This window comes from Colossoma macropomum, unplaced genomic scaffold (genome assembly GCF_904425465.1).
Source record: "Colossoma macropomum unplaced genomic scaffold, Colossoma_macropomum, whole genome shotgun sequence".
Taxonomy (NCBI): Eukaryota; Metazoa; Chordata; class Actinopteri; order Characiformes; family Serrasalmidae; genus Colossoma; species Colossoma macropomum.
Window position 1 is genome coordinate 24290309 of NW_023494792.1, and position 123324 is coordinate 24413632.

General features: G+C 40.7%; 4 protein-coding genes across 7 annotated transcripts; 2 read left to right on the forward strand and 2 right to left on the reverse strand.

Annotated features, from left to right (window-relative positions):
- The first annotated feature begins 14997 nt into the window (after nt 1-14997).
- On the forward strand, nt 14998-24361 carry slc38a2 (solute carrier family 38 member 2). The gene is made up of 16 exons (XM_036576646.1): nt 14998-15280; nt 16535-16657; nt 16799-16880; nt 16970-17085; nt 18660-18733; nt 18838-18930; nt 19232-19307; nt 19830-19912; nt 20015-20073; nt 20355-20483; nt 20583-20662; nt 20800-20900; nt 21369-21493; nt 21764-21908; nt 22083-22180; nt 22427-24361. The coding sequence occupies exons 2-16, from the start codon at nt 16536-16538 to the stop codon at nt 22538-22540; spliced, it is 1497 nt and encodes a 498-aa protein (XP_036432539.1). The 5' UTR covers nt 14998-15280; nt 16535; the 3' UTR covers nt 22541-24361.
- An 8081-nt stretch (nt 24362-32442) lies between these two features.
- scaf11 (SR-related CTD-associated factor 11) lies at nt 32443-49517 on the forward strand. Of its 2 annotated transcripts, none has more exons than XM_036576649.1 (15): nt 32443-32631; nt 35185-35247; nt 36790-36935; nt 37193-37270; nt 37364-37443; nt 37579-37652; nt 37802-37839; nt 37961-38061; nt 41496-41618; nt 41824-41921; nt 42075-44258; nt 44692-45008; nt 45179-45349; nt 45673-45792; nt 48432-49517. In XM_036576649.1, exons 2-15 carry the CDS (start codon nt 35226-35228, stop codon nt 48540-48542), a joined length of 3663 nt encoding a protein of 1220 aa, XP_036432542.1. In that variant the 5' UTR covers nt 32443-32631; nt 35185-35225; the 3' UTR covers nt 48543-49517. The 2 variants fall into 2 exon arrangements, with proteins under 2 accessions (XP_036432542.1, XP_036432543.1); XM_036576650.1 differs by having other exon boundaries at nt 37805-37839.
- Nucleotides 49518-50827: 1310 nt separating this feature from the next.
- arid2 (AT rich interactive domain 2 (ARID, RFX-like)) lies at nt 50828-81749 on the reverse strand. Of its 2 annotated transcripts, none has more exons than XM_036576647.1 (21): nt 81658-81749; nt 81435-81528; nt 80539-80636; nt 72285-72418; nt 69013-69231; nt 68799-68866; nt 68158-68227; nt 67808-68058; nt 66037-66133; nt 65645-65854; nt 65212-65376; nt 64682-64757; nt 63748-63882; nt 63339-63544; nt 60706-63230; nt 56165-56328; nt 55001-55139; nt 54765-54847; nt 53809-53935; nt 53157-53248; nt 50828-52367 (listed from the first exon to the last, which is right to left on the reverse strand). In XM_036576647.1, the coding sequence occupies exons 1-21, from the start codon at nt 81747-81749 to the stop codon at nt 52256-52258; spliced, it is 5157 nt and encodes a 1718-aa protein (XP_036432540.1). In that variant the 3' UTR covers nt 50828-52255. The 2 variants fall into 2 exon arrangements, with proteins under 2 accessions (XP_036432540.1, XP_036432541.1); XM_036576648.1 differs by having other exon boundaries at nt 52256-52367; nt 56165-56325.
- A 7173-nt stretch (nt 81750-88922) lies between these two features.
- Nucleotides 88923-119800, reverse strand: gas2l3 (growth arrest-specific 2 like 3). 2 transcript variants are annotated; one of them, XM_036576651.1, is made up of 9 exons: nt 119645-119800; nt 112616-112671; nt 103584-103761; nt 100913-101031; nt 100670-100811; nt 96978-97041; nt 95615-95753; nt 94263-94370; nt 88923-91546 (listed from the first exon to the last, which is right to left on the reverse strand). In XM_036576651.1, the coding sequence occupies exons 2-9, from the start codon at nt 112637-112639 to the stop codon at nt 90323-90325; spliced, it is 1998 nt and encodes a 665-aa protein (XP_036432544.1). In that variant the 5' UTR covers nt 112640-112671; nt 119645-119800; the 3' UTR covers nt 88923-90322. The 2 variants fall into 2 exon arrangements, with proteins under 2 accessions (XP_036432544.1, XP_036432545.1); XM_036576652.1 differs by lacking the exon at nt 119645-119800 and adding an exon at nt 113408-113743.
- Nucleotides 119801-123324: the final 3524 nt, after the last annotated feature.

Here is a 123324-nt window from a genome sequence, read left to right on the forward strand (position 1 = left end):
AGCATTTTATTGAGCCATGTTGTTTATCAATTACCTGATCCAGTTGTGTGGATCCTGTTAGGTTTGCTTAACATAACTAGGTTAAGTAAACTCAATGTTTTATTGGAGTACAGGGTACGAGCATTTAGGCTACACGAAAAGGCTGGAACAGAGTACACAAATGCCCACTCATTTGTTTGTAGTTGTATCAGTGCTTGATCTGATGTGTGTATTGTGAGTGTGTGTGAGAGGTGGGGGGGTCGAGGGATTTTGAGACTGAGACTCGATCCAGTCTTTAAGTATCATTGTCAGATTCCAGCACTGGACTAAGCAATTACATAACTGTCCTATTGAACCCTGGACACTCACTCTGCAGGCCAGTGCCAGTGCCATGCCAGTGTCATGCCAACAGTGATCAGCAATCAGTTACACTTTGACACTTTGACACTCTTTCTTTCTTTTTTTTTCTCTTTCTACTTCTCTGGCTAGCAGGACAATATTGTTTGTTCATCGTGATGTTGGCCTTTGCAGTATTTATATCACAGAAAGCTGTGATATGTAGGTTAGCTGTGCAGACTCAACCACGATCTACCACACCTGCTCTAGCCTATTGACTTCTTCAGAAGTATTTTAATTGGCTGAATCAGATGTTAGTAAACGGGGCGGGGGGCACAGCCTGTCTGATGCAGGTTGGACCTGCAGGAAAATCTCCAGAAGGAGAGTTGGTGACCACTGATGTATGCTAAGACAAAACTCCTCCAAATTTCCAAAAAAATGAAATGAACCATGACTGAGATGATTTGGCATTCAAAGGTATCACCATTTTGTCATTTCAGAGCCATTTCACACCATCGAGCAACACCACTGAGTACAAAGTGTTGCTGAGTTGTCCAACTTTTATAAGTCACACATAGTCCAAAGGGTCAGAGACCTCAGTTGGCACCAACACTTGAGACATATCCATCAAACTGTTCACATTCAAGTGCAAAATTAGCATACCTCCCTGTAGTAATTGACAACTCCTCCTCATGCTGCGTGCTTCAAGACTAAATCATGCATCCAACAGGTGCCCTATAATGTCCTGCCTATTAAAACCTATTATTATGCAGTGGACAGCTCAACACATGAAGCCTGACACTGAGTTGTAATGATTGCTCAGAGAGCCAAAGCTTTCAACACAGAGGGAGTCACCCTAAATGGCATGTTATAAGGAAGACCTTTGCTGAGCACCGCCTCTCTCAAATTCTGAAGTAAAATGACCAACATAAAAAGCCATAATTAAAGGCTTGACACAAACAATGAAATAAGAAACAAAGGCAATAGGTCATACAATAATGCACTGATGAAATACACGCTGTACATACACAGTAGCTCCTGTTAGAATCAGTAACTTGATGTATTTCTTTACGATCGAACAAACGCACAAGAACAGGTTTAGGTGAATAAGCACTGCGACTCTTTCGCCATAACTGCTACATTAAATCAGTTGCTGCTTCAATGCTCTGGCTCTCTTTGTCTGAGAGGAACTGTACTCTTTGCTTTCATCTGGTAATGTTTTCATCTGATACTTCCATGAGGTTAAAGCTTCTGGACATGCAGTTAAGTGGATCCAGGTTTGTGTCAGATTGGTGCAGTGCAATCACCATAAGCACAAATCTCTGATCTGCACTTTCATGTCTTTAGCCAAAATTACTGGACAGAGACTGAGCTCCTCCTCCCATCCTGTTTAATAGGCTTACAGAGAAGGAACGCATCTCAAAGAGTAATGTGTTTGGTGAACTTTCCCTCCAGAATTAGCAAGAAAGACTATGGAAAAATATTCTTGTTGTTTATTAACTCGATCATACACCATAAAAGAGAAATCTAATCTTTCAGTGTTGAGGTCGTTATTCAATAATTTCTTCTCTCAGACTGTAATGGGATTACTTTACACATTTACAGTCAAAGCTGTTCAGCGTATTTGTATGTATTTGTATGTGAATTATGTAGGCCATAAGGACAGGCACAGATAATCAATATAGAGGAAATTTATGACTTAAATGTTTATGTGCAGTTAATATTACTGTCTTAGAGACATATAAGTAACACAAGTAATATAATTCAGTGCTACTTTACACCTAAAACTACACTTATAAAGTGCTTATGAACAGTTTACAATTTGTTTATAAACGCTTATTAATTAGTTGTTTTATCTGATGAATATGAATTTCTGATGAAGCTGACAGGTTTAATGATGACTGATGGAAAAGACAATGCAAAATAAGTAACCAGCCGAATCAGAGATTTAACAGTATAGATGAATGTGGCCTCAGTATGTGTTATGTGTTACTTTGTATTGCATTATCCCCAACAATGAATCTTTCAGTGAGGTAACATTGTAATGTTAATTTTGCACCACTGTTGTATATCTGAGATGGTAATTTTATAGAAGAAGGAGAGGAGAGTTCTTAAGTTTAAGCCCTTAAAATCCCAGGCTTATGCAAACTGACTGAGTTGGGCCATTTCTGTTGGCTTATTCATCATGAAATGTTCACAAAATGTAAAGAGCAGCTGTTTAAAAAAAATGTAAATTTGCAAAAATGTAGTTGCAAAATACAACAACAAACAATAAAGACTTTTTTCACAACTTGTTTTTACCAAAGGTAAATCCTAACCATAAGTTCCAATAACTCTGGAGGGCTTGCAGGTAGAGCTGAAAAGTTTCTTTTCTTTGCTTTTAGAGACAGAGAGGTTAGGGGCCTGTGATGTTTGGAGACTATGAGGATCGTCCTAATGTAAACCCAAACTCTGTTAAAAAAAAAAGAAAAAATAGAAAGAAAGTGCTGAGAGATACGCTCTCCGTCACACTGTGAATGTGACCTTGAAAAAATCATGACAGAGCATAAAAATTTTCCCTACGCTTTTAAAGAGCCCAAGAACAAATCAGCACAGTGTATTTAAACAGTTATTTTTCAGTAAACTAATTTCTGTTGCATGCGATATTTCTATATATGTTTTGGGCTGTATAGTTTCTTCCAGTCTTCTACGTACAGCCATATGCAGAAGTTTGAACAAGTGAAAATAAGATACACCTCTACAGAGAAATACACTTAAATATGACATTGTTCTGCTAATTCTAGCACAGTTTCTATTTATTTGCTAAGTTTAACATATTAGAAAAAAACTAAAACAAAATAGTGCTATAACTTTTTTCCAGTACAGGGTGATTCAGAAAGATTCATCCAATTTCAAAGTGCCATATTTTGTGAGGCGCCTATAAACTTTATGCTCATTTAAACCATTTACAATTTACTGCATTGTTCTGTAACTATTTACAAGTGAAATAAATAATTTTGAAATCGGATGAATCTTCTTGAATCATGCTGTATATTAAATTCAGCAAATAAACAGTAATTGTGCAGAAATGTGTTCTCTGTAGAGGACTCTGTAGATCAGACTTTTGCATATGACTGTGGGTGATAGGTGGGCAGCAACTTGTTATATTTCACTGCTGTGAGAACAAAACCTTGTCTCTCCAAACGAACTTTACAGGAGAAGGAAAAAAAACTACTTTAATTTTAATGTAAGTCAGTGGAACCAAACTTTTTTCCAAGTCATTCCAGGCGATTACCTTTGGCCCATTCATCATGAAATTGACACACAATGTAAAGGGCAACAGGTATCAATTTCAAACTGTCGAAAACTGAAAAACGAACAAAAATGGAGATTTTGTTCTAACATCTGGGATTTACTGACTTGCATGCAAATGTATTTATACCTTTCTGATAACATTCTAATGGCAATCATTTTGATTCTACTCAACTGTATTTGAGCAATCTCTTTTTTATTCAGTTACATTCTAGCCATTCACATTTCATTCCCAGTTTCCTTTTTTGAGTTTTATTTAATTTGTTCAGTTGATTCAGCGCCTCAACTGCATTGCTTTTCATCATATCTCTCACTTTTGAACTTCAGCAATTTATATAAGTCTAAAAGGATCAAAAAAGGGAAGAATAGCTCCTAGAAAACCTGACTTCCTATATTTAGAGTTGGTGGCTTTACTAAGAAGCTCCACAGAGGTTACACTAGAACTACACTAGTATTGTTTGTTTTGTTGTTTTGCATTACTTCCACTTTTGAGTCATTTGTTCATGTGTTTAGGCTAGTCTAGCCGCCTCTACTCTTCCAAGAGTATTGTCTAGATGATGCAGTTTGCTTTGATACACATCCTGCATGGATTTAAACCAACAACTAAAAGTAAAGTGCCTGAATGTTTCAGACACTGTAACTCTGAAGAGCATTCATGAATATTCAGCTCAACACTGTTACGCTAGTTTATTGGCTGTACTGGTTTTCTGCTCTTACCCATGTTTTGGTGAGCGTAAAGCACATGCATGTTTATATAAAGCAGAAATGATCTCGATGAACAAAATAACAGAATTCTCCTCATTCTGACGTAGCGCCATTCCATGAGACAGAGACCTGGAATTCTAAAGGAATGTGTTATTTTTCCTGTCTGAGCTCTCTGGGTTGGCAGCGTCTGTGCAAGAGCGACATCACTTCCTCTTGCCGTTGATGGTAAATGATGTTGCACAGGAAATAGCAGCTTTTTTCAAGTGACTTCCTCATCAGACTAAGATCAAGCCTGTATTAAAGCAGGCAGTGGAAGAATCAATATAAGCTCTACATCGTTTGCCAATCTGTACACCACGTGGGTTTGGACTGCACCATATCACATTTAGATAGTTAATACATTCATGCTGGCCTTTGCTACAGACCAGTAAAGGCCTCCATTCATTTAAACTAAAAAGTGTTCATCATTTCCACACAAATAAATTATATTGTTTGTATTGTATCATGTACATAGCTTTGTATTTCATATTACTTACTTAGCTATAACTATGTTGATGGAATATACTTTATTTCTGCCAAAGCCAAAGTCAATGTGCAAAGAATGTATATATGAATGATACATTGAATCAATATACAATTGAATCAGTATACATTGAATCAAGTATACATGATGAAAAATATAATAAATTTAACTTTTTTGTTCCACAATCAATATCATTGCCATCACCAGGCATCAAAGTCTACTTGGCTGGTAGTTGGACTAGGCCAGAGTACAGTATGTCTGGGGTCCTCCTGTTGAGGCTCCTGTCTGGGGGGCCTGATTACAGTGTATTTGTCTGCCTTTATCTCATCCACATTAATCCTGCTGCTCTTTACTGGCTCAGCCCGACGCTCCGCTCCCGCGAACCCCCTCAACTGTCCGCGATGAACCCCTCGCACACATACAAAGTCAGTGGGTTCATATTCTCTGCATCCAGGCCGTCCCTCTACGAAAATCTTTAATGGAAAGTTTTGGAGAAGATCTGAGGGTGTGGCCTCCTCTCCCTGGCCCTGATCTCCTCATGTGTTCGTGGCTCCTGGAATGTGGCACTAAAACCACTTTCCCACCAGTAAGCGGATTACAACCCTAAAGCTTCATATCAAAAGACGCTCGTGCCCATCTCTGTTCCCACCAGCTCATTTCAGCCCCTCAGATGGAAAATTTGTGAGATCCAAGGCGCCCTACACTGAACAAGGTGATACATTGAATTTACTTGGTTTAAAGGGTTTAAATATAAATAGAATATATTTCACATCAACACAATTTTGCCTACAGTTCATTTCCTTTTGTCAGTAACTGTGCTGATAAAATATATACATTAATCATATTTTATTATGTAGATATCATGGCAGAGTATATATGGGTAATTCAACGAATGGAATCCCATTTGTGTTCCACTGATATTACATTTACAAATATGTATATACAGTAGAAGTAAAGGACATTTTGAACATTGGTTAAGTTCTTTTACAGTTACCAGTGTGCATGTTTCAGATAAATACCTTAACACTTCAATAAATCCAATCTACAGCACTTACAACACAGTAAATTGGCTCTCCCATCTATAACTACACTTTACCTTGAAATACAATACATAAGGCTCCTTTTTCATGAGTCATCCATTCCATTATAAGTGAAGAAAATATACATTTTAGTTCCCTAGACCTTCACATCACTTCACTGTTGATTGAACACATTCACCCCCATGAAACATATAGAATATTGCACAAGCCACAAATTCAACAGACAGCTGGAGCACCTGAATTTCCACATTTAAAAAAAAAACATAATAGTGTTAATGTGAGGTATTTAATTCATTTGGAAATAATGTACACATTTGTATCAAGAAAATTCCATGTCAGGGAGAGCTAGTGGCAATATAGTTATGAATTAAAGGTATAAATTACGTGGGCTAAAATGTAACAAGGACTTTATATGTTGTTAAACAGATTCAGGCAGAACATGCTTTAGGTCATCCTCTCGTATCCTTGTAGCAATGTCATTTTTGAATTTTGGAAGACAGATATTTTTCCAGATTCACCCTGAATCATGTTTTTCGATCACTAAATTATACAGTCATATGCAAACGTTTAGGAGTATCTGTTTACTTGTTTTTAGTGACTGTAACAATTAACACTTTCAGCTTTCAGGAAATAGACTTCACATTTTCATTTGTAGCAGTGGGTTGTTTGTATAAAAACATCATTAATCTTGTTTAAATACATGTAGTATTATTTAGTAAAGACCGAAATGTGTTAGCTTGTGTCCTGCTCTTCCCTACACTGATGTTTTAAAAGCATGCTTTAATTTTGCACATCATTTACACCAGACTCTCCTCAAGCCCTGATTGACACACAGCACAAAGCTTATGCACAGTATAGAGTCTTCTGGACATGCTGTGTGTGTACATGTTCCACGCTCTCTGCACTGATAGAGATCACTGTGTGGCACAAGTGAGTGTCACACTTCCTGTCCTTGAACAGTGTTTTTCTTTCAGTCTGATGGCGATTCCCTTCAGAGCTTTCAAGCTCAGCAACCACAGCAGAGGTTCTCAAAGGCACCTACAGTGCTTACTGAGGGCTCACTTTCTGCTGCAACTCGTCACTGGAGTTGCAGTTCGCCTACTTAGTGTGACATCAAAAGCAAGAACTCTACCAAACACCAATAGAAAAGACCTTGATTTGCGTGCCTATCGAGGCTTTTGCTGCAGTTGCCAACCCTGAAAAAGTGATGCAGTGACTTTAATCAGTTACATCATTTCCAAGTGAATAAAATACATGGCTGTTCAAAAGATTGGAACCTCTTGTCATGTTGATTTTTGTGCAGTTGTGTACAATGATAACACCAAAAAACAGTCAGCAGAAAAAATCAGCTCAGTTTAAGATGATAAGATATCTGATTACATTTGCTGAGTTCACAAACTTCAGTCAGGATTTCTCCTAAATCACATTTCTCAGTTATGTCAACAGTACAGAACTTGTTTCTCCACTAGCTAAGAAACTTTTAATTACACAATCTCATCTGGCATTTTCTCCTCTTGAGCTCCCAGATCGTTGTTTTACTTTAAAAAGGGATGTAGTAATATGTGGTGCAATGGTATATATTGTCACTGTCCATAGAAAACTATCTAAAAAATATGCAAATTTGTCTGGTTTGTACTTTGCTACATCATTTGAGCGTGGCAGCTAACAGAACATGAACGGACTGACAGAAATGCTCCCAAATTGCTTGGAATAAAACCTCTTTACATTAACTTACACTGAAAGTAAAGAACATTTTTGCCTTGTCTTGTTAAGTTACTAATTTGGAGACTTGTTTTTTTTGGCCTGCGGTGATATATATTTGTTATTTATTTTGCAGTGTATGAAATATTTAAGGACGCAGAAATCCAAGCAATTCCTAGAGCTTGAAAGTGGTTCAACAGACTAAGTCATCACCCCAACAGGAGTTTGTGAGTTTGAAGCCTAATGATATCCTAGCCCTCCATAAGTGGGAGCCCAAGTGAAGAAAAACACCTGGAAGGATTGTCTGATGGAAAAAGTCCTGGCTAGTGGAGAACTTGAGTGAAAAACATCAATTATATATTGTTTGCCTAACTGAGATGCAGAAAGAAAATTCGACAGTTTTGACTAAACTTAGAAGTTTGAGTTGGGTGAACTCCACAGTCCTGAAGTTGAGTTAAAGTAGTGTAATCAGTTCCCTTATCATTCTAACTTGAGCTGACTTCTCATTTTAACAGTGAAACTTTACAGTGAGGATTTAAATATTATATGCTAGAATCAGTACTGAAATATATTTTAATATATTTTTCAAGTGTTTTGGGAGCAAGAAGTTAAATTGTAAATAATTAACAATAATATTGTAATTATCTGTTTACAGTCATTTCTTGTTAACATATCTGCTTAAGATTCAATCATCACTTTGAAATATGAGGCACTCTAGAAGTTCATGTTATTATAGCATCATTGTTGACCGCTTTCTCAGTCTCAGTACGATATCCGTTATTCATATATCTATTATCATTATCACACTGTAAAAAAAAAAAAGTATCTGGACATTTTTGACTTTTGGTAAACTTTATTCTTTAGTGTACTTCATAAAATCTTTAATGAAATCATGTGTTTCAGAGAACACACTTTTGACACAACATCAAACTGATGGCAGACTTTTGTGTGGAGGAGAATTCAACCAATATGCATCTGTATTGAGGGTACCTGAAACCTCAAACCTCGTAGTATGGGGCTCAAAACCTCCAACTTCAAAGTCTGAGGCTAAAAACCTCACATCTCAAATGTGGGGCTGTTTTTCTCACAGTGGTGTCTGTTAGCTTGAGTTCAGTGATGGGATCATGAACAAGAAGAAGTATACAAAGACATTTTGGACTCTTGGAAACTTGCAGAATTCTGCAAAAGAAGCAGCACAAAGAGAAGTGGATCTTCCAGCAGCATAACAACCTGAAACACTTCAGCGTACTTACACTGAATGGGAGCATGATTTGACAGGTGGTTTCTTAACACATTGAACTTCACACACAAGTATCTGCAAAAAATAGATGATTGAGGACAGTGATTCTAAACTTTTAAATGGTAGTTTATATTATATTAATAATATTTTGTCTTTCAATATATTGACCTTGATGGTAATTATTCATGTGGAAATGATGTACACACTTGAATCAAGTAAAGTCAGTGTATACTTTTATTTTAAAAGGTGTATGATGTTTGTTGATGACCTTAGTGAGTATGAGTTAACATGTCCTCTACAGAGAACACACTTCTGCACACTTTAATTCCCAGTTACTTTTAATTGCTGAATTTAACATACTGGAGGAAAGGAAAAGATTTGCCTGTGCAATAGTTACGGCACCTCTTATATTTGTTATTTTTTTATGTCAAACTCAGCAAACGAATAGAAATTCTGCATTATAATGTGCAGAAAAAATGGCATATTGAGATATGGTAATTTATTTTCACTCAGAGAATCAACAAAAACATCATTTGACAGGGTGAATTTTCAATCAGTAGCGCTGCCGCTAAATAAGAGCACCTATTTCTGGCCCACTGTAATGGTCTCGATCCTCACTTTGCGATCAATTGGTAATCAATTTGTTCATTTTAATTCACAACGCCACACTGATAAAGTTGACAGTGCTATTGACCAAAACTGATGCTTCACCCACAAAGACTGAACTTCCCATGTGAAGATGCAGAGTAAAGAGCATCTTTGCCTTAAGTAAAACCTTTTGTAAGACATCGGCCAGATCTACTGCCCATTATACTTTCCCATGACTTTAAGACCAAAGATACCTTTTTTCCTCGTATTTAACGCAGGTTAGTGGAAGATTGAGTTAAAGTACCCCAGTAAATACTCAGAAAGACGGCGGGTGCGTATTTAATTTACTGTTATTAGAGTGTAATAATGTACAGGATCTGGGGCTGTGCAAGCTTCCCATGGATCAGGTCAGAGCTGCAGTTTACAGGCCTCCAGGCCGCTGTTTGTTTAATACAGGGGGGATAGAAAAAGGGTTATATAATGTCAGGCGTGGGGCCAGGAGAAGATGAGATGCCCTGGGCCCAGCACGGTGGGAGACTGGGTGGAGATTCACACTCTCACAGACCTTTGAACTGGGAGAATTATTAAATACACACGATTTCTTCATTTTATTTTCTTTTTCAAGTTCAGTACAATCTAATCAGGTTTCACTCTGGTGCTTCTTTGAAATTCTAAACCACCAGCTGTTCTGCCTTGGTTAATGCCATATGCCCTTGCCATGGCAAAAGAGACAAGAACAAGGAACTATAAATGCGGCTTTAGTACCTAATAAGGCACAACTTTGGAGAATAATTTTGAGAAATATTGGAAATACATCCACAAGGGATAAAAACTGATGCTTCAGTGAGGTACAGTACCTCCCACCTCGTGTGAATGGACCAGGCAAATTCATCTTTGAACCAGCACCAATCATTATCATCATTGAAGCACCAATTATCAACCAATCTCAATATAAAGACAATACGTGAACATTCACAGAATTGAAGCACTTGAAGCTGTTAGTATGCGTTTTATCTAAGTCTGTTTATGAGCGCACAGTTCAGAGCGCTTAACAAACACATTGGGTAACACATGGTAACACCAAATACATTCCTACAGTGTGGATTTTACTTAGTGAATGAAAGAAAATCTTACTTAGATGCCATCTGTAAACCATATTTTATTCAATGTTATTGTATGAAAGCTTGTTTGATATTATGGCTTTATTGTTTATAAGGGTTTGTAATTACTTCAAACACTAAGTAAAGTTCATCAAACCACAAATACAGGTTCTAATACATTTTGGCACAACATAACTCCCCCAACCCTCTCAGAGATATGTCCTGCAGCAGATTTGTATTTTCTGAAGCCTCACATGATCCAAAATAATGTTGGTTATCAACATAACTGACTTTACAAAGATAATGTATTTTCTTCTTCTGGTGACCACCAAAAGGACATAAGCTAGAGTTTTAATCTTAGCTCTGGGAAAACACGGCAAACATGCCAAACCCAAACACACTGAAATCCCATCTGAGATATCAAAATTGTAGCGAAAAAGCCCAGTGCCTACTCCAGGCTTATAATTCAGTTTTTAATTTAGGACTTATTATTCAGTGTCTGCTATGCGTTTTCCCGTAGATACTCTGAAACTAATGTGAAAGTCATGTAGTAATGAGTGAGGAAAGAAATATGGAAACTGCCCACACTTCCTCAGAATTAAACTCATTAAAAAGTCTTGGTACTTAGCCGATACGTTGAATGTTGAGTGTTGAGCACCCTCATGTTTAAAACCTCTTATAACAAGTACATACCAACACTATTAGCCTTAAAGTACTCTTTCAAACGATCTGTAAACACTCATTCATGTACAGTAGCAGCTCATTCTGCATCAGCTGTGGTGTTTTTAAAGCCTGCCTTTCAGCCCTGAAGCAGCTGCATAACTCGCTTTCTACTCTTAGCTCCTCTTTATGAGTGCAACACTTTTTTTACAAGAAGACGTGGATGCAAATATATCTGTCTCTCACTATCTCACTTCTCGTCCTCTTTCAGAGATAAAGTATCATCACGCAGCTCTTCAGTCCAGCAGCGTCACCATAAATGCTTCAAATGACTTCCATGTGCTGCACTTTCTAAACATACGCGTGCAGTGAATGGTCAGACTTTTTTGCCCCTTAGAGTATCTGAAGTGTGTTTATACTAGTGTTTACACATTTCTGAAGTGTGCAAAAGACAAAAAATGGATCTACATTTATATCTGTTTGGTGTGGAAAACCTTCACCTTTATTCATGAGTATCCTTTTCACCGAGTGCCAGCAGGATTTGCTGCTCCTGATCTTACACAGCTGATAGAAGTGACCTCTCTAGTGTGCCCAACTGAGGTCACAAATAGGTATACAAACAGATCTTAGCCAACAGTGGCATTTTTGGTTCCTTACAACAGATACAGAACCGACACACCAGTAAACTGGTTTATTCACAATTTAAAGCATTTTGGGAACAATAAGAATGATGTAGTAAAAGAAAATAGGAAACGTTATTAAACAATAAACTGCAATTATATATTTACAATCATTTTCTGTCACAAAGTATTTCATCAGTGAGATTTGGTCTCCAATCATAGCATCATGTTAGAATCATATTAGATTGATATTATATTATATAGATATTATTTCGGTTTGGATTAGATATTATCATCATTATCATATTAGAATCATTTTATATACATCGGGGTCCAGAAGTCTGAGACTACTGGAGAAAATGCTTCTATTTGACATTCCTTTCTAATTAAAAAAAGTCTTTTATTACAAATTGATATTATCAGCATAACAATTTGGGTGGAAAAAGAAATCTGATTGTACAAATGCCTTATAAAGACACAAATTTGCTTCAGTTTTAGTTGAGACCTACAAATAGTGAAGAATTTCAAATCGCAGTGGGTAGCGCTGTCGCCTCACAACAAGAATGGCCTGGGTTCGATTCCCGGCCAGGCGACCAGGGTCATTTCTGTGTGGAGTTTGCCTGTTCTCCCCGTGTCTGCGTGGGTTTCCTCCGGGTACTCCGGTTTCCTCCCACAGTCCAAAGACATGCAGTCAGGCTGATTGGACATGCTAAATTGCCCCTAGGTGTGAGTGAGTGAGTGAGTGAGTGTGTGACTGTGTATGTCTGTCTGTCTGCCCTGCGATGGACTGGCGACCTGTCCAGGGTGTATCCTGCCTTCCGCCCAATGACAGCTGGGATAGGCTCCAGCACCCCACCGCGACCCAGAAGGATAAGCGGTTTAGATGATGATGATGATGTTTTAAAAATTTCAAGATTCTAAAACTTTCTGTTGTTCATTTCTAGGTTTAAATGAAAAAAATACCAGATTTTCAATATCGTATTAGAATTTTGGACCCCACTGTATGTATCTCAACAAATTTGGTTTAATATGTGAAAAAACAATGATTCAGAACTGTGGTGTATGTCCATGAAAAAGCTCAATTTAAATTTCATTACAACACCAGTTATCTACAATGTCAGTGTGAAGACTCACATAAACCCTCCCATATAGTGCATTATGTATATACTATGTCCCAAACACTACTATAAATCCAAATGCTTAGTTTTTTATTATTTTTGCAACAAAAATAATTATGTTGCATGTACACTTGACTGCAACGATGTTGCAGTCTATCTTTCCTCAGTTTGTTCTCCACAGGTCAAATAAACATGTGACGCATTTAAAAAGTGGATTTACAGTGTACAATCATATCTACCAGATTAGCACAACATTTGTCTCTAAAACATCAATAGCGCGTCTTCATGCATTTCCTCATCAGGCCCGCATTACAATCACAGCAGTCTAAATGTCTCCATGGAAGTCCTGGAGGTTTGTTCTTTTGCTTTTGCATACTGTAGAGACAGAAAAAATGTGTGTGTTGATCCAGGTCTACGTATGGAGTCAGTGTGCAGCCTGGGGCCCCTGGCCCAGTTCAATAGGTCAGACATTCCCTCCCTGGCTCCTCTATTGTCCCCTGAGCCATGCAGCCCTGCATGGCCTGTGAACTGAGGCAGGGCATGAAAGCCAGCAGTAGCCCTTAAGCCTTGGGTAATGCGGGCCAGAGCGGAGTCTCCCTCTGTCCGCCACCACTTCCAGCGGGTGGATTTGGGATTAGGCAGCGAGCGAGGATGGCCCTCTGTCTGGAGGTGCTCACGCGAATGATACGTTTAAAGGGAAGGAAAAACAGGTCAAACACAACCTCGCTGACTCGCCCCTCGCCCAGTCCACTTCCACCCTTAGCATGCTACATATGATGGGCCTCATAAATACACACACAAACACATTCAAACACAAGTCAGAATCAGTTCATGCACAGCCTTCCAGTGGAATTTCCCACCTGCTTTTCCCTGCTCCAACACACCTGATTCAGCTCCAGAGGGACTTGATGATGAGCTGATGAAAAGGGAGGGAAAACAGGTGCAGAAAACACATGAGACTGTGCAGTGCAGGCAGGCATACTGGCCTACAGTGTTTAAATACCTGTGCAAACGGCAAAGTAGACATTAGCACTGAGGGTTTGGCAGCAGTTAATGACTTGGAAAATATGTGGAAAGCTATGAGACACATTTACATATCTGACTCAGGAGAGTCTCAAGTCCCAAATATAGACTTTTTTTAGGTGGATGCTTTTAACTAAACTCATCTGGATGATTCTGATTTCAGGAATTTGTTGCAGAAAAGTCCATTCACGTCCTAGTGACATCCCATATCTGATAATAGGTTAACTTGTAAAGGATTAGCCTCAATGTCTAAGAATCACATGAGCTATATGTTCAGCATAAATCCACCTCAGTAATGTGGCAATGGCTTATTCAGACCATGTGAAACATCGTTGGTGCAACCACTGTGTCAATGAGAGAGAGTTCCTCTTTTTTTACGACCAAATTCTTTGCTCTCCACAGGATCTACCACAACAGTCTCACTTTCAGGCTGTGCCTGAAACACAACTACAAATACAAAACGTGATTTAAACTGCATTTTAAGCCGCATACACTCTTTAAAAATATGGTTCTTCAATGTTTCTTTAGTAAAGACATTGGTTCTATTTAGAACCATGAGTTCTATAGAAACATTTAATGCTTAAATGATTCTTTGCATGGTGAAGTGGTTATTCATATTGATGGAGAATGTGCTGTGTATGGGTCTATATAGAACCTTTTGAAATTGGTTCTAATATAGCAACAAAAAAAAAAGGATTCTTATATTGTTACAAGCTTGACATCATAATAATAGCAGAACCCTTTTTGGTGTTATATAGAACCATTTTCCTTATTCCTTATTGATTCCACACTCCTTATTGATCTATATAGACTTCATGGTTCTGAACAGAACCATTCCCTTTACTAAAGAACCTTTGAAGAACCATCTTTTTTAAGAGTTTATATTCACTCCTCTTAAAACAACATAAATCGAACCAGAAAGACATGAACATGATTTCGACCTCGTGTGTGAACACAGTTGAAATGTCGGCCACTGAGTGTTTGTATACAAACCGTCACGGGTGGGCGGGGCTTTTTGGGGGGCACGCCTCCCGCGTTCGGCAGCTGATGCAACCCATTTTGAGGAATATAAACCCCGGAGGCTGAGCCGGTTCCTCACTGTCTCTGAGTGCGGAACCCGAGAAACGGCTCTGTTCATCTGATTCGTTTTCTTATTTATACTGTAATATTTATGGTGTTGGTCTTCTTTATTTATACCTGTTAGAGCTGTATTGTGAGCCGTTCGTGAGAAGGATAAAGCCGAGTGTGTTTTTCATTCATTTTCTGGATCTTTCTTAATAAAGAGGAAGCGACTCAACACTTCACCGCCGAGACCGACGGAACAGAGGAAGGGATTTTTTAAAGCCATTTTCTGAGGTGAGGTTTGTTCCTGCCTTCTCTAATCTTCCTCTCGGTTATTTGACCTTATAAAACAGAAGATAAAATGAGAAAAATGCTTGTTCTTGTCTTTTTTGCGGATAAATGAGCTAAATGATGACATGCTAGTTGATTTGAAGGCGGGTGGTTCACTTTATGCCTCATTACTGAACTGTTAAAATAGAGAAAATTGAGAAATGATCAGCACCGGTGACAGAAAACGAGCTTACCGAGTAACGTTACCTTCCTCGGTGTCCTTCAGATAAGACCGACTGAACCGCAGCCCTCAGCTCAGCTCAGACCACCGGCTCGGAAATGAATAAATTAATTAATTAATTAATAATAAATAAATAAATAACTGAAACGGCGTTGCCGCAGTTTCCTGACAGAAAATGTACATTAGAGGTTAAAAGGGGTCTCAGAAAAGGTACAATAAAGAAGAGAGAGGGTAATTCCTCCTCGTCCGTCGTTTGAGCGGGTTGGTTCAACGGTCGTGGTTTTTTCCTCTGGGCGGGGAAAGACAGACGGATGCTGCTGCGCAAAAATGAGGGCTCGACACTCCTCGGCGCTCAGACACGTGCCTTTGTTTCCCGTAATGTCCACACTCTCCATCTACGGCCCTTTAATAAGACCATCAGTGCCTACATGGCCATCACTCACTCCCCCTCTCAGACTCACTGACCGAGAGACACCCTCACTAACTAGTCCTGAGGTGAACGAATGGAGGAGGTCTGATCTGATCTGAGTCTGTGTGCGGATGTATCTAGTTCGAATTTTTCCGTTCCATCTTAAATTTAAGATGGACTGGGATATTTCGAATAAAAAGCTGGAGGCCGACTTGAGCCTCTTATGTGTGTCTGACTCATCGAGTGTTAATGTGAGTGAGGTAGCTGGTCAGTTATTCTGAGCTGTGTGTGTGTTCGGTCAGTTATTCCGAGCTGTGTGTGTGTTCGGTCAGTTATTCCGAGCTGTGCGTGTGTTCGGTCAGTTATTCTGAGGTGCTAAGCTGCGCGTGTGTGTGTTTGGTCAGCTTGTCTCTGTTACCGGCTCGGAATTTTCCACTGCTCCGCGGTGACGTCGACATAGACCCCCCCAACAGGCGCGGCAAGTCACGTGACTCGGTTCTTGAAGCGGCGCACTGTATCGATCATTTCTCCCTGCGCCTGGAGGATAGAGATTCAGTGACGATGCATGATAAAAAGGGATTTTTTTCTAATTTGTTCATTTTTTGTCTTTTATGTTTTAACTCTACAGAATGAGCAGGACCCCTGGGAAACCAGAGATGAGCCATTTCAACATTTCTCATGACGAAGACAGCAGCAGTTCCAACAGCAATGAGTACCCGGTTTACCTGGAAAAGAAAGTCCCCCTCAGCAGGTACCTGCCTTTCTCACTGCTGCAGACAGGACAGTGCGAGGCTCTGCCACGCCGCTCTGCTCCTGCATGTCAGTCATTCAAATAAACATGTGTGCAGAGTAAATACAGAGTGAACTGATATTCTGTTTCTCCTCATCACAGTCAGTATCCGGACATGGATGCTGAGAGTCAGAACTTCCTCTCTAATTATCCGGGAAATAAGAAGAAGTATGAAACAGAATATGTGAGTGTCTCATCCAGTAAGACTGGCAGCATCTTAATTTCCTCGTGCTTCGGTGTCAGGTTTTAATCAGTTTTTTTCCTTTCCATCAGCACCCTGGCACCGCCTCCTTTGGGATGTCTGTTTTCAACCTGGGCAATGCCATCATGGGCAGTGGAATCCTTGGCCTGTCGTATGCCATGGCCAACACTGGCATCGCACTGTTTGTGTGAGTACCCTTTGTGATTGATGGAGAAGTGTGTGTTGGCTGATATTAGGCCGTGCTCTTTCAGAGCTGGAGTCTTATGTCTGGAATTAGTTAGAGGTTTACACTAGCACAGCTTGTTTTAATACCAGATTTGAGGCACCGATCCCAGCAATTCCTGAAGGCTATTAAGCCTTCCTGGTCAGATCAGCCTGTTGGTGGCATCACATTTATCTTTTTAGTTGGTCATTAAAGTCTCCCTTTTTCTTCCTGTCTGTGGTTTGTGCTGCCGTAATTGAAACCTCTCTTTGTGCTGCACTCATTACTGTATGATGTTAATTGGGGCTGTTAATGAACACTGTAGTTTGTCCCAGTTTCACAGCTGAGTTCAGCTGGAATGTGAGCAGCTTATCTTCATTAGTTGACTTAGCTCTAGAAGAGTGAAGGCTGTGTGGTGCACTCCTGGAGAACGGCCATACTTAATGTGTGTTTACAAACAGTCGTAGTTTTGTGTATAGGTGTGTGTGTGTGTGTAGAGAGGCAGGGAGAGTGTGTTCAGGGCTCACACACAGAGTCACTCGCAGGGAGGCCAAGCCTCTTAGCGACCACGCTAATACCCCTGTAGGCAGGCCAGGGTTTCTGCCGGTTATATAAAGGGCGTGGGTGTGCTTTGGGCCATTTGACGTGCGAGCACATCTTGATGGCATTAACTAAACAAGATCCGTTGTATGAGCCGGTCGTGGATAGTTGACTGACAGTTTTTGCAGGAGTATAATTAAGTAGAGAGGTTTTGAGAGAACATTATTTTTCCACTACCACGGATGTAAAATAGATCTATGTATAGGGATGCACGATGATATTGTTATTACATTGGTATCAGCAAATATTTGTTTTAAAAAAGTAATCAGAGCGATGTTTGATTTGACTCTTAATCAGGACCTATAGTTGATCATTATTGTGCCAAAAATGTCTGCATTTTAGTAGTTTTATACAGCCTGATTTACTGGTTAGAAAAATCTCTAGATATTTTTCCCAAAGTCCTTCTCTGTACATATTAGTGCATCTGTATCTGCATGAACTATTAATACTGTTAACCTAGTATTAAAGGTCATGTAGGGACTTGAGTCAGATAAGAGCTGGAGACCACGGAGCACAGATGAGACTGTGAAGCTTTTTTCGCATATAATCTCTGATCAAATCTCCTGAGAGACTGGGTGGGATCTATGTTTAAAAGGTGACAGCGGTGAGAGGGTAGATGATAATCCAGCTGTAATAGGGATATCGTGACTGGCTCAGACGGTTTTGCTGCTACAGAGTAGGATCCTGACGGTTTAGCTTTCACCTCTTCGCCTCTCGTCTGCTGCGAGTGTCGCATAACCACACTGCATCGCGCACACACACTCACAACAGCATGTGCCTACTCATCAAGCTTTACCGGAAATGGTGCAATCTCTGTATTTTCGCCCATTCAGAGAACACTGCTGCTGTCCTTTGCAGTACAGAATGGGTGCCCTTGCAAAGAATAACAGCAGCAATGCGAGTGATACAGCAGCGTGAGCTTAATAATTTATACTGTGATTCTCTGCTCTCTCTGGCAGCATTCTGCTGATAGCTGTGTCCATATTCTCCCTCTACTCTGTGCATCTGCTCCTCAAGACTGCCAATGAAGGAGGTTAGCAACAAATTCTCTATCCATTTATTATTATTATTAGTGTTTTTGTGTATAACCCATATGATTGTAATTGGTTTTAATGGTGTATCTCTGTCCTCTCTCAGGCTCTTTGATCTATGAGCAGTTGGGCTACAAGGCTTTTGGCTTACCAGGGAAGCTGGCAGCATCCTGCTCTATCACCATGCAGAACTTCGGAGGTAAGACACCACTGCATTTCCACTTTGTCTGCTATAAGTTATGTATGAGTTGTGACCCAAACAGCTTTTGTCCAGCAGAATACATTAAATATTAATCAGGCCTATTGTAGTGGATTATAAGTGATCTTTTAAGTGAATATATGGTTTATATTGATTTAATAGAATTGATTAAAAATAAAATACCACATACAGTTTTGGGAATAGTTTTGTATGGAATGTTTTGTCTGTTTTTAAAACAATTTCTACAAATAGGAGCACTCAAGGATTAGGGGTTACTAATATGTTCAAATTTCTACTTTAGCCATGTCCAGCTACCTCTTCATTGTGAAGTACGAGTTACCGATTGTCATCAAAGCATTCGTCGAAAACAGTGAAGGGTAAGATTAATTTTCATCCGTGTCTGTGTGTAAATTTGTCTGCAGGTCTTCCTTCATAGTGCATGCCTTTGCTGCATTGCTCTTTCAGTACAGTGAGGATTTTTACACTTTTGTAAGCAGTGGTTTCCCTGAGTGTTTTTGAGGTGAAGTGTTCCATTGTGCTGCAGGCAGGCTGGGAGGAGACGTATGTCAAGGGCCCAATCAAAGAGGTCTTTTTAGAAAGCCTTGTGCCGCACAGAGCTGTAGCCTGCAGTGACCTAATGCATGAAAGCTACCTCATGAAACATTCAGAACTCAAAGTTCCCAGTTAATTCAATTCTGCCTGCCATTCCTGAGTGCACTGTATCTCCTATTCCGACAAACAGATTTGGCTCATGGGTTTAGGGCGATTTGGATTTTTGAGGGGTTTTATTAATGAATCCCTGACATTGTGTTAAGTTCTGTATTTTAGTATCATACTGTTGCAGATGATTGATATTTAAATCCACCAAACACTCATGTCAAATTCACATTTTCTTGCAGGGAATGGTACACCAATGGAGACTACCTAGTCCTGATTCTGTCTCTCGTCGTTATTTTACCACTCTCGCTGCTAAAAAATCTGGGTGAGTGTCATTCCAGCATAATAGAAAAGTTTCAAGGGAAGTGCTCTGCTGGTTTATGCCTGAACTTAAAGAAACTAACATTGTATTTCAATTTTACCGCAGGCTACCTCGGTTACACAAGCGGATTTTCGTTATTGTGCATGGTTTTCTTCCTAATCGTGGTAAGTAAAGAGTTTTATTCTTAACTTTACATTTTACCATGTTCTCATTCATGAGATCCAGGTAGATCATTAAAACCTTGGAGACATGTATAGCGGGTACATAGGAAAACAAAAGAACTGTTGAAACCTCGGTGCTACTTTGAATAAAGACGGGCAATCAGACAGCTCATTTACATCCCTATGAGACAGCCCATAGTTGTAGATCCTACGTTGCAGCTGTTGTTCATTAAACAAGGTATCTTTTGTCTGATCATTTTGTCTAACTTGTTTTTGTTCTTCAGGTGATCTACAAGACGTTTCAGATCCCCTGCCCACTGCCCCTGGACATCATCAACATGACAGTGAACAGCACAGTGGAACACATTAACAGCACGGTCTGCACGCCCAAGTACTTTGTCTTCAATTCACAGGTACTGCAGTCTGACGTCTGTCTATAAGATTAATGTGCTAATGTCCGCTCTGCTTTGATTTTGATGTTTAACCGTGTCTTTTGTACCCTTTCTTTCCAGACGGTATATGCTGTTCCCATTCTCACCTTTGCTTTTGTGTGCCACCCAGCCATTCTGCCCATGTACGAGGAGCTCAAAGAGTAAGTTCAAGAGGAAAACAAATACATTAATATGCAGAGATTACTAAGCCAATGAGTAGACAGAGGAGTTTCACACAGAAAGATTTTAGAATGGTTGATACTTTAGCATTTCTAAGTCTCCTCCTCTCTCTCTACAGCCGCTCCCGTAAGAAGATGCAGAACGTTGCCAACGTGTCATTTTTCGCCATGTTTATCATGTATCTGCTGGCTGCTCTATTTGGCTACCTGACCTTTAATGGTAAGCACTTGGTGGCCCTTTAAATCACTTCACAAAATCCTCTCACTTTTGAATAAAACCACATTCAGAAACACTGCAGGGGCTGAGTGTTAGAAAGACTATGAATTAAGAATTTGTCAGATTCACCCATTTTTGCAGATGAAAGGGTAGCAAGTGAGAAGCTTCCTCCGCTGGGCTCTGCTCCAGCAGCCCTTATGTAAGGCTTGAGAAAGAAAAAGGCACTCCAGCTGTCCCCTGTGCTGTTTGTCATGGCAGGAACATAACATCACGTGTTTGCAGATGTTCTTGGCCTGCTTAGAAGAGTGGAAATATTGTGCAAGCAAGGACTTTATTTTTTCCGCCCCCTGCAGTAAAGAACCCAGTCAGAACTGGGTTGTGGGAAACAGTGACTTGAGATTTGTTGCAGACCAAGTCTCACTGAGTGCACATCATCTAATAGTAATGGTGAACTGTGTTTTTGCTTTATAGATGCCGTCGAGTCTGAGCTCCTGCACACATACTCCAAGGTGTACAGATTCGATGTAGTGCTGCTGATTGTGCGTCTGGCCGTGCTGACTGCTGTCACTCTTACTGTCCCCGTGGTTCTCTTCCCTGTAAGTATAACCACACACTATCACAATAGTATTAAGCCACTGTTAAGACATAATACATGGAGCTGTGTCTTGCTAGTTAGGTAGTGAAGCTTCAGCAGGAAGAAAGAGCATAATGTCTGTGTAATATTTGTGTACCAGTGAAAACTCAGGGTGACAGCTGACAACTCTAACTGACAGCTGTTAGCGCTATGCAAATGTGTGCCTGTTGCGTAAGAGCTGGTGTGACTAACAAAAATATGAAACTAAGAAATCTTTCCTCTGGTACTTCAGCTCCGTACCTCAGTGAACCACCTGTTATGGCCCTCGAAAGAGTTCAGCTGGATCCGCCACACTATAATCACTTTCGTTCTGCTGAGCTTCGTCAGTGTGCTCGTCATCTTTGTCCCCAGCATCAAGGATATCTTTGGATTCATCGGTAGGTTACATCTACAGCACAGCCACAGTGCAAATAAGGGAAAATTACAAACTTTTATCAGACAAAGCCATAACTGTTTTCAATTGTGAAATACATGTAATCTGTTTTTTGAAAGTAGTCAACAGTATACTAGAGCCAGCTGGTGAAGCTAATACAAATATGTTCCTTTTCAAGGTGCTTCTGCTGCTGCTATGTTGATCTTCATCCTGCCCTCTGCCTTCTACATCAAACTGGTGAAGAAGGAGCCCATGATGTCAGTCCAGAAGATAGGGGTAAGAAGAATATGATGACTCTCACAGTAATAACAGCGAAATTAGCAATTAATAACAATACGCTATGGCAAATTTCTTTGAATGAATTTGTCATAAGACTAAAAAACAGTAAGGCTCTACGCACAAAACCAAAAGTAAATGTTAATGTTACATGTAAATCTTCTAAAAGGGTGTGTACAGTTTGTTTTATGACATTATTAACTAGGATGTTTGATTAATCCCGTCTCCTTTTGTTGCTTGCTGCAGGCAGCCGTGTTCCTTGCCGGCGGTTTCATCGTCATGTTTGGTAGCATGACGCTAATCATCCTGGACTGGATCAACAACGCTGCTGGTTCAAAGGCCCAAGAGAATGGTCACTAAGGGGCACAGTCCCAGCGCAAGTGACAGGCAGGACGGACACGTCTCCAGCGTCTCTGATCCGCTGTCAAGCCCGTCACTTCTCTGATCACTAAAACTGTAAATGTACACAAAAGAAAGTGCTCTTCTTCCAGCTCAGAGCAAAGACCTACATACCATTCTGAGAGAATGTCCTGAACTTTGTACAGTATGCTGTTAGACCACAAAGATGGTGATTTTTTTTCTTATATTTTTGTTGCTGTGATCAGTTTTTCAGTTGTTTCCTGCTCTTCTGTCCTTTTTTTTAGTATTTCTTGTGCAGTTGAAACATATGGCAATTGTTTCACAGCATTTGCAAACATCTTGCAAGTGAGAGACTAGCTCAGCGCAAGATTGCTTCAGGTTTAGCTTTTCCAACTTAACCAAAACCCAAGCAGCTCCGAGCCACAACACACGAAGCAGTGGCAGACTTACTTTACCTGAGGCTGACGGCCTGGCTTTTTGACTTCTCTTTTTACCTTTGCCAAAAATATTTCCTACTGGTTTGTATATTGAAAAGCACTTAATATTCAGCACATATGTGAACGTTGTCAGCTCAGACATCACAACACTGCTTTGAGTATTTGTTACGATGCCATTTTGACTGTACTACTTTAGTCATCTTTACTTGTTAAAAAAAAAAAAAACTTGCTTAGATCTACTAATGAACAAAGTGCATATTCATAGTTGTTCACCTGAGGTTATGGTTAGTGAAACAGCGGAATGGATTTACTGTAACGCACACTGTAATCTTATTTAAGAACTAGGCAACATTTTTTACAGCAATAACCTCTTTGCTCAAAAGGCAAGACTGAAAGTTTGATTGCTGTTCTTCTCTCAGAAGGCACCAAAGTTTTTCTTTAGGGAAGAATGCAATTTTATTTTAGCCACATACAGTGGTTGTACAGTATTGATGAACCTTACCTTAAAATTGTGTATGCTTTTTAAAGGCAGAGCCTCACATTGCTGAAAAGACGGTACGTTACAACTTCTCAGGCGGAGTAGGGGGAGGAGTGGGAAAAGGTTTTCTGTGTTTGTACGACTTCGCTTGCCGTCTCAGTGTTAGCCATCGGCAGCTTAATGTTACTTTGCTCGTTCACCTGAGGAGAGAGAGAGGGAGATGGAAAAGGACAGAAAACACAAAAAGGACAAGAGAATTGAGATGACAGATGTCACGTCCACTGGTCAGTGTCATGAGCCCGTTGAGTGAAATAGCTGCCTGCATGCAGCCTTGACACACTAGTAAAACCTCACTGTGCTTCCAATCGCTAACCTCATATGTCATCTAAGACGTTATTGTCCAACACTTATTTATGGAAGAACATCAATGTAATTTAAACTATTTTACTATATTTATATATTGTAAATATCTGTATATACCAGCCAGCTGAAGTGTGTGTGTGTGTGTATATATATATATATATGCGTTCCTTTTTTTGTCAGTTTTGCTCAATATGTTTTAACTATGAAATCAACTGTTGAACTGAGTGGTCTCATACGTGTATTGCCAACTGGTTTTTGGGGTACGGATTTAGATCCTTGATGGGCTTCCCTCCATCACTGGCTGAAAATGAGGGACTGCATTCTGGAGTGGTTTCCTGAACAGAGCACGGTTCCCCCCTACTCTAGCAACTTGTGGGTTGGCTGTGGCACACATTTTCTTTACACTACTACTAGACTGCTGTAGTTACGAGAGGGCTAGGAGAGCGTCCCTCCAGGCCATTCCTACAAGTGCTACACTCTTGTTTCAATGAAACACTATGTATATCATGTAATTAATGTTCATTAAAGTATACTGATAACACAGCCTGAGTGTGCTTGGTCTCTTTGGTTTATGGGAGCTGGACAGACTGGGATAGTACACAGACCCTGACTTAGCAAACTGAGTAAATCTACAATCAGGACTTTTATGGACCGAAGAAAGAATGTTTTCCAGATCTGAAGTCTGAATGTTGAGTTTGCATGACCATGTACAGCCTATAGATTAAGATACACAAATGCAACTGATGATTAACATTAATACACACTGTTACGTATGACTGCACTCACTGGAACTTAATATGTACAGATGTGTCCACCCCCTAAAATAAACACTGCAGAGAACACACTTCTGTACATTTTAATGCACAATTACTGTTTGTTGAATTTTAGCATGTTGGAAAAATAAAACATAAAAAGTGGCCTCTGCAAAAGTTATGGCACATTTTATATTTTATATATACTTAATATCATTTTATATTTTTCCAGTATGTTGAAACAAACAAACATTTGTTGGCAAATAAATAGAAATTGTGCACTATTTTTTAAGAAAAATGTCATGTTTAAGATTGTAGAGCGTGTGTTAACTAATTTTCACTGCCAAAACTTTTAATTTGACCAGTCATAACTTTTGCATTTGACTGTAGGTGTGCTATGTAGATTTACAATTACTGACTGTAGCTCATCTGTTACTGCACAAGTTATTAGGCCCCATTCATCAGTAGAAACTGACCACCGTAGGACCACCACTGACCGGATATTATTTGAGCAGTGGTTCCCTTCTCAGCATAACACTGACTTCAGCATTTACATTTATGGCATTTGGTAGACACTCTTATCCAGAGCGACTTACAATTTGATCATTTTACACAGGTAGGCGAAGGTAGTCTTAGGAGTCTTGCCCAAGGACTCTTATCGGTATAGTGTAGAGTGTTTACCCAGGCAGGAGATTGAACCCCAGTCTACAGAGTAGAAGACAGATGTGTTACCCACTACACCATACCGACCACATTGCAGTGGCATGGTTATGTATGATGAGCTGGTATGAGTTTCTCAGACTCAGCAGTGTTGCTGGAGTTTTTAAACACTGTGCCCACTTTAGTGAAAACATCTATTTTGTTGGTCCACTTTGCAGATGTACAATTAGAGATTATTGCTCTTCTTTTTCCATGAGTAATCTGTATTAGTCATCCTCTAGTCCTTCATCAGTGGTCAGGCTGGATATTTTTGGTTGGTGGACTATTCTCAGCTCAGCAGTGACACTGAGATGTTTAAAATCTCAGCCTTGCTGCTCTCGTACTTGCTACACGAACATGCTGAGAATGATTCTCCACCCAAATAATGTCTGGTTAGCAGTGGTTCAGTAGTCTCTTTCCAATGGTGGGCGTGGTAGAGGGTTAATGAAATCATGCAGTACAACAAGGTGCCAGCTTGTTCTGGTTTGAGGGACTTGTGTGTACTATCTGATGTGAGTGGCAGTGGGTGCAGTCACCTTCTCTGCCGACCTGATTTAGCAGTCAGGTCCACAGAGGTGGTCAGTACTTATAAACCTAACAGTAGGCATTGGTATATAGTAGGTGTTTCTGATAAAATGGCCAGTAAGTGTAGATACAAGGCTATTGTACCTAATGACCTTGCAGTATAACATACAGTACTGTGCAAAAATCTTAAGAACCTAAGCAAATTGTTTGAAATCCTTTGTCTCAGTAGTGTGCTCTATGTGTCATTAAAATAAATTCTAATAAACATTAATGCAGTCAAAAGTAACAAGGATTTCTTGTTTAAGAAATTGTTGTGAACTAGATAGAAGAACAAAGTTTGGACAAAGTTCCCTGACTTCAACACCCTCAGCCATCGCATAGAGCAAATAGCTTTAAATCCAGACCTCAAATCCAGTTTCCAGTCCTGGATTTTGTAACTACTGGTAGTTGAATGAACCTTTGATGCAACTGATTAGCCACCTGGTGTCATTCCTACCAGTAATTATAAAATCTAGGAGCGGATTTGAAGACCTCTGATATAGAGGGCTCAAATCCACCACCAGCACACCAGATGTAATTTAATAAAGTGTTAATTTAGCCAAACTAGATACTGGATAACAACTTCAAATGCTAGGCGTGCTCAAGGAGAGGCTTGGAAATGGTCAAGTAAAGACATTAACATACATAAAATCACTACTTATTGTATTAATGTTGTTGGTATGTATTCAAATACTCATTTCTCTGGACAAATAAACACTTATTGCCCAATTAAGTAGACTTTTAAAGGGCCCATATCATGGAAAAGCATGTTTTCGAGATAAAAGATTCTGACGTAATATATAAACATTATTACATTTTCAAAATGTATCATTCATTCTCTGGTCTATACAGGCCATATATGGTAACTAAGCTTCAAAAACAGCCCATTTAGAATTTAACTTATTTAAATATCTGTGGTCACAAAACAACACATTTACACACATCCATCTATTCGGCCTACAGCAGTTTAGCTCCACCTATTCCTGTATAGGTTATAAGCAGTGTTTCAGCCCAGACTGCTTATTGAATGAGGTGCAATACCTCATTTACATATATGTCTTAAAGGCATGGTTCCAAAAACAAAGTGTTTAATTCTAAGGGGTAAAGAGAGATTGGAGAATGGTCACAGAAAACATGTACTATAACTGTTTTCAGTGCATAAAAAATGCTGTAATTGGAGTTGAGGGGAAAAAACAAACTACATATAAAAGTTGAGTGTTTTAAATACTTTTCACAGCTGCCTAAAACTTTTGCTCAGTACTGTACGATTCATAATATACTGCAACACAAAATGTAGCCTCCACTGCGTATCATTATGTGCAGGTTGTAGGAGTTCAGGACATCATTTATGGTTGAGTAAGAAGAATAGGGGAGCGTAGGTGTGGTGCGGCTGATCTGAAGCTGCTGATCTACCTGAGCAACATTCTTTAAAAACAAAGCCTCCTAAATATTTCTGGGCTTGGACATACAGTTCCAGGAAATCATTTATACATGGCATCAGTGCCCTTTTAGCACTTTCATTTTTAAGGATGTGTTTTTTTAAAGCTGTTCAGGTGCCAGCTTGTTCTGCTTTGAGGGACTTGTGTGTACTGTCTGATGTGTGTGGCAGTGAGTGGGTCTTTGCAGCCACTGTCTCTTGCAGTCTCCTTCTCTGTGGACCTGATTTTGCTGTCTGTCACTGGGGTACTGTGGTATGTACTGTGGCTATGCATAGTCCAACCAGACTATGAAAGGAGGCTGGTGTGATGTTTTATGACAGCTTTGGGGAATCATACTAGTATGGGCTGGAATGTTCCAGCAGCTGCTGAAAGACAAAATGCATCACAGGAATGTAAACATATCAACCATGGCAACAAAAGGGCGTGACGACATTGACATTACCAGAAGCCAATAATCATTTCCGCCCTCTCCGTACGGTTAGGTTCTGGCATGTTATTAACACACTAAGATGCGAGACATGACACCTCACTTCTACACTTCATGCCAGTCGGTCATTAAGAATAAGAGAACTGGATCTCCTAATTTTCGTATTTGTGATGGTACAGAGAACTGAGGAGAAAGCTCATAGCTGAAGGAATGTTCAGCTAAGTTTGGAGGAAATGGTGTAAATGAAATCTATTGGTGAATTCTGTCTTCGTGAGAGTTACTCGCCTGTGTGATTTGTTTCCTGTTTCTCTGGAAACAATCATTTACATACATTTAGAATGAGCAGTAATGCCAGGATCTTTATACTGAATGATGACTCAACCACAAGGATTCTGGCATACATGCCTCTGACATACAGCACTGTGCAAAAGACACCCAAACACATTGTTTACAACAACTGATCTTGGCAATAAGAGAGTTTTTGCTTCTAAAAGCACCACATATCATTAGAATAGATGCAAAAAAGGTAAAAAGTAACATGGAATTCTACTTTTCATAAAGTACCTGATATCTCATGAGCTAGTCTAAAGAACAGAGTTTGGGTCCAGGTTACTCCCAGATGCTCCCAGCCATCATAATGATTTGTTAAATTCCATCAGCAACACTGCTGATTTAATTTAATGAATTATCGATTAACCAAACCAGGTACTGAATGATAAATACAAACACATTAAGCAACACAAAATCACCACTTATTGTAATAATGTTATTCATATTTATTCTAATAGTGATTTTTCCTGAGCAAATAAATCAACAGCCCAGTTAAACAGCATTTTAATTCAAATTTTCTCAGACGCCTAAAAGTTTTGCACTGTATGTTTTCTGCAGTATGGGTGGACGACGGCTGCAGCTGTTACAATATAAACAATTCTTGGAACTAAGACATTAAAAAAGGATTTGAAACGGTAAAATCTCAAAACTCATTTTTTCACATATGAGGTGATATGATTTGTATGACATGAAGCTGAGTGTGATTTCTATTAAAGTCATCAAAATGAAACTTTCAAAAATTAGTGCATTTATACTATAGACTCTATATAAGATCTGTTCAACAAAAATGATTGTGCAGATCTTTCTTACTTTAACTGACATCATAATGTAAGTTAGTGTGAGCCAGCACTGTGATATGGCTATTGCTATTGTTATGGTTAATACTTTTTATGTTAATAAAATGTGGGTTGAAAATCACTGTGACTGTGACATTAGCAACAACAGCAATAAAACGAATAAGGGACTGCATGAAAGGAATACAGGCTCGAATAAAATACAAACATTACACACTTACAATTTATACAGTACAAATACCACCAAACTTCTTTTCACACTGGGAACTAAAATACAGTGAATACATGATAACAGGCACAGTTCTCTTCCTGGAACTGATACATCTTTGGCAATCAGATTGAGGGCACACACATTTACACACTCTTAGTGCCAAAGCTCTGTGAGCCAGTGAGACACGTGCTCTTCTTTAGCATGAACATCAGAGCCCCCTGCTGGCACCTGTTTTTAAGACAATCTGACAGGTGTAATGAGAACAATAACGAAGTTTATTCATCAAACGCTTCACATTTATCCCGAACACTGATTTGACCATATTATAAAGACAAAAAAGTAGAAGGGGGCAGAATACCACTTGGGAGCAAGATGTGTCCTATTTATTATCATTTCTGTTAACACACTATGAAAACAGCTTATTCATGTGATCTTAGAGTTCAACAGAGGTAAAACCAAACATTATAGCATCTAGGCCAGGTCACTGTAGCTGATCAGAATGATCAAATAAATAAATAAATAATCAAACTAAATAATAATCATTACAAAATAGTTGCATGTTATAAGAGTCTACATTATTAGATTAGTATTGGGTCAAAGTGCATCCTTTTTGCTCGGTTTGCTACAGCTATGAGACGAACAAACAAGTCTCCAAAAACAAATGACACATGACAAAAAGGACAACATCTAAGCAGTTGGCTGAAATTTAGTGTAACCCTCTAACTTCACATTTCTAAATGTAGTCTCACTATACTTTTTGTGGTGGTGGTCCTTTGAAGAACTGCACACTTCCAGATTTGTAAAAAGATCTGGTCACATGTTTTGCATTGGTGCACTGTCTTTATATCAGTCCTGTAAAAGTGGGTTTGTTTAAACATCAACTCTGTGTACAGACTAACATAATATCCAGTTGGTTTTTAATAAACAGCATTTTGAGTTCAGCAAAGTGAGAAATCAGGTGAAGTTATGCTGTCCATTAGGGTAAAACAGACACTTACATACACATTCAGGAAGAGGTCATTGTTGCTTCACCCACAATCAGCTTCTGTGTTTGGTATTTTTAACCAACTAGAAAAGCAGCACTGATGTGCCTCAGGGTGGCGCTGTAGTAAACTGGTTCACCCAGCTGGTCTTTCATACCTTAGCAACTGTAACTATGCCCTGAAACACTTTACCCATACCAATTCCATAGCATATTTGCAAATCTGAAAACTTGCCCAATTTTCCAAGAGACTGGAGGAAAGAGTGAACTGTTACTCATTTCTCAAACTGGAGACAGAAGAGGAGAAGTGTAAGATCTCAGTTAATGTGTGAAAGAGCACATTACCAAACAAGAAAAGAGCATTTCCAGACAAAGAATTGTTAAACCAATCAGCACTGCTATGGCAAGTGAGTTAGCAGCGCGCCAACACTGGAGAAGCCAACATGGGACCCGCTGAATACAAGGGGGTATTCCGCACACTGGGCAAAAAGTCTAAAATGTCTATATACTTAATGTAGTTGGGAAAAAATATTATGCTGATTATTCTTTTTTCCTTAATCAGGTGTGGAAAAGTACAGGAAATCTGTTTTAAGTGAAAGTATTGGTACTGTGTCAAAATTTTACTGGGCAGTATCATTTTACAATTCTATGAATCAGGTTGAATGTTTTAGTAAAATCAATATATTGAAATACACATGCGCTCAACCGAGTTCTCTGAAGGTCTAAAGGAAAATGTGTTTTCCCATGGACATGTAATCAAGCAAAGCATCAGCGTTCAGTTTCAATGATACTCAAGTAATGTACAAACTTTCCAAATAATTTCCCAGAAATATTTGAGTAGTAACAACGTAGAATTATATTCCCATCACCGTCTAAGAACAGACCTGATGAACAACAAAAACTCTTCATAAACATATACATGGGACACAGCTACATTACACAGTCTCTGCAGCCTTTCCATTGGTCGAGAGAAAGAGACTTTTTCGCTGATGTAATAATGAGCGCGCGCTGCAAAACGGCCGTCTGTGAAACGTAAAAGACGTTGCGACGGTTTTCTGAAGCAGCCGCTCATGTCTGGATCTCGTGTTTGTCCGTCTGCTGACGTTCCTCCGTTCGACCGTTTTTGAAGGTAATGTAGATGTGTATTTCGCTGCCCCAAATCCTCTGTGTCTTACAAAAAACATCAGAAAACACCAGCACTGACACGGTAAACAACACCGCCTTCTAAGGCACTGACTAATGAGACAGCGCAGGCCGCAAGGCGTCGAGACAGCAGCCTTTAGTTTAGGACTCAGCCGACGTGTAGAGCGGAGTCTTCTGGGTTTGCCAAACACTAGAGGGCGTTCCTGAGCGAGTCCAACATAAATGGGTGAATATGGAGCATTTGAGCAAAAAGTCAGCTCGTAAATCCTCAAACATTTTATATAGAAGATTGCATTTATTTCCTGAGCACAGAACAGCATAAAACACTGCTGTAACATAACAGCAGGCTGTTGTTATATTTTGACTGCTTTTGAGCTCCAGTTATAGGACTTTATAACAGCCCCTCATGTAGGCCCTGTGTTCCTGACATCAGTGAGCCAGGACCGCTTCAGCTGCTCCGCTCGCCAACCAAGCAAAACTCAGCAGCACTAATGCCAACCAATCAGTACTCTGTATCATTAATGCCAACCAATCAGGGCTCTGTATCATTAATGCTAACCAATCAGCACTTGGTATCGTTAACGTCAACCAATCAGCACTTGGTATTGTTAACACCAACCAATCAGCACTTGGTATCATTAATGCCAACCAATCAGTACTCTGTACCATTAATGCCAACCAATCAGTACTCTGTATCATTAATGCCAACCAATCAGCACTTGGTATCGTTAATGCCAACCAATCAGTACTCTGTATCATTAATGCCAACCAATCAGGGCTCTGTATCATTAATGCCAATCAATCAACACTCAGTAGCAGTAATGCTAACCAATAGGAACTTGTTATCATTACTGCCAACCAATCAGCACTCGGTATCATTAAAGCTAACAAATCAGCACTTGGTATCATTAACGCTATAATGCTACTGAGTGCTGACTGGTTAGCTTTACTGCTACTGAGTAAAACCCATTTGCTGTGGAAAAGAGAGCATTTTTCCTTTCCTTTTTCAGTGAAGTACCTCCTCCTACTTTGTAAGACTAAAGGACGGTCCTGGATAAGTGGAGTTTAACTGTTGTTTTCAGCCCTTTAGCTCCATTCACTCCCATTAATTGAGGACTCGCTCGCGGGCGCCCTCTGGCGGTTTGCAGTGATGTTTCTGATATAGCGGAAAGTCAGGTGAACACGGCACTCCCCTCAAACCGGCTCTGATCAAAACCGTTCTGACGTGATGACGCACGATTCTCCCATCACCCCCCGCAGACTCCTGCAGCGCCCCCCTGCGGCAGAGACACACACCTACAGCTAGCTGACCCACATGTGGCTAGGAAGGTTTTAAACCCGTAGCTACTGAGCGCCGCACGGCTCCATGCGTTCAAGCGGACCCTGGTGCAGTGTGGCGGACCGCATGCTGCTTTAACGGAGCGGGAGTGAGTTGGCTGTAACAGGCGGAGCCCGAGGCTGAAGGTACCGAGGTAAGAGCGAGCTGCGGCGGCTGCTGACGACGAGAGAGAGCGCCGCTAACCCGCTGCTAGCGAGCGGATAAAAAGTGTCCTCGGCTAGCGACTTTAAAAGTTAGCTCACTTTAAAATAGGGCTGTAAATGCCAGCCAACACCGCCGGCTCCAGAAACCACCCACTCTCGGCAGACGTGTCCGAGCTCATCGCACTTAAGTGTGGAGGTTTAGTAGCAGAGTTTAGCAGAGCCAGCCGAGTCTGCAGCCTGACCGCCGATACTCGCCCAGCTCAGCACACTGACGGGCGACGAGGCTTTAGCCGACTTAGCGTTAGCTTCCAGTCCGCTCTCGACGCAGACAGTCTCCTGTTTCTCGGTCCTTCGGTGTCGCTAAACTCGGCCAGGTGTACCTCGGGGGTAAGCAGCGTTAGTTAATCGTTGTGTTGGAGATGACCGGTGTGCAGCTGGCGCTGGCCGAGCGCTGTCCTGGCGGACTGTCCCAGCTTTAGCCTCAGGAGAGTGCCGAGTCTGTGGTGGTGAGGCTCGGGCCTAGCGGCGGAGGTAAAAGGTCATGTTGATATGTGGCAACCAGTGCAAAGTTTAAATACTCCCACAAAAGCAACACGAGCAGCGGTGTTTTTCATTTATTCATTTTGTTAACAAATGCCGCAGTTAAACCAAGTATTGGTTGTTCTTTTAATACAAGTGTCGGGCTGTTCCTGTAAACAGTAAACTTAGCTAAGCGACTACCACCAGCTTAGCAGCTAGCTTAGCTAGCTAACCTAGCTAAACAAACTGATGTGTGTTTTCAGACTGGAGTTTGTTTTCCTGCGTCTTTAACTAGAACTCAGCCAAGCCCAGAGTTTAGTGGAGTTCAGGAATGAATGTTCCACATTTGTTGAACTTCTCCAGAAATTCACCACACTGGGACCAGTAAGAGTGACCGTTAACGCTCTCAGTGCTGGCAGCGTCGCCAGGACTGTGTGGAGTTGAGACTCACTCATCTGTTCGTGTTTATTATGGATATCTGGATGAAAAGTTTTAGACTTTGTCTGTTGTAAAGGGAGAATGGCGGATAGGTGGGTCATGTGTTGTGTTCTGCAGTGAAGATCATGCCTTGTCCTGTTTCACTGATGTTCTGAACTGAACCCATGAGGGCAAAAAGCCCCTCTTAAGAAGAGCTTCAGTTTTCTGAATGAAACCATATCTGTGTGAGTTTGTCGTGCGCAGAAGAATGAAGCATAAACCAACACACAGTTATGAGATACAGTGCAGCACCTATTTGTTGTTTTTATAGCACAAAATAAAAAATAGTCTTTGTATTCCTTAAATTTATTACGCTGAGGTTCAACAATAAAGGTTTCATTTTATGTTAAAGCTCACTGATCAGTTTGTGTTAATGATTCCACTTTATGATAATAAGTTATGATGAATCACAGTTAAATAGAAACATCTAGTCTGGAAGAAATACCGTGTTACTTTAGCTTATTATTTAAGTTATTCTTATTATTATGTGGATTATAATAATAATGATGGAAATTACAGCACAAGTGATATTCATAATAAACAAAAGTAATTTATTTTCTTTCTGTAAGTATTTAACTAATTAATAAATGCAACAGATTGAAAAGTGCAAATAATGGATGCAGAATAATACAACAAATTTAGTGTCTAAAATCCAAGTAAACAGTATTCCTGGGGTAGTATGCTTCTTTTGGCAGACTTTCTCCCCAAAGGTCCAGCTATATATTTTTAGTTCAGGAGGGGAAAGCATCTATCTGAAAACCAAATGTGTTACTCCACAGCTCCCCATGGTTATATATTTTAGAGAACTTTTTTTTTGCACAGCATAATCTAAATCCATAGATTACTTTCATCCAGTGGGAAAAAAAAAGATTAACTGACCTTAATAAATCCCAGGACTGTGGGTGTCAGGATGAAATGTCAGAATTTATCAGACCATAGCCATTATTTTAACATTTAGATTAGCTTTAACTATATATTTGATAGTTACGCATTTGGAGAGTATTTTGCTTTGTTCAGGTGCTCATAAGACGGTGGTTAACTAGTAAGTACAGTTTCACTCCATGCTGTGTTTGTTGGAAGATACGACCACCACACAGAAAATGAAGGCATAGATAATCAAGGTTGAGAAAATATGCGTTCAGCTTTGTCTTCGCTATATTAAAAAGCACATGGATCACATAGAAGTGCATCAAGTATATTTTTTTCACATTTAACACTGGGTTTACTGTTTTGTTCTGACAGAAAAGATGAAAGATCACGTTACATGTAACATCTATTGTCCAGAGTCTGCGAGTTTCTCATCAGAAAATATGACTTTATTCTGTTTAAGGACAATTTACAAATCAGTGAATTGGTGTTTCTCAGTTTCCATCATCGCTCAGATACACTGTTACAAGCAGTCTCATTTCAAATTTATGGTCTTCAAATTAATTCTGACACTCTTCTGGAGATAACAACAACGATAAGGAAACTGAGACTTCATATTGTTTAATTTCTCTAAACCTGTTGTTCAGCTTTACTGATTAATGATTTAGTTGTCATTTCAGAGCAAACTGAGCCTGGGAGCAGCAGATACACTGAGCCAAAGATGCCTGTAGGGCCCAGAAAGGGTGAGTGTGATTATCCTCTGTAGTCTGAGAGAAAGGCAGTAACCAGTTTTTATATCTGCCCACATATCAGATATATTTATTCTGATAGATCATATTTAGGTGTGTTTTTTCTTAATTCTCTTCTTAATTAACTTGAAAAAGGTATCACCTAATTTGTAGGGATGCACATTGATATCGGGATTCAATCACTATTAGCAGAAAATTGGCTTAAAAATATTATCTTTGATTACTATTTCAAATCGATATTTCATGATAAATTTTTTGTACTCTGGAAGAGCTGAATGTTTAGGGGCCCCTGGGCTACTGCACTGAAATGTGTTTCATAATTTTTCTGTATGTGTAAACGTTATATTTCTCTGTAATCCTTCACCTTGATCTAGTCCTAATTTCTGCATTTTATATGTGTTTATGTATCAGCGTCATCTTAGATTTCCATTAAAAAGATGTGAGATCTTAGCATCGGTCCAGAGTTCCCCTGTCGGTGCATCTCTACTATTTTTGTTGTTTTATGTTTTCTGGATTGCTTTTGAAAAGTTGCATAGTTTAAGTATTTCAGAAGATATGCACTATTGAGAATCTGATTAACCAAGCTAGAGTTAAAATAATGTCTTTTCTACATTATGATATGTGGCCATGATGTCCAGTCATTTATTTTTTAAATAATTACAAGATCAGGGAGATCTTTTACAAATCAAGATTTTTAAATGAAGCTAGAGAATTTAGGCACAAAGTAAGGATTGCCAAATTAGAAAGCCCATCAACTCTTCTCTTTTTGGACAGTCTCATGTTTGAGCTTAAGTTATCTGGCTAACTGAAAAAAAATCAATGCACAGACACCATATTTTAACATGTTTTTTCCCTTCCTGACTCAGTAATGCTACTTCTTTCAGTTTAAGAAAGAAAAAAAAAAATCTTACTTAGTGCAGCCTTAAGTGTTTAATATTTAAGAGAAGCTTTGAAGGGAATTCCAAGATTTTTTCAACATTCGTATAATTAAACGGTTAATATGTAAACATTCAGAGAGGTTTGGTGTAAATTGCTCTGTTCTAGAGAAACTTTTACACGGAGTCAGAATTGTACACGGTGGTGGTGATAAGAACCAGACGTCCACCTCTAAGTTCCCACACAAAAAGTTACTACATGAATTGTTTATGAATAGCCTACCTGATGCCTGAGACATTGTTTCACGATAGTTTTGTGACGAAATTTCGGCCTAAAACGTCTTGTTAATTCCACTCATGGTGGAGGAATACATGCAGGGCGTCAGCAACATTGCATATAAAAATTCAGAAGACACGTGTAGGTTTGCAGTTGGTTTTGGATAATAAATAAAATGGCTGTATGCGTGTTGTAAACACGGTGACCCCTGGTTCCTATCACCACCACTGTGAAGAAATCTGAGTCTGTAACTTTCTCTACAATGAACCATTTTGCATCACATCAGCCCTGAATGACTTTGTTTACATCACAGCAGGAGAATTATGCAAAAAATGTTTCAAAATTGAGAGTTCCCCTTTAACCTGTTGTGCTCTGCATCGTTAGGTGCGCAGGGTGTAGAGGATGGGTCCGAAGATGAGGAAAACCAGCGCTGTCCTATCTGTCTGAACGTCCCCAGGCCTGCAGAACGTGCTGTGCCTGACAGCTGCAGCCACATCTACTGTTTCAACTGCATTGTGCGCTGGTCTCAGGTCTGCCTCGCTTATACTGGCATACAGAACAAATACAACTAGTCTCACATTTAATTTGTCTCAGTATGTCATGTTTGTTAGTACACCTTTGTACAATACTTGAGACTTGTAGTTCATGTAAAGACTTTATAAGTCCAATATTACTTGATTATTTTATGTCTAATGTTGCTGTCTCTGCATCTCTGCATTCATTTTCACATCACAAACCCAATTATCATGATTACTGTTTTGCCGTTACCATGTCTGACATGGCACAGATGGTGCAAGTCTGCCCAGTGGACCGGAGGCCTTTTAGTGCAGTCTGCAGACAGGACCCTGTGCTGGGATTCATCAAGGTCAGACATTCTCTACAGGTCTGTCTTTATCAGAGGGGATTATTCCTCTCCTGCTACTTGTCATGGCCTAATGGACCTATCCTCTGTCTACAGATTCCTGTGAAAATATCAAGCATATCAAACACTGATATATGCAGCCGTGAAAATGGTGAAACAGTGAGAGGATTTTCAAAGTAAGTTTTTTCTTTTTGTGTGCGTTTTTCCCCTTTCATATTAACTGGTTTTCTTATGTGCTACAGTGATACAGTTCCCTGAATAAATGTCAAGTGTGCTTGTGCATTTTAGCTGATTAATATTGTTGACTATAGGGAGGAGACCACAAAAATGGGAGAAAAGGAGGGGAAAAGAGCCTATGCTAAGCCTACGCTGAAACGTCAAATACGTATGTACTTCATTTAATTGCAAGAATTTCAAACTGATCACAGGTCTTGAAGAATGGTGACAATGTTTATTCAAAAACTACAAACAAAATGTTTTTTCAGTAAAGTTATGTTTACTAAAATGCAGTTAATTGTACATGTTGGCTACCAGCAGGTGATACTGATTCTTCGGCCCAGAAGAAGAAAAAGGTTTGTTCGAGCTCTTTCTGACACTATTTCCATTGTTTTATTTTGATTTATTTTATCAGTTTAAAGATATTTCCATCCATGAATGTATGTTGCAAAATAGTCCATTTAATTCTCTGTACAGATGAAAGGTGAGAGATGCCACTCACAGCTGCTTACTCAAAATGTTCAGCCTGGGCTCTTAGCCCAGCAGGGGGCGACACTCAACATGCTGACCCAAATCATGTAAGTATTCTACAACAGCGGGACAACATAACTACTAATTTTGAAGTAACTAAAACACAATGACAAAGACAGCTAGACAGGTAAGGCATTAGGTTGACTAACATTAACAACAAGATTTCCAGCTGTTTCAGCTATAAAAGAGGTGCAACAACTAGGGATGCATTGATATCGGTATGGGGCTGACGCTGTGCTCATTTACTCGTAAAAAATCACTGATACCAATATTCCGATACCTGCTGATACCTGTGAAGTAAGATGAGTGTACATCGCCGCTCTAATGAATAAACGACGCAGGCTGTCAGTGAAGGAGAGTCTGATCACACAGAGAAGTGTTACTGATCTTTGTAATATAGGCTGTAGAGAGACTGTATTGTCCTACCAAGTACTTCACCACCTGACTTTTAGCTTCAGTGCACAGTGTTAGCAGCGCTGTTCTGTTTCTCTATGTTCAGTAGTCGGTGCGCAGCGTGTTTCAAATAAAGCTGTATAAAACAGCTTTATTTGAAATTGTTCATGGACTGAGTGTTCTTTTACCTAGCATAGACCAAGCGTTTTCATACAGTGTGAGTATGTAAATTGCAGGCTTTGTCCATACATGATAGTCTGTTCAAATATATGGTGTGAATCACCAAAGAATAAGAGTTTTAAAATCACACAGTGTGTATCAGGATTTAGAGGACGTTTTAGTTACAGCTCAACCAGCCAAACAAAATGCTTCAGTCGTAAAACTCCACAAGTGAGCTCCTCGGATGCGTTAGCCTCAAACGTGATTCCTTTAACTTTACTTAAAGCCGTACAGAAACAATTTTCTGACAAGAAAAAAAGAGTGGGAACTCACCCACTCTTCTCCACTGCAGCGCTACTCAATCCAAGGTAACTAATGTAGCATAGTTAGCTTATGCATGTCATTTAAAATCAGCTAGACTTTCATGATTTAATTGTCAAGGTACATTACACTCATTTATACTAACAACGACTTAAGTATAAGTATGTTACTCAGTATGGTATCGGCGAGTACTGAAAAATGTGTACTCCTAGTCTGTTTGGGGGGGAAAAAAGGTGTCGATGCATCACTAGCAGCAACACATCTTTTACAGCTAAATAATGCTGGAGTTTTAAAGTAACGTGAGTGTCAAAGAGACCAACTAGTAAGTCCACTAATTGCTGGAGTGTTTATCACAAAAAAAACACATTTTTGAAATGATTTGACACTTTTTTTGTTTGTTTTATTGAATACTATGGGTGCGGGAAAAACTCAATTCTTAGATGCATCGCGATGCGGACCTGAACGATTCTGAATCGATTCATTCAACGTCAAAAATCGATTTTCTAAATATTTAATTTATAACGTAATGTTGACGGAACGCAAAAGGCTGAACTGGAAGTGGGGAAGTGCAGCGCCCGGACAGTCTGTGGCGGCACATAACAAAAACACTACTGGAGGAGCGAGAAATCCGACCGGCTCCCTCTGCATTAAAAGCCAGGTTAGGTCAGGAGTCACAACACAAATGATAAGAAGAGCCATTTTGCCTTTCAACGAAGTCAACCCACCTTGGGAGCCACAACATTTAATGCCCAGTGTGTCTCAGTGTGTGATAATGTCCTAGTATGGGCTAAAAATCTAAACGAGAGCACAGATTTCCTTCGCTCTGCTTTAAGCTTTAGCTATAGCCGCTTTCCTCCCGTCTCCACCAGAAAACTTTTCTTCAAAACTAGAAGAGTTTCTTGTAAAATGTCTCAGCTTTCGGCTGTTTTACGAGGCTGAAGTCGCTTCTCATTCGCCAGTTTCTCATTCTAATTTTCCCGTTCCACCTTAAATTCTGCCTTAGGCGCCGAATGTAACTGCTGCACCATTTAAGGTGGAACGGGAAAATACGAAAGAGAAGCGAGTTAATTTTCGCAACTTTTTAGAGAAAGACAGTCTCTCAGCAGGTTTAACCAACCGCGCTGCTTATAAATGCGAATAAGTCCTCCAAATGTTCGTCTTAATTTCTGTTTTTTCATTCGCTACTGGCGAGGCCAGACCTCCGGGCTATGTGACCTGCTGTCTGTTCTCAGTCGTTGAGAACCAGGGCTTTTGCGTTATGCTGCACACTTTGGAGCCGAGATTCAGCGTCCAGTCTCGAAAATACCCCCCCACTCTCTACAACGAGACCAAAAGGGTGGCTGTAACGTACTGTGTGGACACCCATTGCCACTGGATCTTATTTCAGGGCAACAGCGCATTTTATCGCAGATGAGTGGCAGCAGCGTCTCTGAGTGAGAGCCTTCTAGTTCACTTGCCACATCACTTCCATTTGATTTATTAATAAAAGATATTTTAGATATTTAAAGCAAAGTATTTGTAATGATCCATAATGCATTTACATTATGGATTATTACAAATACTTTGCTTTAAAACTACCAAGTCCTTAGACAGTGGGAAGATAGAAAACATGTATAGAGAAAAAAGATGCATCGATAATCGTTTTAAAATCGCATCGCAGCCCTCTGAATCGTAATCGAATCGTGAGGTGCCTAAAGATTCCCACCCCTATTGAATACATTTTTGTCAAATAGTCACAAGATTTATTACAGCATAGGCAAACTGCAATGACAAAGCGGACTGGTGGTAGAAACTAACTGGCAGTGTTTGACAGTGATTAAACACCACAAAAATATGGCTTGAAAATATCAAATCATCCCCTCTTTTGCCCACTCTCAATAAAATGGATTTCTTGAGCTTTATAATGCTGTAATATAGGTAGGATTGCAGTTCAGAAAGTGCTTTTATCTGAAATGTAACTTGGTTTAATGAGCACCAAACCTGGACATTGTTTTTTAGATTTTACCCCTCTTCAGCTTATAGCACAGGGTCTCCACCCTGTGGAGCAGTTGAATTGCGGTCGTTGGAGTGATAAAACACCATCATATACTTTTGAAATGAGTTGTTTTTGATCCAGATCATCGATCACAAATCTAACATCAGTACTTGACCTCACTGAACTCTTGTTGCTGAGTACATTCAAATCTAATATCTAGTGTGAAGCCTTTCAAGAAGAATAGAGGCCGTTACTGCAGTAAATGGGTTACAAACTCCCTGTTAATACCCTTGATTTCAGAAGAAATATTCCAAGAATAGGTGTCTACACACTTTTCAACAGGGAATTAAGTCTAGTCCTAGTCCTGGATACTTCAGGATTTTAAATGGAAATTTTCATTGAATAGACAATTTTCTCCATGCCTGGCTATACTCTAGTCCCTGTCCAGTAAGCGAGCTTGTAGTGTTTGTAAACTAGTAATGACCAATTTCTTCAATTGAAATGTGTTAACTTGTTCACAGAAGTTCAAGGTACTAATTTTTGAATTACAAGACCAGTGATGTTTTCAGTGGCTTTTGTTTAAACAGTCCTTTTAAAATGAATGCTCTAATCGTTGTTGATATCGCTCTGCAGCACAGAGTCTATAGTGTCCGAGGAGGAGCCAGTAGACGAGGAATGGAGACTGTGTCGGAGAAATATGATGGAGCATCATTGGCTGCATGTTCCTGTACTCACTTCATCTACACACCCGGCAAGGTGAAAAACCACTCACACCCCTCAGTTATATGTAATACCTTTTTTTGTTTGAGCATCAGACTTACATGATTATCAGTTATAGCCAACCAGAGTGTCTAATAACATTTTTCCAAAGTACGATTAGTATTAATCAGAGTCTTATTTAAGTAGCTTTGTAATTCATTATATTTATTAAGTTACTCACTGTCTTACTTTCTGGAATCAGCATTCTTTCCAGACACTGCCCTCGTGCTCATGCACTTCCTCAGCAGCCCCACGTCATACCATCTACCTCTCCATGTCCACTGAGATCTGGTATCTCAGGTAAGTTCTATGAAACGTGCCCTTATGTAATGGCAGTCTTTCTCCCTGACCAACATATCACAGCATAGTAGAGTAGAAGGTGACATTTAATTTTGAACACTGAATTGGTTGGTAACCTTTAAGGTAATTCATTACTTGTTTTGCATCTCCCAGTTCTTTATGGAAAGGTTTGTGCAGTCACATGTTCCAAAGGTGAGGGAAGAAAGGGTACGAGAGGATCTGGATCCAAAAACTCTACCAATCAAGAAAAGAACGTTGCATCTCAGCGCGCATCCAGAAAGAGAAAAGGTGTGAATGAGGAGCCTTTATCCACTCACTCTCAGCAGTCACAGTCAGACCCTGACTCCTCCTCTCCTACTGGCAGTGCATCAAGTGACATGCATGCTTCCACAAGCAGAGAAAAGCAGGCTGGAAAACAGAAACCTGGCAAAAGGAAAGGAGGCTCAAAAAAGAAGCCTGCTCGACAAGCAGTAGTTGAAAGTGAGGAAGAGGACAAAGAGAAAGAAGAGGAAGCTGGACAGGGAAGTCAAGTGGAAATGGCTGTTGTTGTGGAAGAGTCACATGAAATGGGGACTGATGAGGAGGCAAAAGCGAGTCCCTGTCAAGGAGATGTAGGAGTAGATATGGATGTAGGCTCAGATTCTGTTGATCATAGTGGAGATGAGTTGGAAAAGGACACTGAAGATCTGCTGAATCCCATAGAGAGTGAACCTGACTCACCTCTCTTCAAACAGAGTGATGAGGAAACAAAGACAGAGAATGACGACAGTCAGGACAATCAGATATCCTCTCAAGAGAAGCTGGATTGTTCTGAAGAGGAGGCACCTGAGATGGAACCAGCAGAACCTGAGAGAGAACCATCTGTTGAAAAGGAAGACCATCTCTCTTCTTTCTGTGCAGAGCAGATAAAGGTAGCGGAATCTAGTGACACCTCTGACAGTTTAACTGCCCAACCTCAGGATGATTTGACTACTGCAGCAGTGAGCTCATCAGACAATATAACTGATCAGAAACCAGAATCTGAAGCTCCAGAAGAGCCAGATGGATGTGACAGTGTAACAGATGAGGTTTGCAAACTTCCTCCATCTGGCAGCTGCTCATCTGAACATACAGTTGAAAACTGTTCTGTAAAAGATCAGGAACTTCAAGTGACTTCAGAGACAAAGCAAGAGAGTTCTTTGGACATAAGTGGTCATCAAGATAACACTGATTCCATTCCTATGGATTGTGACTCACCTGGCTCAGACAACACTTCCCTTCTTCCTGAGGGTTCTGAGAGTAATAGTGTTGCTCTTGCACCTCAGATCTCTACTGCTGATCAAAACTCCAGTCAGGACAGAGAACAGAAGGACCAGGCACACGAGCCCAAGTCTGAGCCTTCAAAAGACCAGCGAGGCTCAGACAGGAGAGATGGCCGGCAGCGCAAATCTCGTTTCCACTCGCCCACAACTACTTGGTCCCCTAAGAGGGAGTCTAGAGGGGAAGGGTCACGGAGATCCCGGTCAAGGGATCGTGATCGCAGTCGTAATGCAAGCTCACCGCCCAGGGGTCGAGGCCGTGAGCATGAAAACGACCGAGGTAGCTCCAGGCGGAATCGCAGCAGAGACCGGCGAAGCCGGAGGCGTTCTCGCAGTCGTTCTAGAAGTCGCTCGAGATCACGCTCCAGGTCAAGAAACAGGCCAAACCGCAGAAGTCTGTCTCCAGAACGCATTGATCAAGGGGCACAGTCACCACGGAAAAGAGATTCTTGGGGAGGTGAAGGCTGGCGGGGAGCGCGTACTTACCGCAATTCCAACTGGAGGAACAATCCAGAAAGACAGAATCAGTTTTCAGCAAGAGAGCCCAACTCGGGCAACGGCAACTTCCATGAGACCTCGCCAGACAGAGGTCAGTCCGAAAATCCTCACTGGGTGAAGGAAAGGTCGTGGGGGAATGCTGACAGCAGGGAGCGTGAGCAGCGTTTGGAGGAGAATTCTGACACTCCTGCAGACTCTTGGACTCGAGGAGGCTGGAACTCTGAACATGGGCGTGGCGGTGGACGTGGTCGGGGTGGGCAGCGTAACTCTTTCTCAGGGATGACAAATAATGCAGGGAGTGACTCCTACAGTCGCTTTAATGAGAACAGACCTGGAGGAAAAAGGAAGGAGCCTGAGAGCTCTGATACACCATTGGATCGGTCAGGATGGTCTTCTGCTTCCAGCTGGGCAGTGCGCCGAACACTGCCTGCTGATGTACAGAACTACTACTCACGAAGAGAACGAGGGCCTGGGACAGGTGGCAGCATCTGGAATAGACAAGAGGAGGACCAGCCAGCAGCTGGTTTCTCCAAACAAACAGGTGTGTATTTGAAAGAAATGTATTTATTTATTTATTTGTTGCGTTTATGTATAATGCTATTCAAAAGATTGAGTGTATTAGCTTACTTGATCACATGTGTTCTTATGAGAATGAAGTTGTCTGTAATCACTGACATATCATTAAGGTCGCATGGTCACAAATCAGGCATATAGCTGATCTAGAAGTACATATAAAAGTGGCTGAGATCTGATTTAAAAAGATAAGATGTGACTCCCCACAGCTCTGATCTGTGTCGCATTAGGCAAAAAAAAGGTTTTGGCCACTTAAATATTAGCAGCAAGGTTCAGTCAATACTTTTAATATTCGCAAAGTCTGTGGTACCCAATACTGGTCAGGATAGCTGCATTAGTTTTGCTGTCCATTATTATGTGTACGTAAAGTCATGTTCACATAATTGAAACTTTTATTTCAGATCCTCCACAGAGTGAGCCAAGTACCCATCTACCTAATGAAGCAGTGCCAGCCCCACCTGCTGTAATGCCCCACCAGGTCAATGCGCTGGGAGTCTTGCGCTACCCAATGGGGCCGCTGGGACCACGAGTCCCTACTGTCGGTCTTCAGCCCCCTCCGTTTGCCATGCCCCCACAGATACCTGTACACCTGCATCCGCCAGGACCTCCTCTACCGATACCCTCCATAGCTGTGCAGAGTCTGCCACCGCCCCCTCCACCACCTCCCCCTGTACAGCAGGGCAGCCTCACTGTTCTGCCTGCTGAAAGCCTCCCTCAGGTTGGTTATGCATCTATTGTTGTTCTTTATTTCCAGACTTTTTTTTGTTTCTGCCTCATTTTTGTTGTGGTGGTAAAGGCATAGCATAATGTTACATGGTCCTGCTGGACTGCAATAAAATGGCTGTTGGGCACTGTGCAGGATTTGAATGTGTGTGTGCTTTTCACCAGGTCATTACAAGTTTCGCTGTGCCAGCAAAAGTCCCCTTGAAAGTGACAGCAAACAAGGCAGCACCATTGCAGGCTCAGCCTACTAGCACACCAAGTGTAGCCCAGCCATCTTCCACTACTCAACCCCCGTCTCACAGCAAAGCCCATGCAGACAGCTCCAAGAAAGAAAAGGTAAGTGGTTTCTGTTTAGGTCATCATTAGGCATGTGCCAGTATGTAAGACTTAACTTGAGAACCTTGTATCACATAATCAGAGCATGACAGTGTAGTGGGAGCTTGTGAAAACAGAGCTGATCTGCTCATCTAAAAATCTACGGTAAAACTGCAACTTGTTTTGGAAAGTTGCATCAACTGCATGTCCACAATAACGCTGCTGTGCATGTTTAATATCATGGTATACTAAATTACCGGACACTGGCACATGTTTAGTCATAAACCAGAAACCTAGTTTTACTTTGAGATGTTCTGTCAAACTGACATTGAATTTTGACACAGAAATTACAGATTCAGGAAAGAGCCATCACTGAGGTGAAAGCAGCCATCAAGCCATACTATCAGAAGAAGGATATCACCAAGGAAGAATACAAAGAGATTGTACGCAAAGCTGTAGAAAAAGTAAGTGAGCATTTGTTTTACTGTCTCTCCGCAGGTTAAGTTTGATGTGCAGGTTGCAAGTCCTTGAGTAACTGAGTTAACCACACTAAATGGCCAAAAGAATGTGCACAGGCTGTTTATTTATTAGGTTCAGCTATTTCAGCCACAACTACTGCTATCAAGTGCATAATATCAAATGTACAGCAATACAGTCTCTTTAGCCAACCCTGGCAGCAGAATGGGTTGTACTGAAGAGCTCAGTGAATTCCAGCATGACGCTGTCAAAAAATGCCACCTTTTCAACAAGTCGATTGAACAAGCTCACAGAACGGAACCACAGAGTGCTGAAGCACACATCGTGTAAAAATTACATGTGGTTAAACTGCTTCTGTCTGCCCAAGAACTCTTCTCTGTAAGCTTCATAGATGAAGTAGCGTAAAGAATTCTGCTATTAGTCTCTGGACATGTGGAAGTGCATTCTCTGGAGAGATGAATTACACTTCACTGTCTGGCAGTCTGATGTCTTAATGCCATATTAATGGCCATTGTTTTGGAGTGAGCAGTTCAGCGAACTCATACAAATGTGATGTTTGGAAGACCACACGCTTTTGGCCATGTAGTGTATGTAGGCTAAGTGCACTGATGTATACACCTGCCACTCTTTGAGTTGTGGGTTGAGGGACCATACAGGTCCTGAAATATTTGGTGCTCATGGAGAAACATGGTGTGCAGAGGCAGAACATTTTGGTGCAGGGTTTAATATGCACGCTAGGAGCAGCTCTCTAATGTTATTGGACATGTACATTTTGCCAAAGAGGCTTCAGTGCACTTCATTAGAATATGCTGTTTATTTGTCCAGGTTATGATGTTAAAAAACATGTCTTGGGTAGCATTAGTTCTCCCAGTAAAATTGCTAGATTTCATAGATATTGCTGTTTGTAGACACGAGTGTCTCAAGGCTGCAGATAGATTTGAGTTGTCAGTTAATTAGGCACCCTCCTTAACCTTCACACAAGTTGTACCTTATAATCTGTCATATATCACATGACTCCACTGTGTGGTACAAATAAGGCAGACCAATGTTTCTAGCATCATTTACTGGTCCACTGAGCTTTGGAATGGGCAAAACGGGTAACTTTGAATGTGACATCATACTTGGCACTAAGCGTCTCTTTTTCAAACAGCTACCATCCTGAACCTTTCACGCACAACCATTTCAAGGTCTTACTAAGAATAGTGTGGAAAACAAAAAGCAGTTTGTGGATCAAAGGGCGTCGAAGGATTGCCCAGCAAACAGACCGGCCACAGAAATCGCATCCAAATTCAACACCGGTGTGCAAAATGTCATGTCAGAACGTATCACTTCTCAGACTTTGTCCTGAATGGGCTACAACAACTTATGTTGTCATACCAACAATCAAGACTATGTCAGGTGGTGATGCCAGTGAAATGTGCATGGGTTCTTGAGTACTCAGTTAATCGTTAGAGTTGCTAGTAATCAAATACTGAAATCACGTATTCAGGTATTTAGTATGTTCCAACATGGGAAGACAGAAAACATAAACACTAACAGGTCAGTCAAATGGCAATTGTATGTTGAACAGTACAGTAAAATGTGGTGAGTTTGCTCCTCAAACACGAGTGTGTTAAAGGGCGTGCGTTGCCAAGGACATGCATTGTTAAGGAAGTGGCTGAGAAGGCAGAGACTGCGCGGCCTGGTGCGACTAGTGCAAACTACTTTAGCTGACATTAGGCAGGTCCAGAAACAGTGAAAATATATTTAGCTGTCAATCTAATTTCAGCATACTGGCCACCTGTAAGCAAACAGTGAGTCCTCATCAGCAGTGTTGTACTGATTAGCTCTAGTTTTACAGCTTATTAGTTCAGGAGGAATCCTGTTACTCATCAACATGAAACCAGATTTTCCTTGGTTATTTTGGGCAACACCAGTGCTTTCACCTAAAAAGGTGAGCTTATATTTTCAGCCAAAGTCTGTTGGTTTTGTTTCTTTTTCCTTTCACCATGCAGTTAACGTTTTTTCTGTTCATTGTCCCTTACGGATACTTGAATGTCAAAATTAGTGAGAATGCATATCCCTACTACAAAGGAGCATCAAACCTGGACAGTTGAGGAGAGGACAGAAGTGTTGCCTGATTGGACACACTCGCATTGCTTATCCACTGATTGAGGCATGGGAATTTGGCACAAGTCCTTGGAGGCATCCTGTTTTAGACTGGTGTAGCCCAGAGGTGCCGGTTTTCATTGTTTGTTCAGCCTGCATAGTCCCTGGACCTCAACCCTCTTCTCACCAAGACTGCAGTCGTCCAATTAGCAGCAACATTCGGTACAACATACAACAGTGCAGCTAGCACATTGTAGAATTCAGGCCAAAGGAAAGCGGCTCCCTACTAATAAACTGGCAAATCTGTGTATATTGCCTTTAAGTGAAAAGAAAACAACCATTGCAGTTTTTCTTCTGGTGAACAGTGAAGAACTCTGCAGTTTTCTGTTGATGTGAGAAATGTGACCATAAAACCTTGACCTGCACGCCATGAGTATTTTACATAGTGGAAATGCAGTAGTGTGATTTATAACACAGTTAGAAAACCCTGAGAATTGTCTCTGTTGTAAGGTCTAATTTCAAGCTTTGCTTTTTTCAGGTCTGCCACAGCAAGAGTGGAGAGGTTAATGCCGATAAAGTGGCCAACCTTGTCAAAGCATACGTCGACAAATACAAGCACGTTCGCAAGAACAAAACGGACAAAAACTGAGGGAGACTGCTCTGACGCCCGCACAAGTGCAATTTCTCCAAAAATGGCCTCACAGGCTGATATGACTGGAGCTTCTTTTCATATTTGCAGACAATAATGAAGATTTTTCTATAGATTGCATATTTTGTTTAATTTGGATTTCATATAGTGCAACTGCCCTTTAATTGCTTTTTCTTTTGAGGTGGGGGGGTTGGGGGGGTGGCTGCTGTAAACATGAGCAAATGTGTACTTGAGGGGTAGGATGGGGGTTACTCTTTACTTTAAGATCTTTAGCTGTGTTTGATTACATTGCAGGCATTTTTTCAATCTGTGGAGTAGCTGTAAGTGGTTAATCACATGAACAGAGTGGTACTTCTGTATCTGTCTCTCGCACTCGCGCTCTCTCTCTCTTTGTCCCATGGACCTTAATGAAGTAACGGCATTAAAGTTCGTCTTCATTTTGCTTTTTTTTATGCTTCAGAATCTTGAAGTCCTGAATAAATGTGCATTGGCTCTGTTATTCCTGGTGGAGATTCAGTGAGCTGGCTGTGTGTGTATGTGGATCATGAACATTAGTTTAAGGGAGGATGTGGACAGCTTGTCAGTGAAATAGGAACCGAGCTGTTGGTGTAAATGCAGCTTAATTCCCCAAACTGCTGTACTGCACAACCATTGTATTTATTTACCTCCCACATCACTAAAATAAACAGGCTGTCAGTTACCCCTTCGTATTTGTTTTGATCAGATTTTTTCCCCGTAGTTATTTTAGGATCATAAGACAAAGTAATATTTTAAAGCTGTCAGTATGTTTAGATTCTGTGCAGGGTATGATGATAATGGTCATCTGTGTCTGCCAGAAATGTAAAAACTGTACATTTATGAATACTTGTTAGTGTTTATCATGTACTGTTTAATACTGTCCTAAAGGAAGTGTAGAGATTGAACTTTCCCTTCTTACTGTTATGTGCAAGAATAAAATATATTTTGAACATTGAATAGCTTGACAGAAAATTATAGTGAGCGTGTCATTAATATTCAAAAGGGTGAAAAGCAGTTGCATAATTCACTGTATACTTTTTAAAGACCTTCAACATTCAAAGATTTGTGATTGGGAGATTGACTAAAATTAGTTAAGAATGAATGATATAACTACTGTTCTGAGTTAAGTAATGACATTTATAGATATGTGTATTAATTGAGTTCACTGGTGATTAATTTTCTTCCCTTTGTCTTTGCGTTTACACCTGAAATGAAAAGTCAGTGTATTATGACTACAGCATAAAACTATTGAGGCTTTTCATAAAGCATGGCTTACTTTTTCCTCTTATTAAACAGTAATGACTTTTGGATTGTCTGGCTGGAAAATATCACTTTATGGAATACTAACAATTTCAGAAATGACTTATCCCAGTCTGTACATTAAGCATTGCATTCAGCAGGTTTGCTGTGAACAAGGATCACCTCAGGAAGCTGAAAGAGGCATTCTGTGCAGTTGTGTCACGTCACTGACGTGTTCCTTAGGCCCACCTCTAAGGACTGAACCGTCATGGCCTTCTTGATCCAGATTGAGACCCAATTTATTACTTTCTTATGTAGATCTGATCTTATAATGATCATATGTGAAAACTGACATGTAAGTAGAGATTTATAAAAAGTGAATTTGACCTGAAAATGTGTGATGAAACCAGAACTTGATGTATGATTGGCAGTCTGAGTGTGGTAGAGTGTGGTAGTCAATAGGGTCTGTGACTCATGAACATTGAGTTTTTATTAATCAGTTGCACAATTTCTCACCAATGCTGAGAACTCAGGAACAAATTTAGTATGAAATTCATGTCTGTTTTGTTAACAAGGCCCCAAGGTGTGTTGAAGCAGGAAGAGCTGAGACTGCAGTGCTGAGGGTCCTCAGAAACACTGATCTAGAATGATAGAATATTTGTCCAGTCCTACCAGTCAAGTGACTGATTTTCTGTCGTTGTCCAGCACTCATGTAGTACAGGTATTCCCTAGTACTAAATAGTTCCTTTTATTTTAACTGTCTACATCAAAAGAGGGACAAGATTACTTCAGTATCCTGAAACATGAATCCACATGTACTGAACTCCCCAACAATTAAGTCTAAACCGCCCAAATTACACGTTTAGTTTTTATTAGATTTCTCAACATGAAGAGGCCAAAAATGAGACCCAAACAAAAAATAAATAAGAAAAAAGGTGAGGGGCAATGGGGAAAGCACCTTTCGCCTTCGGAGATAAATGGCACACAAAAATGCGGAACAAACATCGCCAAAGAAAACCCTCATCTCAAACAATGGCAAAAATGTTCAGTCTTTTATTTAAAAACTATAAACAGTCACCCAAGTAAATTAAGCCAACCTAGAACAGACTGTTAGGTATAGGTATATATCGCACACCCTACTGACACTGCAGAAATGGTGAAGGGGGGAGCCCCCCGCTTGGATGCTAACACAACAGGCAGTTATAAATGTTACACGACACACTGTAGGGAGGACAGCCTGGGAAGCAGGGAGCCGGAATGTGGCATGGTATTAAGAATGAAAAAATAGTACGATAAAATTCCACACTATATTAAGATAGAAAAAAGGTAGGGAGGAAAATATCATATGCACAGAAAGCAAATAACACAGGAGAAAACCTGTATAAAACTCCATGTATTTAAACCAATTTACAAATACAAAAAGAATTCGGTACGGGCAGAGGGCTCGTACAGTGACGCTTATAGTGGATACATGTTGGAGGGGGGAAATACCTTCAATATTTGTGGTTTTTTTTTTTTGCTCTTCTACAAAATAACATGAGATATATTATTCCATACTCTTTCAGCCAGCAAAATGAGTTCTACAAGTAATAATAGTACAAAAATGGAAAAGAAAAAAAAAGGGAAAAAAAAAATCAAATCACAGTTCCACAAAAAACCTGTTCCCCATCCCCCTCCCTAAACTTTACAGCATCAGTACCTTTGTAGAATATTTACAAGTTTAAGTACATTCATCCACTGCTGAGTATAGAATCACATCTCATACAAGTAACCAGGGATCCAAAAAAAAGAATTCTGAAACTACCAAGATAATGCTTCTGATACTCCACAGAGTGAACTCTCCAGTGGCTGCAGCGGCATGAAAGATGATTTTTTTTTCTCTTTTTTACTTTATATTTATTCACAAATATTTACAAGATTTTTTTTTTCTCATTTAATCATATTGGTATTTATTTCAATAATAAATAAGTGAAAATATAATCGGCTCAAGTAAGAAAACCAAAGCTATCAAGTTCTAAAGAAAAAAACAAACAATCTAGCCACACCTCTGTTGCCCCTGCTCCACCCCCTCATCCACTGACCCCTCCCACACCTCCTCCCACCCAATCCGAAGCCCCTGCCCCTACCACCATCCTCCAGGACCAGAAAAATGTGCTCATTCGGTGGGGAGTGGAGAGGCGGCTTGTTTCGGGCTGGGGGCGGAGAGGTGGCTCGTTTCGAAAGAGTTGAGCGTGCGCTGGTTTCTGAGTGGCTGGTGGAAGACCCGTGGCAGTTTGTAAGTGAGTGTGGGGTGGTGGGGCGGTGCAGAAATCCCAACGCACAGAGAATGGAATGGAGGGAGTGGTGAGAAGAGGGGAGGAGAGGCATCGCCCACGGCCGCGATCGCCGGCACCGTGTGTGCCGACACAGGACGAAATTTCTTTTTTCCATTTCAATGTTTTTGGGTTCAGCTGGGCTCAAGCCTGCAGAGAGCGCGCGAGTTCGTAAAGGCATTTAGCGAGTGTGGTGGAAACCTCCATACTGCTGAGTGCCAGCACAGAGAGGTGGCTCTCATGCCGCTTCACCAACCTGCAGACACACAAGGGACATGTTTACCCAACCGCACATATTGGCAGCGAGACAGTCTAAGATATTTTATAACCAAAGCGTCCATTTAGAAGAAGCTCTCAAAGTAAATGAAAAGCAATCAGCTATGAGAGGCAGTCACTTTAGTTATTTTACCACAGTTAAATGGTGTTGACACAAAGGACAATAGCTAAAACCTACTCAGCTGTGATAAAACCACGGACACACGGCCTTAAGTGGCTTATTGCTTTTACAAAAGCAGCCAAAATACAATATCCAATGGAGCCATGTAATTCACCAAGTAATGCAGTTTAACAGGAGGCTATGGTCGCTACACAATGGTCAAAGATTACTGCAAGAACATTAGACTGATTTTAATAATTTGGTGTATTAATTCAGAATTCAGTTTGTGTGTCGTCACTGAGTGCATATCAGGTGTGCATTTTACAACAGCATCAAAAGTCTCTTTATCGTTTTATTAACCTGTGTTTACGATGCATAAGGTTTATATTTAATCTGACAGGGCAGTGCGGCCTTAAAACAGTTCAACGATAAAGTGCATTGTCAGTTTCAGAGTACATACTGAAGGTACATCTGTCAGTAGAACAGCCTCTTATCTACATCATTACCTTCATGTATACAAGCCAGATGAAACTTTGCTCAGCCGCAAAACTAACAGCTCTTCATAAAGTAGCAGGTCATGATTTCATATCTATGAGATTGTTTAACCTCAAAAGGTTTATTTATATTTACTAGTCAGAAAGATGGTAAACATTTCTGAGTCTCACTTACTTTCGTCCACAGTCTGAATACTTGGCGATGTTCTTTAACGTTAAGGCAGCAGTTAATCTAATATGTTTGGTCATTGGTCCCTCTTTATCATCCTACAAAAAGGAAGAGACAAAATGTGAGAATCTTTTTTTCTTTTATATGTATAATTACTCAACTACTGATTTTTCACACTGCAGTCCTGATACATCAGATAACTCAACAAAAACTGATGCATCACCACTGCAGTTACAGCAACACAAGGAAGTAAATCTAACAGAAACAAAACTGGTATCTACATTATTTTCAGGCATATATACAGTACTGTGCAGACGTCTTCGGCATTCAAGGATCAGCAAGAAGTGCCATTAAAGTACTAGATAATTTTGAAATAAATAAAAATAAACAAATAAAGTAACATTTCTTTGACTTTTAAAAACGTATTAATGTTTTAGTTAAAAGTGTCTTTTCTGACTTTTCACTGAACTCAAATTCCATCAGGACAGATTAGCTGAGGCAGAAGTTGGATGTTAACTGTAAAACACTGGACTCCCTGAAGGAGAGTATAGACTGATTTTTACAGTCCAAATAAATGACTTTACATACATTAATCAGATGCTTAACATGTTTACACAGTACTGTATATTAATGAGATACTGTGTGGTGAATTACTCACAGTGAAGTCCCTGAACACCAGGTTGCGCGACCCGCGGCGCAGAGCCATTAGAGCCGCACTGGGGTGATTGACTATAGCTTTCTGTGGCCTGGGAGGAGCTGGACTACCGCCTGCCAGTGGAGGAGACCTAAACGCAGCACACAAACACATCAGCACATCCGCTATATTTAAACATGCTGCCACACACATTAAATATATGCATGTATATGTGTACTAAACTTGGCTGTTAATCAGATGGTACTATGGTTTGCTAATTTCACGTGAAGCCCACGCACAGGCCAGATAGATCAAACACTGGAGGAACTCCAGAAAAGTAAAAGGATTTCTAAAAACAGACATAACTCTCTGTTGAACAGTTGATCTGAATTAGTAAATTAAAACATCACAAACAATATTACAATACAACAAGCACTGCTTTATAGGATGCAAACCTTAAAATCAATGAAATTATTAGTGCATCTGTATCATGGTTATATATAAACACTTAACAGAATTGTCCAGTATTCTCGTAAAAAGAAACTAACAAAAGTGAGTCAGAGTGGTCAGTAGGTCAGTTGAGGCTCTTTCATGGATTTAAGTTGAAGTTGAATACTGCAGCATTAGAACAGCGGTGCAGTCTTGACTTAGACTGTGAAGAACAGCAGGTCTTCCAGCAATATCTACAAAGGCTTATACATACAGGTGCCTGCTATAGCACGCCTGGTTCTAATCAGCTATCAAGTCTGTCATGAACCGAATCAGCTGTGTTCAGAGAAAATACAGTATCGAGAGAAATAGAGAAATGTCACCAGAAAACACATAAAAAGAGAAAAAAAAAAACTCAACAGGCATGTTTAAGCTTATGTTTGTTGCTTGTGTCCATTGCGTTTTAGGTGTCTCATAAAATCTGAAAGGACTGACTGTGACTGGTCAACAAAATGCAAAAAGAAAGGGCAAACAGGAATACGAGTACACACTTGGAAGTATTGGGATTGCTGCCTTGTGTTTGTTCCTCCAGTTTGAGTCCAGCTATAAGGGCTTCCCTCGAGCAGTGCTTGTCCTGCAGAATCAAAAATCAAACACTATGAAACAGTGGGCTTCAGAGGTTAAAGACAGACACACATTCAACATCTACATGTTGCTGAGACTATAATATACTATGTGCAAGAAGATTGAGTGACACCGTTCAGTTAAGCGTCATTAAGCATCTTGCCTGTAGATGTGTGATGAAGGAAAGTCTCTGCCGTGGAAAGGGTTCACAGCCTTCCCACAGACACTGTCCAGGGTACACCTCTTTGCTGCCGTGCTGCGTAGCCGCATGGTAGAACACCTGTGAAGGCGTCTCAAACCACCTGAAAAATCATGCAGAAGATGAGTGAAATCTCAAAGACAGCAGTCATTCAGTGAAATGTCATCATAGTAAGATGTAAGTCAGAGTCAAAACAGCAATATGTAGCTTGAGAGCTGACTAGTTTCACTAACACTGAACGTAAACAGTTCTGGACATTTACATTCATTGCCAACATTGTACTGCCTTCTGTAGAAAGGCAAAACTGTTCACAAAGGCCTGTACTAGAACAAATGCACTCTCTCTTGCATCAGGCCTTGAGCCACACAGTGAGCAGCTGCTGCTCCAAAGCCAAAAATGAACTGCTTTCAAAGAACTGGATTCTAAAGTAGGAATGCTTTTCTGCCTCGCTGCGCTTGTTTACACCTTTCATCAACATACGCTTTCAGTGGCCGAAACACAGATTTCACTTGACTGCATAAAAAGCAACACATTAACATACCCAGGACACACTGTGATCAGATTACAATCGGACCACTCAAACCAAATTCAGAGGTGGTCAGAAATGGTTGTTGACTATACTCAAGTGTAAACGGAATGTGTTTTCCCCAAAAATGAATGAATGAAAAATTATATAGCAGAATAAACACGTAAACAAAAGACTGAAGGTGTCAGGTTGGAGTTCCCTAAACCAAGAGTTTTCTTGCACTCTGGGCTGAGAGTGTCCGAGTGTCTTAACTCGTATCATAACGTGGGGAAAGTAAACACAAACGCTGTTTGTGCTGACATGCTTTTTAAGTAAGGAAAATACAGTCAGGTCATCTGGGGATGCATTTTAGTGAAAAATGAAAAAAGAAAAAAAAAAATTTCATGAATATATATAATTAGACAATATTTAAGTTTCCCAAATTTTTTCACTTCCCAATGAAACATATTTGCCCTAAATCACGTGGCCTAGTTTTTCATGCATGAATGAAAATGGCTGCTTAATTCAAGAACAATTTTGCAGTCTTAAATTATTATTACTGGGTAAAGCCCATGATTACCAGGTAACAGTGAGGTGAATTTGGTGTACTATAACTTCCTTACCGTTTACAGGCCTGCCATAGACATTTGAAGTTCTGCCCAGGTTTGCGAGTGTGTTCTGGTGGGAGCGCTGCAGCTTGAGGGCCCTCAGCTGAAGGAGCTGAACTCTGATTGGCTCCCTGTGCAGACAAACCCACTGGGGGTGGAGACTGCGTTGACACAGGCTGCTGCAGAGGGGGGGAGGGGGAAAAGAGCAGCTCACTAAGCAGTGTTGGAAAAAAGATTTTCTGCAGAAAGGTAAATTTGGCATTACTGGTTATTTATTAAATGAACACTGAGGAATATACAGTTCATTAAAATGGTTGAAGATGTATACTCTGCCTTTGAGCCAGTCTCAAAACTGAGTATGTGGCTCATCTACCCAAAATAACACTGTCAGTGTAGTGGTGCGAGTCATACTCTATTGCCTGTGGTCTACCGCTAACACAGTTTAATGCGATTGGCAAGAAGACCCATCACTTGCATGGCGACCATCACAGTCAATGTTATACTGCATGCATACAAACATGCAATCTCCTCAGTAACACTCGGCTGAATGCAGTCAAACATCTAGTATAAAGCCTTCCTATCAGGGTGGAACATGTAAAAGGAGCAGCAAAAAGGAGGCCTCATTCTCAAACTCGAGTTCAGTCGAAATGGATAAACAGGTGTCTAGATATTTTTGGACATATCATGTATCTGCTAACATTTAGACTGTCCTTTTTTGACAAATAAAACCATGTTTATAAAAATAATTGCACTAAAATGTATTAGAACAATGTTAACTGTATGTTATATTTTACTATGATGGCCAAAACATTTTCTTAGTACAGCAAGAGAATCTGTTTTTGAAAACTACACTGAACCACAGAAAACTACACTGCAGAGACATTTTTTGAGATCTTAAATGTATCTCATAGCAAGTCATCACACATTTAATATATGCCATTTCAAATACAAAATACACTTTAAACATTTTCCTACACCAACCAGAAACAAGAACAGCACAAACTAGGCTAACATTGGCTTGTTTTCGTACCAGAGGTGGCGCAGCACAGCTGGTAAAACAGAATTCACAGGTATTTTTAACACAGCAGTCATGAGTGAAAAACGGCTCAATAGGGCAAACAGAAAAAAAAAAAAGTAAACCACTGCTGTTGCTGTTTTCATCAAAACCACTCCGTTATGCACAAGTTTGCACAGTAAGCAGTAAAGGTGCAGTCTTGTTCCTGGTTTAACATTTCAGTTTTAAAATCAGTTAGCTGTGCTGCTAGCTGCCATGGAAAGGAAGAAAAACATGCATGGTATGGAGGTAATGTGCCCATCACCATGTCCAGCATGCTCAATTTAAAGCGTCAGCTAGAGGACAAAGCTGTGGAGCAGTGGAACTGTGTTCTCTGGAGTGATTGCGCTCTATCCAACACTTTGGGAAGAGTTGGAGTTTGTGATCCAGAGCTGATGATCTAACATCAGTACTTGACCTCACTAATGCTCTTGAATGCAGACCCTCATAGCAATGTTCCATCATCTAGTGTAAAGCCTTCCCAGCAGAGTAGAGGCTGTTACTGCAGCAAAGAGGGGCAAACTACCTATTAATACTCTTGAGTTCAGAGGAAATGCTGGATGAGCTTTTGTCTTCAAACTTTGACATATAGCGTATATATGAAGACCTGTCCAGTGTGTTTCCACCAATGACCGCTGGGATAGGCTCCAGCACCCCCCCTGACCCAGGAGGATAAATGGCTTAGATAATGTGTATATGTGAATGTGGGCAAATCAGCCAGTAATGATTAAGATACATCTGTCAAGTACTGTTCTTCAGAGATCTGGAAAATAAGCAGTTTTTCCTTTAGATTTTCCCAATTTTTATGCTGTTTTCTCCCCCGTGGAAAAAAGCTGCCAATTTCCATCAAATATGTACAGCTGTGAGAAGTTTGAACGCTTTGGAATAGGCTGGATTTCTGCATGAACAGCTCCTAAAATGTGATCTGGTTTACATCTAAGTCATAATAATGAAAAGACCTATTTAACAAACCATTTTACAATGTCATACTGCTTTACTGAACAAATGGTTTAAACAATCAAGGTCACTACTAGAAAAAAATATGTGCACCCTTATTTAATTACCTAGTGCAACCTACCAAACAAATTCTGTCTGTAGCTGCTGATGAGTGCTGTGAAGACATTAGGCAGTATTTTGGCCCACTGTGCTTTCCCAGGGGTGCACAAACCCTTTGTTGTGAGGGGCCAAATTGCCATGTGTGTGGTTGGCCAAGGGCCAAAAAGATAAAGCAACATTTTTTCTAACATTTTATATACTACAGTTTGATAATTATATTTTGTTACTAAAAAACTGAAAAATATTCAGAACTGGTGTGCAAAAATTTGCATGTCTTTTTTTTGCATGATTTGTAAACTCCAGTTGCCCTTTTCACCGTGTTAATTTCATGATGAATAGACCATCAAAAATGGTCCAAAACTACTTGTTACATTAATTTTTTTTACACAAGTTTAGAATGTTTTTGAGATACAAGGTTGTGTTATGACAGTGATGATACAGTATAAAAACGTTTGCTCTCATCGGTTGACACGGTAGGGTTAGGGTAGCTTTCTAATTCTGATGGGCAAAATCAAACATCCTCATAATCCAACTTTGGGCAGCCTCGCGCTATACAAAACTATTTCAGCTCAAATATACATTTGTCTTGTTTGAATGGCCTGCTTTAGATCACAACACAACATTTCAATGCTGTTTTAGCCGTCTCTGGATTTACTTCTGCGTTTGGCTCAATGTCAAGTTGCAGGGCACAACCTATTTTGAGTTTTAGAGGCATACTGACAGCACCATGTTTCACAGCTGAGATAAGGTTTAAGTGTTGACATGCAGACACTGTACATTTAACAAATAATTCAAGTGATTTTCATCTGCCAGATACGTTTGGTTGTTAAGACCGGCCACTATGGGAGCAGTGGTATCATCCATGGCACCCACTCATGACTGCCATTCAATACAGAGTACAGTGTTGCTCTAATGACAGACTCATGAACAAACATGCTTTTAGATCCTCAGTTGTTACTCTTCTTTGTTATACGTTTTACAATTCTATAGCATGCCCGTACAACGATCAGTGTAGGAAACCCACTCCTAAAGAAAGTAGGAAAGGTCCTGAAGTTCTTCCATTTGTAGACCTCATTCCTGACTGCAGAACAATGGAGGCATAAGCCTTTAGAAATACTTTTACAACCAGCATTTTTAAGCTTCAGAACCTTTTCATCCCTTTTGATCAGGTTGCATTGGACTTGATGTCTGGTTCTGAAGAGCACGTAACCGAATTTAGTGTAGTTTTTGAAACTTGTTTTATTCTTATTAAATAATACAGTCTATTATGAAAACTTGGATGGTCACATCACATTTTAGGAGACAGAATCTTCATTTTTTATCATGTACCCTTGCCATGTGACTTGCCTTTTTTTGTCGTTCTTTCTATTTAGCCATTGACTTTGTACAAGTATTCTAATCTATGGTAGGTTAAAATTTTAGACCTAAGCTATAACAGAAAAGACGGCATTTAAGTACGCAAACATAACTAATTAGCTACAAATATTCGTTTTTAAAATGCCACTTGAAAAGATGAGAACATAACGTTCCAGTCTGGCAAAGAATGCTGGGTATACGCAAATGAAACACTCCACTACATGTGACCGAAAAATGGATGAGCTTGTACAGAAGAAGGGTGTTACCGCGCCCATTTGGCAATATTTTGGTTTCCAATCAGACAAACATGGAGAACCGTTAGATGTTAACAGTGTTACATGCCGTCTATGCAGAAAACTGATAATCACCAAGTACTTCAGAAAGACAGTGGTGTATAATAAATGTTAACTGTGTATGAAACAATCCAGGTTGTTAAAGACTATAATCATAATATTAATAATTATTATTATTATTTCTAACATAACTGTTTTTTTCCACAATTAAGATTCACTGCTGTAATTCTCCTTTGCTGTTCCGCTGAGATGCAGCAGTTCACTTACATAGGCTGCAATAAAATGATCACGTGACTGAAAGGCCCACTCACTTGGGTTTTCTTCGTAAATAAATTTAACACGATAATATCATGTATCGCGATAATTCTGGAGACAATAATCGTTTGTCTAAATTTACATTATCGCCCTATTGTACAGTGCTTCCAACCAGTGGGGTAAGGGCTACCGTGTTCCTCCACCACGACATATGTAGTCACATCATCTTTTCAAAGTGCTGCTCAACTGAGTAGTAACTGGATTTCACTGCTCTGAACTGAAAAGGAAAGAGAAACTAAGCCATCTTTCAACGACAGTATGCCCAATCATGCTTTCTAGGACCCAGCCGCAGACTGCTGTGGCACTGCTGAGATCCAGACTTGGGTTCCCACAACACAACATTTTTAGCCTGTAGTTCTAATCGGGAGCCTGATAGCAGACAAGACATTTGAAAAGTTGAGATCATTCCATACTATAATAGAAATACGCCACTGTCTATCCTCAGCCAATTTATTATATTCTTAAAAGTGCAGAAATCTTACCGGAGGAGTGGTATTTTCAGGAAGTGTGGTGGGCACACTGGGCCTCTGCTGCGCTGCATTTTCTATTGCTACTTTTGCTACTGTGCTTGGGTCTGCACCTGCCGGGACTGCCACCATTGTAGAACTGTTGCCAGCATTGTTGGGGTCGCTGATGGTCACTATCCGCACACCCATCTTGCTGGGAATTCCCGAGGCTGCACCACCCCGATTACAGTCTTCTGCTGGCCTCTTCAGGGCTCTGCTCTCAGACATGCCATTGGTGGGCATCTCTGCTCCTGGCGCGTTCTGCGTGCTGGGCGTAGCTGCAGGGGGTGGTGAGGAGTGGTTGTGAGGTGGGTGCTGCTGCCTCAGGCCTGACATGTCTGAATTCTGGGCTGAGGGACCATTGGAAATCTCAGCACTGTGACTTGAGCTTTTAGGCCCGTTAGCCAGGCGTTCTGGTTGCTCTGCTTTGGCAGTGCCCTGCTGGGGTGGGAGAGAGTCAGTGAGGGGCAAAGCCCCATGCACTTTTTGGGGCAGCAACACCTCCCCGTTGCCCATATGTTTGGAAGCTTTATGATTTGGAATGTTTTTGCTTGGATGGGCACCAGTTGCGGCATCTCGTTCAAAGTCACAGACACCGTTCACCATGAGCTTTCTGGATTCGGAGGGCGGGCCTCCTGACGTCTGTTTTGCCGTGCCATCGCTGCCCTGTACAGTGGGGCCGTTGAGCGCCTGTGTGCCCTGCAGGGCCTCTGGCTGGCTGTTCCCTGAGTGGTATGGAGGTAGACTTGAGTCAAACTTCCTCCCATTGACCAGCTTGGCCCCAGGTTCATCAACCTCCACAGACTGCCCATTGCTGGCTTTGGTGGGACCTTCATTTACCATGGAGTTTTCCACCACCTCAATCTTACGTTCATGGATGTGGAGTCCCGTGGCGTCCTTTGCCTCCTCCTCCTTTTGGCAGATAATTTTGTCACCTTTGAAAGGTGGCACTGGTGTTGTGCAGGTAGCTACTGGGGGTGGCAGGGGTGGGGTCAGCTGCAGACCAAGCGTGGGGGGTGATGTGTTGATGGTCAGACCAGTCTGAGAGACGAAAGAAGATGGTGCCCCCTGGCTGCCAGCAGCAGCGTTGGGGAAGCTGGAGTTTGGCACTACTGTGAGGGTGACCTGGTTACTGGGTGTGGCCTGTAAGATCGTGGCCGGGTTGGAGGTGGAGAGGATTTGCCCAGGTAAGATAGAGATGGGCACGGAGCTTTGCACCAGCTGCACACTCAGTTGTGGTGTCTGAGGAGCCCCCTGGCCGCTGTTGGTCACCTGGTACATTACCTGTGGGCTAGGTGCCCTGGTGCTGGCAGGGGGAGGGACCTGGGGGGCTGGGAGAATAAGTTTACCTCCAGGCGTGGCAGGGCCACGCTTTGGAAGTAGTAACTGTTTGATCAGACTGGACTCTGTGGAGGTAGTCTGGGCAGGGACCGTGGGAGGGGGTGGTGGAGGGGGTGGTGGCGGAGGAGGAGAGGAGTGAATCTGAAACTGCTGTTGCTGCCGTTTGACAGACAGCATCTGACCAACAGTGGGAGGTGGGCCCTGACCTTGGACAGGATTTGAGGGTGAAGCCAGCACCTGTGGACTGGGACATGAGGCAGACTGGCCAGGTGAAGAAGAGGGCTGAGGAGAAGCAGCTGGCTGCCCTGACAGCTGGATGGTCTGGGCATTTTGCATGCCTGAGGGATTAGCAAGCACGATCTGGTGAATGGCGGGGGCAAAAGCAGGGTTAGGCTGTGGGTTAGGGCTAACAATGACTAAGCTCTGTTGCTGCTGCTGTTGGTGGTGTGGCTGTGGGTGCGTCTGTTGGTGCTGCGGATGCTGCAGGGGTGGCTGTGCCTGTGGGGCAGGTTTGGGAGCAATGTTCTGGAAGGTCACACGCGGCCCTTGGGCACTCTGTACACCTGCTACAGTGAACACCTGCCCTCCTGCCACCAACGACGTGCAAGGAGCACTCGCATATTGAGGAGGAGTCAGCACCATAGTCTCCTGTGGGGTGGTACCCAACTGGCCCTGTGGGGCAGGAAGGCGCTGCTGGCCCATGGGAGGGCATGCTCCCTGTACTCTGCTTGTGAATATGTGTCCCTGTGGCATCCCCTGTTGGATCAATGTTACTGGAGCATGGTGAAGGAGGGGCTGCTGAGGCGTAGGGGTTGTAGGGACAGTGCTATGGTTGGGGGCAGTGGGGGCAGCTGGGGCTGTGGGGATGGAGCTCTGGATCATAGCCGTCTTTAGAATATCACTGGGCCGTGGAGGCATGGGTGAAGTAGCTGGACATGAAGGGGGTGGAGCTTCTGGGCATGGAGGAGGTGCAGCTTGTACCGGAGGGTTCACTGGGAGCCGTGGAGCAGCATGGGCTGACGCAGGAGCAATGGGAGCGTGGTGAGTATGAGGATGTGACGCTCCATGCATGTTGAAGGCAATTGGTGGTGCTGCCTGGCCGGCAGTAAGGCTTGGTGCTGGTGCCCGGACAAACTGCCCACCCACACTAGAAGGCAAGCCTGGCAAACAGCAGGAGAGAAGGAAGTGAGGAAAGCAAAAAAAAAAACATTGCATTTTGCAATCTGTGAATAGAGTGCCTAAAGAATGAATGCATATTGGAGGCCTACCTGAGTGGGCATGTTGTGAAGGCTCTGTTGGAGCCTCGTGTTTGGGCCCTGGTACAGGACTGGCCTGTTGCTGCTGTTGCTGCTGGTAATACAGCTGAACGGGGAGAGGAATTGCCCTCTTTCGTACACCAACTACATGGATCTGAGCCTGGCCATTCACCCTAGAGTCCTCCATGCGCTTTACCGTATGATTAGGGAATAACGTCCTATTAAAAGTCAACCAAAAAATGAACACCTTATTCCAGTAACAGCACTTACGCAAACTCTTCTTGTTATGCTAATAGGGTTTTGGTTAAGGCTGTGATTTGCAAAGGGGATTAGCACAACACAGTAATCACAAATCTCAACTCATTACATAGTGATATAGTGATGACAGCATGCCATTAATGTAGTGTATAAAAAGACATACCTCAGGCATTTGTAAAAAGCATTTGAGGTTAGGACACCACCACGTGCTGACTTGCTGCAGGTTGCCAAATATTCTGAGTACATCTCGGAGCGAGAGACAGAGCCCTCCACGTGCACCTCATAATGAGCATTCAACCTGAAGAGAGCAGAGACACTTAACACACAGCCAACATAACTAACGGTAGCACATTAGAAACTTCATAAATTGTTACTCCCATCATTCATTTTTAGGAAATTCTGTACAGCTATACCTGTATACACACAAAAGGTTTATGCAGTGAACCAGTTCTGAAAAGACTTTCAAATGGGGCATATAAGTTACTCTAACATGAGAACCTGCTTGGGCTGCACAACATATTGTTTGTTAATAATTACTGCAATACAGACAACTATGAGCATCCTAGACATCAGGTTGGGTTTTGATGAATGAAAGCATGTGCGCTACTAATACACATTTTTGATCAAAATTAAAGCCAAGGACAATCTTCAATAGTGTCACATCAAGTGTTCACCAATGTGTTTTAAAATTGCATGTAGAATTATAAGTGCAATATGGTATTTGGTATGGTACTGTCCCAGTATCATGCAACACTAGGAACCATCAGATCCAATTACTACAAAGTACTTTTCTGGCTTTATTTATCCGAGGCTTTTTTTCCCCACTCACAGCCCCTCCCCCATCTCGAGTCTTTAACTGAAGTCTTGAATGAAAGGTTCCTTTTAGTACAGTCTAGTTTTAGCAAAACTTCACCAAATTATAGTCTGGTTGAATTTTCAGAGGAGGACATGCCTTCCATACTTTCTTATAAAGTCATTCCCATAAAACTAAAAACTAGGAAAATTGAAAACAGGACAACATTTGCCTGGATACTTTGATCTGTAGCATTTTAGCAAGCCAGTGGGGGTGGGGGGGTAAAAATGTGAGAAAGATTTACCACTGAGTTGTAAACTTCTCTCCATCTATCTCCACAATGCCCGGTGGAGGGGTAGACTGGACAGGACCTCTCGTCACTGCAAAACAAAATAGCATATATATCAAATTTAAAGACTATTTCAATGTAATATCTACCATAGTTTGCATTGTTCATCTTGTGTTCTTATTCGAATGCAAAGTCTAAGGCACCCAAGCAAAATATTTGCCATTGCCCTCTCTGAACATTAGAGGGCAGCGCCACGCCACAATATGTAAACACAGCTCACTTATTACTGCTGCTAATTATTTCCTGTCTGATCAGAGAGTAAGATGCACGTGCTCTGAAATACTGATCTGGAACAGGCAGTATGGCGGTTCTACCCACAGCTTGACTCTACAGACAGAAAACTAAGATGTGTCTTATTTAGTCTTAATAAACTGCAAAGAAACGTTCTGAAAAGTATGTACTAGTATAAGTGCCACTTAGAAAACATACAATATACAATTATATACAAAGGAGTGCCTAAAGAGTAAGTGTATAGTGGGTCTTACCTGGCACAGGTGTGCCTTGCATGGTAGGAGGTACATGCTCTACGAGCTGCGGTCGTACCTCTGCAACCTGGCTACTTGCACTCTGGTGCTCTATCAACTTAATGGCTGTTAAAGCATCAGGCCCAAACGTGTGCAAGTCCACAGACACTAACCGCACCAGCAGATCTACACAAAAACACAAAACAATTAAGAGGTTCAGAGTTTCTGCAAACTATAAAAAGAGATCATACAGAGAATTTAATATCAAAACACTGACTAGATTTCATTTTACAGCATCTGCCAAGCTAGACTGCAGCAAAGTAGGTACTTCCATCGAATAGCTATTAAGTCTTTGTAAGAACTGGGTAGTAATTACTAATTCACATATCACATCCCTCCTCAAATTGCATTGTGTATTTATGTTCCTGCAAACTGGGCTTTTCAAAGTGTATACCTATGCTCCTGTCCACAGAGGCAATTTTGGAGCAGGTGATCTCGCCAAGCTCAGTCAGCTGGTAAAGCACCTCCAGGGAAGAGATAACAAGCATGATGTCTGGCAGGGTTAGCAGGGCGATCACCTCCCGGTACGACTCCTGGTCCACATACTCGCAGATCAGAACTCCATTATCCTCTGCCTTGCTCAGGTTGCCCAGGATCTCCATGGCTACAAGAGAGGAGACAAAGACATTATAATTTTCCAGACTCAGTGGCAGCATACACGGCAGCAAAATCACTAATCTTAAAAATGTAACTTTCCTTGAAACAGTTAACACAGACTGAATGAAGGAACACACTGCATGCAAACAAAAGTCACTGCTCTCCTACTTCTCCCACATTTGGTCTTACCCCTCATTTTTAGAAAGCGGTCCCTTGACATCAGACATGTGGTAATTGTGTGGAACATTAGGTGAGTTGTTCGAAAATCCACCGGATCCAACTGAAGCTGTCATACAGGGAAAAAAAATTAATTAGGATTTCAGCAGAGATTTTACATGCTGCATCATAAAGTAGAAAGTACTGTATTACACCTTCAGTTGTTTAAAAATCAACTATTTAACGCTGAGACAACAACAAAAATGCAAACTCTTCTAAAGCCTCCAACACCAATAAAAGATGTTAACATAGCTTCAGCAAAATTCAAGACACCCATTCAAAGTACAAGATGCAAAGATACACAAATAAAGAAGAACCAAACCACCAAAATGATGCATTTCCTGGCTGAAACTGGCTACAGGGACAGCAGTGTCCTTTAGTGCTGGACGTTGGCAGCAGTTTCACGAATACACTGCATCATTTTGTATCCTTCAATACAAACCTTTCGATTCAATATGCACAGGTATCAAACAGCACATTCAACAGACTGAAGTAAACGAAGTACTTAATTTTAATCCTGTGTATATTGCATGAGGTCTAATAAAACATTCATGGCTACCACATGAGCTTGTGGCTACTGCATTATAAAGTATTGTACTGTACTGTAATGTTTAACAATTAATGCTCAAATAAACTAAAAATGGAAACATTAACAGAAGCCACATTTGCACACATTTCTTTATTTGCTGTGTCAAAAAGTCAAAATACTTTCACGTCATTTCAAAACAAATTATGAATTTCACGAATGCTTACACTCCTAGTTAAATCACAGCAGGAAACAAAGTAACCTATAATGACAAAAACTCCATCTGTGAAAATGAAACTAAAGCTTGAATTAGTGGATTGAATTAGTTTATCGGGGGATGCCTGTACACATCTCCTCAGTGATAAAAGGGTAATGAAATTACCACTACATGAGCAAGTTTCTGGTGGGCTGTACTTTATTTTGTCAGAACTTAACATCAGATTTAAGACACTGACAGTGACGCAACTAGTTATTATTTCTAGAGAACTAAAAAAAACTAATGCTTTATATCTGTAGCTGCCATTATAAGCACCCCTTTAATGAGCCTGCAGGAGCTCCTCATTGATTTTATTTTCTTTCTCCTCCTGATAACGTTCTCTCAGGTAGCACAGAGTTTTACCCCCCAGACCACATAAATAGATGAGCGATTTATCTGTGATTTAACAGAACAAAAAAAACAAACAAACAAACAACAAACAAACAAACAAAAAAAAACACCCAGGACCCTATGTAACTTTAATCCTGTTTGAATAAAGCTTAGCTTGAGAACACAACTACCAAGCAGTATACATGACAGTAAAATATAATTTCATTCACACTCACATCAGCACACGATAAAGTTATGAATTAACTTTACTCTGTGCTCATTTTCTCTGGAACACGTTGTGCAGAACAGACCCGAGAGCTATTTTTCCCCAAATGGAGCCCTTTATACACAAAATAAATAAGAGCAGAACTCCAACTATTGAACCATGTTTGCCATCCGCTGGCAGCACAGTGTCAGACTTTAATGCAGCATTAGTTGCAGTCGTGTATACAAGCTCGGTGATATAGTAAGTTCGTAAATATCCACACTACCATCAGTGTACTGGTTCGTGTATCACCACAAGCTCATCCACAACCTATTGCCATATCAATATTTTGAACACAGCCCTAACATCAATGCCACTGACCATCCGCACTTTCATAAGAGGGGCAGCTGAAACGCCTCGTTCTCACCTCTCCTGCTACATTCCCCAGCGTGTCAAGGCCTAGTTGCCGTAGCGAGACAAATGTGCAGTGTGCGCAGAGGAGGAGGAAGCGCAGACAGGTGCGGTTAGCTGCCAGCAGTTTGACGTTGGCCTCCTCGAAGGAGAGGTTCCTCAGGATGATGGCCACTTGGAGCACACGCTGCCCCTCCACATCATCGATCCCCATGTTACGTGGCGGGCGGAACACGGACGTCCGTGCGTCACTATGCTCTGACCCATCTGAAGGGAAAACAGACAAGGAAAGAACAAAACCATACTGAGAAAGCTGTCGCCACAACAAAGAGACTGAAAGTGTAATGACTGACTGCGTCCACCCACCTTGTGGTGTGCAGCTCTTGTCTGAGATGAGATCTTTTACTTCATTGTCTTCAACAACGTCTTTCCAAAACTATGAACATCAAGGAGAAATTTATTATGAAATACCATGAAATCAATTTACATGAAACTTGTTTTTGCAATACACCAAAGTGGGAAATATTCTTGTGTACATTATTTAAAATAATTTCTCTCAGCAATAAGTGTATTTGCAATTGTACACCTTATATTGTCAGAATAAATGCAAATAATCATAAACACAGTAAAAAAAACAAGAATGCTTCCAAAAAAAGTAGTTGATGTCCTATAATCTCACTTGAAAAACAAAGTCTGGTTTCAGATTTCACCTCGATGCCTTAGGCCATCACACAAATTTATTGAAGCTCATCAATAGCATTCCTGATCTAATTCAATAAAGCACTGATTAATCAAACTAGGCCATCTGACTGTAACTTTATAACTGGAATTCCAAAAAGAGGAAATGGTTACACATTGACATACATAAACGTCATACTCAGTCTTAACATTATTGGTTTTGATTGTAATATTTGTGTTTTATTGAGCAAATAAATTATTATTGCCCAGATTTACAGCTTTGTGACCTTTTTTTTTGCATAGGATTTATCTAAATGTTTCATTCTCACCTTCGCAAAATCTCGGGACGTTTTCTCCCTCCAATCCATGCCAAATACAGCAGAAAAGCTACCTAATGCTGCAACACACCAACAGAGAAGTCCGAAACGTGACTCAAGTTTCTCATAATTACAGAAACAAGTGAATTAGTACCATCAACAGCAGCTTTTGTAATATCATCACAAATGTAAAAGTAACTGTGGATGTAATAAGTGGTGTACATACAGTCATCAAAGACCCCTGCGTGTGCCAGCAGCAGTGTGATGAGTTTGGGCTCCTTCTCCAGCTGCATGGTGTGCTTGCTCTCATTGGACAGCAGCGTACACACGTTGATGGCAAAGTCCACCTCATTAGGAAGCCCCGACAGCAGGGACAGCACCAGTTTGTTGTAGTCGGATGGAGGGACAAAATCCGTCGACAGCCCATAGCTTTGGCGGAGATAGTCTGTCAATCAAAATCAAGCAAAGACGACTGAGCAACAAATAATTACCATAATAGGAACATCATAACCATAAACTGAAGACTGCATTTACTTAACTACTACAGCCTTGTTTAAACAACAATTCTATTCAATGAGTCTTTTAAAAAACAAAGTACAGGTCGGTCTGTTAATGAAGTGGGCTGGTTTTATTGTTATCAAACATGTGATCTGTTTTAGGCTTGAGGCTTTAATGCTGTACATTGTATGCCAGGCTGCCAGTTAGGTGTCGTTGTGATATCAACTTTTGAACGGTCTACCCATCTACAGGCAGCACACTACTGATTGAATGTCCCCACCTCAACTTTGACAGTGTTGAACTGGTCTTTTAAAACAATCTAGCAAAAAAATAAACTTATCTAATATACTACTTAACTAAAATTTAATATTGCTTTGTGATAAAAGTACCTTATACTGAAGAGTATAATTTGAATCATGAGATAACACGTATTGGCCCACCCCCTGTCCCAATAACAGATTTTCCTTTTTGAGACATGGAAAATCTGCTATAAAAGATCAGACACCGATCTACGCAGTATCAATCACTGTCTCAGAGGGTGTTAAGGTACAACCAGAGGCACCATACGCATCAAAGTACACTGTAAATAAATGTAAACTATATGGAAGTCAAAAATATAGTCTCATCCTCTACTTCTGGTTATGATGAATGTTCACAATTTCATGCAGGCAAATCTGCTCGGTCACCAAAGCTGTTTTTAACCAGAGTAAAATGAAACCAGTGTTCTACAGGCCCCAACGCACCTGTGAGTAAGAGCACGGGGTGGGGGAAATCAGCCCAAGTACAATCAGTTACGCATGACCATTCTTCTGTAACCATTTTCACTAATGTTTGCCACTGGAGTCCTCAACACTTCATCAGTGGATCTGAACACTCTAGGTCACATGAGCAGGCAGTCTCAGTCACCTTTAACCATTAATGAATGATGCTTTCTTACTGAACTTCATTCTTGTGATGTTTGAGTCTGCTGTTCAGGCCTAGCGCTCTTATTTTTTTTGGTAGGCAGCCTGATTTGCAACGTTAATTTTCTCTGAACAAACAGCACATGTTGATATATGACAGGAGCCCAAATGGGAAAAAAAGGTCGTGGGTAACAGCTAACAAAAATGCTGTCTCTGCCTCCAATAACACAACGTGCAAAATATCTTTTTAGGGTTTTGAGGTCACATAATAACTGAGCAGTGCATTACTTATCTTTTTATAAGATCTTTTTGATTTTGATTCATGAGTTTCATTTTGAAATAAAAACATTGTTCAAAAGAATGCTGTTCTATGTTTTCATGATGCTACCGAAACAGAGTTGTAGTCTGAAGGGTGGGGTCTTATTCTAGCCACACCCCTGCATTTAAGAGCAGGAAGTGAGACTGCATCCCTTTCCCTCATGACCACATGGTGAGCAGTTAGATTCCATTATTTTGAAGTAAATGTATCCCAAAGTCTGAAAATCAACGTGTAACATTAAGAACTGTCCGTACAGAAACATATTAAGCAAATTGTAAGCAAATATTTTATTCATATATATATATATATATATATATATATAAAAGCAATAGAACACTCAGGGTCACAACCTCGAGTGTTCTATTGCTTTTATACAACGGTTGAATAAATAAAGTAAGAAATTAATAAACTGGACCGTGAACGCAGCATTTAATATGTTTTAATGTTCGCAATTCCTTCCGCCAAATTATAGTTCCTAAACAAGCAGCTTGTTGCTACGTCAGAGTAACGAGCTCCGCTCACTCGCTGCACAGCCAGCAGTTCATTCTCCAGCTCCACACAGACCAAATGACAGTTTGGGAATTTAGTGTAGTCTCATCTTCAGAGTCTGACCAAATCGGCTGTCGGTCGAACGTGATCTTAAAAGCATCCATTTTCTGTTTGTGCGCAACAGCTTCTCAGCGGAGTGATAGTGTTTGTGAAAAAACGTGATGTTATGGTGAAATAACAGCACGGTTAGAACGCTTCTCAACCAATCAGCTTGCGTTGCCGGAACTAACTGTTATATTATACCGTTATATTACATATACACAGTTGTAGTGTGTGTACAACTGTTCAATCCTATATTTTCTAATCATGCAATGGCTAGCGTTTGAGTTACACTCAAAATTAGCTTAAATTGATACTACCGAAATTTGTAAAGTTTCGGTCTGTATGTTTGTCTTTTTTTATTTGCTTTAATAAAATAAACATAAGGTATAGTGTCACTTTAAGCAAAAGGATTTTAGGCTGAAGTCAGTCAGTTAAAAGTCTGACACGTGACTTTGAACCAATTCAGCAGAATGATTCATGTAAGCATTCATGTGGTATGGAATTCTTTAGAAAACATGCCCATGGAGTCCACTTATAACATTTGTCTGGATTTATTTACCAAAAACAGACATTCATTTTTACATGACCATTTTCCAACCGCTCTGTATCCTTTTCAAACTAAACAGACTGGTTTTGTTTTGTTGTCTTTAAGACTGAAATGTATGTAATGTATGTAATGATCTCTGTTCAGATTGGCAGCCTACTCCTCCTTAACACTCCTTTAAGTTCAGCACATGTGGGTGGTGCTAAACTGCTGTAGGCTGAAAGGGCAGATTTAGGTAAACATGTTGGTTTTCATGACATCACAGAAACAACTAATTCAAAACAATCTGTTTTTGCAGTTTACTTTCCATATATGGGCTGTTTTTAAACTTTAACAATGTTTACCTATCACACCAACTCCTTTATTTTTAAAAAGGTAAGACAATTTAAGTTTTCCATGATCAAAAGTAACAGCATCTGCTCAAAATATAGGGCAGCCCATCAACTAACAAGTTCAATAACACTGTGTGGAATATTGACCCATCTTTATATCAATGTAAGACACAACAGAAGTTACAAACTGGTTACTTGTGCTTACACACGGGACGCAGGTAATAGATAACACAATGAAGAACAAGCCTTCACCAAAAACATGTCCACACACATAGACTTCAGACAGAACAGCCATTCCTCTGATCATATTACCTGATACAATATGTTGCTGGTAGTTGTACGAGCAGGGTATTGCACCGATTGGAAGTGATGGTTTGGGGTTTCCAGGCTGCACCTCCTCGTCATCTTCTCCAAAGTGGTAGACCTTCTCGTACTTCTCTAAATATCTGAAAGCAGGAGAGAAAAAGGGTATGAGCGAACACGCTCCTGAGCATGCTGTCTGCAACATCAATAACAATCTCGCAGAAAGGAGGAAGGTGAGGTTAACATTTTATTCACACCAGACAATGAAAAGCTAAAATCAAAGCCATGTTGAAACAGTTACAGTACTGACTGCAATAACTGAAGTCCACAGTTCAGTTTTCACTGGTGTATGCAGCTGAAAAATCGCCATGACTTATGACAGCGTGTCTGTTGCTGTTATCAGATGCACAACTGTAGTAAAGACTAGGGAGAGAAAGAGAGCGAGAGAGAGAGAGAGAGAGAGGACACAGTGCTGCTGCCAGCAGTCTGTCACTGGTAACAGGCCTGGAGCAGCCTTATGCTCAAAATTCACAACATTTTAATGCCCTTAAGCCTGAGTAAGATTAGCATGTGATATTCATGTTTTTTAATGTATTGATATCAGAGTGGAAGAGGAGCAGACTTAGTTTAGGTGCTGAATGGAAGGCAAGGCCCACACATTTGCATTGAGCGCTTTCACATGATCAGCAGATGGTGTAAACGTGTGGTTAATTTGGAGTGCACTTCTCAGCAACACCTGCCAGCACTGCTAGACTGTTCAGTGAGATATTCCTTAAAAAGATCATTCAAAACAGTGCCTCCCCTTTCCCACTGTAATTTTCTTTCAGCAAACATTTTCTCCCTCTTTCTCTCAAACCACAAGTAGAAGGAATCTAACTCAAATAATGAACAAGTCAGAGAATTTGCGTGCGTTGCACTTTAAGCAGCAAGTAATGAGAACACAATATTTGAGACATCAACACAGTTGTCTCAGAGTCACAAGAGCACAGCTACAACTGATTATAGGGGTATTTCATAATCCAGCCTTTCACACTTAGCCAGATGATCTAAGCCAAATGTCCGTCCAACATGAAAAGAAATAAATGACGTCTCTAACTGACCACAATATCTGACCTTCCTTAGTTATTGTTGCTACATCCATCAAACGTCCAGCCAAAGTGACCTGGTAGCCTGTGTAGCATTTGTGCTAACAGGCTAAAAAGCACATAGGAAATAAAGCACACAGAGGATATATCATATAAATAATACTATACAGGATGTTCAGGGCAGACATACATGTTTGAAAATGGACCAAACAATGTAGGCCAATATAATACAAATCACTTCTGTAAAGCCATGTTTATGTTATGTTTACGAGGAGGTGTAAGCGACTGAAGCCACACCTTCAGAGGAGCTAATGCTAAAACTAAGGCCTTTAAGCAAACTTTAACCAAACGATACAAATTATGTATGTTGATTTGTCTTCAAACAGAATGTTTTAAATCACAAAGTTGTCAACAGTTATGCTAAATAAAAGAAGCTAATTTGGTCAGCCAGCTATCTGATCTAGAATCTTACAGCAAACTTGAATGAAACAATATAAATGATGTGCATTCATTTACATAATGTTTTTAAATCTATTTTATCAAGCAGTCTACAACCACGTTATTAAATTTATTCAGGACATGATCTGAGCTCAACATTGTTCTGACGTGTTATTTATTGCCTGACATCATATTTAAATGAAAAACAAACAAATACAGTAACCTAAACAAAAGTCAGCTTACCTTACAGCTGAGCTGACACTGAGTTCTGAGTTTGGGGTTCCACATAGTTTAATCCAAAAATTTTTCAGCTTTAGACAGGGAGAGGAAAGGGAGGAGAGGAGGAGGGGGAAAGGAAAAAAAAAAAAAACCCAACACCATCCTCCAGACGATGAGGACAGCTCTTAGAACAGGTTGTGACTGACTGAGGAGCTTCAATCATTATTTTGCAAACGCTCAACTGACAATTCTCACTTTGGGCTTAAATGATCCAGGTTTTACTTAGAAATCCTGCTTTATGAAATCTGCCCTAGAGCAATTCGCATCTGAGCAGCAAAGCCACCTCATTTAAACTTTTGCACAGTGCTCAGAGTCAGAGAAGTCTAGAGCGAGAACACAGAGAGCAAGCGGCGAGCTCAAGGAATTCCTGAGGAGTAACTGTAGGACTAGCGTCGATTACATCATCAGCCTGAGTTCAAGTTCAGGTCACAACTCTAATAAAGAAACAACCTGAGGTGACTAAGAACTCTAGTTAGTACCAGAACTTCAATGAAACATTTCTCAGATCACAACATGAGCTAGAATACATGCCTCGCAGCTATAGCTGCTCTGCTGGTGAAATAAAGCTGTTGGTCTGCATCCATCACATGAGGAAAGGCAAATGTCTCATCCAGCTCATATTTCTTCTCCTTCAAATCTATTCAGAAATAACTATGCTCATTCAAATAAATTATACATTAAATACCAACTAAATACCATCATGTCCACAGCGTTGCTGTTAGGGGGGACGTCCCCGACATACCAATAACATAAGCACTTGGTGTGTGAGCGAGTTCGTCTCCTGAATGAGGTCCCCCTCATCTGTGCAGCTGAGGTAATCCCACACATACACACACACACAAACACAGTCCGACTATAAATACTGCTCCTCACACGCTCAACACTCAGGTCTCACTATAAATACACTCCCAGCTTCACAGCACAACACACATACCCCGTCTAGTCCGAGAGGGTGGAACCCAGACCACTGCAGCTGTGTGTTTTACACATCACAATGTCCTGTGACTGATTTCTCTCTCTCACACACACACACACACACACACACACACACACACACACACACACACACACACACATTAAGTCATACGCTCGAATGCAACTCAATGTCAGTCAATGCTTTCAGCCCTCTCCTTTAGAAACACCTAAAAACTAGAGATGACATGATACCTCGTACTCGAAAACCGTTAGCATTAGCGAAACCTTGAATACTGGCCGGTGCAGATACTGATCTTAGCAGTGTATAGGGCTGAAAGACAAACCGTTTTCATATCGAATTTGTACAATTTTCAAATCACAAGAGCTGCAATTCTAATTATAGCCTTCATCATTTAACGCTGTCTTAAGTTTTGAGCGAGGACATTTCACCTGTTTACACAGAGCTCTTCAATTGTCATTCAAGAACCCTACATTCAGCATTCAAGCCTCAAGTTTGAAAAATTAAAACATGTGCTGGTTTTCTTGAGGGGAAAAAACCTGGAGTTTAATTTATAGTGAATAATCGCATTTAATCACGCAATTCGTCAGAAAAATAACAATTAGACATTTTCTACTTATATGAGGACCTTTGTTTCTAGCACCTACTGTTTATGGACAATTCATGTGAAAGTGGAGAGCAAAAATGTAACAGTGCAAGGGGTTAGTTGTACCAGTCGCTTAAAAAAGTCTCGGAAATCAATGAAAACACAGCCAGTTCAATACAGTTCTATGCTGTTTGAATCATACAAGCTTTCTTAACTAAATACATAAAAATATATCCATCAAAATACATATGATCAGTGAAACAAGGCTGTGTCAATGTGGCACATTTATTTTCGACCACAAAATAGAAGAGCAAATATCAGCACAATAAAACTGGTAAATTTTATTAAGTGGCATCTATAGCACATTCTTGATGAAAAACTTCCAAAGATAACCGTTTTAAAGTTATAGGGGGAAATGAACGGAGTTCTCTCACCGTTTACTTACGGATGCTAAGCTGTAACATTGTGTTAAAACTAACTCCACCATGTGGCGGCTGTAATTAAGTCTGGTTAGCTCTCACTGTGTGGGTTATATGCTTCCAAAGGTGCTATATTACAGCCAATAAGACAGTGATTAAAATATAAGTGTTAATTCTGTTATTTACATACATAAGGGGGAACTGCCTTTATGCTACACAAACTGTCTTTAGGGTGAATCCCAAAAAATCTGCCCAATTACGGTTAAAATTTGCTGAAGACACTGCTATGGGAGTATGAGAACGTGTCTAACAACATATCAACAATACATTTTATCACACATTAATTTGTACCCCCTTCCTCCCTACTTAGCTTTAAAATTAGCTATTTTTAAATAAGCACTTCACTTAAGATGAGCATCTAAAGGCCATCATTCTCTAACTACTCAAACACAGAAATACACAGCTGACATCCATTACAGTGTGAACGCAGCTATGTCAGGATAGATCCGTTGCAGGACTGAATCAGATTCACTCTTGCCCTCCAATTTTCAATCCAGCACTGTCTGCTATCAGCCTGATACAGACAACCAGTACTGGAATGGTTTAATCGCTCAAGAAAGTACTACGATTTAATACCTACATCAGACTCCGTAGCACATAAATGTACTCCTGCAGCTCCAACCTGATAAATAACCACGCCATGCATCCAGGGCCTGGTGAAAGCAATGTATGCAAATCATATAACTCCAATCTTCTGGAACATTCAAAGCTTGCCTTGCTGTGCAACACACCTTGGAGAAAGATTTCATCAGATTAACTGCCAAAAAACACAAGAAAATTAAGCCACCAGATTCCCACTCAGTCAGCAGTACCAGAGATATTTTCACCACCAAGATTGGAGCAGCAAAGAAGGCATGACTGATGTGGGTTAACCACTGTTCAAAGTAATTCCTCCTCAGAACAGCACAATGCCATTACCAGACACAGCCCCTTTACAAATTAACTTACACACTACTAAGGCTGTAAATACCAGCACACATACTGCCCCCTTCTGGAGTCTGACAGCGTTTGCCTTAACTGAACATGTGGATGACCCAGAGATACTGAAAATTTTCATTCTCAACAGCCCTGCTGGAAAGACCTCAAGTGAATTGGAACCAGTAGCCATTTCCTTCTGTATGAAACAAACACATTTGCTGACCATAATAACTGTGGGAAGACCAAGATATAGTTTACAATGTTTAATCTCATCTAAACAACCCATACCAAAAACAAAGTACTGACCAAACAGTTACATCCCAAAAACGTATTCACAAGATTAGTTAAGGCAATTTACCAAAAGCCAAAAATATTTTAATGTATCACTATCTGGTGATATAATGGATAACTACTGCTCTCAGAACCAGCAACATGTGTAGTCTCAATAAAAGACACTATACACATACAGTTCATTATATACCGGACGTATTGTCTTATGGCTTAAGTGCCACAGTATCCAGATCCAATGACAGACGAGTATCCTTTTCACATATGTACAGGTACCTCCACTAACTGAGCTGGACAGAGATCTCCAACCCAAAATCACTCACAGCCTCCCTCCCACCCCACACTGAACATGAAAACACTATACCCTTCAAAGCTCTCCACAAACTTAGGACAAACCTGGAACTATACCTGCAACTCTAAATCTGCTGAGGAGAGAGAAAAATGCACAAGCAGCGGCAACTTCTCCTTAAAAGATGACCAAGATGATAAAATAAGAGCCAAATGATGATCGTATCAGCAAGACCTACCACAGGTTATACTGCAACAATTCCTGTGGGTGCTTGAAGAGGAGAAGGAGGCACTGTGGTTACAATGAGGCTTAATTTCATAAGAAAAGAAGTAACTTTACATTGTAGTTCAGGAATGTATGCTGAACACAAATTAGGATCAAGGCCAATAATATTTTCAGAACAATCCTTTTTCTGTTGACTGCCAGGAACATTAAAGTCTGCACAGAGGGTGATCATTTAGGCTTAGGCCGGAGTCACGCTGGAGAAAAAGAGAAGTGCAAGTGTACAGAATACCCACAGCACAGCGCACATGCTCTGAGATAAACACTCCCACTTAAGATGGTACCACCACCAAAATCTCTTGGGCCAGCTTCAAAAACAAGTGACTTGTTTATGGTTAACGCTCATGCTTTAGTAATTCATCTTGTTTGAGGTTATGGAGGTGCTATTTACCACACATAAGCTGTTTGTGGTGTGCCTGCCAACTTGAACATGAACTTTATGCAGCACAAAGAGCCAAATACTTCTGCTCCATGACTCTTCAAACAGGTGGATAACTTTAGGATATCCAAATTGGAAGCAAAATAAGGAAGCATCTCTTAATGTTAATCCAGGTGGTCTCATTTTCAGGCTAGAAGGGACCATCACGCTCAACGTCCCACTCAACTTTGGTCCTGTACTACAAAAGCTTAATATCAGTCCTATTTCCACAGCTTTGAGAGAAAATCTCTTGCAGAACAATTGCTTAAAATAACCCAGGATGTACAGGCTTAGTGATTACCTTTGAAATAAATTCAGCAGTCAGCAGTAAGGTCAAGGCCATGTACAGTTTTGTAAATAAAGGCAATTAACTTGCTTTCAGTGCATTCCACTACAAGCCCCGAACTGAAATGATAGCAGACAGTAAGTGTTATGCTTGTTAATACACTGTTCAGCCAAAGCTTTGTGAATGGCAAAACATAAGTCTAACATTTTGTGCCACTGTTGAAATATTATTGCACTTTTTGCACCAAGTATGAGCACTTGTTTCATCATCGCTATTGCAGTCATGTAACGGCTTGGAGTTTGTCCACAGGTCTCCTTTCTTTTATACATCAAAAATGACAAGGCACAGACACTGACATTTGATTTCCTCTGAGCCTCTCTGCCCACCAACTCCAACACCTTTAGGCCTGCGCTTAGAACCCTCTCAGAGTTTTGACTACAACTCCGCTGAGTCGTGTTGTCCCACAGAACGAACAAGACAATCTTAAAACAATCTAGTTCTCTGAAAACTGTTCACAATTTAGTGGAACCAAAATATTCTGATCAGGATATTAAATCCCAGAGCATGTGCTCAAAGTGATATAAAAGTGTGACAGGACACTGTAATTGATTTTGGCCAGAGTTCTTGACATGATTAAACATATTAACACTCTCTAATTGCACTTTCGGAGTTCCTGGCTGTAGCACTCTCTTCACATAAACAGCCATGATGAGATGAGAAGACAGAACATCTCTTGCCACTGTAGGATGAGCTCTTTATTTATGGACAGACTCAAGTTCCCTTTGGCTGTGCATCCCTCACTTTCCTGCCATTTCAAAGCAGCGAGTCGCGCTCCCATCTCTGACAGAGCTTTTTTCCGATTCATTTGGAACACGAGTGCAGACAGAGGAACAGAGCGTGTTGTGTGCTGAAGGGTAATTATACTCTAACCCGCTGCATGGCAGGTGTAGCACAACTCCTGTGCTGCCGGCACACTTTCAGCCTTCCACTGCCAAGTCCCTCTTGCTCGTAACCTACTCAACTGGAGAGTGCGGCAAGGCAGCGAGGGCGACCGCAAGCCTGACTGTGGGAAGCACTGAGACAACCTCGGGTTCAACGCTTGCCAGACGTTACCCCGGTCAATTTACACGCCTGTGTTCTGATGCAATTTCAGTACTTTCACCTGCACATGCAAAAATGCTTCATTTCTGTGCACATGAAGCCATAAAACAGCATTAATTCAGCCTCATTCAAAGACCACTAGAGTAAAATGGTTCACTTCACAACAGGGCACTCTTACACAGTGCACTTAATGTAAAAAATGTCTTTAATTTCAGAACAAATTCATTTAGTAAATGTTAAAAAAAGGCTGGGGCCTTCATTAAATTCTACATGATATATCTGGAACAAGTCATTTGAGCATGCTGGTAAGTCTCTAACTGGAGTAACAACATTCACAATACCTTAACTAAACAAAAGATGGGGGGAGAGATCCATGTTCTGATGGAAGACACGGTGACCTACCAACAAGACTTTCATTTGTAGCTGAATCCCTCACCTGGCCAGATGATACCTTTACTAAACATTACAATAGTGCTTTACAAGTTACCATTGTGCAAAACAAACAGGTGATGTAGATATAAGAGGAGGTCAGCATTAGAAAGCTGATGCTGCTCTATCACTGTTTACTTTTGCAGCTCAAAGAAACCATATGCTAAAAGTTCAGGCACTACAACCACACACTGACAAAGCCTGAATGAAAGAGTGGAGAGTACACTGAGAGTGAAAGACAGAAACCTGCACTAAACAAACCTCACAAATAAAAAACAAAACAAGAAAAATCCTAGTGCCAAAAAACTGAAAACCTCATCAACGACTAACAGCCAAGGTGTGAACTTGAAAGCTGAATGTCCGTTAAACGGCGGATGGATGGTGTACACATGGCTGAGGAGGTAAAGAGAGAGTGTGAGTGAGTCAGAGAGAGAGAGGGAGAGAGACTTACCGAAGGTAGTACTGTTTTAAAACAAAAGCAGCATTGGAGCAACTCCTCGGGAAATTAAACTCTTCGCCAAGTTCGGACCACTGGTTTTTGTCAGAAACCTACAAAAGAAAACAAAAAAACAAAGGAGAAAAACGGAAAAAACACACGTTCAATGAGTCTGTGGACACCTACAGGCTAAAATAGCTTCTGAGAAAGTCGGCATTTCTTCGATTTGACAAGCACATGCGAGCTGATGAGCCGACCGTGCTCGCCTGCCTGCCCGGTCAACAGACACTACAACAGTTTGAATCAGGCAGCCTGCTAACTACCGTTAGCAGCACAGCTAACATCACTTTTTCAGAAAATATCTCACCTCGAGGCGCCATAACGACGCTCTGGAGGACACAGGAGAGCCCAAACACCGTCTCCGTGGACCAGAGCCGCGGCGGCGGGGGATATTTGGGCTCGTCCGATGTAGTATTTACAGTGTTGAATAAAGCAGGCCTGCCGTGAGGCCTACGGTTTAGTCTACAGCCACGAAGCCAAAGACGAGCTATGGCGAGTTACTAGCTTCCTCGAAGCGAGCGCGGTGGGAAAGCGCGGCCGAGAGCCGAGCCCCCGCTGCTGGCCGCCGGTAATCGATGTTTAGCCTCGGCCGCTGGTTTCGAGTCGCTCAAACTGCTCTCGCTCTGCCCGGCAGAGCAGCCGAGCCGCTAACATCCCGGACTTTCAATTCATACCCGCTCTCCCTCTCACACAGGCTTCAGCACACAAGGCCATTTTATCGCCCCAAAACTCGGGCTGGAAATCGGCGAAATTTCCCAGCACTCCCGGCCCGAACCGGCGGCTGGAGCGGCGGGCGGAGAGCCCCGGAGAGGGAAATTTATCGGCACTTTTGGTCGCGCTCACTCACTCACCTTAGCGAAGCCTCCTAAAGAGACGACTCTCGAGTAGAGAGCGCTCAGATCCAGCTCCTTTCCACCCACCACCGGGACCTTCTTAAACGGCGACCTGAAGAGAGAGAAAGCACACTCGGTTAAGCACGGGAACCGGACTGAACGCTCCAGCGAGCGGGCGGGCGAGTTTTGCAGTCTGAAGTTTTTTATTTGGCGAAATAAAAGGCATCCCCCCTCCTCTCACCCTCTGCTTTGGTGAAATTGCCGCAGCTCGTCCAGGAAAGCTAGTCCTTTCCTCCGCTGGTCGGGTAGGCTTTTTCCCGTCGAGTTTGCCATCGTTTCGGATCCTCAAAAGCGGTCAAAACCCGGGCTGCTTCTCTTCCTAAGCCGCCGGGGATCCCATGCTCCGGCGGCGCTCAGTCATTCGCGAGGCTGAGTGTTTAAAAAGTTAGCTGAAGACACGGCGAAGGGAGAGCAGAGCAGAGCGCCAGCTCGCTAATGAGGACTGTTGAGAGGAGCCACACAGAAAACAAACCCGATCCGAGCCCGCTCTAACTTCGGCCAAAACATCGGAATAACGCTCGGATTCAGCGGCAAACCAGCGTTGCCATGGCACGAGCGGTAAAAATGAAGACCGTGCTGGCCGCTGGCCGTGTTGGCTTTTTGGAGTGGTTTTGACAGTGTGCTACAGACGCGGCGGCATTAACACACTCTCTCTCTCACACACACACACTGTGAAGCGGGATCCAGTTCTCAGACAAAAAGACCCGAGCGAGGCCGCGGGCCCTGGCCGCTCTGCAGCGCCCCCGCGCCGCCAGCACGGGTACTGCAGCGGCCGAGCCGCCTCGGCGGAACAATAGACAGACAGTGTTTTCTGTTTTTTTCTTTTTTTTCTTCGTTTTTTTAGGGCTCATCTGAAACTTCCGAGATCCGTTAAAACAGAACAAAGTGGCGAGCGTCGGTGGGGGAGGGGGAGAGACACTCCATTCACACACCACGAACAAAAAAAATCCATACGAGCCGCCAGGTTAGATACGGCACTGCTCCATCCTTAAAAACGGCTGTGAAAACACAGTGAACACTGGGCTGGAGGGGGAGATGAGACCACCACTGAAAAAGTTATAACCACTCATTCAGCACACAGTAAAAGAAAAAGTTTAGAACTGTATGTGGTGCTGAATAAAAAAGGTAATAAAAATATAATAACAAAATAGTAATAATGACAATGAAATGATAATGAAATTAAGAATAACAATAGCAATAATAACATTAACGTCTTTATTACTATTATTATTATTATCATTATTTTTTGTATTTTATTTTTTATTTATATCGCACTTTTGATACACAGAAATGAAGTTCGTGTTAGGAGAGAGCACAGATGCATTAATTACATAACAGTAAAAAAAGAAAAAAGGCAAACACTACCTGGTGCTAGAAAGCTTAATTAAATATCTATGATATATGCTAAAATATATTTTAAGTCATAAACCTGAGAATCTTTGTTTATGTCTATAGAAAGTGTCACTTGTTTTTCTCTCGGAATTTCCAGCAATAATCTTAATTCAATCTTTAGTGCTGCACGTGTCACTGTGTTACAGCTCATCTGTGACTGCCCGACCAAAACATGACTGTATTAGAGATGAAAACACGACAGAGTCTGAGCTACATGCTCCTACATGTGCTCTGAGGTGGGATCAGGTCTGTCCACACCGAAAACGTCCAGTAAAGAGTTCTGTGCTGGAGTTACGGGGTGGACAGGCTGTTTTAGAGCCCAGCGGAGTAGTGAAGGGTGAGTGGTGTGTGGTGGCCTAAGTGTAAATTGCTGCTGATCCCTTCTCCTCCTCCTCCTCCTCCTCCTCGCTGCCAGGCGTGTATCTCTCTCTACTTGACGGCTTTACTACATTCAACCATTACACGCTCCCCTTTGAGCGGAGCAGCGCGGTCTGTCACAAAATGGCGGAGCTCAACACCAAAGACCCCATTTTGTCACACTGACGAGGCGAAGGACTCGACAAAAACTGCTCTCGTTCACGGAAAAAAATCCGTGTTTACGCGACTTTTGTCAAACGCGGATTTGCGCGGCGCCGCTCCGCTCGACCTCCGCGGCGGCAGCAGCAGCAGCTCCGCCAAAGCGAGCGGACCGCTCAGCTTCCGTTAGGCTAGTTCTGAGCTGTAACACCGCTGCTCTCGACACACACACACACTCACACACACATAAACCTGGTGTGTGTGTGCAGAATTACTGCGTTATCAGCTAACGCTAGTCCGTGCGGTTTTAGACCAGGCACAGCGAGCCAGACTGGTTTTACTCAGGAGTCTGAGCCGCGGTGGCTTCACAACCGCCTTCAAACCGCCGACCTTCGTTAGCTCGCGTTAGCGGTTAGCATCTCTGAAAACCTTCCCTGCGCTCGCTTTGTTAACGTTTGTTAGCTTCTTAGCTTAATGTCTTTATAAATTCACGTCGTAATTCAATTACAACGCGACTTCATGACCGTTAACTGCCTCGTTACTTCAGCAGGTGCTTTTGAAGTAAATATACTTATTATCGTTTCAGTGTCGGGCTAGTTTAGTTTATCTAGCTGTTGGCTGGTAATCCGAGAGGGAATCGGAGGTGATGAGAACTGAACTCGGTGACCCACCCGCACCATCAGACTGACCTCAATAACGGACAGTAACAACTAGATTGATCAAAATAATAATAATAAAATAAACGGTTAGGCAGCCTACCTACTGTCACCCATTCTAGTGGTGTTCGTTTCAGACTGCCAGATTAACTCAGCTATGTCCCAGTCTTATAAAGCATCAGTTCTAAATGTAATCAAACCAAAATTACAAAGTAATTCAGTTGTTGTTAACGTTAACACTCCGCTCCGCTGTAAAAGCATCTCGAGCCCTTTTCGAATTTCACGCCGGTTCCTGAAGTACCAGCTCTGCATTTTGCAGGTTCCCTAATGTTTCTAGAGATATTTTAATGCTGACTGTCACAGAAAAGACATTTTTACAATGATTTGACTAAAGTAATTACTGTAAAGTGAAAGACAGCTGGACAGATTGTCTTGAAAGATCTCCGGGGAGTCATTCAACTGCGGTAAACAGCGCCCTCTAGCGCTAAAACACTGTGAGCGCCACTAGAAGTGCCTATATTCCTCACTACAGCCTACAAGACAACAGTTACTCTCAAAATATGATGATGATGATGATTATAATGCTATTCATTTAGAAATATTTGATGAAATAGCATGAAATGTTAAACCTTAAGAGGTGTGTTTAATCAAGAAATACGTTATATAAATATGCAGAGTTATGCTATGGATAGTTATGTACATTTAGTAATCAGCTATATAAGTTATTCAGTTGAATGATTTAGCTTTTTCATAGTGATTGTGCTACAATAATAAGAAATGAGTAGAATCAGTTTAAGTTATAAGAGTTTTTTGTTTGGCTGTTAATTTATTGAGAAGCACAGCGAAAAGACGACTACCATTCAGCAAAGTAATAGCATTAACTAAAGCAAAAGCAGGGACGACTTACTGACTGGGCTGTTCTGGGCAATGCTGAGGGTCTCTAACTCCTAGGGTGGTGGGCCTTAGATCATAAAGCCCAAATGTATGAGACAATCCACAATTCACGAATAGCCCTCAAATATGGACAAATGATGAAATAAATAATGTTCTCTGTTTTCAGGCCCTTCATATTTTACATTATTATAAACTTAGGGGATTTTGTTGTTGCTATTTAAATGGAAAGTTTTAGACAGTATTTAGAGAAAAAGAAAAAAGATTCAAATCAAAACTGCCATGACACAACTTGATATTGCTTATTAATTAGCATAATATTAAAAACAACAAAATACATTTATAAATGTAGAATTGTGAGACATAATTTAATCTGACTTTTTGGGTCTTTTGTATTTCGGATTTTTTTATTATTACATGGTATTGTTGAAGTGCATCGGGGGGGGGGTCTTGCGAAACCATGATCCATTCTATTCAAAAGATCTACACATCAACAGAAAATGTGTATGCAGATGAATAATGATAATATTGCACAAGATGATGATACATCCACAAACCTTTATTTGCTGTGTTTTAGCTGTGCTTTATATTCATTGCAGGCATTTCTTCCTAGCTGATGAAATCACTGAGACAGTTTTGCAGAGGGATATGTTCAACTAATCATCATTCCTGTCACTTTGCGGAGGGGACTTTGCAGCTAATATTCATCAGTGAAATGTTTATTTATCAGCTCTTCAATAATGAAATGAGGAGCGTTAATGAAAGACTAATTTTACTGGTTACTTTCACTCTTAGTTCATATGCAGTCACTAGATGGCAGTACTGCCCTAAAATCACTAGTCTATAGTGAAATAAATAAACAGACAGAGTCACTCACAAGTGTAGGTCTGAATGTATGTAACTATACTTAAGCCCTGTTACTTCATATAGAACCTACCAGAGTGAAAATAAAGTATTGTTAATTTATCATTTATGTAGCCTGTAAGTAGAGTGACTCTGAGCTGTGTAGCACCACCACTTTATTGGTTAGTTTTCCTGAATCACTTAAGACACTAAAACTAAATCTGTGAGGCAAATACCTGAAAGTATTTCACCAGTTATCAAAAGAAAGACTGATTTACTCAAAACTCAACATTAATAGCTGATTTAGACACCTGTTGTAGAACTCTACACATAAAGCATTCAGAAAGCTGCTAGCACTCAATACAATTACAGGGGAGCTCCATCGATTTTTCAGAATTTCTGCATATTTAATTGGTTAAATGTAAACAGAGTCATTTAGAGTGGTTTGACGTGAAACGCTCTGTTGTAGAGAAACTTACCGAGTCAGACATGTTCACAGTGGTGGTGATAGGAACCAGACGTCTGAGGAGTTTAATGCCACTAAAAGCTCCCTCACAGAAATAGTCATAAACACACTGTCTGGTGTCTAAGACATAGTTTCACGATAGTTTTACGAAAAGATTTTGGCCAAAGATGTACTTTTTAAAATCTATTTATGGTACAGAATGGATTTGCAAAGTACATGCAAGACATTGTAAGGAAAATAGTAAAGAAAACTCTTTTTTTTCAGATTTACTGCTATTTACTGTGTCAATATTGCATGTAAAAGTGTAAAAGCACCAAAGACGTGTGTAGGTTCACTGGTGGTTTTGAATAGTTAATAAAATGTCTGCATTCGCCCTGTAGACATTGTGACCCCTGGTTTCTATCACCACTGTAAAGAAATTGTTAAGTTTCTGTAAAATCAATCATTTGGAAGCACAAGCACTCTGAGAATATATACATATATATGTGTGTGTGTGTGTGTATATATATATATATATATATATATATATAAAACATAATATATGTTGTACTATAACATAGTAAGTGGTGTGTGTGTGCTGTAAATATTGTAAGTGCTGTAAATGGAGTGTATCCTGGGGTTGTTAAGGCACCCTGCAGGGCTGACACTGATGTAGATGAAGTCATGTGATGCAGCCCTGAGACAGGATACTGAGGGGGCGTGTGAATGTTATCCTTTTCATCATGTGCCAAGTTTATTCCTCGTTGTATTTATTTTAGTATTTCAGTGTCAGCAACATGATCAAAATGCACAGGTTATTCTGAAAATAAATATGAACCAGCTCTTTGCTCATCATAGTAGGGTTTTATAGTAGTGTTCTGAATTGGTCTCATCAGGGTTAATAGCAGTCAGTAGTGTGTATTTCTTGACTTTTGCATGTCATTTGAGGACAGAGTTTGATAGAAGATGATAATCTTTGAGCCGTTTAGCCACTAAAGTCTGAGGTCTGTGTGTTGGACGGGTATGTAGTTTTGAAACAACTGCAGTTGAAAGTACTAGTCAGAGTAGCCTGCAATCATCCTACCAGCCTAATTCTTTAGTTAAACATAGGGTTATTCTGCCTCTCATCTGAACCAATACATATTATCTACAGTGCTGTGAAAAATTCTTTGGCCCCTCCGTGATTTTCTCTACTATTGTATGGATCATTCTACTGAATTGGTTCTAAGAATTGAAAACACTTTGACTTTTAACTTGCTTGGACTTTAAATTACTTATACCTTAATTATGTTTATTTTATTTAAACAAACGATTAAGCATTACATTCTGTCACTTCACAAATAATCATAACACTTCCAAACCTTTACCAAATGTTTCGGAGGTGACTGTTGTGACAATTGTAAAATTGTGACAAAAGTGACAATTTTAGCTCATTTTGAGCAGAACTCAAAAATGACAGTTTTGAACAGCTGTACACACATAAAATCATATTTTTAATATTTTTAAAAGTTTACTTAATTGCAGAAAATATGTGTTTTGTTAGAGATAATTCTTAATGTTACACACTGATTTTCAGACTTCACATTTACTTCAAAGCAATGGGATCTAACTGCTCACCATGTGGCCACCAGGGACAGGGATACAGTCTCACTACCTGCTCTAAAATGCAGGGGTGTGACTAAAATCAGGCTCCACCTATGAAATAAAACACTTGGTAGTGACATGAAATAGTAGGACAGCATTTTTTGAATGAAGTTTTGTTCTTTCAACTTCTCTTTAAAGTAAATCAAAAAGATCTTTTAAAAAAACATTGGAAAAAGAACAAAAATGTGAGTATTACTTTCAGATGTGGAAATGTAGGGGTTAGTGTTTGTGTTCTGTATCAAAAAGTTCTTAGGGACAGTGTCTGTCCTTTAACTGAAACATAAACTGACATGCAAACATTATGCAGCAAAACAATCAATTAAACCTGAAAAGAAATAAAATGAAAGAAAAATGGCCTTCTGAAACGCCTGACCTAAACCTAAAAATAGAGATGTTATGGCAGGACCTCAAACGAGCAGTTCAAGCTTGAAAACCTACCAATATTTTTGAAAAAAGCAGTTCTGCACAGAAGAGTGGGCTCAGATTTCCTCCACAACAATGTGAAAGGCTGATATCTAATAATAGGAAATGTTGGTTATTAATTTTAAGGGGGCAATTACTTTTTCACAAGGTGATGTTGGATATCTTTTCTCCTTAAATGAATAATTTAAAAGTGTGTTTTGTGAAAGTGAGACTGCAGATTTAGCTTGCTGATGAGTGTAAAGAAGTTATTGAACTCTGACTGGGTAATTATATGTGGAAAAACACTGAACTATTCAGTGCTGTGGTCCTGCGGCCCTGTAACTGCCCACCACTGACACTGAGAAACTAAAGAATTAGCTCATCTCCAGCAGGTCCACTGATCTCCTACAGCGATTTTGTTTGTTTCAGCTCAGTTCTTGGTAGGGTGACTGGATCTTGCTGATTTTTTGCTGAATTTCCCAAATTGAAGCAATAACTTCGCTTTTCTTTTGAAATAAAATGATTTACCTTCATTAAACATATGAGAATTGATGTGCTCAGTATAATCAATGTTGAAACCTCACCTTAAAACAAGAATCTATATAAGACTGTATCTCATGAGCCAAAAGGAATGAAGTTAACAAATGAGCTTGAACATCTTATCCAAAGAACAGATAGTTTTATTTGACAACATAAAGAGAGCAGTTTACACATAAACATACACAGAGAGACTACATTCAAACCAAATCTTGTAAAGTGCTGTTAAATCAAACTACTACTCATACCTTGATATTTAAAAACACACCACAACATATAAAGTAAGGGCCAGTTTTCAAAGAGGCAAAAAAAAAATCAAGTTTGGCATAAGCTGCAAATAAATCATCATAAAAAAAGTGATTGTGATATTAATATTGCTCAAAACATTCATTTTAGCTGATAAAAATGAATATAAATATGGGCTTCACTCTATCAGTAGTACATGTGATTTGTGTGCATGTCTAGAGGTAGTTCCTATCTTCATGGCTGGATAGCTAGCTGGCTAACCAAGATACCTGCATAAACTCAACTGTATTAGATCACATCTAAACTGTCAGTTAACAAAAACATGGGATTACTACTTAAAAAAAATAAAATAAAAACAGAACACTCATAACCCATACAGTTAAGGCACAGGAACGCTAATTATACTAAATTTGATCACTAAACCCAGTTCTGAAATACCACCCCACCCCTCCCCAAAAATATGCATGCATGCATGTTTCTTGCTCTATGATGCTCCTTGCCTTTTCAGCCAGGCAAACTTGCCTTTGGTTACCACAGCAGCAAATGAGGAAGACAAAGATAAGCCCCACTTTACATTAAAGGAGTTTGCCACCTAGTAACAATCAGAATGTTTATATAGAAGTTAATCAGTTAATCAGCCTTTATGTGCTCAAAAGTAACCATGTTCCATATGCGCTCATTGTGTAATAACAGACTAAAGAAATCTGCACAAGACGACTGTTATTCATTTCTGTTCTTGCATTTTCTTAAATTAGGCAAAAATACACTGATTACTGAGTGTCATCGTGAAGCAGTCAAAGATGTGAGTAATATGATGCAGAATCACTGCTTGAATCAAAATCCACTGTTTCAGTTATTCAGCTTCACTTGAATTACTACCACCCCTACTGAATGCAAGCTTGCTGAATTACAACAAAAAACAGCCAAGTAACAAGATATAGGCCCTCTCTGCCGCTCATTAAAGGACAGTGGGGGGGAAAGGATGTTTAATGTTTACTCCTAAAATAAAACACAGAGACATCACCTCCTGACCCTTTTCATATGGCACAAATAAAAAACATACCAAATAAATTATAAAACATGTACAACGTAAACAGACATTTGGGAACAGAAGGGACATTTTAAAACCGTACTGCGTTTGTAGTGTGAGGCTGAAGCCCTGGGCCTGTATCTCACAGCAAAGTGCTACACCAAGGAAAGCCCCCTCAGAACCCAAAACTGCAGAATCAGAAAAGAAACCCACTGAACAAAGAAGCAGCCCGCTCTCGGCACACTTAGCTCTTCAGTTTCTTCTTCTTACTGTTCATCTCAAAGTAGGGCTCCTCTGTGGTTTTGGGAGCTGCAGTCCTGGGCGCTTGTTTCTGGCAGGCAGTTCTGGGGCTTGGTTTTGCTGCTTTGCTCTGGGCAGAGTTCATTTTGAGTGGGACGTTACTGCTGGTTTGAGGTTTCCTGTCCGTGGTATGTGTGGACTGAGCAGATTTTGTGCTGGGGGTCTGTGCAGACGTTGCGGCGCGTGGAGCTCCTGTCCCCACTCTAGCCTGCCCTGCTGAGGCTTTGGTTCTAGAGATCTGAGGGGCTCTGGAAGTGGGTGTGGGGGCTCGGGAAGAGGGGGCGGAGCTTTGTATTTTAGAGTTGACCTGTGCTTTAGAAATGATCGGTGCTTTAGTGTTGACTGGTGCTGGTGACTGTTTAGTCTCTCTGGGAGTTTTTGCCAGGCCTGCTGGTCGAGGGGAGACAGGTCGTGCCTTTCTGCTGTCTGCCTGGTGCCGTTCAGCAGGAGATGGGGGGCGTCTCTGAGCGACCCGTGAGCGGAGAGGGGCGTAAGGTGGCCGCCCATCCCGTAGAGGAGGTTTCTGAGGGACAGCGGGGCATGGTGTAACGGAGGATTTGGGCTGTTTGCAGGTGGGCTCTGGGCAAACGGGACTGCGAGGCTGAGTGGGATTTCCACGTGGACGCAACTTCGGTCTGGAGGAGGCAGGAGGAGCTCTCTGGGACATTCCACCAGAGACTGGTGTTGAAGACTGGGGCAAAGGGCTTCTCTTTGGAGTGGGAGAGGAGAGTGGGGTGATCTTGGGAGAGGCGGTGGGCATCTGAAGAGTCTTTTTAAGAGCTGCTGCTGCTTTCCTTGGCAGGGAAGGGGTGGAGACCGGGGACTGTGCACAGCCTCGTGGTGTGGCTGAGCCAGAGGCAGGCATACCAGGTTTGGAGGTACTGCCAGAGGAGGATGAGGAAGAGGAAGAAGTAGAAGAAGAAGAAGAAGCTGCAGAAGAGGATAAGGGGAGAAGATTAACAGCAGCAAGAGGGTCCATGGCTGGCGGCTGGGTGGCCTGAGTGCTGAGGGCAGAGCTTGGGACGGACGTGCCTTTCTGATAAGCCAGAATCTTCTGCTCCAGAGTGGTGAACTGCAGCACACGACCAGGGTCATACTTCAGCAAGAAACCCTTCAGAGTGTCCCAGCCCCCTCCCACACGCACCATCACATGCTTTCCATGCAGCATCTGTGTAAGAGAGAGAAGAAAGGATAAACTGTGCTAGTACATAAATCTTTACACAAATAATGACAAGAGGATAAATGGTGGTCTCAAACCTGGAAGCTGATACTAGCAAACACATGATTACAACTAAGTCAGCCACATTTTCAAAACCTTTCGGCATAATTTCTTGAAAATAACTAGGTTAATTAAGATGTTACTGATAAGTTGTGAGATTCAGTATCTTTTCAGTATTCAAATACACTATGTATCCAAAAATATCCAGACATCTCTTCTAATCAGTGAATTTAGCTACTTTAATTTGCAGTGCTGAGACAGGTGTTCAATTGTGCAAACACTGCTTGTATAATCTCCATAGAAAAGCTTTGCTAATAGAATGAGACGCTCTGGAGCAGCTGCACATAAACCTAATGTCACCATACTCAATACCAAGCATCAGCTAGAGGGGTATAAAGCCCCCGCCCCGCATTGAGCTGTTGAGCAGTGGGACTATGTTTACTGGAGAGATGGAGCTCTGTCCAATACCTCTGGTATGAGTTGGAGTGGTGTTTGTGAAACATAGCCAATCACCCAACATCAGTACCTGACCTCACTACTGCTCTTGTGGCTGAATGCAATCATATCCTCACAGCAATGTTCCAACATCTAGTGGGCTTTCCTAGAAGATTAGAGGCTGTTACTGCTGCAAACCAGGGACAAACTCCCTATTAACACCTTTGATTTCAGAAGACACCCTGGATGAGCAGACTTTTGGATGTACAGTGTATTGCTTAGGACCGAGCAGACTTCCTAAGTATTTCACTTGAGTTACAAAGGTGCTGATAGTAGCACATCTTAGTCAATGACCAACCTGAGGCAAGAAAAAGATTAACTAACCCTAGCAGTCAGTTTGAAACTGAATTTACTACCCTGCATTAAAGGGCCCAAATTGTGCAAAACTGATTTTTCCTCACCATTTTGAAGAGACTGATGTAATATACAAACAATGCTAAAATTTCAAAACATGCCACTCACTCCCCAGTCCTTTTTTTAATTAATTGAGCTGTGATGCCACAAAAACCCAACACATTCACATATATCCAGCTATTCAGCCTAAAGCAGTTTAGCTCTGCCCATTCAAAATAAAATGAAAAATAAAAAGACCAACGTACAACATGGGCCCTGGACTAATCTGCATCATTTTTAACAGCTTTAAAGAGACTGTGTGTGCATGTACATAGACCACAGTAGGCTACGAGCTATGGAAAGTTTCCTACAGGCCTTTACCTAAAGCGTCTATTCAGTTGCACCCTTTGAATAACAGACTTTACAATGCAAGTCATATGCAAGACATTAAGACACTGTAAAAAGCTGGTGAATCCCACAGGCATGTTTTGAATTTTGCAGCACACCAGACACTCCCATGGCATACTTCCTATTTGGTATGTATAAATGTCGTCTGCTTTTGCTCCTGTTTGTATCTGTATATCACCCTGTTACTCTCAACTGATTAATATCTCTCTGTGTTGACGGGAAAAACAGGGGTTAAGTGCTCTTTTCCATTCAATGAAAAACTGACCAACTGTACTCTCATGGAGTCCTGGCCATGGATGGCTGTAGCATTATTAGATGGGTCCCAACTTGGCACTAAAGCTGACACTAAGTTACAGCAACATGTTTACTCAGTGCTGAACCCATGTCTTTCTTGCTAACCATAAACCAAGAAACAGCCCTCTGAAGAAAGAAGCTTGTTTAGCTCTTACTTTACCAAGCACGCTAAAAACACGTGTTAGTTAACCGTGTATGTAAGCATTTACAGACCTTAAGACTGTTGAGCACATGCACTTTAACAGACTAGACTGGCTTTGCCGGATTAGTATAATGGTTGTGAATGGGATCTCCAAGGCAGCGTGCCAAACAAGGACACATTCATACTTATGCTAAAAGAGGTTCCTACACCCCTTCTTAGAGCTTAATACTGTTAAGTTCTAAACATAACCACATAAACACAGCACTCGGCTTCGTGGCATGTACACATTGCATGTAAACGCAGGACTTAAGGCCTTTGTAGAAAAGTCTGACCTAACTAAACTTGAAAGCTGCACAGAAATGGAGAAAACTGGCAACAAAGGTTCATGGTAATCCATGAGGACAAATTAAAAATATTACCACAGCGCAGGTATGTGAGGTCATGTGCAATACACCGCCACTGAGTCTCGCCCCCAGCCATCGGTAAGTGACAACGCTATCATGGGGTGTGAGGGAAAGGGGTAGGCCCCATGCCAACAGTACAAAGTCTGAGCATGTCTTCAGAGCGCACAGAAAAAATAACCATGAACACGGACTGCAGGCTATTTCTTACACCAACAGCCTACTGCAGTGACAATGGGAATGATAATAAGCTTAACGGGATTCCCATGGGAACAGTAATAATATGTCTATAAACCATGGTAGCGGTAGTGAAAGGACCACTTTGATTTAATTTTTTAACAACAGCTTTTCATGTGTTTGAAGCAGTTTGGTTGTGTGGATGAAGGGTTTAATGGCATTTGGGGCATGTGGGTATGGGGTGGGTATGGTGATGGCAATATAGGAATGGGGAGGGGGCGGTGTTAAAGCACATCAAGATGGGGAGGGGATGGTGTTAGAAATGTCGTGGAAGGGCAGGAATGTGGACAGAATTTCATCCTTGTGCAGCTCTCAAAACTTTCACAAAAATTTCAAAGCACTCAGCAAGTCTCACCCTAATGAAGAGGATCTTATCCCCCAGCCTGTACCGCCCCTCTGCCAGATACTCGATGGAAAACTTCTGAGAGCAGTTACAGGGAGGGTCATCTGAGTCAGTCTGGTCCTGTTTAAAGAGTGCAAAGACAAAGCATGAAGAAGGTGAATATTTCGTTTGTGCATTTCTGTCAACGTATCATGGCTGTCAAATGAAGACCTCATATCTCCAAAAACTTAACTTTACAGAAAAAGAGAAAAAACACAACTTTCAATGTAAGTTGATCTAATAAGGTTTATTTAAAGTTTTTTTGAACTATTTTTGTTGGTCTGTTCAAGGTTTAAAGGGCAAGCGGCGTTTTCAAATTATTTGTATATAAAAAAAAGACCAAAAAAAAAACTAAAAAAAAACAAAACAAAAAAAAACAAACCAACCACAAGGTTTTGTTCCATCAGCAACAATATACAATATAAAAAGCTTGCCTAATATAACTTTTAACCCATGGTTTAAATGTATCACATATAAATGTCTCAGCCAGCAAACTGGACAACATGAAGTATAAACTCAATTCAAGCTACTGCAGTTCTGTTAGTAAGATGCATAGGCCTAGAATTTTGCTCTCTCTTCACTTAAGGGCCTACATTGGAAAAAAAGAAACCTGGAGGACAGAGCTGCCACTGTTTGTCCTTGAATTTGGTCATAATTTGACTTTGGGCTCCACCATACATTAACTAAAGTGAGGACTCAAGAAAAACAGTATGAAGGGAGTTTCAGTATGTGTATGTACAGTGAAGAATGTAGATGAACAGGTTCAGCTGCTTCCAAGTCTTTGAGTAGGTCAGTTATTTGGACCTGAGAGGACTGTGGGAAACCAGTGATGTGATTATGTATTTGAGCAATATGAGTGTGTGGTAAAGTGTTAGCAGTGAACACTCAAACTGTATCACTCAGTCACAAGACCACATTTCATCACATGGGGTTTTACTCTAAACAAGGGGGACTGTTTATACAACAAATGAAAACAAACCGAATTAAATTAGCTATGCAATAACTGGGTCAACTCTAATGCTGCACAGATGGTGAATTTTGGGAGAGATTACTGTCAGGACAAAGGTGATGAGCTCAAAATGCCTATGCTTACACAGACAAATACATAGATTTTAAGGTGACACATGATGAATTAGATGTTTTATAATTGTGCTTCAAAATGAAAAATAAATGAATATATATTCTGAAAAACCTATTTGTCGTCTAAAAAGTAACTTCAAATTGCACATGAAGAGGAGATAACAGAGCTGAGTCATTCTTCAGTCTTGCTGTATAGTGTGGGTTTAAAATGCTTGCTCCTTCTCCATGGTGACAGCAGTACTCACTGCATGGTAGAGTCCCCCATGATGACAGCACACGGTGAAAGTTTTGACCGGAGGGGCAGGGTCCCTGGTCATTAGCAGAGATTCCTCCAGTTCAATCTCTTTCTCCAGTTTCACGAGTACAGGGGGCTCAATGCCATATCTAAGATCACAGCACCACAGAATATAATAAGAACAAACAAAAGATTTGTAATTAGAACCTCTTATTAACTTATTAACATTCACAAAATTCTACTTCACAGCTGACAATAACTGATCCATTGAAGGGACACACAAGACACCTTTCATAACACCAGGGCCAAACTTTGATTCAAGGACAAGCTATACTTTGCAGGCTGCTTCCAGACACTCACTCAGCCTCTTGCTCCAATATAAGCAGAATATCGGAACAGGACCATCTAACTAATCTTATATACTCAATATAGTCAAAGTTAAGTCTTGTTAAATGTTAGAAAATTGAGTTCAGACCAGGAGCTTAATTTATAAAACGTACTTGAATTTCATACTACATTCAGCCATAAGAAAAGTTCTCAGCATTCGTGTGCAAATGATTTATACACACAAAGTGCAAAAAGTTGTATGATGGCATGTGAACAAGCTTTCCAACTCTGTCCATCTTTTAACTGATTTGCATACGAATATTTCCAGCAATAAATGCTCAAAAGGGGAAAAAAAAAAATAGTATAGCACAGCATGTTATCTTCTACACACCTCAAGCTCAACTAACTAAAATGGTTTATTTGTTAAAGAAACAGAACATGAACACAAAAATGTAAGTGTACACAGGCATAGGTCTAGTCTGGAAAGAGGATATAGCCTCATGAACCACTCTTCATCATGTATTAAGGTCTTGAAAGGTAATTCTCCACAGTGCTGGGCTTGTCAGGTCCTCAATCATATTGGTATAATGTTTGGAAGGCAACCAAGACAACACAGTGTAAACTGAGTTTTAATGTGTTAACTATCAACTATTAGTGACAATCATTATCATGAACTCAAATTCATTTTTCAATTTAATACGTGTGGTTTTAATAATGTAGGCTAGATTTGTTATGGGGTAGATGTAGTGCAAAAGGGAAGGCAGCCCTCCCCCCCCAGTAATTTATTCTGCCCCCTTGTCTAACTGATCACGTCACAGAGACTGACTGCCAAAACTTGCTATGTCAGTTGGAAAGATGCATGGTCTAAGCCCTTTCTCACATCAAAATCCCATTTTATGAATCCTTACTTAAACGTGAATTTTAAGAACACAAGTGTACAAATTTCGATTAATGAGGCCCCAGAAGTATTAAATAAAGACAGAATAGCTGACGTGCCATAACTCTGAAACTAAACGAAGATCTATTTAAAGCAATGGCTCACTTACTTTGAGACGATGCGCCCAAGCTCCAGCAAACACAGACATACCTGGCGAGGGTCCTTGTGTAGAACTGGAATGAGAAAAACAAACACCCACACACACACACACACACACACACACACACACACACACACACACACACACACACACATTTATTTTCATTTTATATGGTCTTATCAGCTATGGCACACTGTATTTACAAACAAAGCAAATTAAGCAAACAGTTACCTGACAGGCTACTTATGGTAACCTTTTATTACTCTATTACTATATTACACAGTACATTACCCAATTTACATTCCCATTTAGATCAGAACAGATTCTGGAGTCAGACACTTCATTATCCTCCGACTTCTGAAGTGGATTTCATCCTTAGCTGATCAGCATAATGACTGTTTGATCAAGTCCTATCTGGGCCAGGACATCTACAGTCCATAATCTCTAATTACACAAAGTCTGGCGAGAAGTGAAGCGTGTTTAACATGTAGCTCCATGCGGTTTGGGAGCACATGGAGCACTCAGGTTAATTGGTTGAAGACTCTATCCCACAAGGTCATTAAGAGTCGGGTTTTAACTGTAGCTCGGGACATGGGGGCTTAGTCGGCGACCGTCTCTTACAGAAAAGAGTAAGCACTTAGCCTCAACAGCACCATGACCGTTTGAACCGATTACATCCTCCATTAGAACAACATAATAAGATCAGAGGATGACGCGACTACAGCAGAACTACTAGGACAAGCAAAACAGTGAGATACAGGTTTGTGGTTAACTAGACATGGGCTCTGATACGCTGGCAAGAACAAGCAGGTCAATTAGGCTTTATTCGTAGTAAGTTTCAGGTGAACGACCAGATTTAAATCATTAGAATAACACATACAAATCTAACTTCAAGCCAGAGAACTGCTATTTTAGGCTTTTATTATTATAATAGACATTTTATAATGATGAAATGAGCATCAGACATTCTGAATAAAGTGAACTGCAGGCTTCTACATATACACAAATCTAGCTTCTTTGATATCAATACTATCCATAACAGTATAGTATATGGAAAGTTACAGTTTCATGCAAAGCCACATGATGTGAAGTATCTGATGGCAAAATGTGTTAAAATGTGTTAACTATGACCCATTAGTGACAACACCCTGGCTAAAAGACGTTTTGCTAATTTTCCAAAGTGAAAATAAGTAACACAAACTCTACAGAGCACACACTTCAGCACATTTTAATTAAAGTAGTTAAATTTGTATTACTTTCACTTAGAAAATCTACAAAACGTCATGTGACCAGGGGTGTTTATTTATTTATTTATTTTCGCATATGACACGAACAATAATTGTAAACAAATCTAAGCAAAACATTTTCATTTGTCACTAGCCGTCAGTGTCTAGCTGTCACACTAATTTAATCATTATAGCTCTCCCTAACAATCAGAGCTGAGTGGTATTCTTATACTTCAGAACAACCTTGAGATATTACCTCAGTAATCTGTATTATTGTGGGTAGGGGGCTTTAGATTCAACTTATACAGGGGTATTCAACACCATCCTGAAAGGCCTGTGTGTCCAGCACAGTGGCAAATATCAGAGGAGTTGAAACAAGTGTGTCTGACTGTGCTGGACACTGGTCCTCCAGGACCAGAACTGAATAAACACTGAACTAGGACTACATTAAATGAGGTTATGTCAGATCAGGTAAAAGACGTAAGGAGGACACGAAACTTCCTTTGAAGACTTCAGTGACAAAGGCACATGTTTAAAATACTTCCTTCTTATAATGTTTTCTAAGAAGAGAATGCAAAATATCACGAAACCATTCAATAGCAGTACAAGTGTATATACTGATACTGTTTTTTAATATTTGAACTCAGGGTATTGGCTGATACAAAGCACTGTTCCGATATGTTTTCTTCTTCAGTTTAAAATCCTTATATATCTTATAATGTGCTGTTACAACTGAAGAAACTCCAAAACATCATGCATCTACTATAAGACTATAAGATTTTGCTATCTAGGCTTTCTAAAAAGAGGGAAACTGGACATACATTTAATGTTCTTCTAATTCACATTCTTCTAATTTATTTTAGGGCTACTGATTTTAACTGATCACTGCAGACATCTTAACTACAATCTTATTATCTTAAAATCACTCAAAAATCTCCCAAAAACCTTAACTGTATATAATAATAATAATAATAATAATAATAATAATTTGTTGACAAAGCAGGTGTGACGGTTTTAAAAGCGCTCTCCTGCACAGGGATTTTATTCTGACATGCTTTATTAAGAGGGGCTTTATTTTGACTCACAAGAGCATTTTGCAAAGAAACACTAGTTTCACCTCCTTAAACAAACATGTTTGCCTGCAACATGCACTTACTTTCATTAATAAAAACACTTTGATTTGATTTTGATTTGATTTTCATGATTTGAAATTCCATTCTTCCATTTTATAGTGACTGTGTCCACCATCAACAGTGGATCTGTCACGTATTACTGATACTCGATCCATTTAATAAAGTCAGCATTGGTGGCGGTACTGGGAATGTGTGTCAGATCTGTGCATAGTTACTCAATGGTAATTGTCATTTTACACAGATGCCAGAAAAACAATCCCAGAGTGAAACCTGAATCAACTGGAGTGAACCCTGACTGGATCAGGGGAACTTCACAGAAAAAGCTTTCATCTGTTGGTTTTGGATTATACCTGCATAGTTATGCAATTTATTCTGACATGATGAACATTCCAGATTAGAGTCCTTTTCCAGAGCCAGTTTGGTGGTGTAAAGATATTCACCTGGAAATTGTGACTAAAGGATCCGTACTTGGACACTGTGCACAGGGAAGATGTGAAGTGTTGAAGAATTATTTGCAAAAAGCCAGTAATGGAATTAGTTTCAAAGCAGAGATTGCTTCACAACCCCAGCTTACAGGGTCACAAACAGCAGCAGATTGGACTCAGAAGGGGAATCCAGGGTACAGACAGCAAGTCTCCTTATGTTGGTGATTCCCTTTGCAGCAGATAAATGCTAAGAGTACTTAATTTATCAACCACTTATACCGTCAGATTTGACTGCAACATTCATTAAAGTCTTTATTTACTAGGGTGATCTTGAGGGCTCTTACAAAAATAGTGTCAATAAATAGACTGAGTAGCCTAAAATATGCAAATGACCCAAGTACGCTGTCAAATAAAGCAAAGCTTATTGTTTGTTGCCATAGACAATGGCACAGCGACATTTACATTTCAAGAGAGCACAAGCTTTTGAAATGTAAGAAACTCATACCCACCTACAACAGGGACGTCAGCACTGCAGAGGTTAGGCTAATTGCCTTCATGAGTTGAATTCAGAGTGTTAGAAGAGAGAAAACACTAGCCTCTGCAGAGCTGTGGCCCAGAAAGAATCTAGTTTGACAACTTTGCTCTGTAGCAACAATAGAATTGAGCAGCCAGTACCCTCTTTCAAGCATCAACTCAACTGTCCTTTTGTGAGCAGTAGTTATAAAAGACGTTTGAGGATGAGCAAGAAAAAATTGGGAAGATAACTGGGCAAAAATCCAAAACAGTGCACACACATTTGCCCTCTAACATGAGGCCTTATGCATTCATCTATACATAGTCAAATAAAATGAGGTGATTCGTTATTGTGGACATTCTTTTTTTTTCCCCCCATTTTAAATCATTAGCGACTCACTTACCCAATCCCTCTGACTCAAACAGATACGTCTCATCTACTCCGATTTGACGGCACCAAGACAGGAAGTTGGCCGTGTTGTCCCGTGCGAAAAACGACCCTGGAGAAGCATCTTTCTTAAATGCCACTCTCTTTATAAGTCGTTGCTGTCAAAAATAAACACAAAAAGAAAAATATATTAAAAACCAGGAGAAATGATAACGTTTCCCCTTCACATCCACACCGCATCATTCTACCTTTGACTGACCTGCTTCTTGTCAGAAAGACAGTCCTGGGGAAATTTGCTTTGAAGAATTCCAGCAAGTCGGCACAGCTTCACCCCATTGTTCAGTTCCTCCATGAAGTGCTCAGCTCTTACCTCGTCTCCTACGAAGAAAAAGAAGGAGAGACAGTGAGAAAGCCATGCGGTGAGAGGTAAAGAGCATGTGTAGTGTGTGAGACAGAAACAAATCAGACTATGAAGAAGATTCTCAGACTCTGACAATAAGAGAATTTAGGTGGTGGGAGCATGTAATCTGGTACAGTGCAGGCTAATCTTCATTTCTACAGGGTTCAGGAATGGAGTTTCTGATGAAGCTATTCTTTTCTTTATGGGGGTGTGTAACAAATCTATGTGTTCTCAATGTGTTGAGCAGTTTCTCTTCACTGGTTATTCACTACTGTGATCTTCGATGGTCCACCAGGTCATTTGCTGTTGCCAAGCTCATCAGTGCATTCTTGCTGTTGATTCTAATGTTGCGGTAATGTTTCGGCTTGCCTTTTGCTGATTTGGCATTAACATTGACATGTCTTTGGTCCTTACAATGACAGAATACAGTAACAGACTATAGATGTAAATGCCACATATAAAATCAACACTAACCTTTTTTTTCCCTTTTGTACACAAACTTACAATGCAGCAACACAATCAGCCAAGAAACTATTTTTGTTCCTCTGAAATGGACATACTACAAATCTAGCATTTCAGAGAATTGTAACACTTATTTGCAGAGGGTTAATGATGCAGCTAAATAAATGCAAATATTTTAGCACAGTAGCCCAGCATCACCTAAACATTCTGCTCTTCTGGAGTTTAATAAATGCATCATCGCTGTACATGCCTAAAAAAAGGAACACTTTACTACACTGTTCACCTGATATAAATATACTCATTCCCAAAATAAAGTGGATAGTCAGCACTTTAACCTCACAGTCACTGCTGTTTTGTTTGTGTAACATGCTGGACTTGAAACAAAACAACACACATTGTTGGTTTTGACTCGTCATTACATATTAGAAGCTGTCCTGCTCATTACCTATTTATTCACCAATTAGTTGATCAACTGATAACTGTTGCACTGGCCAAAATCAACATTAAAATAGACCATACAACCAAGAAGCAATGCCAGAAAAACAAACCTCACGTGCCAGCATTCTCTATAGAGGCTACAGAACATACGTGGGTAGGATGTGACTTGGCCTCATTCTCCTATCAGGAGTCAGTTCACCTACAGTGGGATTGAGTTGCAACAGCTTTTATTTATCCACGCTAAAATATGGACAATAAGCCGACAGGCAGAGGCAAAGGAGATTATCTAGAATGGCAACTCCCTCTATTATTTTCAAATTCTCTCACCTTACCCATTATAGCAGTAGGAGATCAGCTTGCCTATTGTTCAGCGTGATATGTGCAGTTTCCCACACTATAGTCTAAGGATATGTAGAAATATACGTGTAGAAACGCATGAAGATCACATTTACTTGCTACGCTCTAAAAAGGGCGTGTTAAATAACACACCAATGTTACAACTTTTTACATATTTTACTTTTATCACATTATGTGTTAAAAGTAACACAAAACGTGTTTCCGTAACTGGACACACACATTTTTTTTTTTTTTTTACAATTTTTTCTGTTAAAAGCAACACAAAATACACTGTCCATAACTGAACACTTCAATATGTCTGGTTAAGGACAGAATGTGCTGTTTTTCACACATCTGTTTTAAGAGTGTACCTGTGGTTTCTAGAAAAATTCAGGAACAGCCTCTTGAAAAGGGACAGAATAAATATTTTCTGGTTCAGCAACTAGGCCTATAATCTTGCTCTGAAAAGTTTATTGAACTGCTTGCTACTAGCATTTATCCCGATAAACAATCATTTGTATCTCATCGGACTGATAAAACCAGGGCATGGAAGTGCCAGTTTTAATGCTCTGAAAGATGAAATTGCGAGCTGTGGTGATTTTTGTTCAGTTTCCATCAGACAGTTTGTGCACTTCTTCAGAACTCTTACTTTTTTATAAGGTAATTTCCGAGTCGACCAGTGAAAAAAAATGTCATGCAACCCCTACTGTACAGTATACTAAAGACACGTACATGTAGGCAAACTCCAGCTCTCCATATTCCCACCCCAACACAAGTCTCTCTGCTTTCCAAACTTTAACGACACAATTAGCAATGATTTAGAGCAACAACGAGACTTTTTAATGGATAACACATGATAGTTGATTATATAAACACAACAATCATTACTTACAATCACGACTTAAAATGACTTCTTATCCACTACATCTTTCAGTTCCAGTAAACTTCAGTAACTTTTGATAACAATCTTAGTGCATCGTTCTAAAATTGGAGATTTATTTTGGAAGGTTAGAATCAATAAGCATCAAATATAATAAGTGCTCAATAAAGTACATGTTCCCTTACCGCCAAACTTTCTACAGTAAAAATCCTCTCCCCCTCCAAAAAAAGAGATGTATTTTTATTATCTATATTGCAGTAACATTTGTCTACTTTGTGTATTAAAAATATTCAGGAAAATAATTAAACCAAGTGAAACTGGAGACTTCATGATGCACTCAGTAATTTCCTAAAGAATCATAATCAAAACTATTTGTTGTGATGTCACAAATTTACACATTTACAACCCCATTACCAAGCATGCCAGTGAGCCAGATGGCAAGGTCCTCCTGCATGGGCAAAAGTGTAGCCTCATGTCGTACAGCAAGCCACTGGTCATACTGGAAGACGTCCGCTAGGCCAGGGCCAATCCGAGGGGTCAGGGGGCTGCGGGGGCTTTGCAGTGGAGACTCAAACTTCTCCCCAAACCAAGCCTGTGGAGAGAGAAAGCAGAAGACAATCAATCACTGACACCCTGTTCATATTCAAATACAGGGGTGGGGAACTCTGTGTGGGTGGGGCACAGTTTGGTGATTTTGTTGCTTAAGCACAGCTGAGTAAATGCAACAGTTAATTACCAGGTTCGGTGGGGTGTATTAGAGCAGAGAAATCACCAAACAGTGCTGGACTCAAGCCCTCAGTTCCACACCCCTGTTCTCATACAAAGTGAAGAATGACAAATCAAGCTTTGTTGGGCTCTCCTTGCTAGTGTGCTGCAAATGTTTTTAATTTTACTTTATTTAAAAAACAGAACTATCTAAAAGGACTTTGAGTACAGAATGCTGTCTGCAAAACAGATGACTCATGAGTGTGCAGGAACAGGCTGGGGTTGTTTGTATGAGGTTTTCCTTTAAGTAGGGGTTCCCAGGATTTTGTGAGTTGGGAGCTGAACTGGAGCTCAGCACTGTGGGACATCTCTTACCCCCTGACCTGTCAATGTTAATTTGGGCCCTGCACTTGATAAGAGGAGAAGCAGACAAAAATACCGCTCTCTTTCTCTCACTCTCTCTCACTTCACAGAGCACAGTACCAATTTCACAGCCTGTTTTTAAGACTAGAGTTACCAAACGCTCTTCCGAATGCTAACAATTTACATATTACAACCAGACCAATGAGTTATCTACAATTTTTTTTTTCCATATTCTACACACATTTTTTGTGTTGTCCTCTATCTAAGAACATCCATAACACCTGTACTAACGACTAAAAATTTCAGTAGAAAAAAAGAAAATTTAGAAGCAGACGAGTACATTTCAAACAGTACGTTTTCATTCAGTTTGGCTTCACAAGGTGTTTATTGCAGACATACAAGTTTGAGAACTGACAAAACACAAAGGTAGGCCAATTTAAAGCGAACAAGAAGGAAGCTACTTCTCAGATAAGCTAACAGTAAGCTAACACTGGAGTTACTCTGAGTGACATCACATGAGGAGGACACAAGGTCTTTCAGTAAATTTTATTGAAACAATACAAAGAACGGCACGAGTGCACTAATATTTATCTTTAGAATGTTCCAATCGCAAATGTGGGCGCTGTTTAGTCCTGTTTAATCTGGCTGATTTATTTAGCTAACTGTCAGCTGCCAAGTTAAGAAAAGCTAACTAGTTAACAGACTGATCAAGATTTTTCTACAAAGCTTATTTATTATTAGACATCATATAAAAACGTAGCAAATACAGTAATGAAGTTTAGCTTAGAGCCAGCAAAAGACTGCCTGTTTCACCATTAAGCACCACTAAAACACTATTTGGACAGCTTTAGTTTTACATGAGGAGGTGGGATAATGTAACCTTTACCTGTGTTTCTCAGTGATTTTAATCAAGTCCGAATGTGCCATATCAGCCATTATTACCGACTGCACGCGCTCCGACTTCAGTAAAGATTCCAGCGTCCTTTTTCTTTTTTAAAACAAGCCACAAAAATAACCTCGGGTTATATTAATCCTGTGCAAATCAACATGACCATGAAAACGCTGTCAGATCCTGTGGAAACAGAGTTTCCTTAAGTGTAGAAGCACTCAAAGAAGCATGTGGCTAAAATCAAGCCAATATGTAACGTTACTGTCCGATCTCACGTGTACAACTGAAAACGTAAAAAAACAGTTTGATTTTATGTGGGGAAGTTGACTGTTTGCTGCTATTAACCAGCTAATAGCAATGCTAATGACACACTGCTTTGACTTCAAACAGCAAGGTCAGTGGTTACAGTAAACAAAATATCTGCATTTTAACATGTTTTCTACTTTTTTTCTGCGTGTAAATCGAGCAGTCACTCCAATCTGTTATTCATACCAAGATTTCTTATATGTGTGAATCGGACATAAACATTACAGGCGTCCTGAAGTCCTAAACTGCCATTACCCACCTCCGCATGGAAAACTAATCCCATCCAAATAGGGCTTAAGGGTGTGGTATTTCACAGGGTTTTTATTTCAGAACTTTTTCAGCCTCAGGAATGAAAAAAACACCAACCTCCAGATGATTAAGATATTGTGTGTGTTATATTTTCCTTAGCAACATCACTCTACAATTTCTAGTCCAATATTCATTACTAATTTACTACCAGCGCCGTTCTCACTGCAGGTTTGTTCTGAGAAGTTCTGTCGAAGTTTTTCCTATCACTTGTTGGAAGAGGGAACATTTAGAGACACTTGTGATTGGCTGAGAGGCATGTCCATCATAATTTTGCAAAAGGTTTTTGCAAATTCCAGGTTCATTGTTTTGCTTTTATATAAAACTCTGGGCACTTATCTATCACCAAATAATCAGTAGATTTTTCACTTACTAATACAAAGTAACAGCTCTAACTACAACACAGAAATCAGATCAAAGACTAACACTAAACACCCTACCACTCACGTGCAACAAAAAACTAATGCAATGGAAAAGCCAATTCCTGCGGCTTATCCCACAGATATTTTTATTTTCATGTGATACAGCTTCATGCCCTTACCAAACAATGCCAATCAGGTTTAGCAGAAATCAGGCTTCCTTGGTCATTTCAGATTCAAACAAAGTAAACCACAGAAAAACACAGTAATGGAAACTCATTTCTGATCCAACAATGGATTCTTACACAGAGCATTTAAACTCCCTCGTTCTAATCTGCTCTAGAGCATTCACTGTAATATGATGACACGGCTGGGAACTGTTACAGTCTCTGCTAGTTTAGTATGAGACATCAGACATAACATAGATAATGAACAACAGTAATAATCGAAAGGAATTTCATACAACTGAATAAACACTACTGAGTTTATACTGAGTAAAAGAGTACGACCAGAAAACCATTTTAACTCTCCTTTAGAATGTACAACTGTTGTGCTTACGGTCCAGAGGCATCAAGACAGCCAGAAGGATGAAAGACAGAAAACCTCGGTCATGGGAAACACATATTAGAAAACTAAGGAAGAAAGACTTCCAGTAACCGCAGTTAATTTATCTAATTTGCAGATTGTGTGCGAAATGTAATCTGGATCAGAGTGCAAAATGAGATTAGACTGGCTGATTAACCAGCTATTCCACCTTCAGCATTTTCTTCTGCTCTTTGCTGGAAATCCAAATCGCCGTTATTAACATGGGCACGTGCATAATCGTGTTGTTTTTACATCATTTCTTTCAGTCACGTGTGAGACAGAGTGCTGTGAGGCACAACAGCCGTCTTACACATTTGGGCAGAGACTCACCGGGCATGTGACTGCTCATCCGGTCCCTCCCTCAAACCGCCTCAAAACCATTCTCACAAACGGGCCGAGCAGTCTGAACTGAGAATCTGGGACTGAATGGTGCTGGTATGTTTGAAAACAAACACATAAACTTTGTGCATGAGGAGAGCGAATGAGACAGCACACAACCAGTTCTCAGGCAACTTCCATAACTAGGGACAACTTCACCTTCTCTTTCTGGCTAATTCAGAGAAAGAGAAGCATGTGTGTAAGTTTAAGTGTACAGGGTGTTATACCTGCATCGGTAATCCACGGCCATCATACCACAGAGAATTTTGGGTAGGAGTATTAGTGAGGCCAAACAAAAGTTTCACTCGAAAATCAGCTGTAAGTCTCTCCCTCACTCAATTATAAAGGAGAAGGAAACTATTCAGGCTCTCCACCAGATCCTCCCTCTGTGTCCTAAACACAACTCTGAAAACCAAGGAGTGGCTGTAACATGACAGCACTCCTGTCTACATCAGTGTGAATCTACTAAGCTGCTCTATCCAAGTCATTCTACCTTTCTTCATAAAGTACAACTGGATCACCATACAACTTGCCTGTATGCCAAAAACAGAGATCCAATCACAGAAGACTCACTTTATCTCACTAACCATACAACCAACACATATCCAGAGCTCTTATCTCCTAGGGCTTTAACCAATGCTACTTATCAGCATAAACCATGCATGCAATCATTTCAAGGCAAAAATATTAGTTAGGCTTTCAATTTCAGCTTTTACGTCAGACTGCAAATCAACCAAAGGTTTGCTCAGGTTTATAGGGATGATAAAGTTTAATGCAAAATTCAAAGTACTATTTTATGGCAATGTCCAACAGGAGTGCAGATATCATGAACTTTGATTTCTTCACAGTTAAACTGAAAGTAAAACTTAAGTAACTAAGAGTAAAAACTCATTTACCAGTGGTCTAAAAAGCTGTCGTTCATTTATTAATTTATTTAATGCAAACCATAGGAAGACACTAGTATTGTCACACATGAACAGAACTTCATTTTTAAACATGTTGGGTCATGCGACATCCTTCATTAACATCCTGTACCGTACTGTACCTAGGGCTGGGCGATAAAACGATAACGATAATCATCGCGATATAACTTTTCCTCGATAGAGCGATACGACATGTTCGATAAATGTTCGATATAATACACCACTCTCACACTTCCACGTTCAGCGAAAGCCTTGGTGGCGTTTCTACTGCAAGGAAAGCGACACTACTCTGCTGTCGCCAGGAGAGGGCGCACTTCCGAGTTTTTCTACATGATTAGAGACGGAGGGGGCCACGAGTAAGACGAGTCTTTAGCAACGGCTGAAACGCGGAGTTATAGATTCCCTGTTTGAGCGGAGCGACCGGCGATCTGTTCTCCTGTGACCGAGTGTGAGTGACGAGGTCAGTGGAGTAACTATACTGACCTACAGTGAACTCGCCTCTTTCTGTACATCCTAACAACTTTAGCAGCGTTAAATCACAATCACAATCCTCACAACTACAGCGCTGTTACAGCGCTCGGACAGTCATATTTAAGTATTAGTGCATTCCCAAGCAACGAAAGTGAAAGAAAGAAGTGAGTTCATGTAAATTACAGCCCTGATTTAAACGAAAGTAAACTGAGGACGCTGTGAGGCATTGGAGAGCGGGAGAGCGCTAGCTTTCCAGGCTAGCTGTTTTTAGCAGCTGGCTAACTTGAAGTAGCGCTCCGTCACACAAAAACACGGAGAACTGATGATACTGTAGATCAAACACGACACAAAAGCACCTCTTTCAGTTTAAACGTACCTAAAAGGAGGACTCCGTTTGTCTGGTGTTGATATTTTGCGGTTCACCACTTAAACTACTACAACTGAATATCCAGTCGTCGCTTCTGGTGTCTGAATACTGTGATGTCGTTTGTAGCGGGGTAGCTGAGCGCTCGGCACCAGCTAAAATAATCTGTTTTCTTTCTTAAATTATGACTTACAAAAATAGCCACGCTTTTCCAGCTGGTAAAAACAGCTCACCAGTCACTTTCTCCCACTCTCCCATGACAGATCTGTGAAATGTTCCACTGTTTGAGTGTTTGTTGTGTTCCGACCATAAAGGATAGTTTAAAACAGCAGTTAACCGCTCAGGAGCAAAAATCAGCCTTCAAACTTGAAAGAAATAATGATTTGACATTTATCGCGGTATGTATCGATATCGAACGATATCAAATTTTGTTTATCGTGATAACATTTTTGGCCATATCGCCCAGCTCTAACTGTACCTAGCATAGATGAGACTGTTCTGTAATCGTGGCTGTTGAGCTGAACTAGCTGAGTGTGCTCGGTGCTGCTGGCAGGTATAATACCTGAACAAAAAGCCATCTATACATCAGTACATGTTGTTGTCAGTAATGTACAACAGCCTCAGGAGAAATGGCTTCGGAGAAGAAGATAACAGGCTGAGCTAAGCAGCCTCAGACAGTAAAGCTTGTGTGACATGGCAATTTCACTGTTTGTTTGTAGATTAATTACATTTTTGTGGCCAAATTAAAGATAACAGCATAGCACAACCACAATAACTCTATTATTTTCCTCAAGGCTACCGAATAGGAGGACCAGCACATACTTAGAAAAGGTGTAGTAGCCACTACATAATAGGTGTAGCAGATGCATTCAAATAAAACGCTTACCTGCCTCACATTCCTTATACTGTAAAATTGCATGATCGATCAGCCCAAAGAGAAATTATAAACTGAATCACTGCCAATTTGCATGTTTAAAGAAACAATCTAGCCAAAGTGAATGAGTTTCAAATTCAGATTCAAAATCATTTGCTGAGCAGTGCTCTACCACAGCAACAAAGAAGACGTATCGTTTATCAACACTCATTAGTTTGGGTTTATGCAAGCAGGACAGCAGGACTGAAAACTCTTTACTTCATGGTGTACATATATTCTAAACTTCCACTCATATGCAACAATTTAGAAGCCTTTCTACACAGCAGTCATAAATGAGGCCCCAGGCAGATGCTGCCACGCAATCCCATCCTCTGCGTGGCGTGATTACACATGCACGCTTGCACACACATGGCACGTACACATTACATAATGAACAGCGCACACATGTTCTATAGGATGTACCACATATGCCTTTAGGCATTATGGAGGCCGAAAATAATAATAATAAAATAATGTTATTTTTTGTTCTTTGAACAAATTGATGTTTTTGCAAGAGACATGTAAGAAATAATGCCAGCTGTACAGAGGTTGTAAGTATAGACAAGCAACAGAGCCACACTGTACTTAGTTTCCCGTAAACAACTTGGATATTATATTTTTTTAAAAATAACACAATAAGGAAAAAAAAAATGTGTTGCTTAAGTTGAAAACATTTGTGCTTCTTTGGGGAAAAAAACAACAGCACCGCTCTTAAATGTCCTCTGGGACTCCAGTAAGGATATAAATGGATTCATTTACTGTAAGCAACAGATGAGGCCACAAAGTAGACCATGAAAAAAATGTAAAAACAAAAGCAAGTAAAAAGTAAAGGGACAGCAAATTTTTAAAATTCTAATTAAAGGAAATAAGCAGCAGTAATCCATATGTTAGGACAGAGAATTTGTTTCATAATTTCAATCTTCGTAGTCCGTTATTAAGCTGTCAACATTTACTACACTGACCATCAGTTCGTGACTGAGCTATCTGTGCTCTCTTTCTCTATTGCCATCATTGAGTAGCCTTACTGTATTTATACATGGCCAAAAGTATGTGGAGACCTCTTCTAATTAGTTGGCTTGGTTATTTCAGCCCCTCTCATTGCTTAACAGGCACAAACAAGTAAGCCTAGAGCCCTGCAATCTCCATAGACAAACACAGGCAGTAAATGGGTTGTATTGAAGCACTCAATGACTTGCAATGTGGCACAGTCATAGGGTGACAACATGCGAGTCAGTTTATCAAATTTATGTTCTGCTAGAGCTGCACTGGTCAACAGTAAACACTGTTATAGTGAAGTGGAAATGCCTAACAGTAAGAACAGCTCAGCTGCGAAGCATATAGTGCGTAAAAATTGTCTGCCCTCAGTTGCGACATTCACTATCAAGATCCTCCAAGTTCCAGACTGCTTCTGGAAACAATGTTAGCCCAAGAATTGTTTTTCAGGAGCTTCATGGATTGAGTTTCCACTGCTTAGCGGTTGCTCACGAGCCTGAAGATCATCTTGCACAATGACAAATGTTGGCTGATATGACGTTAAGCACACTACCACTGGACAGTGCAAACAGTCCAGTCTCTGGACTGGTGAATGATGCTTCACCATCTGATAGACAAATTTGGACTTGTCAGATGCAAGGAGAACACTACCTGGCCAAACGCATTGCACCAACTATACGGTTTGGTGGAGGAGGAATAATTGTCTTGCCCCTTCATTACAGTGAAGGGAAACCTTAATGCCATAGCATTTAGTGGCACTCTAGAGAACTGTGTGCATCCATCTTTTTGGCAACAGTTTGGATAAAGCCCTTTCCTGCTTCAGCATGACATTGCCACATGCAAAAAAGAAAAGAAAAAAAAAAAGAACTGACACCAACCGACAGCTAGGGCTTATCACTCAACATCAATGCCCAACCTTATTAATGTACTTGTGGCTGAATGGAAGCAAATCTCCACAGTCATGTTCCGAAGTCTAGTGGAGAGCCTTCTCAGAAGAATGGAGGCTGTTAAAGTAAAAGTGGTGACCAACTCCATATTAATGCCTACGGTTTTAGAATGAGATGTTCAACAAGCACATCTGAATTTGATGTTCTGGTGTCCATATAATTTTGCTCATAATAGTCAACATAATCTCCTCCTTCCTGTGCTTCCCTTTGACTTTAACGTCAGTAAAACACAACTATAATGGGGATGTTGTCAGTAAATTCCTTAGAGTAACTTCAGGCTATGACATGAACATTGCTAGGTGGCAATGCTGAAGTCAGTGAGCTTTCAGCTTAGCTTATTAGCTATTTAGCTGTTTATCTCCAAAATTCTTAACTACGTGACAAAAAAACACTACGCAGCCCACCCGAACAGATGACCTTTTTTTCCCCACTCACTCCCTCACTTGTCCAAACTACGAACATTTGCTAGTGGGCATAACAAAGATAGATAAATTTCAGCAAAAGTGAGTGTTGATAAGCTGGGACAGACAACACAGGACCAATTATATTCTGTTTTTGTCAGTTCTAGCAGTGTCGCCATTTTATGTTCATAGTAGATGACCTGTCTAGGTGCCCTGAGTGTTCTTCCTTTGATAGACAAAACAGCAATTGTGATAATACAGAATGAGGGGAGAAAAAATACATAAATAAATAAAAACATAATTTAGTTCAGTGTTTAAGAAAAGTGTGCTACGACCTTTTTGGACAGGCAAGTTTTTATGGTTAATCACAGCACTGTGTCATCAAGCGTACAGACTGTATGATTGACTGTTTCTTTTCAAGTCAATACAAACTGTTTAAATGTTCAACGTTCAAGTTGTCATGTTATCATGAAGTTCCATTATATATATACACTATCATTAAAATCACATGCATTTGTTTTGAGAAACCATACAAGGTCTTACCTGGAGGCTAGCTTGGACTGCCATCTCTATAATCAGGACTGCTTTATCTCTTCATTCTGAAACACAACACAAGAGCAAGTCCCAGTTAGTAAGTGTGCGCACACACCCCACTCTGGAATCACACCCCACGCTCAAGTTTCTCTCTCTCATACACACTCACTAAAGAGTAAGCATGACCAAACAGCTTAGCTCTCAACACCCCTTCACAAAGTTTACCCATATGGACATTATTGTCTGTAGACCGCCAGTCAGAAAGGGTTCTTATACAGTCTGTCTCAGCAGCAGTGTTTAAGAAAAGCCCCATTTCCTGTGGTTCTGGAAGTATGTCATTCAAGTCATCCACTGGGAATCACAACAGACACAGACGAATAACACTACATAAGCCATGAAGCGCCAAGCTGACGAGATGTCATGAAAGATGGTTCATTTCCCAGACCTGCGCTTTACTACGATCGTGCTTGAATCGAGCACCTCACAGGTCACAGACCAAGTGCATACGAGAGAAAAACAACAGAGCTGTGTTTGTCTTCTCTGTGGCTTAAGACAGTTTGGTCAACATCAGCACAGCTGAGGAAACAAAGCAGGGTGCACACACATGGAGACACACCAGTGAGAGGGAATTAGGGGACAATGTTATTGCACTTGTGCTGCAATAATGAGGAAAATGAGCAAATCATAGAAAATCTAGCTTTAAATCCACAATTCATTTAGTAGTTTTCCATGTGAGCTCACTCAGCATTACCTTACAATCCAAAGAGAAGAAGGACAGTGACCACAAAAGCACATGCTCACCTGAACAGCTGAATCAAACAAAGGATTCCGGTCCACATATAAATGAATGACTGAAGACACGTCAGCTGACTTTATATTCTGTACATATCACTATCACTGCTCTAATCCAAAAGAGCAGCGCAGCAGACAGCCCAAACGTCAGGTCAACTGCCCGTCACGGTCTTCAGAGCGACTTGGCAAGAGAGGGAGCGGGACAGCGAGTGAGTGGATGTAGAGAGAAGGAGAGATGGAAGTAGAGAAGGAGGGGTGAGCGAGGGGACTGTCTAATGAAGAGGCTCGGCTGAGCGCAGACCTAACCCTGCCGGTCCGGACCAGGCTTTTACAATGCTCCTATTGTTACGCGCGCACACACACACACACACACACACACACACACACACACACACACACACACACACACACACACAAAGCAGGTTCACATGAGCCCTTAGCCCTCAGTGACAGTGTTTTCCTCAACAAAACACAAAAGAGAGCTGAAATTTCAAGTGTAGACAGAATGGGAGGGAACAAAATCTTTAAATCAATGAGAAAGAAAAAAGAAAAAGATAAAAAGACAGAAAGTGAGAGAGACAGCACGAGAGAGGGAGAGCATGTGAAGGACAGAGAGGGAATTATGAGAACAGCTTGGGGGTGAACACAATGAAGTCTCAAAGACCATTTTTCAGTCTGCTGGGTTGGTGTTGAGCTTCAAGCCCACTAAATGTCACGCAGCAGAGGAAAGGAGGGGTGGAGAGGGGAAAAGTGGAGGACAAAACAAAAAATCCGTTTTATGGCACAGCTGGTCAAGTGGGCAGCATAAAGGCCACTTCATGACCCGGTGCTTTGGGCAGAGTGCAGTCACATTCTCCAGAGGGCTCACAAAGCGGGGGCATTCCTCTCTCTCACCAGTGGGGCAGGACCCGAGTTCAGAAAAATGCCAGCCTCCATTCTGGAGCCAACGGTCAGGGCGAGTGGAAAGTCTCTGTCAATAACGGCCACAAGGCTCAGCTACACAGGGCAACTCCCACAGAGAGGGAGCACAGCTGGAACTCAAGAGAGGCTTCAGTAACTTTTAAAGGAGGAGGTTTTCTGAATATTACAGTCAAAGACATAGTTCTGAAAAAGAAAAAGAAAAAATTCACCACCCCCCTGTCCCCCCACACTCTTAAAAAAGATGGTGCTTCAGGGGTTCTTTAGTAAAGAACACGGTTCTCTATAATAGTACCATGAACACTCAAAGACTCTTTTGCATGACTAAAGAGTTCTTTGCATCATTAAAACGTTCTTCAGATTGATGGAAAATGTGCATGAATATGCTATAGATGGTTCTACACTTCCATTGTTACAAGCTTGACATCATAACAATAGAAGAACCCTTTTGGGCGCTATATAGAACCATTTTCACACTCTCCATCAATCTGAAGAACACTTTCATGATGCAAAAAAGTTCTTAGAGTGTTGATGGATCTATATAGAACCATCTTCTTTACTAAAGATCCCTTATTTAATTTTTAAACACAATCAATCAAGAAAGTGTTTGGTGACTGGAGTTATGAGGCTAATGTAGCTAACATATAAAGGATACTTATAGCCCATGGATTAGTAGGGGTCACTGTGCATTTTCAGGTTTGATTCGATTCTCAATCCTGTGGTGAAGATTTGATCCAATCTTTGGTATTTTGTGTGTTAAAATGTCTTTATTCTACAGGGATCTAATTATAATACAGTACACAGACTGGTTTAGATTAAAAATACAAACTTTATAACACACAATACAGCTTAAACTACGGGAAATGGCCGATAGAAACAATACAAAAACCTAAACTACCTTGATCCCTAACATGTCTATTTTTATTTAACATGCATAGTAGATGCCCCCCCCCTCCCACTTTATTGTGATCGGAGGTACCAAAATGCTTTGATCAATGACAGCATTGTCTCCCCCCTATAAAACACACCTCTCACACTGCCAGCTGTAACTGTAACTGAATACATCTACCCATTTTCATCTCTCCCTGAAATGGGACAGCGAAACGCAAGCCTCTAAAAAAAAGGCAGAAAGCCAGGCTTCTTTGACTTTTACTGGACAGATGAGCCTGAGTGCACAACACTTTGACTACAATGAGCACTAATGTTGTAATCCTGCAATAATGAATGTCTGCATGAGTTACAGCCCAGATTTGGGATTTTAATTAAACATGGAGACGGCGGAGTGAGTGGCCTGGAGAGTAAACATAGAGGGGGATGAGCGTCCACATGCTCCTCGCACAGGTCATCCAGCGCAGGCTCCGTAATCGCCTAAGAGGATCACTGCTCCACACATGTCCCGATAGGCTCCTTCGCGTCACCCGCAGACAGGAGCCAGCACGTGGCACATGCGTGTGTGTGTTTAAGTCTGAGTGTGTGCACCAGTGGCTCACACATGGGTCCTAAAACACCCCTCCTCTCCATCAGCCGCAATGGGGAAACCCCTCCTTTCTCATTGTGGTCTTCTTTTGTTGATAGATTCATCTTTGTGTGTGTGCTTAATTAACCTGTCAGTTATTTTCATCAGAGCTCGCCCACCCCCAGAGGCACACACACACACACACACACACACACACACACACACACACACAATTAGTGTGTCCAAGAGCCTCCGAATGTTCATTGGTGTCCTTCAGGAACCTCCTGCCCCCCCTGTTTCCTGACGGAAAGCCCCTCTTAAAGACCAGTGTGATGGGGACCCAGCTGCCACCCAGAGAGCTCAGCTTCAGTAATGATAATCCATATTCAGCAGCTGAGCTACTTGACCCAGCAAAGAATCTCTGACCATGCACAAAGACGTTTTCTGTGAAAACCTTAATTTTCCTAAATAATTAAGTTTTATTTAAAAAAGAACACTTAAAATTGAATGCAGTTAAACACAATGCTGTAGAAAAAGAGCAGATAAACTAAAAATAAGCGTAATAAAATGATGAAGAAACAAAATAGAACACAAAAAAAACATAAGGATAAATAAAATTATATGAGAAAGAAATCAATACTGGAGGGACAACACTTAAAACAACAAGCAAGACATCAACAGTGGATAACAGACGTATTAGACACCTTCAAATGCTAAAGACTAAAGAGCTTCCTGCTTAAAATTAGGGTTTTTTTTAAACTAACGTCAACCATATAGATTACAAACTTTACTAAGCAAGTGTCAATGTATGTATACTAATGCGCACAATGCTACAATTCACTCAAGCTGAAGGCTCAGCATAGTGTAACTGAGGTTCAGCATTAGTAGATACGAGCAGTAAAGGGCTCCAGATGAGCTGAAAGACTCAAAAACTCTAACCAAACAGGAGGGCAGGGCACAAAAAAAGACACCAGTGAAGAGGTCAAATGGTTCAGGTTCACCAAGAGCACCAAGAGCATCGGGGTTTAGGAGTTCATTCAGTGACTGCTGTAACCAAGGGTATTCCCAAAGAGGCAGACAGCAGGGAGAAGACGACGGAGGCCATCATCACCTGGGAGTGAAAGCCACTTGGTGGAAAAAAGCAAACAAAAGTTGTTGCCGTGTCAACGCTGCATTGCTTTGTGTCACACAAAGAAAAATCCACATCCTACACCAAAACAATCACCTACATAACAGACTACAACTGCCTTCCTCCCTGTTGTTGCTGCCCCTCACTCAATCGTCAGCTGGTGTGTCATTAATAAACAAGCAGTAATCCAAGATTCGTAATGAGCACCAATGTGCCACACAGACAGCACCACACATATGGCTGGGAGAGGCTTTAAAGACATTAAGCCTCCCATTCATTCACACCAGGGTTTCCCCCATTTCAACCCACGTTCCCCAGTCCACAGTCTGATGCTGTCTGACAGATGGACGGGCGATTTTTGGATTGTTGGTGTATTTATGAATAAACATCTCAGACTGACTCACGCTCTCACTTTCAAATACAGACATGTCTCACACACAAACACACATTATCTAAGCCACTTATCCTCCTGGGTAGAGATGAACGATTTGGGGGAAAGTATCTAACTGCGGTTTTTGCCAACTAATGCCAACTAATGTTAGCTTGAGGCTTAGTAGGTTAAATTTTCCCTCTTAAAACAATGTTTTTACTAATGTACATGCTTAAAAAAGATGGTTCTTTCAGGGATGGTTCTTTAGTAAAGACAATGGTTCTATATAGAATCATACACACTCAAGACCCCCTTGCATGCTTAAAAAGTTTTCTGCATGGTGAAACAGTACTTTAGATTGATGGAGAATGTGTGGTATCTGGTTCTATATAGCACCAAGCTGTTCTTCTATTGTTACAAGCTTGACATCACGATAGCAGAACACTTCTGGTGCTATATAGAACCATTTACAACACATTCTCCATCAACCTGAAGAACCATTGCACCATGCAAATGGGTCTTTGAGTGTTCACAGTTCTATAGAGAATGCCTGTCTTTACTAAAGAACCATCTTTAAGAACTCATTTTTAACAGTGTAGTCTATAATAAAAAAAACTGCAGCTCCTGCTATTTGAAAAAGGCACCGTCTTAAATTGTGATTGATATAAAAACGATTCTTTCAGCCCTACTCCTCGGTACAAATGTGTCATTTGTTTGAAAAAAAGTCACAAAGTTGAACAATTTAAAAGATTAAATAAGGTGAGCACTCTATGGTAAAATATAAATCATAACACTTGAAGACAGGTTCAAAATACACAAGATGTATCACAATATTTTGAGGGTTGATAAGCTGGGACAGACAAAATACAACACTACACTTTAAAAAATACTACCAAAGCCAAGGATAATTTTATTTAACGTTTCACAGACTGCAGGGCACCTAATCCAATTAAACGTGACTATTCTCCATTTTAATGAATCATTCTGGACAATGTTCCTTTCGTACTGACAATATCCATATGATATGATCAGGAGTGTTGTATTGTCCACCCCTAATTCAGATTACCTGACATGAGAAATGTACCAACCAATTTAGAAGGCTGATTTCACCACAGCCTATCGTGTGAAATGACTGTTTTGCTGGATCTGAAAATTCAACAAGCCTTCAAATCAGGTGAAATGCCACAACAACGCACAAATAAGTCCTTCAGTTACGCCTCCTATGAGGCCTATGAAGGTCCAGTAGAGGGGAAACACCTGCTGCTCACTCCTCCTGTCGGGAAGGAAGCAGGAATCGAGGAGCCTCGACCTTTACTCACAATAATGAGGTGGAGAATAAAGCTGAAGTATTCACTCATTACCAACTGATCCACTTTACCTCTGGAAACACAGCACTGACTGCCTCAAAACAAGAATCCGTCAATGAAATATACAGCACTTAACCTTCAGTCAAGGAGGTTTCAGAAGGCTGGTATGCAGTTGGATGAGTAAACGGGCTGTGCACTCTTAAAGGGTTCTTTGGTAAAGGGGATGGTTCTATTTAGAACCATGAGTTCTATAAAAGAACCATCCGCACGCTTAAACGATTCTTTGCATGATAAAACGGTTCTTTTACTATGATGCAGAATGTGTCGTATATGGCTTTATAAAGCACCAAAAAGGGTTATTCTTTTGTTATGACGTCAAGCTTGTAACAACAGAAAAACACTTTTTGGTTCCACATAGGTTAGAAACCATTTTCAGAAAGGTTCTGTAGAGAACCATATACACACGTTTGCCATCAATCTGCAGAATGATCTCACAATGCAAAGAACCGTTTAAGCACAAAATGGTTCTTTATAGAACCCATGGTTCTAAACAGAACCACCCCCTTTACTACAGAACCGTCGAAGAACCATCTTTTTTTATGAGTGTGGTAATCGATACCGACTGGTTTACGGACAAACTCGACGGTCAGCTAAGATTTCCCATTAAAATGATAATAACTTATACTCAGTGAGCAGAATCGAAACTGGACACTGTGGGTAACATAACATAACCCAGCTAATCAAACTGCCTCTGAAAATACACGGGGGAGCAGCTAACTGGGCTAACTGAGCTAACTAGTTAACCAACTAACCAACCCGGGGATGAACTGTTCACAGACTCCCCCTCGGCTGCTGCAGGAGTAGCAACACCACCAGAGCGACTTGAGCCTCTAAACTTCACGTGCCGAGGTTTGCTGCAAACACGTCTTTTACTTTTTCCAGTTTCTCTCGGATAATAACAGTACTTCAGGACTGCGCTGTGGAGAGATTAAAATCCGCAGGACATTCCTGGGTTTCTCCCGGACCGCCGGGAAAAACAACACATAAAAATAAATGATAAACTCACCAGAGTTACACATCGATGTTGAGAATGAAGAAATGGGTAGTTAGGTATTCCGAGCCTGCTGTGAAACTGGGCGACATCCACTCCAGAGGTCTCTCTGCTCGGCAGAAGCTGAGAAGCTCAGCGTGGTCGGACATCAGCACAGCGAAAAGTTTCTCCTCCTGAATCCAGCAGCATGAGTGGAGGCGTTACTTTGTTTCCCGCCCGTATTCCGACAAATCCCGCCCTCCTGCACTGGGATTGGCTAGGAGCTCATACTCTCCCCTCCAATCATAAGCAGCCAATGGTTGAAGTAAGTTATTGTCAGCCAATCGCAGCACAGAAGGGCGGGGCTTGTTGGAATACGGGTGCGTAAAAAAATAACATCGCGTGGAACGTTCAGTTGAGAAGGGAATGTTGTTCGAACCGACCAATCAGAGCGCAGCTACGAGCTCTCAACGCAGCCGAGGCGGGAAAAGCAGAGTGCAGGGCGCACGTGGGCGGAGCTCGCGCAGAGGGAGAGAGTGAGTAAGCGCCGCAGTGTAAGAAGGTAAACACGGGAAGTCATGGAAACACAATAAAGGAAAAAGACCGAATTCAGGAATATCTCCTCCTAAGATTAAAAAGCAACATTTAGTTAAGGCCAGACATTTTCACTTTATTTAAATAGTGGAACGTCTCATTGTTCACAAATGAGTCACGATAGACAGCAAGAATCACCCATACACACCCACTGGCCACTTTATTAGGTACATCATACATTTTATCAGCTTCACTTACAATATAGGTGCACTTTGTAGTTCTACAGTTACAGACTGTAGTCCATCTGTTTCTCTGCATACTCTGTTAGCCCCCTTTTTGTGTTCTTCAATGGTCAGGACCCCCACAGGACCACCACAGAGCAAGTATTATTCGAGTGGTGGATCATTCTCAGCACTGCAGTAACACTGACATGGTGGTGGTGTGTTAGTGTGTGTTGTGCTGGTCTGAGTGGATCAGACACAGCAGTGCTGCTGGAGTTTTTAAACACTGTGTCCACTCACTGTCCACTCTATTAGACACTCCTATCTTGTTGGTCCACATTGTTGATGTAAAGTCAGACGATAGCTCATCTGCTTCTGCACAGTTTGTGTTGGTCATCCTCTCATCCTTCATCAGTGGTCACAAGACCATGGCTGGATATTTTTGGTTGGTGAACTATTCTCAGTCTGCAACTCCAGCAGCACTGCTGTATGTGATCCACAGTGTATACTATCACCACGCCAGTGTCACTGCAGTGCTGAGAATTATTCACCACCCAGATAATACCTGCATGGGGGTCCTGCCCATGGATGAATGTGGTAAAGGGGGAGGGGGTGTTTGTACCTAACAAAATGGGTGGTGAGCTTTAACAGGGCAGCTAGATGCCCACTAAAGACACCCTTTTAACCCATATAGCCTCTTGTCACCATCAAACCATTCTTCCTGTCTGAAGCAAAAAACCTCAGAGAGTAAGGTCTAACATATTTAGGCCTGAACCATTTATGACATCAGAAAAAATCCTGATACTGATATGAGATTCACTGCTTTCTTGGTTTTGTCATTATTTAGAGCACACTATAGCACTCTTTGGTACACAATACAGTACTTTTTTTGTCTCCAAATGATTTTGTGCATTCCAGAAATGTATTTGTCATTAATACCCAGTGGTACACAACACGAGGCAGTTTGTAACTAAAAATGGACTTAAGTCTTGAGTTTACCTCCAGGGAAATGATGTCATGACCAATATTACTTTAGCCTAGGGCAGTGGTTTGGCCTCTTTAAGTCAAGTCTCAACTGAACAGCTCTAAAGTTCATGTAAGTACCTAGGAAGCAGCTCCAGCCCAGGGAAATGCTTTTTAAAGAGAGAGACTTCAAATTATTATAATAATCACTTTTGTGTGTAATTATTGTAAACTAGAATGAGAAACGAATAACCTTCACAGAAGATTACCGACAGAGCCAAGCATACTGAGTGTAAACCAATACCTGTCTGTAGTCATTATACTACAGCTAGTATAAATATATACACATTACATCCACAAGCCCTTAATAAGACATATGTTTCAAAAGAACAACACAGAGGATGTTTCACAAAACTGGACGTCAGCATAATCCATATCCACACTGCCAGTGCGCTACTAAATGACATTGACCAAATCCTTCTAGCTTCTGAACTGTGTGGTGTGCTATAAAGCAGTGTTTTAAAAAGCAGCTTAACACATTTCTTCATTCTTAGTCTTTCGTAAGTGCTCTAAGCCGAACAAATCTCTGGAACAACAGGGCCATTTAAGACTTAACACCATACTATGTGCTATGACTTGAATCACTTACAGAAATCAAGTCATATTTTTACTGGCAATGTCGTTTCAACTAGGACGTTTATCGCTTGGGTATTCCAGTTTCTCTGGTGACGCTTGTGTCAACTAGTGAATGGAAGATTACAGTAAGACAGTGGAGACTTAACTGTGTCAGGTGTGTCATAATTAGGTGAGGATTTGTGTACGCAAGGCTAAAATCTGATTATCCCGATCAGGGTCATACAGAGGACTACACTCACCCACAGAGCCTGACACAGAATCTGTTATATAGAGTAATATTACAGAAACTACTTTACCCATTCAAACTTGGAAAAAAGCAACTGGGAAAAGCAATGCCAACACTGGCATTTCATCTTATCATTCACAAATGATGATCTCAGAGTGCAAATAAATCAAAGACATTGAAGGCCTAGGTTTTATAACCATTGGCAAGACTCTCTAAACATTGGAGCAGGGTTACATTATAATTTGATCATGCATTCAGAACTGAATCTGAGAAAGGCAACAGACCTCCTTTCCTCCCTTTAGGTTTACACATTAGTTAGCACAGACTCTGTATTCTCTGGGCTCCAATTACAATCAATGACACACCATCCATCCATGGCTACACTCTTAAAATTGGTTCTATATAGTACCAAAAAGGGTTCTTCTATTGTTATAAACTCAACATCATAACAATAGAACACTTTTTGATGCTATATAGAACCCTTTTCAAAAAGGTCCTGTATAGAACCATACACAACACATTCTCCATCAATCTGAAGAACAAGAACAAAAAAGAACCATTTGAGCATGTACATGGTTATTTGAGTTTTCGTGGTTCTACATAGAATCACTGTCCTTACTAAAGAACTCTTGAAGATCTATTTTTTTTAAGAGTGTATGACCAGCTGTGCTTTCATGGGGTGTTTAGGATGGCAGGATTTCTCTCTAGTAGCACTGGTGAATAGTACTTACATTTATTCAGTTACAGGTACTCAAGTCTAATTTTACAAGGTCTGTACTTTTTAATTTTTTGTTTAAAAATGTGAATTATTTTATTTCTACTCAATTATGTTTGGAAGGAAAGCTGTCCACGTTTTCACTCAGATGTATTTTGGTTCTGACCTCAGTTTTTAATTTCATTTGGTTCTCTTTGTCACATTGCCCAAGCTGCTCTGCTGTTGGTCACATGACTCACATTTAGCATTTTTTACATCAAAATGGTCCCAAAAAAGAAGAACAGCACCTAGCAAACGTTGATGCTGGGTGTGCTAAGAAGTTCCACTTGCAGGTTGAAGGGGCCCATATACATCAATCTGCTCAGAGCAGAGGTGCTGATCTAGGATCTGTTTCTGTCAGTGAAGTCATCATAAGCAGCCT

Coding starts and splice junctions, on each gene's coding strand:
- slc38a2 (XM_036576646.1), top strand. CDS start 16,536: ATGAGCAGGACCCCTGGGAAACCAGAGATGAGCCATTTCAACATTTCT. Junction 20,074..20,354: donor TGGTTTTCTTCCTAATCGTG/GTAAGTAAAGAG, acceptor TTTGTTCTTCAG/GTGATCTACAAGACGTTTCA. Junction 20,901..21,368: donor TGGCTACCTGACCTTTAATG/GTAAGCACTTGG, acceptor TTTGCTTTATAG/ATGCCGTCGAGTCTGAGCTC.
- arid2 (XM_036576647.1), bottom strand. CDS start 81,749: ATGGCAAACTCGACGGGAAAAAGCCTACCCGACCAGCGGAGGAAAGGA. Junction 68,228..68,798: donor CGTCCCGAGATTTTGCGAAG/GTGAGAATGAAA, acceptor TGATGTTCATAG/TTTTGGAAAGACGTTGTTGA. Junction 55,140..56,164: donor CTATGGCAGGCCTGTAAACG/GTAAGGAAGTTA, acceptor ATGATTTTTCAG/GTGGTTTGAGACGCCTTCAC.
- gas2l3 (XM_036576651.1), bottom strand. CDS start 112,639: ATGGCAGTCCAAGCTAGCCTCCAG. Junction 100,812..100,912: donor GTCTTTCTGACAAGAAGCAG/GTCAGTCAAAGG, acceptor TATTTTTGACAG/CAACGACTTATAAAGAGAGT. Junction 95,754..96,977: donor CTTGGGCGCATCGTCTCAAA/GTAAGTGAGCCA, acceptor CTGTGATCTTAG/ATATGGCATTGAGCCCCCTG.
- scaf11 (XM_036576649.1), top strand. CDS start 35,226: ATGCCTGTAGGGCCCAGAAAGG. Junction 38,062..41,495: donor AACATGCTGACCCAAATCAT/GTAAGTATTCTA, acceptor ATCGCTCTGCAG/CACAGAGTCTATAGTGTCCG. Junction 41,922..42,074: donor ACTGAGATCTGGTATCTCAG/GTAAGTTCTATG, acceptor TGCATCTCCCAG/TTCTTTATGGAAAGGTTTGT.